General features: G+C 38.6%; 2 protein-coding genes and 2 long non-coding RNA genes across 10 annotated transcripts; 1 reads left to right on the top strand and 3 right to left on the bottom strand.

Annotated features, from left to right (window-relative positions):
• Positions 1–26,927: 26,927 nt before the first annotated feature.
• Positions 26,928–88,054, bottom strand: Slamf7 (SLAM family member 7). Of its 4 annotated transcripts, XR_010048815.1 has the most exons (9): positions 87,920–88,054; positions 78,912–79,244; positions 78,076–78,348; positions 77,763–77,879; positions 76,803–76,906; positions 75,041–75,103; positions 62,934–63,015; positions 62,473–62,591; positions 26,928–27,559 (listed from the first exon to the last, which is right to left on the bottom strand). XR_010048815.1 is itself a non-coding variant. In XM_063253528.1 (7 exons), the coding sequence occupies exons 1-7, from the start codon at positions 87,972–87,974 to the stop codon at positions 62,998–63,000; spliced, it is 963 nt and encodes a 320-aa protein (XP_063109598.1). In that variant the 5' UTR covers positions 87,975–88,054; the 3' UTR covers positions 62,888–62,997. The 4 variants fall into 4 exon arrangements, 3 of the variants coding, with proteins under 3 accessions (XP_063109598.1, XP_003466724.1, XP_063109597.1); XM_063253528.1 differs by lacking the exons at positions 26,928–27,559; positions 62,473–62,591 and having other exon boundaries at positions 62,888–63,015; XM_003466676.3 differs by lacking the exons at positions 26,928–27,559; positions 62,473–62,591; positions 62,934–63,015 and adding an exon at positions 70,778–74,272.
• A 6,631-nt stretch (positions 88,055–94,685) lies between these two features.
• Positions 94,686–106,563, bottom strand: LOC134476960 (uncharacterized). The gene is made up of 4 exons (XR_010048816.1): positions 105,926–106,563; positions 97,677–97,858; positions 96,480–96,609; positions 94,686–94,833 (listed from the first exon to the last, which is right to left on the bottom strand). It is a non-coding gene; the product is annotated as an uncharacterized LOC134476960 (long non-coding RNA).
• Positions 106,564–110,194: 3,631 nt separating this feature from the next.
• On the bottom strand, positions 110,195–115,228 carry LOC134476959 (uncharacterized). Its single transcript, XR_010048814.1, has 2 exons — positions 115,105–115,228; positions 110,195–112,058 (listed from the first exon to the last, which is right to left on the bottom strand). It is a non-coding gene; the product is annotated as an uncharacterized LOC134476959 (long non-coding RNA).
• Cd48 (CD48 molecule) lies at positions 115,143–137,052 on the top strand. 4 transcript variants are annotated; one of them, XM_013149206.3, is made up of 6 exons: positions 115,143–115,319; positions 116,175–116,299; positions 116,803–116,850; positions 129,775–130,077; positions 133,974–134,237; positions 136,465–137,052. In XM_013149206.3, exons 2-6 carry the CDS (start codon positions 116,224–116,226, stop codon positions 136,542–136,544), a joined length of 771 nt encoding a protein of 256 aa, XP_013004660.2. In that variant the 5' UTR covers positions 115,143–115,319; positions 116,175–116,223; the 3' UTR covers positions 136,545–137,052. The 4 variants fall into 4 exon arrangements, with proteins under 4 accessions (XP_013004660.2, XP_063109595.1, XP_013004661.2 ...); XM_013149207.3 differs by having other exon boundaries at positions 115,162–115,332; XM_063253525.1 differs by lacking the exon at positions 116,803–116,850.
• The last annotated feature ends 7,127 nt before the right edge of the window (positions 137,053–144,179 follow it).

The following is a 144,179-nucleotide window of genomic DNA, read 5'->3' as shown; positions in this document are numbered from 1 at the left end:
TCCAGTTCAGATAATCTATCCTTAGTTTCTTTCAAGCTGTTATGCCAGCTTTCAATAGAGGTTTTAGTTTCCTGGTAATCTCTTTGAGCCTGCTTCACGTATTCTATGTTTTCTCTATTTTCTCCATCAAACAATTCTCCCCTTTTTGTCTGTTCTTCCATTCCACCATCTGTTTTTTCTTGGGAAGTGCTTAGCATTTCTCTAACTATTCTACTTATATCTTGCTTTAGGTCATTAAAGACTTCACTTTTGAACTCATCTATGAGACTCAGGAGATATCGCTTTATGTCTATTGGTGCCATGTCTGATATTGCATGTTTTCTGTCCTCATTCTCCTTTACATTTACCTTTCCTGGATTAGTGTTCTCAGGGTTGGGGCTGAGGACCCTTTCTTGTTGTTCCCTCTTCCCATTCTTTTTGTTCCTTCCATACAAGTGTATATAGGAAGCCTAGTTTCTTTCTTTGTGGGTTACAGTTTGTTTGAATCCACCGTCTAGGTGTTCCTGCCCACTGCAGTGTATTACAGGACACAGACCTGGGCAGCCTCTGCTGGGCCACCCCTCCAGGTCAGTCAAACTACTGAAGGCTTTACTGCTAGAGTGCACCGCCAGTGCTGGGACTTGGTTTGGGCTAGCCTACTGGGTCTTAGTCAGAAGCGTCACCCAGGCCAAGTGCTCCTCACCAATCCTGCTTGAGAGGGGAATATGCAACTAAAGTCACTGCAGCGTCCTGTTCCAGCTAGTCTGCCCGGTCCCAGAATGTCCTTTGCTGGAGCCTCCTAGTCTATGGGGGGTCTCCATTCCTCTCACTCACTGCAGGTTCGTGCAGGGCTCCCCGCCAGTCCCGCTCTCAACTCTGTTCACTGATTCCCGCTCTCAGAGGTTTTGCCTCTCTGTCCCTGCTGTGCCAATTCAGACGCAGCAGCGATGGCAGGAAATTCAAATCATGTGGGTTCCAGCTTCGGTGCTGAGATTTTTATCTATTCTGGTTATAGCACCGGGATTGCATTTCCAGTTGGTTTTTCTCAGCTTAGTTCATTCCTGGTTGGCAGCATATATCTCCCCTTGCTTAGGACTCCTCACACCACACCATTTCTGGATTCTAAGCTGGCTGTCTCAGAGAACCTCCATAGCTGCTGTTATCTATCCGCCATGTTCTCCCAGAAGTCTATTCACAATGTGATATTAATAAATATGATTGTTATTTATTTCACTAGTAAGAATAGTCTCAAGTTGTTTCCATTTGCCTATGAAGGCCTCAAGATCATCCTTTTTATAGCTGAGTAACATTCCATTGTATAAAAATATCATGTCTTTTTCATTCACTCTGTGGTTGATAGGCATCTGGGTTGTTTCCAACATTTGGCTATTACAAATTGTGCTGCTATGAACATGGGTGCACATATATCACTGTGATTTGACCTTTTTAGTTATTCTGGGAAAATATCCAAGAGGGAAATAGCTGGGAACAATTCTAGTCTTCTGAGAGTTCTCCATACTGATTTCCATAGTGGTTGCACCAGTCTACACTCCTACCAACAGTGAAGAAGTGTTCCTTTTTCCCCGCAGCCTTGCCAACATTTGTTATCAGTTGTTTTCTTGATGGCAGCCATTCTTTTCTAGAGTGAAATGAAATCTCAATGCTGTTTTAATTTGCATTTCTCAAATGACCAGGGATGGTGAACATTTCTTTATGTATTTATTCACTATTTGTATATTTTCATCTGAGAACTGTGTGTTCATCTCAGGTGCTCATTTTTTGAGAGGGTCTTGGAATTTGGGGGGCTTGATGTTTTTCAGTTCTTTATATGTCTTAGATATAAGTTCTTAGTCTGAGGGTTGCTGGCTATAATTCTTTCCCATTCTGTGGGTTTTCTTTTCACTCTGTTGGTGATTTCTTTTGAAGTGCAGAAATTTTTCAATAATATGAGATCCTAGTTTTTGATTCTTTGAAGTGTTTCCAGTGCAGTTTGCGTTTTGTTCATGAATTCTCTGCCTACTCTTACGTCTCCAAGACTTCTAACTACCTTATTTTCCAGTAGATTTAGTGTTTGTGTTTTAATATTTAGATTTTTGATCAATTTAGACTTTAATTTTGTGCATGGTGATAAGCATGGATCTAGTTTCAGTCTTCAGCATGTGGAAAACCAATTTTTCCAACACCATTTATTAAAGAGGCTATCCTTCTTCCAGTGACCATGTTTAGCTCCTTTGTCAAATATCTGAACGTGACTCAGCGTCTTTGTAGTTGACCTTGCATTTTCTAATCTATTCCATTGATCCTCAGTCTATTTCTTTGCCAGTACTATGCTGATTTTATCACTGTGACTTTGTAGTATAGTTTCAAGTCAGGAATTGAGATGCCTCCTGCTTTTCCTTTGTTGCCCAGAATTGCCTCTGCAGTTTTATGTTTCTTCTATTTGCAAATGAATTTTAGGAGTGCTTTCTCTAGATCTGTGAAGTATGTTAATAGTATTTTGATGGAGATTGCATTAAATCTGTATAAGTGTTTTGAGAGCATGTCTATTTTCACCATGTTGTTCTTCCTAGCCAAGAGCAAGGAATATCCTTCTATTTTCTAATATCCTCTCCAATCTCTTGTTTTAGTGTAGCATAATTTCAGCATGTAGTAGTTTTACAATCTTAGGTTGATTCCTATGTATTTCATTTTTAGATGCCACTGTGAAGGGTAATATTTCCATAATTTCTCTCTCAGTGAGTTTTTTGTTTGTGTACAGGAATGCTATTGATTTTTGAGTGTTGACTTTGTATCCAGCTACACTGTTGAATTTATTACTTCTAATAGTCTTTTAGTGGAGTTTTTGGGGTCTTCTCTATAGAGTATCATGTCATCTGCAATTAGTGATAATTTGACTTCTTCCTTTCCTATCTTTATTCCTTTTATTTCTCTCTCTTGTCTGACTTCCCTGGTTAGTGTTTCCAGAACTATATAGAACAGGAGTAGTGATAGTGGACATCCTTGTCTTGTTACTGATTTTAAAGTGAAAGCTTTCAGTTTTTGTCCATTTAGTATAATATTGGCTGTTGGTTTGTCACAGATGGCCTTTATGAGATTGAGATAGACACCATGTATTCTGAGTTTCTGAAGGGTTTTTTATCACGAATATGTGTTGGACTTTATTGAAAGCTTTTTCTGCATCTATTGAGATGACCATGTGGTTTTTGTTTTTGGCTCTGTTGATGTGGTGTATTATGTTTATTGATTTGCATATGTTAAACCATCCCTGCATCCTGGAATAAATCCCACTTGGTCATTATGTATAAGCTTCTTGATAATTTGCTGCATTGTATTTGCCAATATTTTATTGAGAATCTTTGCATTAATGTTCATTAGTGAGATTGGCCCATAGTTCTTTTTGGTTGGGTCTTTCTCTGGTTTTGGTATCAGAGTAATGACTTAGGGGGGACTGCTTCCCTTTCAATTTCATTGAAGAGTTTCAGGAGTATTGGCATAAAATATCAAAATTTCTTGTAGAATTCAGCCATGCATCCATCAGGACCTGGGATTTTCTTTGTTGCTAAGTTTTTAATTATGTTTTCTATTTCAATAGCTGATATTGGGTCATTAAAAAGTGCTATATCTTCTTGGTTGAGCTTTGGTAGTTCATATGTTTCTAGAAATCTGTCCATTTCCTCTGTGTTTTCCACTCTATGTGAGATTTTCAAAGTAGGTATTCATGATAGTTTGAATTTCTATGGGATCTGTAGTAATTTCCCCCTTTTCACTCTCTATTGCATAAATTGGGATTTTTTTTTCTTTCTTTTTCTTTATAAGGTTAGCTCGAGGTTTGTCAATTTTATTTTCTCAAAAAACCTAGCTTTTTTATTCATTAATTCTTTTTATTGCTTTTTTAGTTTCAAATGCATTGATTTCTGTTCAAATCTTTACAATTTCCTCTCTTCTATGAGCTTTGGGTTTGACTTGCTCTTCTTTTTCTAGAAGCTTGAGATGAAGTGTTAAGTTGTTTATTTGTGCTTGTTCTGTTTTCTTGATATGACAGTTTATTGCTATATATTTTCCTCTTAAGGCTGCTTTCATTGCCTCCCACAGATTACAGTATGTTGTTTCCACATTTTCATTGAATTGTAGGTATTGCTTTATTTCTTCTTTAATTTCATGGGCAGCCCACTAGTTGTTCAAATGGTTGTTATTTAATTTCCATGTATTTATTCAGGCTTTCTAATTTTTTGCCATTAATTTCCAAATTCAGTGTACTATGGTCAGATATTACACATGGGATAATTTCAATACCTTTGCATTCACTTAAAAATGTTTTATGGGATAATATATGGTCTATTTTGGAGAATGTCCCAGGTGCAGCTGAGAAGAATGTGGTCTGGTGTGGTTGAGTGTAACACTCTGTAAACATCTACCAAGTCCAATTGCTCACAGGTATGATTCAGTTCTATTATTTGTTTGCTGACTTTTTGTCTAGTTGATCTATCTGTTTGTGACAATGGGCTGTTAAAGTCCCCATTAATAATTGTTTTCTTGTGAATTTGGTTTTTCATGTCCGTTAGTATCTCTCTTATATAGTTGGGTGCTCCTGTATTTGGTGCATATATTTGTAATTGTTAGTTACTCCTTTTGAATTTTTCCACTAACAAGTATGTAGTGACCTTCTTTATCTCTTTTAATCACTTTAGGTTTGAAGTTCATGTTGTCTGCAAATAGAATAGTTACTCCTGCTTTTTACTGGGTTCCTGTTGTATGGAATACTGTTTTCCATTCTCTGACTTCTAATCTATGAGTTTCCTTTTGGGTCAGATGTGTTTCTTGTATACAGCATGTTTTGGGATCATGTTTCTTGATCTATTCTGTCAATCTATTTCTTTTGATAGGTGAATTGAGGCCATTTACATTTATGGATATCACTGATATGTACTGGCTTGACTTTGCCACGTTATGTTCCAGTTGTTTGCTTTGTGCTTTCCCCCCTTATTTAATTGCTTGTCCTACCTGGTGTTTCTTTCTGTTGTTGTTCTGGGGACTGTGGTCATTTTTATCTCTATCTGGTACATCTTTCAATACTCTTTCTAGGGTTGGTTTGGTGGACCTGAGTTTCTTCAGTTGTGCTTTGTCATGGAAGTATGTTGTTTTTCCATTAAATTTGAATGAAAGTTTTTCTGGGTACATCAGTCTGGGTTGAAAGTTGTTTTGTTTCAGGGCTTGAAATACCTCACTCCAAGCTTGTCTTGACTTGAGGACTTGTGCTGAAAAGTCTGCTGTGATTCTAATGGGTTTTCCTTGATAGGTGAGTTGTGTCTTTGCTCTAACAGCTTTTAGTATTCTGTTTTTAGTCTGTATGTCTGAGATCTTAGTTATTATATGTCTGGGTATAGATTTGTGTTGGCTGTGATTGTTTGGCATTCTATATGTTTCACTTATCTGCATATCAGATTTTTCCCCATGTTTGGGAAATTTTCTGCTATTACTTCTGTGAATATTTTACTTATGTCATTTGCATTGACCCCTGCATCTTCACTGATGCCTGTTAATCTTATGTTGTTACTCTTGGCATCATCTTGAAGCTGCTGGATTACCATTTCACCCTACTTTGGCATTTTAAAAATGCCTATCCTTTCATGATCACTAACTGCAATCCTGCCCTCAAGGTCCAAAATCCTATCCTATGCTTCATTGAAACAGTTCTTCCAGCTTTGAATAGAATTTTTTGTTTCTTGGATGTCTCTTTGAGTTTGTTTTATGGATTCTGCGTGTTTTCTATATTGTTCATTCAAGGTTTCAATCAGTTTCCCATGCTTCTGTACTTTTTAATCTAATACTTCTTTAGCTGTGCTCAGCAACTCTTTTACTAAGGTTGTTATTTCTATCTTTACATGGGAGAGTAATTTTAATTTAATTTCCTCTGTTGCCTCATGGAGTTGCTTTTTATTTCACTCACTATCTTTTCAGAGATTTATAGTGTGTTACTTTTGAAGTCCTCTATTTCAATGTTTCCTATACTTGCTCCTGGTGGACTAGATGTTTGAGTGTGCTTTTTCATTTTGCCATTTTTCCCTTTTGAGTTAATATTTAGTCCTTCAATCCCACTAGTGTTAATTGTTGGTAGTGTGTATCTTGGGGTCCTAATGTAATGTGTCCTACTTGTCCAATTGCTGGATCCCCCAGTGAATGGGTGGTCCAGTCACCTGCCTTCCTACTGCAGGGCCCGTTGGGTGAGTCCTATATTCTTCTTGTGCTGACAAGCATAGTAGTATTGATGTAGGTCAACTGTTAGTTCCTGCTATTACTTTGTCTTCAGGTTATTCCAGGTCACGAAATCTCCCTGTCTATAGTATTTATGTTGACTGAGGCCCTGCTGTGTCCCTATTGTGTGCTGTGTGTCTCATAAGCCCTTTTGATTTTCTCCAAGTTTGGCAAGTCCTTATTGGCACACTCATCACCCTTCTTGATGTTTTCTGTGAGTAAGAAGGAGTCACCCACACTCTTGTCAGACTCACCAAGGTCTTCCATTAGTTGGAGAGAGCTTTATGCCTGGCCCTATTTATCCACCATATTCCTCTATTTTAGGGGTATACTCACCACACTGATTTGAGCCTGCTGAGATCTTCTGTTTGAGTGAGCTAGTTACTGAATTGTCCTGGCCTGTGGGTAAGACCCCTACAGGGGGAGTGGGGATGAGAGGGGAAAAGAGACACAAAGAATGGAGACAAGTCAAAAGTCCAATCAAGTCTCCTTTATTTAAGGAAAGAGTAACAAATATATAGGGTATTGGGGAAGGAGGGAGTTGGGTTCTGAGACATCAGCAGGTAACTTAGCAACAGTAGACCAAGGGTTATAGGTTAATTCAAATTTTCAAATTTCCCTGCAGGCTCATAAGGAGGGCTGATTAGCATAATCCCTTAATGGGCCAAACAGACTAGGCAAGGAGCTGCTTAACTACCAAACTTAACTCCTACAGGGGGTTAAGGTGGTGTGGCCTACAGATATAAGGTGGCAGCCAATTACAGGGCTTCTCACACTGAATCTCCCTTGAAGCTAACAAAGTTAATCCACTGTAGTTTAACGTTCTGGGAAAAAGGGTGGAAGCTGAAGATCAACAACAGTATTAAGTCCAGGAAGTAGGGAGTATCCCTGAGGGGCCAGCTGATGTCTTGTGTCCGGGTGTCCACTGGACATGGGCTAAGGTCCCAGGGAGGCATGACATTCCTCAGTGCTGGCTGGAGTCTCAGAAATCAGTGTTATATTGGAAATCCATTTTGTTGGTGCCCTGTAACTGCCCCAGAGATGGTATGGATTCTTTTGTTTTCTCCAGTAGCCCAGACACGCTATTAAAGTATAGTTTAAATATTCTTTCCTTTCAGGTTCATGAGGCTTTGCTTGTAATTTCTCAGTACCCCTTGACAACACGTCAGCCTATCCAGCGGCTGCACATAGTGGAGCCAGGTGATGAGCAGAGAGGAGGCAGCCAGTATGCCTCCCAGCCACTCCATAGAGGGGAAGCCATGCATTGCTTTTTGTATGCTTGATGGTTGCCATGGATTCAGATTACTAGGCAATGGTATGTCACATGACACTAAGTTGCTAATGTTTCAATAAAAGCTACAGTTGAGTAGTTCCTTTGTTGCCATCTCAATAGAGGGCTCCTCCTGACCTCAGCTTTCATCTCTTTTATTTATTTTTCTATCCTCTCACTGTCTTTTCCCTGGAGAATATCTACAGCTGCAGTTGGACACTACTCCACAGTTATTGTCATAGGACTTTGTGGTCCAGTATTTAGCAAAGTGCCCCCGCATCTGGCCTGGACTGCAGACATATTGTCAGCACTTTCAAATCCCAAGTGTTAATCAGGACACAGATCTTTCCCTGACTCACACTATCTTTTCTCTGTAACTGTGTCATACTTCACTGAGCTTCAGACTTTGTACCTCCTTAGATTGCATGTCTGTGAGGCAGAAATACTTACAGATGGATTATGCTGCTGAGGAGTGAATTTTAAAATATCTGTACAAGGACGCTGATTAGTTTCAGTGAATCAAATATACTGGAAAGATAACAAGACCATCCAGTGATGTTAAGTGTCTTTAGGAATACTCAGAATGGAAATTGGGCTCTGCAGGTTTCAGGCCTGCCTGGGCCATGCCCATTGTTCTTTCAATTCAGGAAACTGGGCTGACAGAGTGGGTGAGTTCCTGCACAGCATCCTGAGCCCAGGAGACTTTAAGATCATTGCCCCCAGCAGTCAATGACCTGCCCAGCTTCTAGCCAAACTAGACTGGGCTCTGAAGGTGTGGGGCCTGCCTGGGCTATACCCAGTGACCTTCTTTCAATCCAGGGAACTGGGCTACAAGAGGAGGAGGGAACTGGGCTGCCAGAGGAAGAGGAGGTGAGTTCCTGTGTACCATCCCAAGCCTCAGGAGAGTTTAAGATCATTGCTTTGAGGGTCAAGGACTTGCCCAGCTTCCAGCCACACTAGACTGGGCTCTGCAGGCTTCCAGCCTGCCTGGGACATGCCCAGTGACCTTCTTTCAATCTGGGGAACTGGGCTGCAGGAGGAGGTGAGTTCTGGCCATCCCGAGCCCCAGGAGAGCTTAAGATCATCACTCCCAGTGGTCAAGGACCCAACCAGCTTCCAGCCACACTGGGCTGGGCTCAGCAGGTCTCACAGGCTGAATGACTTTCCTTAAACCTGGGGAGATGAGGCTGGGTGAGGTAAGTTCCAGCACGTTGAGGAGAGACCAGAAAGACCTTTGGACCATCACCCACAGTGGTCAGGAGCCTGCCCAGATCCCTGGAACACCAGAGGTGGCACAGAAGGTCCTACAGGCCTGACTGGACCATGCTCAGCAACCTCCATTCAATCCCAGGAGCCAAGGACATAGGAGGCAATTTCCAACATGCCCAGGGAAAGCTTCAGGACATCATTTGAAACATGGAAATATAGGAAAACGACAAGACAAAAGACCAAAATGTAATCTCAAATCTCCAGCCCATTCCAAGAAAGCCTAGGAGACATGTACATAGAAGAAAATATAACCCATACACCTGAAATACCTGAAATAATAACAAGTGAAATAAAGATGCAACTCAGGATGCTATTAAAAAAACTCAAATTAGAAATAATCTCCAACATAAAGGAAGAAATGATAAAAGTAATGAAAGAAATACTGAATACATCTAAAGAACACAGTTAAAAAATTAGAGGAACACTGAAAAAAGATAGAATCCCTGGATGAACAATATAAGAAACAAACAGAATACATGAAGCAGATTCAAAAAGATATACAGGAAATCAAAAATTCCATTGAAATTCAGCTGGGGATTTAGCTCAGCGGCATAAGCGCCTGCCTTGCAAACAGGCAGTCGTGAGTTTGATCCCCGGTACCGATAAAAACAAAAAAGACAAAAAAAAATTCCATTGAAAGTTGGCACAACTACCTCATCAAAAGTGAAGATAGAATTTCAGACCTTGAAAACAAAATAAGTTTGACAGGGATAAATGAAAAGGAAAGGGAAAACACAAATGATATCAAGAGGCTATTTACAGAAGTAATAGCTGGAAGTTTCCCAGACATGAGAATAGAAACTGACATTAGGATTAGAGAAGCATATAGAACTCCAAACAGCCATAACCAAAATAAAACTGCACCCAGACATTTACCATACATGCACCATCCCAGAAATCCAATATAAGAACAGAATATTAAAAGCTGTTAGAGAGAAAAGAAAGATCACCTATAAAGGAAAACCTATCAGCAACACAGCAGACTTCTTAGCATGAACAATAAAGTCAACAAGAGCATGGCATAAAGTATTTCAGATCCTAAAGAAAAATGATTTCAAACCTAGACTGATGTGCCCTGAAAAACTGTCTTTCAAAATGAATGAAGATATAAGATACTTCCATGACAAAGAACAGCTGAAGAACTTCATGATCACGAAGTCAACCCTGCAAAGAATACTTAAAGACAGTTTAGATACACATAGGAAAAAAACCACTAAGCAAGGCAGACAATTAAACAGAATGGAAAGATAAAGATACAACAGCAGAAATATAACATGTCAACAATAAACCAATATATAACAGTTATAACCATTAATGTAAATGGTCTGAGCTCACCAATTAAAAGAAACAGACTGGCAGAATGGATCAAGAAACAACATCTGACCATATGCTGTCTACAAGAAATCCATCTAACCCAAAAGGAAACTCACCGACTGAAAGTCAAAGAATAGAAAACAATACTCCATGCAACAGGAACCTCAATAAAAAGCAAGGGTAGCTATTCTGTTTGAAGACAATGTGAACTTCAAACCAAGAATGATCCTAAGAGATAAAGAAGGTCACTTACATACTGGTTAGGGGAAACTTCAAGAGATAGAGATGACAATCTTAAATTTATTTTCACCAAATTCTAGAGCATCCAGTTATCAAAGCAAGTTTAATAGAAATGAAAAATCAAATAAGCAATAACACAATTATAACAGGAGACCTTAACACACCATTGACACCAAGAGACAGATCAACTAGACAGAAAATCATTAAAGAAATAAGAGAACTGAATCACACCTGCAAACAAATATACTTGATAGACATATACGGAGTGTTCCATCCAACAATGTCAGAATCTACATTTTCCTCAGCAGTACATGGGACATTCTCTAAAACAGACATATATACGAGCCCATGGAACATATTTAAACAAATGCAAAAGAGTTGAAATTATCCCATGCATGTTATCAGATCATAGCACCATGAAACTAGAAATTAATGATAAAAGAAACTACAAAAAACCCTCAGAGACATGGAAATTAAATAGCACACTTGAACAGTCAGTGAGTCACAAGGGAAATTAAAGAAGAAATTGAGGGGCTGGGGACTTAGCTCAACAGCATAAGCACCTGCCTTGCAAGTGCATGGTTGTGAGTTCGATTCCTGGTACTGATTTAAAAAAAAAAAAAGAAGAAATTAAACAACACCTACAAGCAAACAAAAATACAACTTACTGGAATCTGTGGGATGCAATGAAAGCCGTCCTCAGAGGAAAATTTATTGCACTGAGTTCCCACATCAGGAAAAGAGAATGAATACAAATAAACAACCTGATGCTACACATCAAACATCTAGAAAAAGAAGAGCAAGTCAAGCCCAAAGCTAAAAGGAAGGAGGAAATTATGAAAATCAGAGCAGAAATTAATGCAACAGACATTAAGAAAAAATCCAATGAATCAATGAATCAAAGAGTTGGTTCTTTGAAAGAATAAATAAAATTGATAAGCCCCTAGCCACCCTTATTTAAAAAAGGAAAGAAAAAGCTCAAGTTCATGCAATAAGAAAGGAAAAAGGCAAAATCACTACAGACTCTGGGGAAATACAGAAGATCATCAACACCTATTTCAAAAACCTCTACTCTCATACATTTGATAACAGAAGAAATGAACAGATTCCTAGAAATACATGAAGTACCAAAGCTGGGTCAAGAAGATGTAAAACTGCTGAACAACACAAATTCTATTAATGAAATTGAAAATGTAATTAAGTCCTTACCTACAAAGAAGAGCCCAGGCCCAGACAGATTAACTGAAGAATTCTACATGAAATACAAAGAAGACTTAATGCCAATGCTCCTCAAACTCTTCAATGAAATCAAAAGGGAAGCAATACTTCCTATGTAATTCCTGGAAGCAAATATTACTCTAGTACCAAAACCTGAGAAAGACCCAACTAAAAAAGAACTACAGGCCAATCTCCCTAATGAACACAGATGCAAAATTCCTCAATAAAATATTGGTAAACAGGATGCAGCAAATCATCAAGAAGATTACACACCATGACCAAGTGGGATTCATCCCAGGCATGCAGTAATGGTTCAACATATGTAAATCATTAAATGTAATCTACCTTATCAATAAAACCAAAAGTAAGAATCACATGATCATTTCTATAGATGCAGAAAAAGCTTTTGAAAAAGTCCAACATTCTTTCATGATAAGAACCTTACAGAAAATTGGAATATATGGTCTTTACCTCAATATGATAAAGGACATCTATGACAAACCAACAGCCAGCATCATATTAAATGGCCAAAAACTAAAGGCCTTTACCTTAAAACCAGGCACAAGACAAGGATTTCCCATATCACTGCTCCTATTCAATATAGTACTGGAAATACGAGCCAGAGCAATTAGACAAGAGAGAGAAATAAAAGAGGTAAAAATAGGAAAATAGGAAGTTAAGTTATCATTATTTGCATATGACATGATACTCTACATAGAAAACCCCCAAAACTCCATTGAAAGTCTCCTAGGTATAATAAATAAATTTAGTAATGGAGCTGGATACAAAATCACTGCTAAAATACCAAAAGCATTCCTATACACTAACAACAAAGTCACTGAAAGAGAAATAAAAGAAGCCACACCCCTCACACTAGCATCCAAAATTTGAAATACGTAGGAATTAATCTCATGAAAGAAGTAAAAGATTTATACAGGGAAAATTATAATGCCCTGAAAAAGATATCAAGTAGGATCTCAGAAAATGGAAAGACATCCCTTGTTCATAGGAAGGGATAGGAAGAATAAATATTGGAAAATGACCATAGGAATAGGAAGAATAAATATTGTGAAAATGACCATTCTCTCAAAACTGTTATACAAATTCAATGCAATCCTGATGAAAATACCATTAACATACCTTAGACATCTAGAGAAATCACTCCTAAAATTTATCTGGAACCACAGGAGAATTAGAATAGCAAAGACAATTCTAAGCAGCAAAGGCAAGGCAAGAGGCATCACAATCCCTGACTTGAAGTTATACTACAATGCAACTGTAATAAAATCAACATGGTACTGTAATAAAAATAGAGCCAAAGATCATTAGAAGATACGACCACAACTACAAACATACTCAACCTTATCTTTGATAAAGGAGCCAAACATGTTCACTGGAAGAATGACAGTCTCTTTAATAAATGGTGTTGGAAGAACTGGCTCTTCTATATGCTAAAAACTAAAACTAGACCCATGCCTATCACCATATACTAAACTAAAATCTTAATAGATCAAAGATCTTCATATTAAAACAGAAACACTAAATCTATTGGAAGACAAAGTAGGTAAAAATCTTGAAGACATAGGGGCAGGTAGAGAATTCATGAACAGGAATCAACAGATATACTTCCCAGAATCAATAACTGGGATCATATCTTATTAAAAAGTTTCTGCATGTCAAAAGAAATCTCCATCATAGTGTAAAGAAAACTCAAAAACTGGAAAAAAATCTTAGTGAACTGTCCCTCAGACAAAGGACTTCTGTCTAAATCATATAAAGAATTTTTAAAAAATCAGACACCCGAAATTCAAAGACTCAATCCAAAAATGGGCATCTGAGATGAATACACAGTTCTCAGATGAAGAAATACAAATGAAAAATAAATACATGAAAAAATGTTCAGCATCATCATTATTCATTCGAAAAATGCAAATTAAAACAACACTGAGATTCCATCTCACTCCAGAAAGAATGGCCAGGACCAAGAAAACTACCAACAACAAATGCTGGAGAGGCTGTGTGGAAAAAGGAACTCTCCTGCCTTTTTGGTGGGAATGTAGACTGGTGCAACCATTGTGGAGATCAGTTTGGAGATTTCTCAAAAAGCTAGGATTGGAAGTGCCATTTGATTCAGCCATTCTACTTCTAGGCATATTCCCTGAAGAACTGAAAGCATCATACCACAGTGATATGTGTGCACCCGTGTTTATAGCAGCACAATTTGTAATAGCCAGATTTTGGAAACAAGCTAAGTTTCCATCAACTGAGGAATGAATAAAAAAGATGTAGTATTTTTATACAATGGAGTACTACTCAGCTATAAAGAATGATCACATTGAGATAGTTATAAATAAATGGATGCAAGTTGAAACCATACTCATAAGTGAAATAAATCAAACTCACATATATAAATACCATGTAGTCTCCCTAGTGTAAGAAATGGTAAGGGTACATAAGATTGTATGGTAATCATGATTCCCCATTACATTGCTTTGAAGCCATATAATGTTTTCATTCATTAGTTGGAATGGTTTCTATCATAGCTTGTTTGATTTTATCATCTGTGATGGTATGAACAGCTATTTTGAAGAAAAAAAGACATTATAATAGCCAGTGCTGATTTAGTATCATCTTGCTTAGAAGTCTTTCTATGCTTTTGTTCTTCTGTTTCCATTGGTTCTATCATGTTGTATCTTAGTGAATTTTATTATGTGTGATACTATAAACAAATTTTTTATGGATAATGAGAAAATATAGTAGCCATTGTTCATTTTCTGTTTTTTGGTTCTGAATGCCCTGTAATAGTTTCATTTCCTTGAATGGTTTTATACTATTTTGTTATGTTTGATTCTATTGAGTATGAAGGTATGCTCAAGTATTTCAAAGAAAGGGGTAGTTACTGTTGTATCAGGTTGTCCTCTGGTGAAATACTACTATGTTGCTTAAATTGTTCTGTTTTGAAAAAAAGGAATACTCTGAATGATTTCTAGTGAATTATAGTTAAGAATTCATTACAAGAATTATAGTGAATATGTACTAATAGCAAATAGTGTTTCCTTGTGTTATTTTATTTAACTCACCAATTCTGTATATCATGCCCTGTGTAAGTCAACTGACTCATAGAAGTGAAGTAGCCTGCTCAAGATCATAGTGCTAGCACCTGGTACAGCAAGAGTTTGAACCTGGGCAATCTTCCTGGTTGCCCCAGCACTTACACTCTGTTCCCAAGTGTACTGAGCAGCCATTAATTTGGCTTAACTAAATTCTTTGGGTCTCTGTTTTCTCAACTATAAAATTAAAACAGTGATTCTTTTACTGACTTGTTCTCAGGTCTGTTGTGATTTTCTGCATAATCAAGCTGCCCTGCAGCTTCTATTGTATGTCCACAGGGCAAGGGTTTTCAGAGAGGACTCAGTCCCTAGAGGTACTTGGGACCCTAGGAGGGCCTATCACCCTGCCCTTGAAGTTGCTTTCTAGACAGTAAGTGGAGAGCATCTCTTGGGTGTCTTGTTTGGTCTCCAGGCCATTTGCCCCACTCACCATGGTAGAAGCTGGAGGGCCATGCACTTTTTACTAGGTAGAAACCCAGTACTGTAGTTCATGTTACTGTTGTAGGCCCAAGTCACTCACTGTAAATGAACCTGGAGGATGCAGAGCACTATGGAGCCACAACAACCCGAAGAACTCATCCATAACCCACATCCAGAAGCACCACCTGCAGTCTGTGCTAAGTATCCTGGGGCAGGTGGATGGGGCTCAGACTTTCTAATTACATGACTAACCTATGCTCACTGCGACAAATGTGTAGAGTTGCCTGGGAAAGTATCCTGAAAAAAATATCAAGACCCTGGATTGCCTCATTTGAAGGAAGCAGACTTTATGCAGGTAGTAGGCAGAGAATGGGATTTTAGACCTTGAGGACTGTGTTTTGCCACAACCCACTGGTGGAACTTTTAACTTCTTCACTGGCAAAACTAGAGCAGTGGCTTGCCCCCATGGTGAGCGGCTGTGGCTTGGCAAGCTGCAGCCGCCCCAGGGTGAGAACCACCAGCATCTCCTGAGATTCGCGCCATGTTGGAAATTAGAGGGCTGGAAAACCAAGCAACCAGCTCACCTCTTGGGTAGGCAGCCATGAGCCTACCGGCCCGTGGGATGAGAAACAAACACTCCCTGCATCACCAAATGGAAGCAAGAGATCTGAGCATCTCTTAGGAGGTTGACCATATGCAATGTAGCAAATAAGGGGGATTTCCTTCTATCATCTCTTTGAAGGCAAAATATTTTTATCACTGATTTGCTTTGTTCTAATTAAGGGTATTGTTCTATCCAATATTTTGTTTTTATAAGTTCTATAATGTTCTGTATTTGGTTTGATTTTGCTATACCTGATTGAAAGAACAACTATTGTGAAGATAATGAGATATACTATGGTACCTATTACTGTTATTCCTATAACGCACTGTGCAGTTCTGTACCAATTTCACCACACTGACTAAATTTGCTTTATTATGTCTTGTTCTGTCATATTTTACTACCTTCAAAATAATAAAAAAATTTTTGAAAACTGGAGCAGTGCTTTCATATGAGCATAACTGCTCTAATCAGATACAGGAGGAGCTGTATTTCTTAAAGAAATTTTCAATGCCTTGAGTACAGGAAACTGGAAAGAAAATGCGGGCAGATCACCCAGCACTAGAGAGGCTGATCTAGCCAGTAAAGATACCAGGACACACGTTTATATTCACACTTTTATTACTGATCCTGAGAGTAAAGAAAGACTAACCACAGGGTACAGGTCCTTGGGCCCCTGCCCCACACACCAGGAATGAAACAAAAAGTCATTGATGACTGTGACTGAAGCTATGAAACAGTCCAAAAGGGGAACCCTTTATGGACCTCAAGAGACTTAACGGTCCACAGCTCTGCTCTGCCAGGGCAAGGCAGGAGTCCCTGTAACTCAGTAGAACTTGGGGACCGTGAGAAACCAAGCAAGAGAACAAGAGAGAGTAAGAGCGAGGAGCAAGGAAGCCAAGGGAGGAGTTCATTTCTAGGCAGGCTCTCACAGGCCATTTGTCCTCTCTGTTCTAGGACTTTGTAATGACCTAGACTATCTGTGGTTCAAGCTTTGCATGAGACAGACATACAAGGTCTTAGGATAGAACAGTTCCCCTGTGTGTGTCGGTGGGAAAAGTACAAATGATGATTGGTGGAAGACACCAGAAGATATACCGATGGGGAGATTACAGAGAGACTTTTGGTCCTCTGAGTTTTGTGGTGGGAAATATTCTTACTAGGTAGGGACTTTGCTTTAAAGGGGTAGACAATGGAACTACTCACTAGTCAGGTGTGCGTGTTTGGGGAGAAAATGTGTCTGCCATCCATCAGGCCTGGGCCGGTTATGGCCTATTCCTTGCAACATTGGGAGTGGGATCACAGGAGTTGATATGAGTGCTCACTATGGGGAACCCAAAGCCAGTGTAAGAATTCTGGCAATGTAAGCTCAGTATGGGATGGTGTCCATTGGACTCTGGACAAGAGGCATGACTGTGTAGGCTGGTCAGGTATGGAGTCTTGCACAAAGCCCCTCGCTGTAATCTGAGGCCCCAGCCATTATAGCAATTATTGTGGCTATTTTCCAAGTCACTATAGCCTCACAACAACCCCCATCCACAGGCAGGACAAAGTACTTAATTTATAGCCTGAAGAAACTGAATCTTAGAGTGGAAAAAATGTCACCTTCAGGACAGAGCTAGGAAGTCACAGACTTGAAAAACCCCAGCTATCCTGATGCTGCACCCTGGCTCCTGTTCTCTGACTTATTGGCCTATCTCTCTATTTGGTTGCTTGAACTAGTGAGCTGTTGAAGAGAAGAGGGTCTGCAGAGTCAGAGGGGAAAAGATTGACATCCCAGAGTTTGGTCTGCAAATGTGTGGCATGACACATCAAGGAGTCATTAAAGATGGAAGTTTGGATGGCCTTTCCCCAGGGGACACTCTAAGCCTGCGTGGTCCTATTTGGCACAGTTGAGCTGCCCTGGGGCACAGTGCCTTCTCCCAGACCCTATGGAACTCTTTTGTCATCCATTGTCTGCAGACTATTGATTATTGCTGCCTTCCCCAAATGCTCCTGGCTCTGCAAATCATGGCCATGTAGACGCCTTAGAAAGATTATGGGATGTGTAGGCCTGGGGAAAGAGGAGATGGAGTGTAAGCTCAAGAGAGTGAAAGGGAGTGAGAAAAGCCTGGAAAGCACAGGACCATGTCCCCTGGGAACCCCACTCAGCATCTGAAGTTCAGGTACGCAGAGCCTTCTGCTGGGGAAAGATGTAGTCACAGTACCATTCCTTGCTTGGTTTCCTTTCTCTGTGCTGAGCAGTGGTAGAATCCAGGACTGGAGTCATATCCACTAGATTTGGGTTAGGGTTTCACCACTTAAGTAGCTGAACTGTGGGCAAGTTACCTAAAATAGTGTTGAGCTTATATCTAGATGTGCCCAAAGCTTCATGCAGTCATAGTTGGGGATTTTCAGAGGCAGCTAAGTCTAGAGTGTGTGATACTGGAATTGATTCATGGTGTAATGTTAGCTTCAAGGGCACTAGGATTAAGGGTGTGAATGCTATCTGCCATAAGAAATCTGGATAAGATACACGGGATAGAAAGAGTTGTGATCATTGCTTGCTTGTTTTTGCTGTATTCTGCCTGCAATGAACTGTTTCTTCTCTGTAATGTCGCTCTGCCAGGTACCACTCTGCCTTGGAGCCAGTAGATTACTGACTAAAACCTCTATGAACTGTAAGTCAAATAAACTTTTCCTCCTTTAACTTTGGGCGTGTGGTATTTTGTCTCAGCAATGAGAAAAGTAAGTAATACAGCTTGTGAAATGGAACCAATACAACATATCCCTCATGCCCTTCATGGTTTCTTCTGGAAATGAAATAAGATGTTGTCATATGACCTTATGAAACCAAAAGCTCTAGAAAAGATGTAGGCAGATCTTGCCTCCGTTGTTCCTTATGCAAACTCAGTCATGCAAGATTTTGGGTGGCAATGTCTTGTGCTTTCTGCCCCGTGAAGTACAGGGGAATTTCCCAGGCCTCAGTCTGCTCCCTTTTGCATGCACAGAGCAGTTGGTCTGGCCCCATGTCACACTGAGCTCAAGGACTGCTGGGAATGCACACTGAATCTTCATCCTGACATGTGTGGCACAGAGCAGAGGAGGCACCATCACCTATGGCTGGGTTCCCTGGCCTGTGATGTGCCATGGAGAGTCTGTCTTCAGTATCCCCTGGAGGTCTGGGAGCAGTATTTGGACCTTTACTTGCTGTATCAAGAACCTTGTCAGCAATAGTAGCTCCCACCTGGTTTCAGTGCCACATTTTGTAGAGGTACCTAGTTCCTCAGTATGCCAAGGGACCCTAGCATAGCCCCCACATGGCAACTCTGAAGTGGACAGAGAAAGCAGAGAGAATTCTAGTCTCACTCAGGCTTGGGGGAGGAAGGGGATAATACCTTTGAGAAGGTGAAGTGGACCAGCAGTGGATGAGTCTAGGCCCATGTGGTCACCAGTGTGAACGAAGGCCCACTAGAACTGAGGGAAGGTAGGAGGCACTGGGCTTAGTGGAGTACGTGGCTGGCCTGGGTGGGTAGGGAGATGCTGATGTTGAGGTTCTGCATCTCTGCCTGTAGGGTCAGGAAGCTTGTGGCGGACCTGGTGGGGCAGACAATCATAGGCATCCTTGGGAGTTCAGCCACTTTGTCCCTAAATGTCTTTATAAAGCAGAAGATTGAAAATGTTATGCAGAGCTCTGAAGGACTTCTCAATATTTGGCAGCCAGATCAGCAGAAAAACCAGTCCTGGTTGCTGAGATTCAGGAACCCCAGAGCAAACGACTGGGCATCCCCCACCATGATTATTCTCTTCAGATCAGCTGGCTGGCACTGGTCTCTTCAGATCTCAGATAACTCTTGATCAGTGTCACCAAGGATTTCACTCTGAATGTCTGTGGTGAGAAACAATGGAGGGTAATAAGTTCAATCTCTGCTTAGGTGGGCCAGGGCTTCTTCACAGCTTGAGCCTTCCTTTCTTCCTCAGGTGAGCAACAGTGGCCTCTCCTTTCAAGAGGCCCAGGTCATGGCAGGAAACTATTTTAGCCCGAACACCATGTCTCTCCTTTTCTCATTTCTCTTCTGAAAAAGTAGTTTCTGCTGTCTCTAGTTCTTAGTACCTATTTATGTTAGCAATAGGTATGTGCTGAGCATGTTTTATGCATCTTGTAGCATTCTAGTGACTGAAGATACAGTAAAGAAGAGGCCTGTATAGTTTATTCCCCTCAGGGAAATACAGATACAATTTTTCCAACCTGCATCCTACTAGTATTTTGACCATTTTATCTTCCAGTTAGCTCTAAATGGTTTTAGCAGTTGTACAAATACAACATTGAGCCCGCTATATTGTAAGCTTTATTGGAGCAACACATATTTTTGTTTTATTTATTTATTTTTTTAAAGCAGGATCTCACTTTGCAGTTCAGACTGGCCTTGAACTTACTGTGTACTCAGGCAGGCTTTGAACCCATGGCAGTTCTCCTGCCTCAGCCTCCTGAGTGCTGGGATTACAGGCCTGTGCCAGCATGCTCAGAAGAAAAACAGAGTCTCATCTTTCACCAGATCTCCAATACATAACATGCAACAAGTATTTTTAAAAATGTATGTCTGACAAGTATTTAAGGAGGACTTGTGCTAGCTGTTAAGGAACTTGAGAAGACATGATATTAGCTTCAGATATTCACATTCTTTTCCCTTTTAGGGAACTCAGAAGGCATTTCAGCCCATCCCTTGGTTTAGTCCTGTGCTTTTCTGCCTTGAAAATCCTTTTACTCAATTTCCCTGTCTTCACATTTCTTCTCTCTTTGTTTTAAACTCCAATTTCTAATTTGTTCTCATTGTTCATTCAACTTCCTTTCTACTCTCTTCCTTGAAGAGAGAATTTCTTCTCTTTTTGATCCTGGGAGATCTGAGAAATGAATAGGTATGCACCTGACCTTGCAGAAGGCAGAAGGAAGAATCAGTCACTCGCCCAGAAGACACAGAAATGAACTCTGCACTGGGAGCCCCGTGGGTGCAGCACCACCCACGGTGAGTGAGAGGAGAAATGATATTCATTCAGGAATAAAATCTGTTTATTTCCAAACTTGGACATTTCCAAGTCCAAAATTAAAAAGAAACTGCTAGTTCCTTTTTAAAAATGGTCTACATTTTGTTTAAGTGTGTTTTAAAATATTTGGAAGAAAAAGGAAGTGCATTTATTTAAGAAAAATTGAATGCTTTGACACATGAAATGGTTGATAAAGTTATTCCTATGTATAAACAGTATCATTATTAATGTTATTATTAGCAGTAGCAGTAGTTAGTACTTAAGTGAGTGGGCTCAAAGAGCCCAGCTTCAGTTTGTGTGTCATTTTTGTGGGGCTGCTCTTCACCACCATATTTAAATAGATCTTTTCCTTTTGCATAATCATTGTCCTATTTTAAAGTGTGAGACAGGAGGTCATTAGACTGAGATGGCTCCCTTCTATAAGGGACCATATATATAACCATATAAGGGAACTTATATGGTCTCTTCTATAAGCAAACAGAAATTCAACTCAGAGTAGCTTAACCAACCAGAAGCCACCAACTAACCTCCAGTTAGGGACCTTCCACTTTAACCAAAAAAAAAAAATTTAAACTCTGTCTTTCTTCAGAAATACCTTACAATTACTTCCCCCATGTTCCTCAAACTGCCTGTGGTTTGGTCACTGTTAATTCAAACTTTTAAAATTTTTAACTTGCCTAAATTTATCTTTTAACAGTTGCCAGCTTATTTTTTAAGCATTTATCATGATTTATAGTTGTTTGTTGTTTCATTTATTGTCTGTTTCCCCTACCAGATATTCAGCTTCATGCAAACAAGGACTTCTTTCTTTACAACCAGTAGTAAATAATTAAACTTTTATAGAATTAATGAATAAGTAACTAGACGGATAAGAGTGAGGAATATTTTTTTCTTAAGGTTTAAAGACTATCTGGAGGTTTCATAAAGATCTGGGAGCTGCACTATTATGTATTTTCTCTTTTTAACTTTAATTTGTTTTTTATTAGTATGTTTATCATATAAAGGAATCCATTCACCCTGAGGAGTTGATACACGTAGATATCATATCTTAGTCATTTTTGCTTCTTGGTGTGTTCTTTATTGGTATACAGGAATTCTAATGACTTTTGTGTGTTGATTTTGTATTCTGCTACCTTACTAAATTTGTTTATTAGTGCTAGGAGTATTTCCATGGAATTTGTCAAGGTTTCCTATGTAAAGGATCTTGTTATCAATGAATAAGGAAAGTCTGACTTTTCTCTTTCTTATTCTTCTTATTTTTTCTTTTGCCTGATTATTCTTTCTAATGTTTTTAGTTCTATATTGAATGTAAGTGGTAAGTTATCTGTCTTCTGATTATATAGAAAAATATTTTCAGTTTTTCATCATTTAGCACAATATTAGCAATGGGTTAGTCATAAATGGCTTTTATCAGCTGGAGGTAAAGTCCTTCTCAAGCCCTTAACAGTCACCAAAATTCTAATGCTTTGATTTTGGACTTCTCCAGAGTTTAGAGAAACAAATTTCTATTGCTTATAAATTACTTGTTCTATGATATTTTTGTTGTAGCAAACTGAGCAGACTAAAACATGAATCTGATGTATTCAGCATTAAACTTTGTACATAGCATAGATTTTTTCCTAAGGCTAATAAATCTATGAAAGTTATAAAATGGTTATATTACTGTAAAACCTTTTATTTTAATAGCATTCAAACTATGGTGGAAAGATGAGTGCACTTTAAAATCAGGAATATTAGTTCATCTTGGAGATTTGGAGTTTATACCATTGAAATAATTGTACTTTTATTTCTAATATGCATAAATAATCATCTACCTCATATAAAAAAGAGATAAAGTCCTTCTATACTTATTTTGTTCAGGTTTTTTGGTAGTCTTTTGATATCATTTGTGTTGTCGCTTGCTTTTCTGTTTACACCTATCAATTTTATATTATTTTTCTTTGCATCATCTTGCAACTGCTGAATTGTTATTCCCTGATTCTTTGCTATTTTTAAAAGATCTTTCCTTTCTTGTTCATTAGCTGCAATCTTGTCTTCTAGATCTGAAAGTCTATCTTCACACTCTTCAGGAGGTTTTGCCAGCATTTGATGGAATTTTTGATTTCCTGGATAGCTCCTTGAATCTGTTTCATACATTCTATTGTTTTCTTATATTGTTCATGCAAGGTTTCCATCATTTTGCAATTACTATGCCTTCTTTAGTTGTGTTCAGCATTTATTTTATTATGTTTATCAATTCTCCTTTTACTTGGGACAGTATTGCTGACAGTATTGCTTTACTTCAGTTGTTATCATTTCAAAGGTTTCAGGTGTATGGCTTGCACTTTCTTCTATGTCCATGTCTCCTAAACTTGGTGGGATGGGCTGGAGGTTTGAGATTGCATTTTGCTCTTTTGTTTTTTCATTTTCCTGTATTCCTGGTCCCTAGTGGCACTCAAAAGCTCCTCAGATGGGGGTGTATGTGCACTGGGTGGGCCTTGAGCACTCCTCACGTGGCTCAGTGAAGCTGCTTGGGTGCTTGAGGTCACTGGGCAGGGTCCTATTAGATTTTGAGTGGTGTACTAAGGCTGAATGGTATGTGGATTACCCTGTGCAGGACTTTAGCTCACGCCATGTGGCACACCAAAGCTCCCCAGCTTTTTGGGATCTCTGAGTGGGGCCATACCAGGTTGAGCAAAGACCCATGGCTGCACAGCAGGGTAGAGTTCGCTGTGTCAGGCTTCAGCTCACACATGGCAGCTCCCAGTTAACTGGAGGTTGCTGGGTGGGACCCATCCAGGGCCCCAGTGACTGCCCAAGGCACCAGACTATTTGGAGATGCTAAGAGGGGCCCTTCCAGGTTGTGAGCAAGGTTTCACGGTTGCACAGTTAGGGATAGCTGTGGCTGGCTTCACACACAGTGGCTTCCAGCTACCTGGAGGTCACTGGGCAGGGCCTTCTTCAAGTTTTTTGCTTAATCATGGATGCATGTTTGACTTTGTCAAAGACACTTTTTGTATTTATTGAGATGATCATGTGATTTTTTTCTTGTGACTATTTGATGCCTTACATTTATTGATTCATGTATGTTGAATCATTCTTGCATTCCTATAGAATTCTGGAATAAATTCTACTGGGTCATGATATATGTATGATCTTTTAAATAATGTGTTGTATTATGTTTACCAGTATCTTGGTGAAGATTTTTTGTAACTATTTTCATTAAGAATGACCCATAGCATCTGAGATGAATACACAGTTCTCAGATGAAGAAATACAAATGGAAAATAAATACATGAAAAAATGTTCAGCATCATTGGTCATTAGAGAAATGCAAATTAAAACAACACTGAGATTCCATCGCACTCCAGAAAGAATGCCTAGGATCAAGAAAACCACCAACAACAAATGCTGGAGAGGCTGTGGGGAAAACGGAACTCTCCTGCCCGGTTGGTGGGAGTGTAGTCTGGTGCAACAACTGTGGATATCAGCCTGGAGATTCCTCAAAAAGCTGGGATTGGAAGTCCCATTTGGCCCAGCTATTCCACTTGTAGGCATATTCCCTGAAGAACTGAAAACATCATACCACAGTGATATATGTGCACCCATTTTTATAACAGCATAATTTGTAATAGCCAGATCTTGGAAACAACCTAAATGTCCATCAACTGAGGAATGAATAAAAAGATGTGGTATTTTTATACAATAGAATACCACTCAGCTATAAAGAATGATCACATAGAGATATTTATAAATAAATGGATGCAACTTGAGACCATACTCATAAGTGAAATAAATCAAACTCACATACATAAATACCATATAGTCTCCCTGGTATAAGAAATGGTAAGAGTACATAAGATTGTGTGGTAATCATGATTCCCCATTATATTGCTTTGAAGCCTTATAATGTTGTCATTCATTAGTTGGAAGGGTTTTATTCTGGGTTGTTTGATTTTATTATGTGTGATGGTATGAACATTTATTTTGAAGAAAACAAGACTTTTTGATAGCCATTGCTGATTTAATATCATCTTGCCTTGAAGTTCTACCATGCTTTTGTTCTTCTGTTTCCATTGGTTCTATCATGTTATATCTTATGTGTGATGGCATAAACAAATTTTTATGAAAAATGTGATAATATAGTAGCCATTGTTCATTTTCTGTTATTTGGTTCTGAATGCCCTGTAAAACTTTCATTCTCTTAAATGGTTTGATACTATTTTGTTATGCTTGATACTGTTGTGTGTGAAGTTATGCTCAACTATTTCAAAGAAGGAGACATTGTGGTAAGTACTGTTAATATCGTGTTGTCTTGTGGTGAAGTACTGTGTTGCTTACCTGATCTGCTTTGTTATGTTCTATTTTATCTTAATCTCTTTAAAATAAAAACAATTTTTAAAAAAGTTTGGCCTGTAGTCTTATTGTTTTAAGTCTTTGCCAAATTTTGGTATTAGGGTAATGCTAGTGTCCAGAAATGAGTTTTGAAGTACTTTTTCCTTTCAATTTTAAGGAGTTTAAGGAACATATGAGTCATTCTTTCAGGCTCTATTCTTTTATTTGTTGGTAGAGTTCTTATTGCCTATATTTTGTTACCTATTATTTTTCTGTTCAGTTTTTGTATCTTCTTGGTAATTCGTATGTCTCTAGAAATTCTTCCATTATGTCTATGTTCTCTACCTTGCTGGAATATAAACTTTTGAAGTAGGTTTTAAAAAATTATTTGGAGTTTGGTGATCTCAATTGTGATTTCACCTTTTTTCCAACTGCATTGATGCAGATTTTTCTTTCCTTTTTGACTAAGTATGGCTAAGGACTTATCAATCTTGTTTATTCTTTCAAAGAACCAACTCATTGATCCACTGATGCTTTGTATTATTTTAAGTATCAATTTCATTAACTTCTCCTCTGATCTTTATAATTCCTGTTACTTTTGGATTTGGACTTCTCTTGTTTCTATAAGATCTTGAGATGCATTAGTAGGTTGTTTTTTGAGATCACTCAATTATTTTAATGTGTGCATTTACAGCTATAAAATTTTCTTAGAACTACATTCATTTTCCCCACATGTTTGGGCATGTTGTATTTCCACTATCATTTGATTCTAGGAACATTTTTCTTTCTTCTGTGATTCAGTAATGTATTGCTTAATCTCCACATGTTTGTGTAATTTTTATGGTTTCTTTTACTGTTGATTTCAAGTTTTATTCCACTATGATTGGATAGCATGCAGGGGATTATTTCAATTCTTTTGTATTTATTTAGACATACTTTATGGTCTAAAATATGGTCTATTTTGGAAAAAGTTCTGTGTGCTTCTGAGGAAAAAGTGCATATTCTGTTGTTGGATGAAACATTCTGTAGATATCTACTAAATCCATTTGTTCAATAGTGTGCTTTAACTCTACTATTTCTTTGGTAATTTCTTGTCTGATTGACCCTGTGTAATTCTGAGTGAAGTAAAGATGTCCTGTACTATGATTGCATTGGTGTTTATTTGTACTTTTGTGTCCAGTAATATTTTAAAATAAAAATTAGATTGTACCAGTATTGGGTACATAGATATTGCAACTGCTGTCTATATGTAGTGATCAACTTTGTTTCTTTTGATATGTTTTGACTTGTAGTCTGTGGCATCTGAAAATAAGACAGATACTGTTGTTTTAATTGCAAGGAATATAATCTTCTATGTTTTTATTTTTATTCTGTGAGCTTTCTTTTGGATAAAACATGCCTCCTGTTTGTAACTCACTATGTCAGTATGTGACTCTGTGTCTTTGGATTGGTTAGTTAAAATCACTAACATTCAAAGACTACTGTGATTATAATTGTTTACCGAATCCTGTCATTACATTATCTTTTCAGTGTTGATTCCTTTAATTTTTTCCCTTTTAAAAAATTCCTTTCCCAGTTAAATGTATATTTGGGGAAAGGGGTATTTTGGGGTTTGGACTCACCTATCTCTGCCTAAGTATCTTTTGAAATACTTTTGAAAGACTGGTTTAGTGATCACTTATTTCTTTAAGATATTTTTGGTCATGGAAATTGTTTAACTCTCCAAAAATGTTGAAGGTTAATTTTGCAGGACATAGAAGCCTGGGTGGATAATTGTTTTCTTTGGGGGCTGGAAAATGTGGTTCAGACTTCTCCTTCTCTTTATGGTTGTGGTGAGAAATCTTATAATTCCTTTATAAGTAACTTGCTGTTTTGATTTTTTTTCCAGAAGTCTATTTTATTTCAAAGAGAAAAAATACAAAATTTCAACAATCAATGTTTGCACATGCATGTCTGATTTATTTCACTTAAGAGTATGATCTTGGACCTTCTTTTAATCTGAGGAGCTTTGCTGCCAGAGGAGTTGGGTTCCTGCACACCATTAGAGACCTAGGGAGAGTCGATCCTAGCTCCCAGTGATCTGGGACCCGCCTGACTTGCAGCCATGATGGACTGGGCTCTGCAGGTTTCGGGTCTGCATGGGCCATACCCAGTGATCTTTTTTAAATCCTTGTAGCTAAACTGCCCAAGGAGGTTTCAGGCCTGCCTGGGCCCCACCAGTGACCTTTTTTCAATCTGGAGAACTTCATTGCCAGAGGAGGTGGGTTCCTGCACACCATCCAAGCCTTGGGAGAGTTTGATATCATTGCTCCCAGTGACCAGGGACCAGTCTGGCTTGCAGCCAAACTAGACTGGGCTCTGCCGGTTTCAGGCCTGCCTGGGCCATGCCCAGTGACCTTTCAATCTGGGGAGCTGCACTGCCAGAGGAGGTTTCAGGCCTGCCTGGGCTGCACCAAGTGACCTTCTTTCAATCCGGGGAGCTGCTGCACTTCCAGAGGAGTTCCAGGAGCCCAGGACATAGGAGACAATTTCCAACACATCCAGGGGAAGCTTTGGAAAAATATATGAAATACGGAAATATAGAAAAATGACAAAATAAAAGACCAAAATACAATCTCAAACATCCAGCCCATACCAAGAAAGTCTAGGAGCCATGTACATAGAAGAAAATATATGCTATATGCCTGAAATACCTGAAATTCTAGTAACTGAAATAATCAACCCTGGGAAGCTTTAAAAGGATTCAAACTAGAAATGATTTCCCAGATAAAAGAAAAAAATGATAAAAGTAATGACAGAGATGCTGAACACATCTAAAGAAGACACAGTTAAAAAATTAGAGGGACAAAACAAAAAGATAGACTCTCTGGGTGAACAATATAAGAAACAAATAGAATACATAAAACAGATTCAAAGAGATACATAGGAAATCAAAATATCAATTGAAAGTTGTCAAAACCACCTCAATGGAAGTGAAGATAGAATTTCAGACCTTGAAGACAAGATTGCAGCTAGTGATCAGGAAAGGAAAGATCTTCTAAAAATAACAAAGAATCAGGAAATAACAATTCAACAGCTGCGAGATGATGCAAAAAACAATATAAGATTGAGATGATAAATGAAAATAAAGGGGATAACACAAATGATATCAAGAGGCTGTTTACAGAAGTAATAGCTGAAAATTTTCCAAACATGAGAATGGAAACTGACATTAGGATTAGTGAAGCATATAGAACTCCAAACAGTCATAACCAAAATAAAACTACACCCAGAGATATAATAATCACCATCCCAGAAATCCAACATGCGAATAGAATATTAAAAGCTTTTAGAGAGAAGAGACAGATCACCTATAAAGGAAAACCTATCAGAATCACAGGAGACTTCTCAACACAAAAAAAAAAAATGAAGTCAAGAAGAGCATAGAATGAAGTATTTCAGATCCTAAAGGAAAATGATTTCCAACCTAGACTGATGTACCCTGAAAAACTATCCTTCAAAATGGATGGAGAAATAAGATATTTCCATGACAAAGAACAGCTGAAAAACTTCATGATCACCAAGCCAACCCTGCAAAGAATACTGAAAGACATTCTAGATACACATAGGAAAAATCACTAAGCAAGGCAGACAACTAAACATAAAGATGCAACAGCAGAAAGATAACATGTCAACAATAAACCAATATAAAACAGTTATAACCATTAATGTAAATGGTCTCAATTCACCAATTAAAAGAAAAGACTGGCATAATGGATTAAGAAACAACATCCAACCATATGCTGTCTACAAGAAACCCATCTAACCCGAAAGGAAACTCACAGACTGAAAGTCAAAGGATGGAAAACAATACTTCATGCAACAGGAACCAAAACAAAGTCAGGGTAGCTATTCTGTTAGCAGACAATGTGAACTTCAAACCAAGAATGACTGAAGAGATAAAGAAGGTCACTACATACTGGTTAGGGGAAAATTTCAAGAAGAAGAGATAACAATCTTAAATATTATGAACCAAATTTCAGAGCACCCAGTTACACAAAGCAAGTATTAATAGAAATGAAAAATCAAATAAGCAATAACACAATTATAACAGGAGACCTTAACACAGCATTGACTCCAAGGAACAGATCAACCAGACAGAAAATCAGCAAAGAAATAACAGAACTCAATCACACCTATGAATAAATGGACTTGATAGACATATACAGAGTGTTCCATCCTACAACATCAGAATATACATTCTTCTCAGCAGTACTTGGGACATTCTCTAAAATAGAACACATACTAGCCCAGAGAACATATTTAAATAAATGCAAAAGAGTTGAAATTATCCTATGCATGTTATCAGATCATAGTGCCATGAAACTAGAAATTAATGATAAAAAAACTGCAAAACCCCCACTAATACATGGAAATTGAATAACACACTCTTGAACACTTGGTGGGTCACAGGGGAAATTAAAGAAGAAATTAAACAATATCTACAAGCAGACAAAAATACAAATACAACTTACCGGGATCTGTGGGGTGCAATGAAAGCAGTCTTCAGAGGAAAATGAGTTCCTGAGTTCCTGAGTTCCCAAATCAGGAAAACAGAACAAATACAAATAAAGAACCTGATGGTACACGTCAAACATCTAGAAAAAGAAGAGCAAGTCAAGCCCAAAGCCAAAACAAGGGAGGAAATTATAAAAATCCAAGCAGAAATTAATGCAATAGAGACTAAGAAAATAATCCAAAGAGTCAATGAATAAAAAGAATTGCTTCTTTTAAAGAATAAATAAAATTGATAAGCCCCTAGGGAACCTAATTTACAAAAGGAAAGAAAAAGCTCAAATTCGTGCAATAAGGAATGAAAAAGGTGAAATCACTACAGACTCTGTGGAAATACAGAAGATCATCAACACCTGTTTCAAAAACCTCTATTCTCATAGCTTCGATAACAGAAGAAGAAATAGGCATATTCCTGGAAATATATGAAGTACCAAAGCTAGATCAAGAAGATGTAAAACTGCAGAATAACCCAATTTCTATTAATGAAATTGAAAAGGTAATTAAGTCCTTACCTACAAAGAAGAGCCCAGGCCCAGATGGATTCACTGCGGAATTCTAAAAGAAATACAAAGAAGACTTAATGCCAACACTTCTCAAACTCTTCAATGAAATCCAAAGGAAAGCAACTCTTTCTAAGTCATTCCTGGAAGCAAATATTACTCTAGTACCAAAACCTGAGAAAGACTCAACTGAAAAAGAGAACTACAAGCCATTTTCCCTAATGAACACAGATGCAAAAATCCTCAATGAAATATTGGTAAACAGGAAATCATCAAGAAGATTACACACCATGACCAAGTGGGATTCATCCCAGGCATGCAGGGATGGTTCAACATATGTAAATCAATAAATGTAATCCACCATATCAATGAAGCCAAAAGTAAGAATCACATAATCATTTCTATAGATGCAGAAAAAGCTTTTGATAAGGTCCAACATTCATTTATGATAAGAATCATACAGAAAATTGGAATAGATGGTCTTTACCTCAATATGATAAAAGTCATCTATGACAAACCAACAGTCAGTATAATATTAAATGGCCAAAAACTGCAGGCCTTTACCTTAAAATCAGGCATAAGACAAGGATGTCTCCTGTCATCGCTCCTATTTAAGATAGTACTAGAAATACTAGCCAGAGCAATTAGACAAGAAAGACAAATAAAAAGAGTAAAGATAGGAAAAGTAGAAGTTAAATTATAATTATTTGTGGATGACATGATACTCTACATAGAAGACCCCCTAAATGCCATTAAAATACTCCTAGATATGATAAATAAATTCAGGAATATAGCTGGATAATCAATATCAATACTCAAAAATCAATAACATTCCTATACACTAACAGCAAAATCACAGAGAGAGAAATAAGAGAAGCCACACCCTTCACACTAGCAACCAAAAATATGAAAGGAATTATTCTCATGAAAGAAGTGAAAGATCTATATAGGGAAAATTATAATACACCAAAAAAAGAAATTGAAGAAGATCTCAGAAAATAGAGAGACATCCCTTGCTCATAAATAGGAAGAATAAGTGTTGTGAAAATGATCATTCTCCCAAAACTGTTATACAGATTCAATGCAATCCCAATAAAAATACCATCAACATACATCATAGATCTAGATAAATCTGTCCTCAAATGCATCTGGAACCAAAAGAGACCTAGAATAGCAAAGACAGTTCTAAGCAGCAAAGTCAAGGCAGGAGGCATCGCAATTGTAAAATCAACATGGTACTGGAATAAAAACAGAGCCAAAGATCACTGGAATACATTAGAGGATACAACCAAAACTACAAACACACGCAACCACCTTATCTTTGATAAAGGAGCCAAACATGTTCACTGGAAGAATGACGATTTCTTTAATAAATGGTGTTGCAAAAACTAGATCTCCATATGTCGAAAACTAAAACTAGACCCATGCCTATCACCATCTACTAAGATAAAATCTTAATATATCAAATATCTGAATATTAAAACAGAAACACTAAATCTACTGGAAGACAAAGTAGGTAAAAATCTTGAAGACATAGGGGTAGGTAGAGAATTCATGAATAGGAATCAACAGGTATATTTCCCAGAATCAATAACTGGGATCATGTCTTATTAAAAAGTTTCTGCATGTCAAAAGAAATCTCCAACATAGTGTAAAGAAAATCCACAAACTGGGACTTTGGGAGAACATGGCAGACAGACAACAGCAACTACCGAAGGCTCTCTGAAAGGCTCGGCTCAGAGGCCAGGAATGATGCGGACTAAGGAGACACGAACCAGTAGAGATATGCTCTGCTGACTCAGGAACGAACTGGGCTGAGAGAAACCAACTTCGAATACAGTCCTGGCGCTAAAATAGGAACAGAAAAGACTCGGTGTAGAGGCTCGACCCCTCGCCATTGGAAACCACGATTTGGGTTTCCCGCCGCCTGGCGGCTGGCTGCCTCCACAGCGGCTCGGCAAGGAGAGACGCGCCGAGCTCTGGGAACAGGAGTCTGCGAACAGAGTCGAAAACAGGACAGACAAGGAGGTGTACACGAAAACTGACTGGTGGCGAGGTGAGTGAGAAACTGACCCCCTACCACAGTTTGACTCCAGCGGAGGTCTTTCTGGGCTCAGGCAGTCCTGTAAGAGCAGGGCGCGGTGGCAACTCCAGCCACACATTCCCCTCTTGGACGGGATTGGTGAAAAGTGCCTGGCCTGCGTGACGCTGCCGGCGGACTCCCTAGGCTGGCCTAACCCAGATCCCAGAGCCTGACGGTGGCCCAGAGGGGCGACTGACTCCCGCGTAGGCTGCCTCCTCCGCGACTCCCTGGTGCGCAGCGGTGGGCGGGAACAACTAGCCAGCACAATTTGATCAGACTGTGGCTGACAGGCAGGGAAGCCGGGCCTCTTATGTAAGCTTGCATTTTATAAGGAACAGAAAATATGGGGAAGGGAAGCAACAAAAAAGGCTCCTCGGCCCCCAATCCTGAGAAACAGGCAATAGTGGACACCGCACCAATATACATTAAGCGCCATATAGAGAGCCTCATAGACCAATTCAGGAATGAAGTTATCAATGACCTGAAGCTAGAAGTATGCAGAATAGTTAGAGAAATGCTAAGCACCACCCAGGAAAAAACAGATGGTGGAATGGAAGAACAGAAAAAGAGGGGAGAATTGCTTGATGGAGAAAACAGAGAAAGCATTGAATATGTGAAGCAGGTTCAAAGGGACTATCAAGAAATTAAGAAGTCTATCCAAGACTGGCATAACAGCTTGAAAGAAACTAAGGACAGACTATCTGAACTGGAGGGCAAGACTTGAAATATGGGAGAATGAAATGAAAAACTTCTTAAAAATAACAAAGAAACAAACAGCAATAATACAAAGACAAGAAGAAGATAAGAGGAGCCATAACTTAAGGATTAAGAACATAAAAGAAGAAGTAGGGACACAAACAAGTGAACTACAAAAGCTACTCACAGAAATAATCCAGGAGAATTTTCCTAATTTAGCAAAAGGTAAAGATACTCAGATGTATGAGGCATACAGGACCCCAGCTACCTACAACCCTAACAGAGAAACACCCAGGCATATAATAATAAAAATTCCAGAAATTCAATACAAGAACAGAATATTAAAAGCTGTAAGAGACAAGAAACAGATCACTTACAAGGGAACACCCATCAGAATTACAGCAGATTTCTCTTCACAAACCATCAAATCACGAAGAGGGTGGGGGGAAATAATTCAAGCTTTGAAAGATAATAATCTCCAGCCAAGATTGAGATATCCCGCACAACTGTCCCTGGAAATTGATGGAAAAACGAGGTGCTTCCAGGATAAAGAGGAACTGGGGGAATTTGCAACCACCAATTCAACCCTACAGAAAGTATTGCAGGATATTCTAAAAAAAGAAAAATACAAAGAACCCAGAAATAGTGGCGGGGAGGCCACAACGAATGGAGCAGAGAACAAAATGAAGAAGACAAACTGACAGCTACTGACAGAAAAAGAGCTCAACAAAAATGAGACAGAGAAGAGTGGATGATAGGAACAGCTATTTTGGAGAAAATGACATCTTAATAGGTAATGCTGATTTAGTACCATCTTGTTTTGAAGTCTCATCTAGCTTTTGTTCTTCTGTCTCCAATGGTCTAAACAGGTTGTATCTTATTGGATTTTGTTATGTACGATAGTATAAGCAAAAACCTTTTAAAGACAAGGAGATTATACAGAGACCATTGTTCATTTTCTGTTAGTCGATTCTAAATACTCTATAATGCTGTCATTCTCTTAAATGGTTTTACATTGTTTTGATATACTTAATGCTACAGTATATGAAGTTGTACTCAAGGACTTCAGGGAGGGAGTCAATATGGTAACTATTTTTGGGTCGGAAATATCTGGTGGTGAAACACTATTCTGCTTAAATGGTTATGTTTTGATCTGCGCTGTTTCGCTGTTATGCCCTCTTTTTTCTCAATCTCCACTCCATTATTTACTTTTTTATTTTTATCCGTTTAATTAAAGGGAAAAAATAGCAGGATATAATATAGTAACCCACTTTGACTTTCTATTATCTCGATTTGAAGCCCTGTATTACTCTCACCATCTTGTTTTTGACTGATGTTCCCCTATTCTGTTTTGCTGGATAGTATCAGGTTCGAAAGTTTAGGCATCAGCTGAGAAGATAATGAGATTCATTTTAACGCCCATCCTCGTTGACTTTTATCTACTTTTGAAGACCTACAATGTCTCCAGTGTTTTGGTTTTGTCAGTTTTGTTCTTTACTGTTTTGTTCAATTGTATTATAACTAATGATATAGGCAATTCTATTAGAGATAGCGGGAGGCATTATGGTAACCATTGTTGATCACCTTGTATTATGTTTTTATATTATCTATTATATCCACCCTTTTGACTTGACCGATTCTGTTCTGTTATGTCACATTTGGTTTTACTCTCTTCCAAAAAAGCAATAAGAACCGTGGGAGCAATGAAACCCAAAATGTGTAATAGTCACTGTACAAAAGAGAGGAAAAGAAAGTGCTCTAAACTATATAACTGCATGTATATTTAAGTGTATAAGATAGAAAATGATATCACAGAGTTTTATTGGATCATTGAACAGAACTGTTTGCAGTATCATTGTTGGAATGTCCACTCTACAAGCTTTAATTGTGTGACTTGAACAATTATTTCTAAGATGGCAATATGTAATTCATTAACTAGTGATTTCCTACTGCGCATTTTTTTCTTCTGTAAATCTGTATAACTTGTACCCCTTCACTGTTTTTTTTCTTTCTTTTCTTTTCTCCTTAAATAAAAATTAAAAAAAAAAAGAAAATCCACAAACTGGAAAAAAATCTTAGTGAACTGTCCCTCAGACAAAGGACTTCTGTCTAAAACATATAAAGAATTTTAAAAAATCAGACTCCCAAAATTCAAAGACCCAATCCAAAAATGGGCATCCGAGATGAATACACTATTCTTAGGTGAAGAAATACAAGTGGCAAATAAATACATGAAAAAATGTTCAGCACAATCATTATTCATTAGAGAAATGCAAATTAAAACAACACTGAGATTCCATCTCACTCCAGAAAGAATGGCCAGGACCAAGAAAACTATCAACAACAAATGCTGGAGAGGCTGTGTGGAAAAAGGAACCCTCCTGCACTGTTGGTGGGAGTGTAGACTGGTACAACAACTGTGGAGATCAGCCTGGAGATTCCTCAAAAAGCTGGGTTTGGAAGTCCCATTTAACCCAGCTATTCCACTTCTAGGCATATTCCCAGAAGAACTGAAAACATCATACCACAGTTATATATGTGCACCAATATTTATAGCAGCATAATTTATTTATAGCAGCCAGATTTTGGAAACAACCTAAGTGTCCATTAACTGAGGAATGGATAAAAGATTTGTGGTATTTTTGTACAATAGGGTACTACTCAGCTATAAAGAATGATCACATTTAGATATTTATAAATAAATGAATGCAACTTGAGACCCTACTCATAAGCAAAATAAATCACACTTACATGAATAAATACAATATAGCCTCCCTAGTGTAAGAAATGGTAAGAAGTTTATGCTAATCATGATTCTCCATTACATTGCTTTGAAGCCTTATAATGATTGCATTCATTATTTGGAATGGGTTTACCATAGTCTGTTTGATTTTATTATGTGTGATGGTATGGACAGCTATATTGAAGAAAACAAGACATTATAATAGCCAGTGCTGATTTAATATTATCCTACTCTGAAGTCCTACCATGCTTTTGTCCTTCTCTTTCCATTGGTTCTATCAAATTGTATCTTATTGGATTGTATTATGTGTGATAGTATAAACAAATTTTCTATCAAAAATGAGATAATAGAGTAGCCATTGCTCATTTTCTGTTATTTGGTTCTGAATTCCCTGTAATACTTTCATTTTCTTGAATCATTGTATACTACTTTGTTATGTTTGATACTATTGTATATGAAGTTATGCTCAACTATTTCAAAGAAAGAGACATTATGGTAGATACTGTTAATTGCAGGTTGTTTTCTGGTGAAATACTGTGTTGCTTACATTGTTCTGTTCTGATCTGCTTTGTTATGTCCTGTTTTGTCTTAATCTCTTTAAAATAAAAAAGAATATGTTCTTAGGTTGCACCCATTTATCTATGAAAGCCTCAAATTTTTCCTTCTTCGTGGCTTAGTTATAGTCCATCAAAATGTATGACATCTTTTTTATTTATTCTTCAGTTGATGGTCTGTTAGCTTGTCTTCAATGCTCTGAACACTGGTGAACATATATCACTCTGGCGTAATGTTTTTAATTCTGGGAAGATGCCCAGAAGGGAATACCTGGGTCAATTTGGCCCTCCAACCCTAGTTTTTAAGGGAATTTCCACATGAATTCCACAGTGGTCACACAAGTCTACATTCCCACCAACAATAGAGAAGGATTCCTTTTCTCCCACAGCCTCTGCAACATTCATTATTGGTGAATTTCTTGATAATAGCCATTGTTTCTAGAGTAAGGTAGAATATCAATGTTGTTTTAATTTCCATCTCTTGAATTACCATTGATGTCAAATATTTTTTTCTAAATATTTATCTTAGCTTGTGTTTCTTCATCTGAGAATTGTGTATTCATCTTGGATGCCCATTGTTGGATCAGGTCTTTAAATCTAGGAAGACTGATTTTTTAAAAATTTTTTATATGGTCTTAATATTAATCCTTTGTCTGAGGAACAGCTGGCAAACTTTTCCTCCCACATTGCAAGTTGCCTTTTTCACTCTATTGTTGGTTTCCCTTGTTGCACAAAATCTTTTTACTAACGTGAGATCCCAGTTGTTGATTCTTTGTGATAGTTCCTGTGCAGAGTTTTGTTCGTAAAGTCTTTGCCTGTACCAATGTCTTTAAAAGTTTTACCTACTCTATCTTCTAGCAGATTTAACGTTTCTTTTTAAATATTTAGATCATTCATCCATTCCAAATTTAGTTTAATACATGGTGAAAGATATGGGTCCAACTTTAATGGTGCACTGTTGGTTTTTCCGGCAACATTTATTAAAGAGACTCTGTTTCTTCCAGTGAAACTGGTTGGCGTCTTTGTTAAAGATAAGGTGGTTTGGTGTCTGAAGTTGTTTCTGCATCTTGTAATCTGTTCCATTGATCTTTGGGTGTGTTTTGTTGCCAGTAGCACACTGTTTTTATCATAGTAGCTTTATCGTATAATTTTAAGTCAGGAATTGAGATGCCCCCTGCCTTGCCTGTGTTGCCCAGGATTGCCTTTGCTATTCTAGAACCCATTTGATTCCAGATGAATTTTAGATCTGTTTTTCTCTAATTCTGTGAGATATGCTATTGAAATTTGGATTGGAATTGCATTGAATCTGTATAAAAGTTTTGGAAGTATGGTCAGTTTCACTATATTGGCTCTTCCAACCCAACAGCATGGACTATCACTCCATTTTAAATATTCTCTTTAATCGTCTTTTTCAGAGTACTGTAGTTTTCACTAGGAAGGTCGTCCACATCCTTTGTTAGCCTGACTTCTAGGTATTTCATTTTTTGTGATGCTATTGTGGAAGGTGTTGTTTCCCTGATTTCTCTCTCAGTGAGTTTGTGATTTGTGTACAGGAAGGCTATTGAATTTTGAGTGTCAACTTTGTATCCAGCTATGTTACTGAATTTGCTTATTAAATCTAGTAGTCTTTTGGTGGAGTTTTTGGGGTCTTGTATGTAGAGTATCAGGTCATGTTCAGATAATGATGGATTAATTTCTTACTTCCCTATCTTTATTCTTTTTATTTCTTCCTTTTGTCTAATTGTTCTAGCTAAAGTTTCCAGGTCCATGTTGAATAATAATGAAGACAGGGAACATCATAGTCTTATTTTTTATTTTAGTTTTCAGTTTTTGTCCATTTAGTATGATGTTCGATGTTGGTTTGTTATAAATGGCCTTTATCAGGTTGAGTAAAGATCATTTATTGCAATTTTCTGTAGGTTTTTTATTGCAAATAGGTGCTGGACTTTGTCAAAAACTTTTTCTGCACTTATTGAGATGATCACATGATTTTTATCTTTGGCTCTGTTAATATCGTGTCTTATATTTATTGATTTGTGTATGTTGAATCCTACTTTATCATAGTGTATAATCATGATGATTTGCTGCATTGTGTTTGTTAGTACCTTATTGAGAATTTTTGCATCTATATTCATAATGGAAATTGGCCTGTAGTTCTCTTCCTTATTTGCATCCTTCTCTGGTTTTATTATCAGGGTAATGCTTGCTGTCAGAAATGAATTTGTATTTTTTCACATTCAACTTTGTTAAAGAGTTTGAGAAGTAGTGTTATTATGTCTTCCCTAAATTTCTTGCAGAATTCAGCCATGAATCCATCAGGGCCTGAGCTTTTCTTTGTTGATAGGTTTTTAATTACATCTCAAGTTACATCTATTGATACTGGGTTATTTAGGATTTTTATACCTTCTTGATTTAGCTTTGGTAATTCACATGTATCTAGGAATCTGCCCATTTCCTCTGTATTTTCCATCTTATTAGAATGCAAGTTTTCAAAGTAGATATAGATGATCTTCTGAATTTCTGCAGGGTCTGTTGTAGTTTCACCCTTTCATTCCAAATTGCATGGATTTGAATCTTTCTTTCTTTCTTTCTTTCTAAAGGATGGCTAAAGGTTTTGCCAATTTTATTTAATCTTTCAAGGAACAAACTCTTCTATTCATTGATTCTTTGTATTTTTTTTTTAGTCTCCAAAATGTTAATTTCTTCTCTGATCATTATAATTTCCTCCCTAATATGAGCTTTTAGCCTAACTTGCTCTTATTTTTCTAGAAACCTGAGGTTCACCACTAAGTTGTTTATATTCACTTGCTCTGTTTTCCTGGTATGGGTATTTACTGCTATAAATTTTCCTCTTAAGAATGTTGTCATTGTGTCCCACAAGTTCCATTACATTGTACTGTCCTTACCATTCAACTGTAAAAATGGTATAATTTCTTCTTAAATTTCATCTGTGACCCATTGCTTGTTATTTAATTTCCATGTGTTTATGAAGTTCTTGTGGTTTCTTTTGCCATGGACTTTCAATTTCATTGCATTGTGGTCTGATAGTATTCATAGGATAATTTGAATTCCTTTGCATTTACTTAAGCGTGTTCAATGGGTTGGTATATGGTCTATTTTGGACAACCTTCTGTATGAAGCTGGAAAGAATGTGTTTTCTGATGTTGTAGGGTGGAACACTCTATAAACATCTTCTAAGTCCATTTTTTCAACTGTTTGGTTCATTATTAATTTTTATCCAGTTAATCTGCCTTTTTGTGACAGTGAGGTAGTAAGATCTCTCAATGCAATTGTATTAGGATTTATTTGATTTTTCATGTCCATTAGTATTTGTTTTATATAGTTGAATGAACTGGTGTTTGTTGCATATATATTTATGATTGCTATCTCTTCCTCTTGGGTTATTCCCTTTAGGAGGATGTAGTGACCTTCTTTATCTCTCTTAATCAGTCTTGGTTTAAAATTCACTTTGTCTACAAATAGAATAGCTACTCCTACTTTTTCAGGGTTCCTGTCACAAGGTGTATTGTTTTACCTCCTTTGATTTTCAGTCTATGAATATCTTTTTGAACGAAAATTATTTCTTGTAAGCAGCATATTGTTAAGTCTTGCTTCTTGATTCATTTTGCCAGTCTGTGTCTTTTGATTGGTGAATTGAGACCATTAACATTGATGGTTATAACTAATATGTATTGGCTTATCCTTATCATGTTATTTTCCTGCTTTTGGTATCCCCTCTTTCCCCCCCCCTCTAATTATTTACTTTGTCTGATAGATTATTTCTGTTGGGGTTCATGGAGATGTAGTTCTTCTTATCTCCTTTTAGAATGTCCTTTAGAATATTTTGAAATGCTGATTTGATAGTTATAAATTTCTTTAATTTTATTATCATGAAAGTATCTTATTTCTCCATAGTTTTGAAAGATAGTTTTGTGGGATATGTCAATCTGGGTTGAAAGTTTTCTTTTAGAACTTGAAATATTTCACTCTAAGCTGCTCTGGACTTGACAGTTTGTGCTGAAAAGTCAGCTATGATTCTGATTGGCTTTGCTTTATAGGTGATTTGTGTCTTTCCTCCCAAAACTTTGAAGATTCTATTCTTATATTTAATTTCTGGAATCTTAACTATGATATGCCTATCTGTAGAATTCTGTTTTTCTCTAATAGTTTTTAGTACATTCTCTATTTGTTGAATTTCTAGAATTTTGATTGTGATGCGCCATGGAGAGTTTCTCTTTTATATGATATATTGTGAATGTCAACTCAGGAAGTTAATTGTTTTAAGTGGACTGGCTTCTTACCACAGAGTGCAAGATCACTGTGCCCTTCCTAGTCTGAGACTGATGCTGCTTAGATTCTCAGAGGACCTGTGACTAACATGCCTTCTCTCTGCATCTATCTCCTATGGCCATCTCCCAACAAGTCACTGTGGTAAGGTGATCCTGGAAATCCAAAATGTAGCTCTTATTTGTCTTCTGGCTCAGAGTATCTCAGTGTTAATTAATTCATTCCTCAAATGATCTCAAGTTAATCAGTCTCAAATATAGCAGATACTGCAGTATGTTTTCTCCAACTCTAGCCTTGCAATCCATAGGAGTCAGTTTCAGGGTCAAATTCCACATTGTATTTATTTGTAGTCTTTGGTAACTGTGGGCTTTTCATGGGGCTAGCACTCCTGACCAGGTCCATTGTTTCTCCCTATAGCTGCCAACTCTCTAAGATTTCCAGGTATCTATGGAGACAGATCTCCTCCCTGGGAGTTGGAGTTAGCATTGTAGGATGCTTCATTCTTTTCTGTGTGTTTTCAATTTCTCTAGTTTCTCCCTGGTTTCTAGTTTTGTTGTCAGAAACTCCTTGTTCTTGGAACTTTCTTCCTTTTCTCTTCACTAAGTTGTTATTTTCCTGACATTTTTGTTTCAGGTCTTGGAGACACTGCTATGTGATACCAGATTTAACTCTGCCATCTTATAAGCTCGTTTAAGGCAGTTATGGCAAATGTTTTAAAGACTGAGTGCCAAACTGCAATCCAAAACCCACTTACTTATTGCAAAGTGCCATCACTGCAATTTAACCTGAATACTGAGGCTGTAGTTCAGAAAAAAAATGTCTCATATATTAACACATTTTATCTTAAAAGAAAAACACAATAGAGTAAATATGGCTGAATAGAAAAGGATTCATGTTCAGAGCTACTCAGAGATATTCAATTAAAAACACAGAGCGCCAACTGGAATCTTTAGGAACAAGATTAAAGATTACAAGGACCAACAGTAAATAGGAAAGCATGACCCCTCCCATGACCTGTGGCTAGAGGAACACAGGGGATTTAAACAGCCTGGTGCTGTGGGACTGAGCAGCCTTGGGCTGCCCCCACAGCAGTGGCAGGAGCAGCACCCCACTCCCAACTTGGCCAGCAATAAGAGGTTACAGACTACAGAAAAGGTGGGAATCTGTGGTGATGGAAGCGCTGGTGAAAGCAAAGAATGGAACAGCTCATCTCCCCTCTCACACTTCTACCAGTAGTTTGAGGGACTCAGGCAGCTCTATGCTGTGCATAACAACTAGTGGAGGTTAGAACTCTCCCTCCCAGGAGAGGAGTAAGAGGGACTGAACAGCCTTGGACAGCACCTACAGGAGCAGAGGGGTCAGCCCACATGAGCATCCCACCTCACCGCACCCTGCAACATGTGACCTGACAGAGTGGAGTCTTTACACAGAGTGGAAGAGGAACACAGAACACTGTGCAAGGACCGGGAGGGGCCAACTATACACAGGACTGGGAGCAGCCCTTTGTCTCTGTCTGATGGTGGCATAGCAATTAGGAGAGAGAAATAGGGTATGGAGTGGGCAGGCTGCTGAGGGACATACAAAAAGTATTGGCTGAAGAGTCTTGCGCCAAGCTCCCACATCAGGACAAGATCAGTTCTACATCCGCACAAACTCTACTGCAAGCTTTGCAGGGTTACTTGATCATGTTATTTCTAATTGTACTACTTTAGCTAGGATGTCATATCTGTTGTAATCAGTTGTTCAGATTGTATAACAGTACTGGAAAGATCAGGGGTAGTAACCATCACCACAGTCCAGTACCAAAGGACTCAGAACTGAGTCAAAAAGATATCAACATCTCACCTTTACTAAGTTGAAATGGTAGGATCTTGACACAGACACAAAAATCAAGAATCTCCTGCAAAAGGAAGACATGACTGAAAAATATACATTTCTCAGGGAGGCTCTGATACTAGTTATAGCTATCTACTATATATCTATTGTAAGAATCAACACATAAAAAAATAAAAATTTTAAAAATAAAAAATAACAAAACCCAAAGGTAAAATGTAATCCCAGACCTTTAGCCCACCCAGAAAAAGCCCAGGAGACAATGAAATAGAAGAAAATGGAAGATATACACCTGAGATTTCTAAAATAATAGCAACTGAAGTAAAGAAAATGCATGTGGCTTTAATGGAAATAAGATCATAAATAATTGCTCATGTAAAAAAGAGCCCACAATCATTTGCTCAGCAAATCTAGAGGAGAGAGAGAGGGGAGTGGAGAGGAGGGGAGAGAAAGAGAGAAAGAGAGAGAGAGAGGGAGAGAGAGAGAGAAAGAGAGAGAGAGAGAGAGAGAGAGAGAAGAAGAAATACAGGAAAACATGAATACCTAACATAGGAAAGAAATGGAGTGCATGAAACACATTCAAAGGGATATCCAGGATGAAAAATTCCATTGAAAGTTTACAAAACCACACAAATAAAAGTGGCGATATACTATCTGACTTTGAAGACAGGTACATGGCTAGTGATCAAAGAGGAAAGATTTCTTAAAAATAACAAGAGACAAGAAAAATTTCAACAGCTACAAAATGATACAAAGAAGAATAACATGAGTTGATTGGTGTCCATGAAAAAGTAGGAGTTAGCACAAATGACATAATAAACTCTTTGCAGTAATTATAGCAGAAAACTTTCCAAGCATGGGAAAAGAATCTGACATAAAATAAATGAGAAATATAGAACTTCAATAAGCCATGTCCAAAAATAAAAATTTACACCAAGGCACGTAATACCAAAGATACAAGAAATTCAGCACAAAAACAAAATGTTAAAAGCTGTTAGAGAAGAAACATATCACCTATAAGTGAAGGCCCATTGAAGCCACAGGAGACTTCTCAACACAAAACCCTCAAGTCAAGAAGAGCTTAGAGTGAAGTATTTCATGTTTTAAAAGAAAACAACTTCCAACTCAGGTTGATGTGCCTGAAAAACTCTTTCAAATTTAATGAAGAAAAAAGAAACTTCCACGATAAAGAACAACTGAAGAAATTCATGACCACCAAAGTAACTACAAAGCCTACCAAAAGATATTCTAGAAAGAAAAAAATGACCACAATTCTAGGAATATCAATACATAGAAACCTTCAGAGAAGACAAGTAATTAAACATAAGGGAAAGGCAAGGAACCTAAAGCAGGAAAATAATATGGCATGGATAAGCCAATACATATCAGTTATAACCATCAATGTAAATGGTCTCTACTCACCAATCAAATGAAACACTGATAGAATGGATCAAGAAACAAGATTGGACAATATGCTGTATATGAGAAACACATTTACTCAAAAAGAAACTCATAGACAGAAAGTCAAAGAATGGAAAATAGTATTTCCTGTGACAGGAACTCAGAAAAAAGCAGGGGTAGATATTCTATTTGTGGACAATGTGAAGTTCAAAACAAGAATGACCAAAAGAGCTAAAGAAGGTCACTACATACTTGTTAGGACAAAACTTCAAGAAGAAGAGATAACAGTCATGAATATGTGTGCAGCAAATGCAGGAGCACCCAACTATATAAAACAAATAATGGACATTTAAAATCAAACAAGCACTAACACAATTATAATGGGTGAACCATAATACCTCATTGTCACAAAAAGTTTAACTAGACAAAAAAAATCAGCAAGGAATTATCAGAACTGAATCAAACCTGTGAAAAAATGGACTTGGTAGATATTCACACAGTGTTCCACCCTTAAATTACACATTCTTAGCTGTACACGGGATGTTCTCTAAAATAGACCACATACTGATCCTTAGAACATGTTTAAGTAAATGCAAAAGAACTGCAATTATCTCATATCTCACCATGGTGCAATGGTGCAATGAAATTGGAAATTAATGGTAAAAAAAAACCCAAACCACATATACACATGGAAATTAAATTACACACTCTTGAACAACCAATGGGTCACAGATTAAATTAAAGAAGAAATTAAACAATATCTACAATTAAATGAAAATATCAATACAATGCCTCTAAACTTATGGGACCCACCAGAGGAGAAAAGCTCAAATCCTTCCAATTACCCAGAAAAAGCCAGAAATGTGTGTGTACACTGACATTGTTTTCAGCATGAGGTATGCATTGTATGTACCTGAATGACTCCAGTCTGATGGCCTAGAGGTTGCCTGATGTCCTTGTGGTGTGGCAGAAGAAGCAAGGACAGGGAGAAAGAGGAGAAATGGCTGCTAAATGACGCTTATGAGTAAAGCAGTTGTCATGCTATGGAAGAGTGAGTCGATAGCTCAAGCAATGCAAACATAATTATTGAATATGCATGGTAGAGCATCCTTGTAATCCTATTGTTTGAGGCGGCTTAGACAGGAGGAAACTGAGTTTGAGTTCTGCCTGAGCGGAGTGATTTCAAGGGCAGCCTGGACTACATAGCGGGACCCTATATAAACAAGCACACAGAAAAGAATTATTCGAAAAGCACCCCTACCATTTTCTTAGTTGAAGAGTAAATGTATTTCCGTGATTTGGCTTCTGTACACTTCACACAGTTCACCCATTTAATCCCTGCAGTCACTGCCCAGCCTTTGCGCTGTCATGTGGTTCTCTCTCACCCTGAGGGCTCTTTGGCCTTTCTCCATCTGGCTTCCACTTGTCCCATCCAGCTTTTTGTGTGTGTGAGTGGGCTTCCTTTTTCCCTGTGTTACAATTCTTTCTCCAAACTCATTGTGTGTAGTTGCTCTGATCCACTTGATTTTCATCAGGTGGGAGCTCTTTGAGACTAGGACTTATGCATTATTTACCTAAACTTGCTGGCCACACGCAGTAGATAATCCCTAAGTGTTTCTTAAGAGAGTGTACACAAGACAAAAGAATCAGTGAATAAATTAAAATCTTTGGGAAAGAATTAATTTACCCATTTTTATTTGTCTGTCCTACAGTTCTGGGTTTGGTTAGTAGGTGTTTATACCTCTACTTTGTTTATTTTATTTATTTTATTTTAAATTTCAAAGTAATAATCAAGTTCCATAATGCATGCAAATTAAGATGTATTTAATTCCTTTCCCTTCTTTTAGGTCTTACATGTCTCTTATGGCAATTACATTTTGCCTTCTAAACTGTTCTTTTCCTCATATTTGTTTAGGCTTCTGTCCAGATTATGCTAAGTCAATAGTTTTCCCTCAGCAGACTGTAAAAGAAGCTGATACCATTTGATATAATGGGAATATAGTACATTTTCCCCAGTGCTCATAAAACTTATTGTGCAGATATTTTCATAATGTTTTATGTTTTTTCAAAAAAACCCAAGCAAAACACTTCAAACCTACTAATAAAACAGCTAATTTGTGTATGGTCTGTCTGCTGGAACCTAAAGGGGGCAGTAGTTAGTAAACACAGGGTTACGTTTGTGATGGTGCATGGTAACCTTGCTTTCATTTTGTATCTCTGAGATGAGGGAGTTCTACTAAGTCATCCTTATCGAGTTTCTTCTGGCTGTGAGATTCTTTGTGTAAATTTGAAATAGAAGCTTGATGTTGATTTAGGTTTTGGGGACACAACAGAGTGGAACAAGCAATAATCCTCCATTCATATGAGCTTACATTCCAGGGGGGCCTTTACACGTTAGGGCTCCTGTGGCTGCCATGATCATGGGATGGGTATAAGGAATGGAAGTGAGGCAGAAATTAGACTGGGTTTGATCTTTAGGTATTAAGATGTGTTTTTGGACTAGACAAAGGAGAAAACAGGATATGACTCACGGCGTCAAGGAAATTGAGAGGAAAATAGACTCTCCAATAAGTCAGAAAATCAGAGGGGTTGTACTTGTGTACCTGATCAACCAGTAGGAGGCAGAGTGGTACTCACAAGATCTTGTGCTTGTAACATAACCAGAACCAAAATGCCTGTTTAACTTCTCCAAGCAGGACCTCCTGGTGTGCTCCCCAAGTGAACAGCTCTTAAGAATGAAAGAGGAAGCCACACATGCATGGCAAGGAGGAAGCCCTAGAGTGGACAAGCAAGTAAGGCTGGAAGAGCTTGGTGCCTCAGAGCTAACCAGCCTTCTTTAAACAATGAAAGAGGTGAGGATTCCTTACCTTACTTGGCCTGTGAGCATTTGACAAGTACTGATTATTGCATGCCTGGACACCCTAATTATTTATATGTAAATAGCTATGCTCAAGTCTTCAACCACTCTTTCTACTTAAAAGTCTGGAAGATGAATTCTGAGTGGATTCTGTATAAATAGGTAGTAGCCTCTGTGTTACTAAATAACTTTTGGTGAATTATTATTCTGTAAATACTTAAACATGTGTGTGTATGGTTGCCTTTAAAATTTAATCTCACTGAAACCTCATGGAATTAAAAATATCTTCCACATTTTGTAGAAGAGGAAACTGTTTCAGAGAAGATGAGCAGGGCTAAAGGGGATGTGGCTTAGTGGTATAATACTTGCCTAGCATGTGTGTAGCCCAGATTCAATCCCCAGCCACACCAAAAAAGGAAACGGGGGAGGGAGGTCATTGTGAGGCAAGAGGAGAGAGAGAGGAAAGGAGAGAGAGAGACAGAGAGACATAGAGAGAGACAGAGAGACAGAGACACGCACAGAGGGGGACAGAAGAGAGACAGAGAGAGAGAGAGAGAGAGAGAGAAGAGAGAGAGAGAGAGAGAGAGAGAGAGAGAGAACCTAAGCACCTTGCAAATACACATAGTATCAAGAGACATATTATACTCAGATTTGCTTTTCTTTTTTTTCTCCTCTCTCTTGCTCCAGCTTTCAAGGTAGCTAAACTACTGCAGAACAATCATTAACCACTGTTGGAAGTACGGATTTCCCTCCTTCTCTTTCTTATTTTTAATTAAAAATAATTTTATTTTCTCTCTCTGATGCTCTAAACCAACTTACTCTTGGTCTTTTATTCCACATCATTTGAGTGGAGGTGGTATGGAACAGCAAAAGGAACAACTTTGGGTGGCCTTACCACTGGAGAGACAAAGTCCACACCACTGTCACATGTTAACTTCCTGTTTCCCCTGGGCCATTTGCCTTATGTCTACTTATCTTTTAAGTTTAGACCTCACCTGTTAATCTCTATTTTGCTCCTGGTCTCTGTTTCATTTTTTCCTGATCCTAGCTTTTTGTTTTTTTCCAAGACCACCTGAACCCTAGGGTTGATTCTTCTGGAAGTTGCCCATTGAAACTGTGTAGCATTATGCAGACTCCACCTTGACAAAGGGGTAATAAATCATGGTTCCTGAGATGGTGATCTGTTCACTCCACTGGGTGAGGAAGGCCAAAGTAGCTGGTAAAACACTAGCTTTGGGTATACTTTAGATATACTTTCCTATTTCCAGGAAAGATTAGCATTTGATTCAGGAGACTGATTAAATGAGACTATCCACACTGATGAGAGTGGGCAGCATACAATCTGTTGAATGTCCAAATAAAACAAGAAGTCAGAAAAGAGAAAGTTTTGTCTCCATTGAGAAATCTACAGACTGAATTGTACCTCCCTCTATCTTTTTTCTCCAGTTCGCAGACAGCAGATTATGAAACTTCTCACCCCACAGAACTACACAGGCAAATTCTTACAATAAATCTATTCTTATACCTCTTTCTTCATATATCCCTTTGATTCTATTTTTCTGGTAAATCCTAATACAGATTTTGTTACAAAAAAAGTACTATAAGAACACAATTTTAAGGATGAGTTTTCTGAATGTTTCTAAGGCTTCTGGATTTGTTCAACAATTAGAATAGATTTTGAGATATTTTTATTTTAAGGAGATTTTAAGGAGAATAAAACAAAACAGAACAAAGCAGATGGGAAAAAAACAATGCAAGTAACACATAATTTCAATACAAGACAACAGGAAATCAACAATAGCTACCATAATGTCTCTTGTTTTCTTTGAAATAGTTGTCCATACTTTCACATACAATGAATTCAGACAAGACAAACTAGGATAAAACTGATTTAAAAGAAAAGAATGAAGGAATTACAGGTTTTCAAAACTAGACAGTAAGAAAATCAACAATGGCTATCATAATGCCTCTTGTTCTCGTCAAAATAGCTGTCCATATCTTACACATATTGAAATTAAATAATACAAAACAGACTAAAACCAATCAAAACAAAGAATTAAAGCATTACTGGAATTCACCACAAGATGGTAGGAAATCAGTAATAGCTACCATGTCTCATTTTCTTCAAAATAGCTATTCATATCATCATACATAGAAAAATCAATTCTTATAAACTCTTTAGAGAAGTTCTAGGCATGTATAAGCCTATACATGTACATCTATCCTTTATGTATTAGATAGAAAATAAAAACAAAACAAATAAAAATAAAAACCCTAACCCTAACTTACAAGAAAAACAAAAAACAAGAGACAAGAAAATAATAATAGCAAATAGCCCAAAACAATAATATAGGTTTTCAAGACAAGGTGGCAAGAATATAACTAAGCTTGTTATTTTACATTGTTATCTTCAAAAGAGTTGCTCAGATTACCAGACATAAACATGCAAAATTGACCTAATCCTATGAATGTTAACTATTTTATTCTAAGAACTAATAGAATTAGTAAGACAATCATCTTAGCTATCTTAAGTGTGTATATACAAATTTATGTCATTTTTCTTTTCCTTTCCTTCTTTTCTCCTTTTCCCTGAGTTATTTTTTTCTCTTTGAGCAGTTTCTTACCCTTTCAAAAAATTTATTCAAGATTTTGTATCTTACTTATTCTTTCAGTTTCTTATAGCAGGGAAACAATATGGTATTTACACATGTGAGTTTGATTTATTTCAATTATGAGTATGGCGTCCAGCTGCATCCATTTACCAATATAGTACTCTATTGTATAAAAATACTACATCTTTTTAATCCTTTCCTCAGTTTATAGGCATTTAGGTTGTTTCCAAGATCTGGCTATTAAAAATTGTGCTGCTATAAACATGGGTGCACATATATCACAGTGGTATGATGTTTTCAGTTCTTCTGGGAATACGCCCAAAAGTGGGATAGCTGGGTCAAATGGGATCTCCAATTCCAGGTTTTGAGGAACATCTAGACTGATTTCCACAGTGATTGAACCAGTCTACACTCTCATCAACAGTTGGAATAGTTCCTTTTTCACCACAATCTCTCCAAAATTTGTTAGTGGTGGTTTTTTTGATCCTGGCCATTGTTTCTGAAGTGAGATGGAATCTTAATGTAGTTTTAATTTGCATTTCTCTAATGACCAATGATGCTGAATGTTTTTTCATGCACTTATTTGCCATTTTTATTTCTTCAACTGAGAAGTGTGTATTCACCTCAGATGCTCATTTTTGGACTGGGTCTTTGAATTTCGTGGGCCTGATTTTTTAAAATTCTTTATATGTTCTAGATAGAATTACTTTGTCTAAAGGACAGTTGACTAAAATTTTTTCCCAATTCATGGGTTTTCTTGTCACTCTGTTGGAGATTTTTTTGATGTGCAAAAACTTTTTAAAAAGATGAGATTTCAGTTGTTGATTCTGGGAAGTATTTCCCATGCAGTTTGATTTTTTGCTCATGAATTCGCTGTCTACTCCTGTATTTTCAAGATTTCTACCTATTTTGTCTTCCAACAGATTTATTGTTTCTGTTTCAATGTTTAGATCTTTAATCCATTTTGACTTTAATTTAGTGAATGGTGACAGGCATGGATCTAGTTTTAGTTCTCAGCCTGTGGAAACCCAGCACCACTTACAAAAGAGGCTATCCTTTTTCCAGTGTACATGTTTGGCCTCTTTGTTGATGGTAAGGTGGCTGAGTGTGTTTATAGTTGGTTGGGGTCTTCTAATCTATTCCACTCACCTTGAGGTCTGTTTTTATGCCAGTGCCATGCTAATTATATCACTGTAGCTTTATAGTTAACTTCAAGTGAGGGATTGTGATGCCTCCTCCCTTGCCTTTGTTGCTCAGAATTGCTTTTGCTCTTCTAGGTCTCTTCTGGTTCCAGATGAAATTTATGAATGATTTCTGTAGATATGTGAGGTATGCAAATGGTATTTTGATTGGAATTTCACAAAATCTGTGTAACAAGTTTGAGATAATGGCCATTTTCACAATGTTTATTCTTCGTATCTATGAACAAGTAATGAACTAAGATTCTCCTCAGTTTCTTTTTTTACAGTATTCTAATTTTCACTGAATAGACCTTTTACTTTCCTTGTTAGATTCGTTCCTAAGTATTTCATTTTTCGGATGCTATTGTGAAGAGAGTGGCTTCTCTTATTTCTCTCTCAGTGAGTTTCTTGTTTGTGTATAGGGATGGTATTGATTTTCAAGTGTTGACTTTGTATCCAGCTACATTATTGAATTTGGTTTTCACATCTAAAAGTCTTTCAATGGAGTTTTGGGGGTCTTCTATGTAGTGTATCATGTCGTCTGCAAATAATGCTACTTTAAATTCTTCTCTTCCAATACTTATTCCTTTTATTTATCTCTTTCTTGTCTAATTGCTCTAGCTAATATTCCCAGCACTATATTGAATTGGATTGGTGATAATGGGCATCCTTGTCTTGTTCCTGATTTTAGAGTAAAAGCTTTCAGTTTTTGATCATTTAATATGATGCTGGCTGGTAGTTTGTCATAAATGGCTTTTATCATACTGAGGTAAAGGCTATTTATTCCAATTTTATGTAGGGTTCTTATCATGAATGAGTGTTGGACCTTATCAAAAGCCTTTTCTGCATCTAGTGAAATAACCATGTGATTGTTATCTTTGACTCTATTGACATTGTGTATTACATTTATTGATGTGCATATGTTGAACCATCCCTGCATTCCTGGGATGAATCCCATTTGGTTGTGGTATATAATCTTCTTGATGATTTGCTGCATTCTGTTTGCCAGTATTTTATTGAGGATTTTTGCATCAATATTCAATAGGGAGATTCACCTGTAGCTCTTTTTTTTTTGGTTGGGTCTTTATTTGGTTTTTTGTATTAGAGTAATACTTGCTTTACAGGAATGGTTTAGGGAGAATTGCTTCTCTCTCAATTTCATTGAAGAGTTTGAGGAGTATTTGCATTAACTCTTTCTCGAATTTCTTGTAGAATTGAACAATGAGTATATCAGGACCTGGGCATTTCTTTGTTGGTAAGTTTTAATTTCAATTTCATTAATTAAAATTGGGTTATTCAACAATTTTACATCTTTTTGATCCAACTTTGGTAATTCATGTTTCTAGGAATCTGCCCATTTCTTCTGTGTTATTAAATCTTTGAGATTAAAGATTTTCAAAGTAGTTATTGATGGTCTTCTGGATGTTCACAGGGTCTGTAGTGTTTCACCCTTTCATTTCTTAGTGCATGAATTTGAGTTTTTGTTTCCTTTTTAAAAATATGGTTGGTGAGGTGCTGATCAGTTTTATTTATTCTTTGAAAGAACCAACTCTTTGATTCATTAATTCTTTGTACTGCTTTCTTAGTCTCTATTGCTTTAATTTGTGCTCTGATCTTTATAATTTCCTCTCTTCTTATGGTTTTGGGATTGACTTGCTGTTTTTTTTTTTCTAGATGTTTGAGGTGCAGCATCAGGTTGTTTATTTGTGTTTGTTCTGTTTTCCTGATGTGGGAGTTCACCACAATATATTTGCCTCTGAGGACTGCTTTGATTGCATCCCACAGATTCCAGTAGGTTGCATTTGTGTTTTCATTTGCTTGTAGATATTGTTTAGTTTCTTTTTTAATTTCCTCTGTGACTCATTGATTGTTCAGGAGTGTATTATTTAATTTCCAGGTGTTTACGGAGTTTTTGTAGTTTCTTTTGTCCTTAATTTTTAGTTTCATTACACTATGATCAGATAATATTCATAGGATACTTTTGATTTTTTTGCATTTATGTATGTATATTCTATGGGCTAGCACATAGCCTATTCTAGAGAATTTCCATGTGCAGTTGAGAAGAATGTATATTCTAATGTTGTGTGGAATACTATGTACAGATCTACTATGTCCATTTGTTCACAAGTTTGATTCAGTTCTGTTATTTCTTTGCTGATTTTCAGTCTAGTTGATCGGTCTTTCTTTGTTAGTGGGGTGTTAAAGTCTCCCATTATAATTGTGTTGTTCCTTTATTTGGTTTTTCATTTCTGTTAATATTTGTTTTACATACCTGGGTGCTCCCATGTTTGGTGCATATATATTTAAGATTGTTGCCTCTTCCTTTTGAAGTTTTTCCCTAACCAGTAGGTAGTGAATTTATTTATCTCTTCTGATTATTCTTGATTTGAAGTTCACATTGTCTGCAAACAGAATAGCTACCTCTGCTTTTTTTTTTTTTTTTTTTTTTGGTGGGGTGTTCTTGTTGCATGAAGTATTCTTTTTTGTCTTTTGACTTTGACTTTTTTTGTTTTGCATTAGATGGGCTTCTTGCATACAGTATATGGTTCAGTGCTGTTTCTTGATCCATTCTGCTAGTCTGTTTCTTTCCATCGGTAAATTGAAGTCATTTACATTAAAGGTTATAACATAAATTTTGGCCTTTTTTGTCATGCTATCTTTCTGCTGTTGGTTATTTTACCTTTCTCCTCTGTTTAATTATTTGCCTTATTACTTTTTTTCTATTGAAGTTCTTGAAGTCATAGTTATTTTTTATGTGTATCTTTCAATATTCTTTACAGGGTTGATTTGATGGTCATGAAATTTTTCAGCTTTTCTTTATTATGTAAGTATCTTGTTTCTCCATCAATTTTGAAGGACAGTTTTTCAGGGTACATCAATCTGGGTTGGAAGTCATTTGAAATACTTTAGGATTTGAAATACTTCACTCCATGCTGTTCTTTACTTCATTGTTTGTGTTGAGAATTCTGCTGGATTCTGATGGGCTTTCCTATATAGGTGATCTGTCGCTTCTCTTTAAGAGCTTTTAATATTCTGTTCTTATGTAGAATTTCTGGAATATTTATTATTTCATATCTGGTTGCAGATTTAATTTGGTGATGGCTACTTGGAGTTCTATATGCATCACTTATCTGTGTCAGTTTCCATTCTCATATTTGGGAGCTTTTTGGCTCTTAATTTTCTAAATAATCTTTCGATACTACTTGTGTCATCACCTTCTTTTTCATTCACACCTATCAGTTTTATGTTGTTTTTCTGTGTATCACCTTGCAGCTGTTGAATTGTTATTTCCTGATTCCTTATTTTTAAAAAATCTTTCTTTTCCTGTTCACTAGCTACAATCTTGTCTTTAAGGTCTGAAAGTCTATTTTCACTTTTATTGAGGAAGTTTTGCAAACTTTTGATGGAATTTTTGATTTCCTGGATATTTCTTAGAATCTGTTTCATGATTTCTGATTCTTTCTTATATTGTTCAAAATCTATCTTTTGTCATTGCTTCTCAATTTTTTAAACTATGTCTTCTTTAGATGTGTTCAGCATTTTTCCATTATGTTTATCATTTCTTGTTTTACCTAGGAGATTATTTCTGATCTGAATTCCTTTATAGCTTTCATGTAGTTGTTTCTTTACGTCAGTTGCTATCATTTCAGAAGTTTCAGGCATATGACTCACATTATCTTCTATGTCTCTGTCTATGCCTCCTGGGCTTGTTTGGAATGAGCTGGAGGTTTGAGATTGTATTTTGCTCTTGCATTGTGTCATTTTCCTGTATTCCCCTGGTGAAGCTGAATGCAAGGTCTCAGTTGCTATCTGGGTTGAAGATATCTGTCAGTACTACAGGGAGTTTCCGCAGGGGAGTGGAGGTCATTAATCAGGCCTTATCAGGTCCCTAGTGGCACTTGAAGGCTCCTCAAATGTGAGGAATACATTAGGAAGGCTTAAGCACACCCCTACAAGGTACTCTGAAGCTTCTTGGCTGCTTGAGGTTGCTGGGTGGGACTTTACCAGGTTCTGAGTGGCATACCAAGGCTGAACAGCTATATGAAGTACACTATGCAGGCCTTCACCTCATGCCATGTGGTGCACCATAACTCTGCTGCTGCTTGGGGTCACTGGGCAGGGCCCTATCAGGCTCCAAGTGAAGAGTTGGGGTTGCACAGCTGGGTGAGGTTCAGCAGGCCTTCAACTTGTACCACTGAGCAAAGTTAGTTCCCCTGCCACTTGGTGTCACTGGGTAGGGCCCAACCAGGCCCTGAGGGACCTACCTAAAGGTCCTAGGTTAATTGAGCATGCTGGACAGGGTCTTACCAGGTTCTGAGTGAGGTGCTGAGGTTGCCCAGCTAGATGGGGTTCGCTGTGCAGCCCTTCATTTGCACCCCTGGATTTGGAGCTGTTAATGGCTCTCTAGGGGTAAGATGAACACAGAGTCCCTAGATTGAACTATTTGTATATCTGTAGTGGATACTAATAATCACCAACAAATATGAGACAAGTAACATGTTTTCAAACATTTGTGGAGAATTTAGTATTATAGTTACATTTGTTGGCTATCCCTAATATCAATAGGTAAGTAATATGGTAGAAGCAAACGATGAAATTAGGGATTCAAATTCAAAACTCAATACTGCATAAATGACCAAAAAGTTTCAGTATACCATGAAGGAGAGGTTTATTTCTTATGGCTATGGAAATAAAGTTATTGAAATTCAGACACAGAATCATCCCAAACTTACGTTTACTATTATGTAACGTGAGAGCACTGATTGAGGAAAAATGGATCTTGTGAGCAGTGATGGAAATGTGCGGGAAGATCCTAATGAAACTGTGGATGTTAAGCCCCTAAATTCTAATGAGTCTTTTTTTTTAAGGTAAGGGGACTCCTCCCTCCCAGTGAAGGCAAGTTTGGTATTGCTAACCAAATATAAGTGGCTTCTAAACCTCAGCAAACATGACTCCTCTACCTGTGTGGTAGCATCCTTCTCTCCACAATCCAATAGGCTTCTCCATATATAATGGTCTCAGGTTTACCTCTTCTCACTGAGGAGATTAACACTGCACTGTTCAAGGAAACAGAAATATTTCACCTGAGGTTGCTTTCATGCAACATAATGCTAATTCTCTTCATAATTCCCACTTCTTGCTTGTAGATTAATAGCTGGTCTCAAGTCCCAGTAGATCTTAAAGATGAAGCACAAAGTGGACCCCATAAGGAGGTGCACTGTACTTCCAAAAGAACTGCTTGAATTTTTTCTTTGATACTAAAGAAATCCAGGATATGTGTGGGAATAGATACCAAAGGTGTGGGATAACAGGAACAAACAGAAACTATGATCAGGCCCAATTTAACAATAAGTTGAAATTAAGCTGAGATTCTGCATTTAAAGTTGAGACTTAGTTCAAAAGGCTTCTAAGAGTTTGATTTGTTCAATGAAATATAAATTGGATAATCACTCACCACATGTGATATAGCTTTTCCTGGGATTATCACCAACTGCCAGGTGGTCACCAATTATATTTCACTGCTTTTCTTGTGGAAGGAGAAGCATTGTGTTCTTATGGCATAAACACTTAATCTAGGGAGTTGGTGCATATACAAAACACATCTCATTTTTTTGTCTCGTTCCCTTCCCAATTCCTCTCTTCCTCCATTCCTCGGTTCTCTTTCCCTTTTGCAAAAGATCTGTTTCCCTACTTCCTATTATCTATTTTTAGTTTGCTATTTACTTATATTTTGGATTTCTCATGTAAGAGAAACTGTGTAATAGTTAAGCTTTTGTGTCTGACTTATTTTGCTTAACTTTATGGCATCCAGCTGCATTTGTTTTTTCTGCAAATCACCAAAGGTACAATCTTTGGACCTATAGAATGTCTTACCCACCATCATAGTATTTCACACCGTATTTCTACCGATAAATGAACTCAATTTACAGTACAAGAGCGTGGCATTGAGATAATGCTCATGGAATTCACTTCTCTCACCATATTTCTCCCCACCTGGAAGCAAGTGAATTGACAGAACAGTAGAATGGCCCTTTGAGGACTCTACCTGTATAGCATTCCGGTACTGTCTTAGTCTATTCCTGCTGCTGTAATGAAATACTTGAGACTAAGTAATTTATGAGCAAGAGAAATTTACTGCTCATAGTCTTAGAAGCTGAGGATTCAAAGGTCACAGTGTCAGAAAAATTGGTGTATGATGAAGACTTTCTGTTACATAGATGGCACGTTGCTGTATTTGCATATGGTGAAAAGGGTGGAATAGAACCCTCAGCCTCTTTCATGGGAATGTGAATCCCATTCATGAAGGCAGACCCTTCATGACCTAATCATCTCCCAAAGGCCCTGCCTCCTGATACCATCACCCTGGAGGCTAGGATTTCATTGCAGAAATTTGATGTGCACAAAGATGCAGACTGTAGGAAGTACATTGAAAGGCTAGGGTAGGGTTCTCTATAAGTTGTATGTACTCTGAATCAGTGGGAAAAGATTTTTTTCCATAGTCTAGACTTATGGGTCCTGGAATTAAGATAGAACTGAGAATAGAACCACTTACTACTCATTACCAACCAGGAAAAATAAACCTTATTATTGAACCCTTGTGATTTACTAACAGGAAGTCTTTGCTGTAGTTTGGATAAGGCCTGTCCTCCAAAAGTTCATGTGCTGATAGTTTGTTTCCAAATATAATATTGAGAGGAGGTAGAACTCTGAAGAGGTGGGGGCCTAAGTAGGGAGTAAATTAGGTCATTGGATGTGCCCTCCTCCAGAACAAATTAATGTTGGTCTTGTAGGGGTAGCTTGGGTCTCCCTGAACTGAATTGGTTTCTATGAAAGCAAGTTGTTAGGAAACCAGTTTAGCTTTTTCAGGTTTCTCTTGTTTCTTATTTGGCCAAATGATTGCTCTTGTGCACATGTGTGTTTCCATTGTGTAAAGCTACCCATTATGAGGTCCTCTCCAGAGGCTAAAGCCAGTCCCATGTTCTTGACCTTCCATAACTGTGAGTGAAGTAACTTTTAGAATAAAGTAACAAGTTTCACATGTTTTGTTATAGCAACACAAACAGACCAAGACACTCAAGTCTAGAAAGAGAAATGCTTTCCTAAGAAACAAAAAGTCTGTTGACCTGGAATTTAAGTCTGTTGCTGAGCACTTTGAACTTCAAACGTCTCTGAATCAAAAAGCAAAGAAGGAATGTTTTTGATTGGCGTGGTTGATACCGTCTACCAAGAAGGAAATTAAGCTATTAATCCACAATAGAAATAAAGAAAAGTTTGTGTATAATGAAAGAGATCCCTTAGCATGTCTTGTGATTAATGTCAGTTGAAAACTACTACTCAATCCAGGCATGATTATTAATAGTCCAAATTCTTTAGAAATGGATGTTAGGATGTGAGAAAGGACACAGGCAAGCAGACCTGCCCAGGAACCACTGTGCCCATCCTTGAATGAGCAAAAAGTCCGACCCCAGACCCACAGCACCTCTCCCCCATGTGGCCAATATCGGCCCACACTAGACCCATAGTGTCTCTCATCTAGCACAAACAAGCAGTCTTGCTGTGGACAGTGCCTTCTCCCTGACGCAGGGACAGGGCCATCCACCAATTTCAAGTTGGTGATACATTTTACCTCCTCATTTCATGGGGCAGCAGAGAAAAGGACTAAGTAAATGATCTGATCCTGGACAAGGACAATAGAAGACAAAGCAACAAAACAGCTGATATTAAGTCCAAAAGTCCACTTGAATCCTTGGTGTGTAGCCTACACCCCGCAGGGACTGGAGGGCTGATTGAGATTCCCTTTAGCAATGGGAAATACCTTAGACTGGACAACAACCACAGTGTGGGTTGAGTGGACAGAGGGGCCTCTAATACAGCGAGGACTTTTCAAAAACTCAAAGGTTTTAATGTTAAGCAGATAAAATCATGACTGGCTGCATCCCCAAACAGTGGATCTTGGGTAAAAAACACTCATTCAAAAACACAGGGAATTTTTCTTTGAGTTTATCATCTTTTATTTTTACATGTTTTTATTAAATTATGGTGCTACCTTGGTTTATGAACTTAATTTTTCCATGATTCTGGTCATATAACTCATCACAATTTGGATGTAACCTGAATCGTGGAACAAATTCTGTGCCAAGAATCATGGAAAGAATCAAATTTGTGAACCAAGATACCACTGTATTTTTATCTTTCTCTCATCAGTTTGTTTTGAGGGTTTGGGTCATTTGGTTTTTTCCCTCTCTTTATCTTCTTTTCTCCTTTCAATTTTTTCCCCCTTGCTTTTTATCTTTCTTATATTTCCTGTATTATATTGTTTAGATTTTTTCCTTTTTCCTTGTTTCTTCTTTCCTGCAAATGTTCTCTCATATTACTAATTTCCTTTTACTCTTCCTATTTCATTTTTCTCTTATTTTTCATATCCCATTGATTAATTTCTCAAATTTTGTTTTGTTTAATTCTCTGGTTCCCCACCAACTCTACATTTAATAGAACAACTACTCAGCTTTATGAATCTCTAAATAGTAAGTTAACTTTATGATATTGCTGTTGAATATTATTCTATTGTTAGTAGCGTTAAGGTTGTTCTATTTAGTAGGTCATTTGCTTTGTTTTCTAATTATAAATCTCTTTATTATGGCTAAGGGTATATCATATTGTCAGTATTCAGTTTGTATTTAATACTGATGCTGATTTTATTACAATGGCTAAGGTAATATAACTGCTATTAATTGATTTTCATGGGATGCTAATATTGAGATTTTCTTGGGGTCATTAACAATCCAAACAGTCATTCCTGGAGAACTGACTACTGAGAAAATAGGCTACAACTTCCTATCCCAGGTAAACTGAAATAACTGGATCTTGGGGCAGGGATAATGGCCACACTTTAACTATATAAAGAGGATACAAAGCTTTCAACTACAATCAGGTCTTAACACACAAACACACACACACACACACACACACACACACACACACACACACAAAACAATTAAAACATAGGAAGACAAGCCAACAGAATGACTTCAGAAACTCAACTCCCCCAAAGATCATCCATGGGCATTGAAAAGAAGGAAACCTATGGCCACACACCTGAATTATTTGAAATTATATCAGGGGAGATAGTAAGATAGATCAAGAAGGCATTTGGAGAACAATATATAAGTTATAAGATATTGGGCCAAATAAAATGATCAGTGAATCTAGAGAAGATGCTGGTAAAAAGCTAGCAGGACAAAACATCATGCAAAAGATGAATCAATGACCAGCATAAAATGAATTAAGAGTTCGTAAAAGGCTCCAAATAGAAATTAAGAAGACTAAAAACTTTATCAAAAATCTGGGGAGCAGAGGTTACCAGTAGTGAGAACAGAGTATCAGAACTATAAGGCAGGTCCATTGTTGGTTAATGAAAGATACCTTAAAGACTGAAGAGCATTAAAAACAGATCCAACAACTCTTACATAATGCAAAAACTAATCTAAGTTTAATTGGAATTAGTGAAAAAATCAGAAGGCAGCACAACTGACATAAAAATCCTGTTTACTGAAATAATAGCAGAAACATTTCCAAATGAGGGAAAAGAATTTAACATACAGATAAATGAAGCCTATAAAACCCCAATAGCCATCATCAGAAAAGAACCTCTCCATAACAGCTTGTGGTCAAACGAAGTTCAGCACAAGAACAGAATCTTTAGAAAGTGGTTAGAATGGTTAGTTAATGAATGACTGGCAAAGCATTTCAGGTACTAAAGATACATTTCAAGTCCTAAAAACAAACAATTTCTAACACAAAGTGATAAATCCTGCTAAACTATCTTACAGAATTGGTGGAGAAATCAGGCATTTTCATGGTAAATAGCCCCTAAAATATTAATGACAACTGAACCAGCACTCCAAAAATTCTGAAAATATTCTAGAAAGACAATGAAGATAAGAATGACAAAAAGTTTGTACAAAGAATATAGCAGGTGGTGAACAGCTAGGTAGAAAGGAAAGGTAAGTAATCAGCAACAGGAAAATAAGGCAATAGCAGGAATAAATCAATACCTACCAGTAACAGTTCTCAATGTAAATGGTCTCGATTTTCCAATCAAAAGACTTAGCACAGGGAAGAGAAATTATGCCTTTTCATGAAGCGGGCACCACCATGCTTTAGTTAACAGCCTCAGTCAGAGGAGAAACCATGCTTTTTCATGAGCCAGCTGGTACACAAGCTGAAAACCCAGAACATTTTTCCCTCACCTCCCTGCTGATTTGCAGGACTCAGGATGAGAAAATAGCGACGGAGGGGAAGAGAATAGCTTGATGCTTGTACTGTTTGATTGACTCTGCAGGCCTGGGGATAGTGGACTGGGCATCTACTTGCAGGATATCAATGTGCATTGTGTCAGCTGTAGACGATTACTTCCTGCCTTGTTTTTGAAATCCAATGTTTTGTTCCATTTCACTGATTTGTTTTATCCCTGTGTCTGGTAACCTGAGCAACTATTTTGAAGATAACAATGTGCAGTATTGTTTGCACTGTTTTGTTTTGTTCCAATTTATTGTTTTGTTTTATTCAACATTATGTTTTGACTGGTTTTATTCTGTTTTGTTTTGTTTGGTTTGATTTTGCTGTCTGACGGAATGGACAACTATCATGAAGATAGCAAGATATGTTATGGTAGCTATTGCTGATTTTCTATTATCCTGTTTTGAAGTCCTATACCACTTTCACTGCTTTGGTTTGATTGGCTTTATTCTGTTTTGTTTTATTCTCTTTAAAATAAAATAAACAACAAAAAACTTAGCAGACTGGAAGGATGGATCAAGAAACAAAATCCAATGATATGTTGTATACAACAAACACATTTAAACCAAAAATAAATTCACAAGCTAAAAATGAAAAGATTGGAAGCAATATATGTTGCAAAAGGAACCCAAGAAAAAGCAAATGTAGCTATCTTATATTCAGACAAAGTGTACTTCAAGCCAAAACTTGTTGAAAGAGTCAAAGGAAGTCACTACATAATGGTCAAAGAAACAATCCAACAGGAAGAGATGAAAATTAACATGTATGCACCACACAATGATACACCTGATTTCATAAAACAAGTATTATTAAACATAAAAAAGCATAGACACACAAACACAATTTTAGTGGGGGATCTCAATATCTCACTATCACATTAGATCAACTAGACAAAAAAATCAGTAAAGATATATCAAAGTTGAATAAAACTTTTGAACAAATAGATATGTAATAGTATTCCACCCAAAGCCAAAATACACATCTCAGAAGCATAAAAAACTTAATCCAAAATACACCACACAATACCCTATAGAGCAAGCTTAAATAAATGTAAAAGAATTGAAACTATACCATGTGTAGTTACTAGATTGTAGTGCAATGGAGCTGGAAATCAGTGACAAAAGACAGTAGAAATTATGCAAATGCATGGAAAGTAAACAATGCACTCTTTAATGAACAATGAGTAATAAAAAATCAAGGAAGAAATAAGACAGTTTATAGAGCTAAATGATAAGGCTGGTACAGCTTACTAGAAGTTACGGGGCAATATGACAGCAGTACTAAGAGAGAAGTTTATAGCCTATATCACAAAAACAGAGTAAGCCTAAATAAATAACCTAATGATGTGCCTCAAGGTCCTAGAAAAACAAGAAAAATCCAAGCCTAAAGCTAACACAAGGAAAAAATTTATGAAGATCAGAGCAGAGATAAAGCAGACCAAAAAACTTGCTGAAAAAAATCCAAGAGTTGGTCCTTCAAAAGAATAAACAAAATGGACAAGTCACTAGCCAACCTAACCCATAAAAGTAGAGAAAAACTTAAATTAGTTCAAATAGAAGTGAAAAATATGAACTCACAATGGACACTGCCAAAATAAAAAGCATTATTAAGAAATCAAATAATAACCCAAACGCTGGTGAGCCTTTGGGGAAAAAAATCCTTCTACCATGGTTACGGGTGGTAAACCAGTGCAATCACTATGTAAATCAGTACGGAAATGCCTCAAAAAACTGAAACTAGAAATTCCATCTGATCCATCTATTCCCCTTCTACTTATCTTTCCAAAAGAGTTAGAGGTATCATATTACACTGATGCATGCCTACCCATGTGCAGAGAAGCACAATTCATGGTAGCTAAATTACCAGAGTATAGCTCAGTGGTGTTGTGCCTGCCCAGCAAGCCTGAGGTCCCGAGTTCATTTCCGGTTCAAATAGTAGTAGTAGTAGTAGTAGTAGCTAACTCTTAGAAGTATCCTTCACGTCTATGAACAGACAAATGAACAAAGAAAATCTTGAGTCATTTGTAGGAAAATGGTTACACCTTGAGATCATAATGCTAAGTGAAATATATCAGACACACAAGCTTAAATATCACATGGTTTCTTTTATATTGGTAATTCAAATTGCAGTTATTATATTTATAATCAAATTATAAATAAAGAGAAAAATAAATAAAAAACAAATAAAATAAATAAAATAAAGTAAAAAATAGGAAGTGGGGAGATAGATCTCTCATGGGAATGGAGTCAAAAAATGGAGGGAGAAGGGAGGGAGACTAGGGAAAGGGGATGAAAAAAGGAATTAAAATGTGTTAATGTACTTACACCAACTCCTCACAAGGAATACAAACATTCTGCACAGCAAATGTGTAATCATATAAAAATGTTCTTAGAAAAATGATGCAAACTGTGGGAAAAAAGAGAGAATGAAGTTTAGGCCAATTTACCAGAAAAATAACCACAACCAACTATGATGTTTGGTAAAGGTAAAGGAAATAAAGAATGGGTAGTAGAAGAAAATAGCTGTGAGTTCCAGTTATGACCACATGACGAGCTGTCACGAGTATTTTTTCCTTGTTTTGGTAATACTTTTGTGCCTATGTACAGGTTGAGAATCTCTAATCTGAAAATTCAAATTGAGAAATGCTCCAGCATCTGAAGCTTTTTGAGTGCCACAACACTAAAAAGTTTTTGGATTTTGGACTTTTAGATTAGGGGTGCTAGTCTAATAAAGTCTATGCAAATATTCCAAAATTCAAAAAATCAAAAATCTGAAACACTATTTTTTCCTTGGATACTGCGTTTCGAACTTCAGACCTTGTGCTTGCCAGGCAGACACTTGTGCTGTGAGGTAATATCCCTGGCCCTTAAAATCTGAAACACTACTGATCCTGAGTATTTCAGATAAGACTCAGCCTGTCTGCATATGCTGAGAAAACATCTTTTGTTTTTCTCTTCCCTTATCCTCTTATCATGTAAATAAGATATATTTACTTTATGTTTACATTTAAGTATAAATTTTATATCACTATTTAGATCACAGAATGTCAAGAGAAGAATAAACATCAATCAAGGACTTTATCTCCTCTTCTAGGGAAGAAATTAGGTTTTCAGTTGTTTGCAAGACTCTTGTGTCACATAAGGATGAACAATTATCTTACTGTCTTTAGGTGAAGATTATGTATAAATTGAGGAAATAAATGTGGTACTAAATCAACAAGAAATAGATTTGTGAAGGTGAATTTTATGTGTGAACTTAAAGGATGCCAAGCTATAGGATGCCAGGTAAAAGGAAAAACATTATTTTGCAGATCTGTCTCAGAGAGATTTTCCAGAAGACAGTAACGTATACAGGTTGAGAGAGAAGGTTGTTTTTATCAATAAGGGTGGGTCCAAACTGTCAAGAACTAAAGATAGATAAATTTGGTCTCTCTTTTTAAGCTGGATCACCCATCTTTTTTCCACCCTCTGGTGGAACATCAGTTTTACTGGCTCTCAGGTTTTCTTTTTGAGTTGAACTGGAAAGTATAATATCTGTTCCCCAATTCTTAGGTCTTTGGATGGGGACTGAATAATACCATGGATTTCCTGGTTCTCCAGCTTGCAGATGGAAGGTTGTGAGACTTACTGGTCTTGTCTGAGTCACATATTTTCTTGGGAGAACCTTGAAAAATATAATTTTAAGCATGTCTTTCTCTTCTTACCTGTTATCTTTTAGTGTCTGTCAAATACAATATCTCCTACTTAACTGTGAGCTCTTAGAAGTATGAAGAGCATATGGTGGATCCACAATAAATGTTACTTTAAAAGAAAAAAATGACTTTTGTAGTAAATAAACATGTCTAAAGAGTCAGCATCCCAAAGCCCTATAGGAGTCACTAATCTCTAAGAATGCCTGCTTTCTACTGACTCGCCTCCCTATTTGTTCCCAATTTAATCAATTTTACCTGAGTTAATAATCTTATTGGCTAAACATAGCGAGTTCCCAGTTTTTCCTAGTTTAGACCTGCCTCACCTCATGATTTTACGCTGTAAAAATCCCAAGAAAATACACAATCTTTGGCAACCCAGTTGGGACCCCTTCTGTCTCTCTCAAACAGAAGCTTTCTTTCTCTCAATAAATATTTCTGCTTTTAACATCAAAAAAATATGGCTAACATTTACTTTAAAATAGGTTTAAACTTAATTAACTAATATTTCTTGTGGAAGCAATATAGATGAGCCCCAAATGTCCGTAACAACAAAAAAGTCCTGAAACACAAGACAAAAGACTCTTTTGGCCTCAGTAACCCTACCTGTAAAATACAATATTTGTTATGAGGATTAAATAAGCTTGCATAGGTATACATGTATATAAAGTGTTTAGAATAATGCATGGCATATATTAACACTCTATTAGATTGTATAGATTATCACTTTACGGTTTATCAACCATCTTGCTGGCCATCTTGACAGATTGCAATAGTTGCTAGGGTTATAGCCAAATAAAACTCAATGTATCTTTAAAATTTTCCTGCGAATACATGAACTGAGGAAGTTTGTAGTGGTTCTGTTTCCTGGAGATTAAATGAAAAGGGGGGATTGTGATGTATTCTGGGCTACACTATGGTTTGCTTTCACCACCAGGTTTAGCCTTGCCTCCTTATATGTATCACTATCTTGGTCTGTGTGATAAATATTGTTAATGAATGATGTTATTGTCTTCCTCTTCTTTTTTGTTAATTGCTAGAATTTTAGACTGAACACAGGTTTCTCACAGGGCCACCATAGAAAACATAGGGCCTTCACATGTCCCTAGTTCCTTCTTTAATTTGAGTCAGGGTTATAGTACATTGGAAAGGTGTTCTGGCTGGGCTCCAATTTATGATCCTCCTGCTTCAGAGAGCAGAGTGCTAGGATTACAGTTACATGCCAATATACTTCATTGTTATTTCCTTCTAGAGATGATCTTTGATTGCGTCTTGCCAGTGCGCATGGGCACTAGTTGTCTTAGACATCATTAATCCCGTTTCCAAGTTTGGGATTTTCTTTGCTACATAGGTTCCTTAAAATTAATGAGGGCTGGTGTACGTTTGGTGTGCTCTTTCTCTTAGGGTAAATCTTTTGCCATCTAAGTCTAAGGAACAAATAAATTTTGTAATCTTGGTGACCCTGGGCTTCAAATTTTGTCCCTCTTGTCCTAGGGACTATCAAGAGCTAAGGTCTGTTGTTTGGTTTCCTTTTTCAGATCAGTTAATATCCCAAGGAGAATACTAGATATAGATATCTTCACATCCCTTAGATATCTCTAAAACCATCCTTCTCTTTTCATTTCCATCCTACCATCTTTGTCCAATGTACAATTACCTCTTATGGACTACCGTGATAGCTTTCTAAGAGGTTTGCTTGCATTCAACCCCGACCTGCCACAATCTGTTCTCATGCTGAAACAGAATTTGAGAAGCTCACTCTGGTCCAGACACTGATATTTGTTCTTCTGGGCCCTCTCACTGCCAGCCTGTTTTACAGGTTCTGTTCTCTAACTAAAGAGAATATTCACTTTCGTTATTTCTTTCTAGCTGGTCCTACTCATCTTTAGATTTCACCTCTACCTTTCTCACTTTGGAAAATCCTCGACCATACCCCAAACCTGTGAAAACTCCTCCATTGTAAGGTATCATAATATCATCTTTCTTACAAAGCAATCATTCCTGCTGCAATGTTATTTGAACAATAATGTGAACTTGCTCATTAAAATGTAACCTGCCTGAGGGCAGATACCTACCTCTATTTCAGGTCTCACTGTTAAATTCCCCAAGTTAGGATAGTGCCTGGCAGTTAGTGTTGTTCTGTAAGTAATGTTAAACAAGTTCATGCATGTATGATTGCTTAAATGAGCAAAGAAGCACTTCCTAAAATGATACCATCTTATACCTTTCTGTACATTAGGGTTTTTCACGCTTATAAAGCTGTTGCTCACCCTTTAAAACCACACTGCCAAGGGACATATATGAGTGGGCTTGGTGGTTTCCTTTGCCTGCAACTTGAGCTTTTCTGCACCCAGCATTAGGAAAGGTTTTACTGAATTTCCAGATTACAGATCTATTCATCTCCCTGAGACCATTTAAACTTCCTGAAAAAGAGGAAAGAGGAGGACTCTGCATTCTAAAGCCCAGTAGTCCACCTTCTCCAATCTCCACCACCTGCATACACTATCATCTTTTCCCCTGATCACAGTGTGAGGGGCTTCCTCCCTTCTTCCTCCGTCTTAGTCAGAGGGGTGCTTTCTACCCTCCTCCACACACTCTCAACCTCAGGGTTTCAGACTTTCCCCTCAACCCCTTTTAATGAGTAGTACCTCGTTTTTTGTTTTATTGTTTGCTCACTGAACATCTGCTTTCAACTTCTTTCAATTTATATTCTTTCTATTAAATAGCTTTTAGAAAACCAACACAAATAGAAGAAAAAACTAAGCCACCTGAGCTGTCACACTCTCTAAAGAACTGTTAATAGTTTGAGATATTTTCTTCCAAACTCCTCCCTGCATGTGCTTTTTATATGTTTTAGTCAGATAGCACATTTAATTTCACACTGTATTTCCTTGTGGTGTCATGACATTTTTTTGCCTTATAATTTGTAACTCTTAATGTCTCTGTTCACTTGATATGGTCTAATTCTTCAGTGAGTTTACCCATGGCCTAGCTCATTGGTAGTTTCCAAAATTTTGCTATTAAAAATAGTAATACAAGGACTATTTTTGTATGTGAATTTCGTAACATATGACAGGAGACATTATTCAGTAGGAGCTGGTACCATCATGGGAGGGTCCTCAACTCACTCCTACCATGGAGCAGATTCAAGAACATTTCTCACAGAAAAAGGAATTTCAAGACCCCTCAGTGAGAGGCATAGACAGACTTTTAGGCAGAGTTGAAGAAGTACACAGTAAGAGAGAAAATAGAATATGGGTACCCAAGAGAGAGCTGTCTGGGGTTGGGGTCATGTGTATGGTCTTGGTGGTAGCTTTTGGCATGAGTGATCTAAGATGCTTTGCCTTAAAACATTCTTTGACTGTTCTGAATTTGTTTCTTCATCTTAAGCTTGGGTTACTCCATTTAATCATCTGGGTTAATTATGAACTTGAGTGCTTTTAACGGCTTTGAGTGTGATGGGCCTGGAAGGAAAAAAAAAGCAAAACAAAACTAAAAGGGTGAAAGAAAATAGATGTGGATAACCTTAGGTAACTTTCATTATGTTTTATAATTTCCTTTCTACCTATTTAATTTATGCTATTTTGCCTCCCTACAATGGGATTTTATAGAAGAGGAGACAGATAAGGCTCACTTCCCTCACAATACCATTTTGAACAAACATAATTCTCAGCCTCTTTCATGTCCAGTAAGCCATTGTTGTGAAGTTCCTTCAGTGTCTAAGTGAGGCAAATTCCTATTTTGCCCCCTCCTCCTGCTCCTCTCTGTTATAAACAAGACACCTCTCTTTCAAGGACTGTTACTCCATTTTAATGCTCCTATTTCTTTTCCTAGGCTGGCTTTTAGGAAGCCTTAACCATGTTTTTATACACTGTTCCCTTCCACAAACCAGTTGCCTTCTACATGCCAAGCACTTGCACTTGTTTCCTATATACCCCACGTTGCAGCACCTTCGGGGTTTATACATTAGAAAACAGAGACTCATGGAACTCAAGTCCTCCATCAGACTCACTGGGTTACTCAGGGAGTTTGAACAGGCCTATTTTCAAAGCTATGTCCTTTCCCCCATTCTACATTGAGGAGAAAATCACCTTTCCTTTTAATGTTTAAAGCCTGACTTCTCCTTCTCTGGAAAGGTAGATGCAACATAGAGAGGACACTCCCTTTGTCCTAACCTTATTATCAGACTTCAGTCTGAGGCTTTAGGCAGGTTTCTTCATTTTCCTTGATCTCTATTCTACTCAGTGCCAGAATAAGCTTGCCTCCCAGGTATCACATAAAGAGCTATGGAAGATAGTCATGCGCCCATGTCTGTAATCCTCCCAGCACTCTCTGAGGCTGAGGCTGGAGGGATTCAAGTTCAAGCCTAGATTGAGCAATTTAGTGACACAGTGAAACCCTGTCTCAAAATAAAAAATAAAAAGCCTTGGGATATAGCTTAGTGTGAAGTCTCTGGGTTCCCTCCTTAGTTGTAACACACACACACACACACACACACACACACACACACACACACACACAAGCTATGGAACACAACACATGAAAGAAAACAACTGGCCCTTAGCAAGTGACTTTGGGCTATGGTGCTGGGGAGAGGAATAAGCTAGAGGTAGCAAAGTTGTCTTAAGAAATGTGTCTGTTGTTGGAGGTTTCAAGAAGATTAAGAAAAAAACTGGTGGGATCTGACAAGTGCTCTATCACTGAGATACAGTCAATGTATAAATAATCCCAAAATTCACATAAATAAAAAAGACCCTAAATAGCCAAAGCAGTCCTAAGCAACACGATTAAAGATGGAACCATCACAATACCCCCCTTTAAAATTATACTTCAAAACTATAGTAACAAAACAATATGATATTCCATAAAAACAGACATGTGCCCAGCACTTGGGAGGTTGAGGCAGAAGTTCAAGACCAACATGGATTTAATGGTGAGCTCAAAATCAGCCTGAACTGCATAGTGAGACCTTGTCTCAAAAACAAACAAAAAAGATATGTAGATCAATGGAATGGAATAGAAGACACAGAAACAAGCAAACAAACAAAACAAGAGATGTAGTTCAATGGAATGGAATAGAGAATAGAAACAAACCCATGAAACTACAACTACCTGATTCTCGACCAGGAAGCCAAACATATACCAAAAAAGACAGCCTTGTCAGCAAATAGTGGTGGGAAAACTGACCATTCACTTGTAGAAGACAGACTATATCTCTATCACTTACCCTTTACTAAAATCAGTTAAAAATGGATCAAAGATCTGGGTATAAAATCTGAAACAGTGAAACTGCTGATAGAAAACAGAGGTGAAATAGTTGAAGGCACAGGCACAGCCAAACACTTCCCAAATAAAACCACAATAGCATAAGTTAAAGTGAATGGACATAAACACAATTCAAAGAAAACTGAAAATATAATCATAAAATAATGTTTAAAGAAACCCAAGTAATAACCCAAAGATAACCTGGAGACAAGAAGTAAGTAGACAATTTCAAAAGGGGTTAGGTTCAGTTTAAATAAATAATCTAATGGTGTACCTCAAATGTCTAGAAATGAAAAAATCAAATTCAAAACTCATACAAGAAGGAAATCATAAAGAGCAGAATAGAAATTAATAAAGTTGAGACTGAAAGTTTCTTGCCCTAGTATAAGTTACTGTATACGTATGGTGGTGGTCTAATGTGGTCGAAGGCCAAAGTGGGAATACTTACCACTTCTTGCTTCTTCTTCAGCCCTAATAACAACTCCCTTTCCTGTTTGCATGCACAGAGAATTCCAGTTGGTTCCTCACAGGTCATCAATACCTGCCCCATGTGCCACTTCATTCAGAGGTCATATAACCTTCTGCCTCTCTATATCTGGTCAAAGGAGACAGCCCAACCACTATGGGTTGTGTGCTCCTTTCCACATCCTCAATGCAATAAACTATTCATTTTGTACTTTTGCTTATCTATTGTGGCATAATACTCTAACAGAGATTTAAAAATGCAAAGAATTAACCAAATAGCTGGTTCTTCAAGAGAATAAACAAAATATACAAACCCTTAGCCAAAGTCACCAAAAGAAGGAAAGAAAAGAAAAATACTAAATCAAATAAAAACAAAAAAGGGCCAAATCACATTGAACCCTGCAGAAATCCAGAAGATTATTAGTAACTACTTTGAACACGTGTTCTGCAATAAATTAGAGAGAATCTAGAAGAAATGGATAGATTTCTAGATACATGATCAAAACAGAACAACAATTAAAAACAAAAAATGTATAAAAACCTTGAACAAGCCAATAACAGGCAGTGAAATTGAATAGTAATTTAAAAGCCTATCAATTAAGAAACGCCAAGGATCTGATTGATTATCACTGAATTTTAAAAAGACCTCGTGGAAGATCTAATGCCAATACTCCTCAAACTCTTCAATGAAATTGAAAGAGGAATACTACCAAAGTCATTCCTTGTTCCCAAAACCAGAAAAGGACTCAATTAAAAAAAGAAAGCTACAAGTCAATCTCTTTAATGAACATAGATTCAAAAATGTTCAACAAGATATAGTCAGATAGAATGCAACAGACCATTAAAAAGATCAGGTATCATGACCAAGTAAGCTTCATTCCAAGGATACAACATACACAAACCAATAAATATAATATATCACATGAACAGAAACAAGGACAAAAAGAATGACATGATGTCTTAGTTACTTTTTAATCATCACTGAGACAAAATACCTGATGCCCAAAGTTGGGAAAGGAAAGGTTTATTTCTTATAGTTTTTGGAGGTTTCAGTCCATACTCAGTTGGCTCCAAGGCATGGGGCATGCCGGGGCTGCAGTTCATGGTGGCTGCAAACAGCAAGGCAGAAACTGGCAAGAAAGCAAAACACAACTTCTTCCTGCCATTACATAGTATGCTGGCTCTACCCCTAGGTGGGTGTAACACTGACACCATCAATCCAAGCTCTAGACAATGAACCAATCACAATGCATAATGCAAATGCATGACACCTGGGGGCCACGACATAAACCATGACATTCCACCCTTGGCCCCCAGGACTCATGTACATCTTTTATACAAAAGACATTTAGTCCATCGCCAAGAGTTGCCAAAGTCCTAACAGTTTCAGCATGCTGAAAAGTCCAACTCCCATGTCTCCTCCAAGATCTATGGCAAAGTCTTAACTGTAGCACCCCGTAAAAATGAAACAAGATTAAAAATTTCTGAAATGCAAAGACACAAGATAAAAATTACCATTCCAAAAGTTACAAAGAGGGTAATATAAAGCATTGAAAACAAAGCAAGTCCAACATCCAGCAGGGCAAACATTAAGTCCTAGAGTTTCATGCTCAGTATTTGAAGGAATCTGGTTGTAAGCTCCAAAAGACTTGAGTGATTCCACTGCCACAGCACTTCCAGGGATTTCAGTTCCTGCAGCTTTTCTCTTAAACCTCTTTGCTCACTTTTTGCAGCTTTCCTTGGATAATCCATGTTCCTGGCTTTTCCAAACTTCTGGGGTTTCCACTGCACCTCTGGCTTCACCCTTAAATCTTTACAAATTGCCCTCTCAGGGGCACACTGCTTGGTCTCCCACACCCTTTGCAATTGAGGTGGAAGCCATCTTACCCTCAGAATTTGTGCATTTTCCTTGCACTTAAAATCAGCACCATGTGGATGCCACCAAGGTTTGCTGCCAGCTGGAGTAGTAGCCAGGCCTTTTTTTCTCTTGGTTGTTGGGGTCCAGTGCTTGGATTGCTGAGCTCTGTTTACCTGATTGTGAGGAAAAGCTTTTCTATGTTATCATCTGGAACCTCATGTGGCCTCCATTGCTATTCTGGAGCATGGTGCTTTCTCCTCTGAGCAAATTCTTCCACTTTTGCAGTTTTTAGGCTACAAAGGGTGGAGACCCATTGCTTCCTTGGATGCCCCTAGGCCATCTTTCATATCTCTCTGTTTCTCCTCAGCAATCAAAGTCTCAACTTGTCTTTGTAATCCACAGCTTTCCTAGAGTTTTCCTTCTGGCCAAACCCACAGCGTTGCAAATTATCCTGCTGGGCTCTTTGCTCTTGATTTGCAACATAAAGCTGGCTAAAAGCCCACAACAATAACTGTGCCACAGCCTCAACATTTGACTGCCTTGAAATTTTGCCAGATTATCAGTCCATTGCCTATTTAGTCTCAGTCTCAGGCAAAGTCTCTGGGCATGAGCAAAGGATAAACTTTCTGCAGAGCCATAACACACATTGTGGGGAGTCCAGCAACGAATTTAGTCCTTCTTCCCAGCAGAAACCTCCCAAGCGTGGTCTTTACCATCAGGCTTTCTATCAGCCTTCTGGTCTCCTGAGTGCTGACCAGAATCTTCTCTACAGAAGAGCCTAAACTGCTCCAGATCTATGCATCCAGGCAACATGTATGAACCTTTCCAAACTCTGCCCACAAGCCATTTCCAAAGCCTCTTGAAAAACATGATCAGATATAGTCACAGCAAATGACCCCACTCCTGGTACCAAATTCTGTCTTAGTTACTTTTTACTTGTCACTGAGAAAAAATACCTGATGCCCAAAGTTGGGGAAAAAAGGTTTATTTCTTATAGTTTTTGGAGGTTTCAGTTCATACTCAGTTGGCTCCAAGGCATGGTGACATGCCAGGGCTGCATTTCATGGTGGCTGCAAACAGCAAGGCAGAAACTGGCAAGAAAGCAAAACACACCTTCTTCCTGTCATTATATTGTATGCTGGCTCCACCCCTATGTGGGTGTAACACTGAAACCATCAATCCAAGCTCTAGACAATGAACCAATCACAAATACATAATGCAAACGCATGACACCTGGGGGCCACTGACATAAACCATGACACATGATTATCTGAACAGATACAGAAAAGGCCTTGGACATGATCCAGTATCCATTCATGTTAAAATCCCTGAAGAAAATAGGTACAGAAGACTTTATCTCAATCTGACAAAAGCCAATCTGGCAAATATATTGTCAACATTACACTAAATGTAAAAATGGTCATGCTACCAAAGCTGGTGTATAGATTTAATGCAGTCCTGAGCCAGAGTCTGGGAAAGCAGCATATGCTTTTTGATAAGGGAAGTGATGAAGTAGAAGTTAGAGGCTTTCAGAGTGGGTGCATTTGGTGCTGAGGATCATGCTGGTGTAGCCACCACCAGGATTTGGGCTGGAGATTGGAGTGCTTGTCGCAGTCTCAAAAGCCTCTAGTAGAGGATTTTAGCTATGCTTTTACTCAGAAGATGTGAACATAGTGGCTAGGCCCAAGAACTAAAGCAAAAAAAAAAGTTGTGGGAGGGCCCTAGCAGATAGCATAAAAATCCAATATAGATTGCAAACAGCATCAACTTAAAGATCTCTTTGGCTGAGTTGATTAAAAAGTTTGAGCGAACAACTGTGAAATTGAGACATATATATTAAAATTTATATTAATTATGTAAATACATGTGCTTATTAATATATATTAGACAGATTTGGGGGCAGGAGGGTCCACAATGTCCCTGTGCCTCATGGAGAAAGAACCACAGGGTACCAGTAGCTACTTCGTCCAAGAGGCTGGAAGCCACATAACAAGGGACATGAGGAAACAGCACCAGTCCAAGACCAAGAGCCTGGAAGCTCCCTGGAAATTTGCCGATGTGAGTTTGCATAGAAAGGCTAATGAAGCTGGAGTCTGATGTCCCCAGGTGATCGCAGCAACAAAATAATAGGCCCTCGAACAGAACAGGGTTGCACAATGTAATCCAGGTTGACCTTGAACTCAAGACTATCCTGCAACAGTCCTGCTGCAATTACAATGTTGTACCACACCACACCCAGCAGTCAGTTTGTCTTGAAGTTTCTGATCAAGGAATTCTTTTGTGTGCCTCTGAGACTTGAAAGAACACTCTGGAGTTTAGATGATATTCTCATAGCCAAAGACCTTCAGTGTGTCTGGCATCCTGTCTGGTGAGTGGAGATTTTCCACCTGTACGTGGAGGCATGGAAGCAATGTTAGAAGGAAGCAAGGCTCTGCATCTTCCTGGATCTCAGATTTTCTTATATCTGAGATTACCCAAGCAGAATCTCCACTTGGCTTGCTCTTAATCGTTTCCAGTTTAGAGAGCGAAGATTTTTTAAAAGGTTTAACCCATCTTAATCTTGTTTATTTATTAATGTACTAGATATTCTTTGTAATAAAGCAACTGTATTAGAAGCAACTGTTTCCACCACTAGAAAACTGCTTTTAAGAACCCTATCTTTTCTCTTCTGTTTTGAAGAGGAAGGGAAAGGAGACAGAAAGGTACTATTGCTTCTACCAATGAAAATCTAAGAATAAGCCTTAAATCTTAGTACATTAATAGTTTGAGTACAAGGAATGTGAAAATCACTTAACATAGTGAGAACAAGGAACAGAAGTGGAAATATCCTTTTCTCTTATTCTAGCTCCAGAAGCAAGGTGGTTTCTTGCTCCCAGATATCTTTTTTCCTGCCAGGTACAGCCTAAGCCATGTCTCTTTTTCTTCACCCAAGAGTTGTTCAGAACCCCTCTCTGCTATTTTTATCTAGAACATTTCACTTATTCTACTATTCCTACAATTTGCTTCTATTACCTATATTCATATATAAAAAAAATGGAATCCCTTATAATAGCTGAGAATATGAAATTTTTGAAGCCCAAGAAATTTTATCCTAAATATCAAGCAGTAAAAAGGATGGCACAATTAAGATGAAACTCAGCTCTAAAATCTCTTACCTTTTTTGGTATTTGCACAGTGGAATAAACAGTATTTTCTGGGTCTTCCTCTGGATTATTTTTCTATTGAAAAATAAACAATAGGTAAGATAGATAACCATACTGCTAAGTTTTTGTTAGTTCATCAAACAGAATGGTTTGTACTGTCATTGTTTGATTGTCCAGGTTTTATGCTTTGATTTTGTGACTTGAGCAGCTACTTCTAAGATAACAATATAGAGTTTATCAACTAGTGATTTCTTACTGTTTTTTTGAAATTTATATTATTTCTACTCTTTTTTCTGTTTTGCTTTTTTTCTCTAAATAAAAGAAGTAAAGTAAACAATAAACAAAAGAAATCATCACCTATACCCTAAGTCACACAGACAAGAACTGAGAGACATCCAGAAATCACGGAGGGAAAAACAAAGGGGGAAGAAGATGGAGAGAAGGAAAAGAAGATTATGAAACAAAGATGGTAGTCAGAACTACTATTCTAATAATTATTAATAGATTGTTTTAGGAAGTCATGGAATTATTGTTATTCATTTATCATTTATTTCTATGTTTATTGCATTATTTTTACTGTTACATTTAAATGAATTTTAAAAAATATAAGATGTAAATCTCATGAGCTATAAGCCTCCCAAGGGAATAAAGGATAGTCATGAGGTTCTTGAAAAAAACCAATAAGGGTGCCTGATGTTCACAGACAAACGAGACAACAAGGTGATAACAAAATCTCCTTCCCCAGGAAAAAAGTCCTGGGTTGGTAAAGTCTACTCTTGAACATCTAAAGTGGATTTGCAGCCTCTCTGGGGTATGTCCTGAACAGGGAAACCAAAAGGATGATGATAACTGAAAAAGTTTGATTTAAGCCAGTGGAGTGGAGCACAAAGCAGTCCTCCTAAGAGGAAGGAAGGAGCTCTCAGAATATTAATAACTTCAAAGAGGAAAGGTAGTGTCTCCTCTTTTAAATAGGTCTGCATGGGTAAATGTAGATAGAGAAGATGCTCCTGATCAAGAGACACCAAAAGCTAAAGCCAAATTGGGGTTTTGAAGGTCTAATTTAATTTCTGCATTAAGTGGGTCACTTCAGAAAAGGGCTCCCCCTCATCTAAAAGAGCTTCCTACTTTGGGCTATAATGACTAGTCCTGGGGCACTTTTTGAAGTTGTCCACTTGCTCCATGTCTCCTGGTTGTCATTTTGTTATTTGGGTTTCTTTAAACATTATTTTATGACTTTCTTTTCAGTTTGAATTATACTGTGCCCATTCACTTCAGTGCAGTAAAGTGGGAACTTAGGAAGGTAAGTCCTTTCTAAATTGAGTGTAGATCTAAAGTGATAAAGGCTTCTGGCCCTTCCCTTCATGGTTCTGAGTCACCTAAAGAAAGAGGAGTCTAGAGCAACGAGTCTTTTGACACCATTACTCAAACACTGTGTCAAAGTCACAGTTCTCAACCCACCTCTATGCAAAAGGAATTGGTCATTTTGAGTGGTAACTGTGAACTGCAGAAGGGAAAGGGTGAGTCATGCAGTGTTCACAGCATAAGTGTTACTAACTGGCTCAGAACCAGGTGCTTGAGAGGCTGTCAACTTCTGCACAGAGGTGAATCCGTAAAGACTTGGGGGGAGACATAGGTACACTGAGTTTTCAGGGCTCTGTAGTCTAACCTCTCTGTCGATTTCCATGTTACCCAAACCATAGGAAAATCTCAAAGTAAAACAAAGAGAGCCTTAGAAAGATGAATCAGGTCCTAAGAAACATGGAGCAGGACTTACATGGATTGAGGGGATTGTGTCATAATCCACGTTCTCTGCAGAATAGGGATAGAAGTTAGGAATTTTCTGCTGGATGTCCACGCTGCTCTTGATTTCAACAGGTTCTGAAATCAAGTAAAGGGAAAATGAAAGCCTGCCAATCTCACCACTCACCACCCTTACCGTCATCTCATCACCATCATCTCACATGGATGGCCCACTGAGGGTCACAGCCACTCCAGGTATCCTGCAACTGAAGGATTTGCTGGGGCAGGGAACTTCCAGTTTTAAATCTGGACAAAATCCTAGGTAAATAAGGATGAAATAGGCCCCTTCATTCATGATCTTGGAACCCAGGTGACCAGAATGGGAAACAGAGAAGGTGATAAATGCTTTCATAGTGTTTTCAGTGTTCAAGTCTCTCCCTCACATCCCAGATGGACAATATCAGGTAGGGGCTGAGAAAATATATCAGCAAGGCTGTGTGGAGGTAAGAGAACAGCTTTTCCAAGAAGAATGTGTTTATGCTGAAGTAAGGAGTGGTGAATGGTCTCAAGAGATGACTCAGTGGAGAAAACTGGGACTAGTTTGGGGACTCTTGATGTGGATGTGGATAAGAAGGGCTGATTGAAGGGTGTTCTGGGGAAGTACCAAAGTTGGAGGGCATCATCTTTCAGATCAGAGGGACAGAGCCAGCTATATGAAGCATGTGTCAGCAGAGGGGCCACACCAACAACTCCCTCTGGGAGAAAGAGATAAGTGGATGCTGGAGAGAGATTTTGGTTTCAGAAGAAAAGGCAAGGACTCCAAGTCTATTTCTACTCCAGAACCATGGAGTATAGGCTACCTGTGTGCTTCTTGGGGAGGATTATGACCTGTGTTTTCAGTACCAAGGCTTACATAAGGCTCATCACATGCTTGTGGAATAAATGAGGGGGAAAATGCACAAGTGATAGTGACAACAACAAAAAAAAATCACACCTTTTCTTCTCTTCATTAGGCTAGTGAGAACTGCCACGGACACCAGGAAGCATATTGGGATGAGCACCAACAGTAGATATAAAAGTTTCAAGGGGAAACCTGAGTCATCAACAGCACCTTTAAAGAAAGAATGGACGTAAGTGTGAGGAAAGGAGAAAAGTTGGTTAGGAAAGGTAACCCAAGTTTTGGAGCACCTGCCACTTTCCTCCCAGCATGGTGACTTCCCAGACTGCAGAGCCTATTCCCTGGGAGTTAGCAGCTGAAGATGTTATCATTACTTGAACTAGAGCTCCTGGAAAGAGGGGACAGTCACCTTCACAGAACTTCCGGGCAAGGATGGGGCTTGAGGAATTGCTGCTGATAGGGTTCCTGGCCATACAGATGAAGGTCATGTCGTTTTCCCCTGGAGTCCAGGAAATGGGGAGGATGGAGCCATCATGAGACTCATTGGCTGCCTGATCCAGGGCCTTCCAGCTGTAGATCACATCCTCTCCTCCCTCTTCCACGAAACATGTCAGGTTGGTTGTACAGGTGCCATTTTTATTGCTGTATAGACCCATGGTGACTTTGGGCTTTGACAGGTGTTCTGTGAAAAGGAAGTACAGCCAGGAGTGGAAAATATGCTTATAGCTCTTTGAATTATTCTAGGAAAACCTGGACCTAAATTTTCTTGAGAAGAATAAAAAGGAAGAAGTAATTCAGAGCAGAGTTTTCATTCTTATCCAAGTGTCTAAGTGCCCACATAACAATATAGTAATAATATTGATGATGGTAACAATGATCAGATCTGTAGGAGAAAGGATTGTGATTGATGCTTATGCCACATGAGCTTCCTAAGGCAGTAATCATTGCCCTACCATGACACATAAGGAAACTAAGTCTCAAAGGAATTAAGTAACCTGGCTACTTAAGGCCTGCACTAGGAAGTACAGAAGCCAGAATTTGACTTAGGTTTGTGTGACTGCCACTTTCCATGTTGCCCATTTACTTTACTGTATAGTCTATTATAGAATCTGAGTAGGCAGGGACCTCAGGGGTCAGCGATATCTACTTCATTCATGCAAGAGTCCTCTATCCCACATTGCTGTCAAGTGTTTATCCAGCAGATTCTGCTCACATGGAAGAATCATGAGAATTGAATCTGCTCACCATAGACATGAAGCCTGTACTTCCAGGTGAGGGGACTCTCAGAGTCTGAGCTGTGTATCACCACAGAGTAGATGCCTGAGTCAGTCTTCTTCAGTTCACTGAATGTCAGAGAGAAGCCTCCATCTTGGAGAAACACCCTGTGCCTGTTACGTTTCTGTGCTACTATGCTAGTGGCCGGTTGGTCTCCTACGGCTGGCTCTACAGTGACGAAATTGGTTTCATTGAAGGTCCAGGCAATACTGTCAACTTGCTGTACTGTGAAATTCAGAGAGAAGGTCACAGATCCACCAACGGCCCCAACCAGCTCCTTGAAGGCTTCAGAGGCTGCAGCCACTGCAAACACAAAAAAGTATATTAGCCTGAGTCTCTGCCTTTGCCACCAATTACTCATCGCTTCCTTTAGGTCTTGAAAAGACCCTGAGAAACTCTCATGATCCAGTGTGAGAAATCTTTGGAAAGCCCTTCTGAACCTCACTCATATGAGAACACTGAGACCAGAATCCTCTTGCCTGTAAGGAGTGACTACAAATGATCCCAATTCCCAGAGACTTCTAGCTGAAAAGAATACATTCTAAGGTAGTTCAGAAAGCCTGCTCCATCCTAGACAGGATCCTATAAGAGGACAAGAGAGAATGTGACTGTCTCATTCTCCCTTAGGGCTATCAGATTGCTCAAGAGAGAGCTGAAACTGACAACTGATGAAGACAGACTGCTTGCTATGGGGACAGAATTTTGCAGGAATGGATTAGGACAGTAAAGTGAGTAATATCGTAGGAATTTTAGAATGATTTATCTTTCTATTTTATGATAAACTGGAGTGGATTCAAAGTTATCCTCAAAACAGCTTCTTACTCACTTGCAGTCTAATCTGCCCTAATGGGAAGAAAAGGTCAAGTGACAGGGATCCCTGCACTGTGTCCAAGCTAACTCATGATACTCATCACAGACTTTCAGGAACTGTAATAGGATTTTACTTCCATGAAAAGTTTTTTTTTGGGGTGGGGGGCTCTTTTTGAGACAGTATCTCACTATGCAGTTCAGGCTTGCCTTGAGCCCACTTTCTAGCCCAGGCTGGTCTTGAACTCACCATGATCCTCCTGCCTCAGCCCCCTGAGTGCTGGGATTACAGGCATGTGACTCTACTCCCTGCTTGGTCTATCATAATCTTGGCTCACCTTAGAAAGTATGACTTAGAAAGTATGACTCTTAAGCATTCATCAATGTTTATGTGGCTCCAAGTGAAAAAGAGTTAAAAATGACTGTTGAACAAACTTCCAGAAGTGGCCAGCTGATAGGGATTTAGCTCAGCGGCACAAGTGCTGGCCTGGCCAGTGTGAGGTCATGAGTTCAATCCTCAGTACAAAAAAAGTGGTTGAGCATTCTAGAGAAGCAAGTGTTATGGTTTAGATGTAAAATGTCCACCAAAGTCCCATGTACAGAAGTAGGGCCTCATTGGAAAGGGTAGGTTGTTGTGGAGCATAACTTGAAAGAGTGCATTTTAATCCCCAGGTCCTCCCTTCTCTCTCTCTGCTTCCTGGCTGCCATGGTGTGAGCAGCTTTTTTCCATTAGGCTCTTTCACCTCGCAGTTTCTGCCCTGGGCTGGCCTCCTATGGACTGAACCCATTGAAAGTTTAAGTGAAACAAACCTTTTCTCCTCTAATTTTTGAATGTCAGGTATTTTTTCCCAAGCATAATATAGTAGTTATGAGGAATGAGTCATCTTCTACACAATAGGTAGCAAACTCTGGGGATAGCATAGTTCAGTGATAGCTTTTATATTGGGGCCAACAATCTTCTTAGATTTACTATGACCTCATTCAACCCTTAAAATGATCCTTGGGGGAATAATTTTTTATATTCCCATCTTACAGAATAGGAACCTAAGATACAATGGGTGTCAGTGACAAACTAGTCTGTAACTGGAAAAAACTTACAAAGGTACCTTTAGAGTTCAGACTTTAATGTACATTTTATGTAGATGAGAGAACTAAAGCACAGAAATAGAGCTCATTTAAGTCTCATGGAAATGACTAATAAAATTAAACTCTTAGATTAAATGGACAAATCCCAAAGTTGTTTTTCCTCCTGCTTCTTAACATAATGCATAAGTTGAATTATTTTGCGGGGAGCAGGTAGTACTGAGAATTGAAACCAGAATTTCACCCGGAGCTACATCCCCAATTCTTTCTTATTTTTATTAATCTATTCATTTCCAGCTAGTCCATACTTGTGAACAATTGAGCTGTGGACTTTTCAGATAGGAAAGAATCTGGAATTACTAACACATGTAGATGCATACATATTGTAGATGTAGCTCTCATGTCTGCCAAACGGTGTCACAGCTGTGTGGCTGTGTGCTTGTTGTGCTTAAAAATAAAAGTAGTTTATTGACAGTATTTTATGTGTTTTTAAATGCTTTATACTGTATATTGTGTCAAGGATGTGTAAGACTCACTGTGTCAGACTACAGATAAATCCAACTTAAGAATGTGGTCCTGGAAAAGAACTTATTTGTAAGTTGGGGACTGACTATACAGGAAAAATCTTCCATTAGAAAGTAAGAGACACTGCTAAGAGAATTTAGATGGACCTGCTAACAAAGATTAGATCAGCCCTTAACAAATAAAAGTAAGAAAAATAGGAAAGGATTCCAATTTGAGCATCCAGAGAGGGTACACTCTCATAAAAGATGCTCAGACTGGCTGTTTTTGTCTTTTGTGACAGGGTCCACTTCCATGCCACAGTGGAAGAACTCACTCTTCCCCCACATGGGGACCTTGAGCAGAAGAACCTTGCTGCTCACTCTAAAGTACCCCAAGTTTGCTGGCTCAGCCTTGAGCTTTGCCAGGAAGAATAACAAATATGTGTTTGTCAGTTTTGCCAACTTCAAAACACAAACCATAGTTTGACATTCCTTGTAGAAATCTGGAGCAAGGAAGAAATTGTTGTGGAGGAAGGCTGGAAAAGTTAAGGTTAACCTTAATAAGGTTTCCAACAAACCCTGATCAGAAAGAGTTAAATGTCTGCTAGACAGAACAGTTCAGAGAAGCGGAGAGAACTGAAAAGCAACTCAGTGGGCTTCAAAGCAAGAGCTCCAACTCACTCCTCTCCTCTTCCAGTTATATACAAAAAAGACAAATGTATATTCATACCTAGATGCACACTTGTATATGCAATGCATTATTCTCTCAATGTACTGATATACTAACATGTACATCTAATCCTTTTTTGCTCACTTGGCCTTGAATGTGAGGTTCGGCTATAATTCTCACAGATGTCACCCTGACAGTACAAAGAGTCCAAAGAAAATTTCTTCAAGAATGTACACATAGGCAATGGAAAGAGACAGTGACTGAATCAGGGGTCTCAGAGCCTAAAATAGCCGATCAAGAGATAACAACTGTCAAGGGGAGAGTCCCTTTCTTGCCACATAATGAAAGAGACTAAGAACAAAGATTCTTGAGTACCAGCTCTGGGCTCCCCTCCTTACTCCAACAAGGTAGCTATCTATCTCCTTGTTTCTCTCCTCTTTCTAATAAAGTGATTTTCCCTTCTAAACTTATAACTCTAATTGTTTCTATTTATATAAAGTTTACTAACTCTAGATGAAAGCTACCCTTATGCAATGTGATGGAATTTTCCAGAAAAGTTCTATGGGTGGTAGAAATGAGAATTTATAATTTATGTGCAAAATGCCTTCAAATAAATAGACAGAATTTTTAAGCATATGAATGTAGTCTAAGCTGGATATATTAAATTTAGCATGGTTATACTCATTTTATTTTTATTTTAAAAGAAATGAAAATGAGAACTATTGTGGTTCTTATGCACTGTTTTCAGAGCCTAGCTGGGCTGTGAGCTTAACCAAGCATCTGGATTCTATTCCTTTCCCAACTTCCTTTTGTATCATAATATTTTCTAGTACTCCAGTACCAATGGAACTCATGACTATCAGATATACAAATTGCTTCCTTTGTCCAATTAAAACTCAAATATCTTGGCAAAAGTTTCCAAATAATAATACTTGTGAGTTATTAAAGGTATTCTCTGTGCTAAAGATTTACTGTAAATATATACCTAAAGCTTTTCCACAAATTAGGTATTTTGAACTTTTTATACAAGGTTCAGCAACCTATAGTCAATCTATCTTGCTATTTTGCCTTTGTAAATAAAGTCTTATTAGAATATAGACATGCTTCTTCATTTACGTAGTGCATGGCAGCCTTTGCACCAGATAGAGTAAACTGAGTGATTGCAGCAGATAATATTTCCTCCAAAGCCTAAACTATCTACTATTTGAATATTTTAGAACCGCTAGACTATGCTTGTAGCTTAGTGGTAGAGCCCTTGCCTGGCGTGCACAAGGTCCTGGGCTTGATCTCCAGCACTGTAAAGTGTTTTTTTTTTTTAAGGGGAAGGTTTACTAATTCTTAAGTTCATAAAAAAAAAATATTAAGAACAAACAATAACCAAGAAATTTATCCAAGAGCACATAGATAATAGGTTATGATTTGAGGGTTTCACCACATGTCACTCTAGTTCTGGGATCTAGACCCTTTCCTTTGATTCAATTTGAGGGTGCTTTTAAACTGCCTTCTCTGTAACTACCTCAAGGCATGTCAAAATAGTCCCTGTAAATGTTTCAGACAAAATCAAATTCATTTTGAATGTTTAATCAGTTAACCCATTCATTTCTTTCACATCAACAACAGAGATGGAAAGGATGAGTATTTTGAAGTCAAGTAAATCTTTAAGTACTCATATGAGTGCAATTCCTGGATTTAGGCAACATTTAAGTAATTGTATTTTCACATTAGATTTTAGACAAGAGCATTAATTTTTTCTAAGGGTGGTGCCCCCCCTGACATGACACCTTTCAGCAGACTGACCTGTTAAAGTTTCCACCACGTCTAAGTCACCACAGTGAGGATAGACTTCCTATCATATACACCTTTGGCAGGCAAACCCACATCCCAACTGTCATGGGAATATAGGTGACAAAAGTAAAAAAAAAAAAAAATGTAGCTTCTGCATGTATGCTTTTAAACCACAAACAATTACTCTTTGCTTTTTTCACAGTCAGGGGTTATTTTCTTGGGGCAAATACCATAAGTTGTGAATTGTGTGGTAGTACAAGGAAATGCCCCAAGTTCATTATTCCCTGTTAGAATAAAATTGGAAGATTACACAGTGCCAGATGAAGCATATTGTTCTATCTGAAGTGTATCTTGAAAGTGCAAAGAGGAATAATGAAAAAAAGGCAGCTCTCTGTCACTTTCTAAATGTGAATCAGAGAACAAGTGCCAGGTTTTATGAATCCTAACTAGTTTTGTTTCCTCTTCCCAGATAAGTAGGAAAATAATTTCATAAACAAGCTTTTAAACTGTCCAAGGCTGAAATGAAGTGCCCTTTCTGTACTGGCTTTTCCATCTGTATGGGTGATTCTATAGCATTTTATCATATCTAGCCAGGTCACCTTTGTCTTCTTCTTTCCTGGATAAGAACGTACTTAGTTCCATGCTTATCATAGGCTAATTTTGAAGCAAAAATCATAGCTGGGGAAAAAGGCACTCATGACCCTTGAGTTCATGAAATTGGGAGACAGTCATTAAGTAACTAGAAGTATTATAAAAGGGGAAATAATAGGTTTTTTAGGGATGCAGAAGGGGAGGGGCTAACACATCTGTGGGACCAGAAGATGATAGAGAATGAGTAATTACAAACACCAACCTTAAGCCACAGATGGTCTGGGCCCCATGAAGAAATGGCCATTCTTCTACCTAAGTCAGAGCAGTGAACAGTGTAATTTGCCTTTTCTGCTTTCATTTCACCGCATTCTCAAGGGATCCAGGAGGAAGACTTCTGGGGAGGAGAGTTTGAGCTCGCCTCCTTCCCACCAACCCAGCTTCCACGTAACTCTCCAAGCACTTTCTGCTCTATGTCAGAGGGTCAGGAAAGCACAAGCATGTTGTGGCTCTCTCCTCTTGGAAACCAAGAACTAGAATGTCTCAGGACTGAGAAGAAATTTGGAACTGCTCAATCCAAGTCCATTCACAGGTGATAAGGCTGGCGATCAGAGAGGGTTAAGGTGACATGCCCCAAGTCAGTGAACCATGGCTCATAAGGCAAGCTTTCCTGAAATGTTCCCCAGCTACCCTGGGAGTCTGAGTGATTCCATGTGTTTCTGGGAAGCTTAGAAGAGGCCTGAGGGAGGCAAAGTAGAACAAAGGATGATGGGCAGAGGTTACAGAATTTCCCCACCATCATAGAGGCATCAGTTCTCTGTGTAGTCATTTATGTATTTGTAATGTATTTTTAAAAGAAGTCTGGAGTCTACTGCTCTTTAGCTAACTTCTCCTTTACTAATTTCCTCTGGACAGAACATTGCAAATCAAGCCATGTGGGATGTACACAGAATGGGAACTTTGCAGATCTCCCAATTCACCACACCCTTCTTCATTTGGTCCTACTCTTTCCTGCCCTGTTGACCTTTGAGCTCCTCACCATGCTGCTCACACTTATCTCCCACCACCTCATCCTTATTTTTTCTGGTTCTCTGCCATATCCCTATATTCCTTTTTCTGATTTTTCTTCTGTTGTCCCTTCAGAGTGACTGTATCATTAATCACCACAAAATATGCCAGGAACAGCCTATTGTGCCTATAATTTAGATGAGACATCTGAGGCTGTGAAAGTTGCTTCTGGGCCCTGCTGACCTCGGGTAAAGTGACGCCCTGTTGGTGTCACTTTAATCAGTACTACCTGTTTTCCTTGGTCCTTCCGCTGCCTAACTTGGGCTTGTGCTCTTGGAGAAGGAGGAAATCTCAGTTGGCCCTCTCTGGGGAAGAATCAGCTCAAATAAAAATTTACTGAGTACTTCCCTGCTGTCAAGTACAGGATTAATTTGGCGTGATGAGGACACTAGCTCTGGAAACTCAATCTCCATTATATTTTTTATTTATTTATTTTTTGATAGAGGAAATAAAAACCCAGGGTCCTTGCAGTCAGATACATCTCATTCTAACCCCTTTTTATTTTTGAGACAGGGTTTCATTAAGTCACTAAGTTGACCAGGCTGGAGGCCAGCTTGTTATCCTCCTGCCTCAGCCTCCCAAAGTGCTGGGACTGCTATGCCTCTTAATGTCTTACCCATGAAACCTGATCTCTCTGAGCTTAACTTTCTTAATCTGCGAAATAGAGGTAATAATACTTGTCTTAGAGACTTAGCATGAAAAGCACCTTGGATGGAGTAGGAGCATAAATGATGATTTGCATTTATATCTCGTTTTAAAACATCACAATAATTATGCAAGTTAGATTCCCTTCCCTGTTCCACACTTGAGAAGAGCATGGCTCAGGGATGCGTTAACTTTCACACAAGAACACAGCTACTAAGTCAAACCTAGGCTATCCTTGGTCAAGGTCAGCTCTCCTTGTACTTCCCTGCTTGGTGTAGGCTCTAGGACAGTGATGGCAAACATCATCATGATGAGTTTCCAAAGTGCAACCCCAAACTCACTTATTTATCCCACAGCGTCAACACTGCAATTAATCTTGAATACTAAGGCTTTAGTTTAGAAAGAAAAAACTCATATATTAACATATTTTTTCTTAAAAACAAATAACATGTGTGCCATAGGTCTGCCACCACTGCTCCAGGACAATCTCTGACTCCTTTCAGGGATGGGGTTCTGCATGACTGCTGACAGCCTCCTCAAGCAGGGCAGAAGAGACCCCTATGGCAGAATTTGACCTTTGTACCTTCTTGCACAAAGTTCAGATTTCACGTGGACACCTGGGATGTCCTCCCCCATCTCACCTTCTTTGAGTTCCATTTCTGGTCATAGTTTCAGTTCTAAGACTTATAAAACAAGTTTATTTTAGGAGCACCTGCTTAAGACCAGGTGCTGCTCCTTGTTCTCTTTCTCCCCTCCTCCTTACCTCCTTGCCCTCTCTTCTCCTTTCTTCTTCCTCCTCTCTTCCTTCTTAATTTTGAGACAGGGTCTTGTTAAATTGCTAAACTGCTCACTTTAGGCTCAAACCTGTGACCCTCCTGCTTCAGCCTTCCTGAATGCTAGAATTACAAACATACACCTCCAAGCCTGGCAGATCCAGGGGCTTCTAAACAACAGAAAATTTCTAATGAATTCAGGGAGCAGTGAGTCTGCAGATGCAGATAGCTCAGTGAGGCCAAGTGATGAGAGGAAACCATAGAGAGTTCTGAGTGCCTGGATGGTTTTGGCAAGTCACTTTAGGCAGATGAGGGGTGCACATAATGAACAGTTGTGCTGAGCCCCTAAGTCTGATGACAGGAGAGACATTTCTCACTTCTAGGGCTCCTTGTCTTTTCTGACAGCACTGAGTATAGAAAAATCTTCAAATACTATCATATCAATGACAGGTGCACAAAATTCTTCACCCTGTGTGATTAAATATACCATGCCCACAGGAAGAATTCATGCCCTAAGTAAAGACTGATTAGATTTGCTTATATTGACAGAGAAAATTCAAAAGATTCCTTATATCAAAAGAATTGTTATCCATATTCAGCAATACATGGAATTCATTTAAATATAATATATTCATAAATAAATAAATGCACACCTATATAATTTTGTTGTAAAGTTACCCTCAAAAGGTAGGAGGCTGGAAGATAAAGACTAAGCTCTTTAGTCAGGGAAGTTCTGACTTTCCTTAAATAATTTATGGCAGAACATAAGCCTTCTTACACCAGCACCTCTTCCCTCAGCCCTTCCCTCCTGGAGCCATCAGAAGGGCAGATGGTCCCCAGAGCTTTTCTCCCCCAATCTCTCTAGTCTCTTCTTGCCCAAAGACCAGAAGTTTTTTTATTTTTTATTTTTTAATTTGTTTTTAAGGAAGCAATGCTAGATGAGGAGCAGAGCCTTCTGAGTTGAACCAGAGGTCCAGGTGGACCCAGGGATCCAGAGCTACATCTCAGGATCAGAAAACTAGTCAAGACAATGGGAAAGGGTCTGACTGGACTCACCTGTCAGTTGGCAGAGGAGAGAGATTAGAATAAGTCGTACTGGGGGAGCAGCCATACTGTTCTCTGGGTGTCAGCCACTAAAATGAAACCACTTTTCTCACATTGCTTCCTCACCGTGGGGTTTAAGTAAACAGAATCATGCAGCTGACACGTGAGATGAAAAGATTAAGCGTCATGCTTATTCCACTAATGAAGAAACAAATGAAAACCAAAAGTGGAATTTATTTTCTGATTCACACAAATACATAGATTTGGGCTAAGAACTCCTCATGATCATATGGTTTGGTTTTTCTATTACACAACATGATTTTCCAGAGACACAGAAAGAGAGAAAATAGAAAATGAAATGGAAGGACAAAAGGAGTTGCATTGGAGGGAATATTTATTGAAATTTTCTAAGCCAGGAGCTGTGCCTGAATTCATTAACTCATTCTGTATAACAATGCTTTGAGTGAAATACTAGTGTAAACCCTATTTTAGAGGTGAGAAATTAAAGGTTTAAAGTATATTACAAAATAAAATTTCTTTTAACTAAGATAAACCATTGAGAATAAAAATTAAATCACAGAGTGGGAGATGATAATCACAACTCATATATCTTATGAAGTTCTTCAATCTATAATATATAAAGAAGTCTTACCAAAAGAAAAAAACTTTAAGTAGATAACTCAGTGGGTAGGAGACTCAAATATTTCATAACAAAGTGTATCCAAATGGCTGATAAGAAAATACTAAGAAAATAATGCAAATATAACTATTTAAAAAGTCAACAAAATCACAAAATAGAATTCTAAAAAAATTCTAATAATAGTTATTTCTAAAGGAAGAAAAGAAAAATGATGAAAACAAAAAGAGAACAAGCAAACAAAATATAGTAAAATGGTCACCTTAAATCCAACCACATAAATAACTATACTAAGTATAAGTTGACTAAACACTACAATTCAAAGGCAAAGATTGTTAAAATGGATAAAAAGAAAAACTGAGATTGAATGATCTTATTAACAAGAGATGCATTTTAAAAATATAGATGGGCTGAGAGTAAATGGGTGGATAAATTTATACCATTCAGCCACTAGATAGAAGCATGGAGTTATTACCCAAATATCGGAGAAAGTTAACTTTACGGTAGACAGAGAAATTTCATGACAAAGCAATTAATTTGTTAGAAATAAGAGTTATGAATATGTGTATACTACATGATATGAGAAATTGAATTTTTATGTCTGATTTCAGTACAGAGCTCCTAAAACTCTAGTAAGTTTCCTGAGTAATAACAGCTCTTTTGTTTTGATGAAATGACTCTTGATGAGTTGCTGGATAGTTTCAGGATGGGAACCTGTTGTCAGAAAACTCAGTCCATGATTGGAAACTTGTGTAGCTCATGATTGGAAACTTGAACTGTCCAGCCTCATCTCCTACCCTGTAAAAAGGGAGAAAGGCTGGAGGTTGAAGTAATTATTAATCATGCTTACATTATGAAGTCTTCATAAAAATTTCTAAAATATGAAGTCAGAGAGTGCTGTAGTAGAGAAGGGGTTCCATTTCAACCTCACGGGGACAGATGCTCTGGTGCACAAGACCCTTCTGGACCTTGTCCTATGTGCCACTTCATTTGGTATTCATCTGAATCCTTTGTAATACCCTTTACAATAACCTGGTAAATGTGATTCCCTGAGTTTTGTGGCACTCCCAAGATTTCAGGAAACAACAAGAATGCATATATAGTTTTTTACCTTAGCTAATAGGTTGACACTTGTTTACTAACTTTTGGCACTAGAAATTAAAACCCAAGGGTACTCTACCACTGAGCTACACAAGCTACAACCCCAGCTGTGGGTTTCCAGGCTAAAGGATCAGCCATAGGGACTGTGACCTTGTTGACCTTTCTCAGGGAAGGAGGTAGCGGTGGAAGGCTGCTTGCTCCCTTGTGTTCAGGAATGCTGTCTCTTACAATACTCCCGGGGCAGGATATCAGTCCAGAAAATTACAAACCTGGGTGTAAAGCTGTTCTGTTCCTTGCTAATCACATACATGTTCTTGAACCCTGAAATGCATGTTGATACATTGCTTTGGTTTACTAATAAAATTGGGAATTTCTAGACTATCAGCTCTCTTGCCCTCTTGAGATGGGATCCCCCTGGTCCTTTTGCCTAGAAATTTGTTTCTTTCTCTTTTATTTCTGATCAGACTCCTTAGGACAGTTTTCAGGCTGGCTTCTACCTCCAGTAATTTTTTTTTGTCTTTTTCTTTTTTATCGGTACCAGGGTTCGAACTCACTACTGCCTGCTTGCAAGGCAGGCACTTATGCCACTGAGCTAAATCCCTAGCCCCTACCCCCAGTACTTTTTATTTTGAGACAATGTCTTGCTACATTGTCCAGGAGGGAATTAGACTTGTTATCCTCTTGCCTTAGGCTTCCTCAGTGCTGGGATTACAAGTGTGTACCTCTGTGCTTGACTACATATTTACTAATCTTAACAGTTTAATTAATGGTGTTTTTTTAATCAACATTACACAGCATTTTATTCGAGCCAGGACAGGAGCCTAAATATTTTAAGCTCAAATTCAGTGATATTTACATTATGACATATTGTCCTTTTTTTTTAGCCATACTAGTATGTTATACTACTATAAATTAGTATAAACTAGTATAAATTTATACTAGCCATACTACTATAAATGTTAGAAATAAAATACTGTGGTTTTTATTCCTGTATTTTTTTCTTTCTTTTTTTTTTTTTTTTGCAAACAGAATCAGAATGGAGTAATTCTGTAGACACTGACCTCGAGATGCTTTTGGAGCAGACATTTTAACCTCTCTCCCACTTTTATCCCTCATGTCATAACCTTCCTTGTTCCTATAAATGATCAGACTAAGGTTTTTGGAAAGATGTTGAAAGAAGCAATCATGAAATGGGGAGGGTCTTGATAGTGTAGGATGAGATCAGTGAAAAATTCTGAGATTCCCGCATTAAAGAATATACAGAGTGAAACTAAAAATGGGAGCCAATGCAGAAATAAAAGTAACTTATCTATGTAAAATAAGAATGTATTAGCAGATTTGTAATGTATTAGCTTATCATCCCTGAAAGGCTCCAATGGGAACTGACATTCCCAGCCCCCAGCCTGCTTGCCAGCAGAAACACTACTGTCTGCAGAGAATTCAAGTCAGCACCACAGGAGGCTGCCTTTGGCAAGCACAGGGTATTATGGAGGAGATAAGATGAAGAGGAAGAATTTTGCAGGTTCTCGGACATCTGGGGACATCTGGAGACACAGAGAACTTACACCTGACACTTCAAGGACTCTGCCCACTGAAATACATGACTGCCAGAGAATTCTTGACTACAGATGTTTATTGGGATCTTCCCACCTAAAGTCTCCTGCCTTCTGTCTATCCCTATAACTCTCTGTTCAGGGGCCAGATGGTCTTACCACACTCTGCCTGCCTGCACCCAGCCACAATACGTTTTATACCATGTTGCCTTTACTCAAGACTGATGGCCTCTACTGTTCTCCTCCTCATCCCTACATTACACACATTATAATTCATTCTTTCTTAAGAAAGTTTGGCCTATGGAATTCCACTTTTCTTAGTTGTTACCTTCCTAAGGATTCACACTGTCTTTTGATTGCTGGGACAAATTCTCTCCTATCCACAGATATTGATATGCACCTAGTCTTAATCTTTCCTTAATATTTTCTTTATCTCAAGTTCCATGTCCTTCAACCTTTTGCTTTGGCATACTCAGATTTTTTTTTTACAGTTCTGACAGCCTCTTTCTTGAATTAACATCTTGAATATCCAACTACTTCCATTTAGATGTTTAACAATTATTTAAAACTTCACATATACAAAGTTAAATTCTTGATTCCCTGCCCTCTTCCTCCTGTTCAACTGTCTTCTTCATGCCAATACATTTTTCAAGTGAGAAAATAGTAATAAACATTGATTCCATTCTTACAGAAATCCCTTTGCCATCCTCCTAGTGGCTGGAAAGTTTTTATTTGTAATCCCATGGAAATGTTATTGGAATCCTGACACGTTAACTCAGGTCTACCAGCTCCAGTGCAACCCATGGTGAGAGTAAAGACACTAAGACATATTTACAGTTATGGGCAGCCAAGGGGTCCTTAGTCCTGTTCAGATGAGAGTTCAGAGAACCAAGGTCTTCTCCCAGGGCCTCACCTAGAATTTATTAATTCATGAAGAAAGAAATGACTTGGGGATAAGTGATGGTGAGAATAGTAAAAATTATATGAGTAATGCGAACCAAGCTAGCTAGGAGGCTAGAAAGTGCCTCTACAATATGCAGAGAGAAGGATATACAGAAAGACCAAGCTGTACAACACAATTGAGCTACCATTTAACATTTAGGGAGCTGTTGCTTCAATTCTGATATGCAAGTCTTTTCTGCCTTGGGAAGACATAACCTCTTATCTTGAGGCTCAAACAGTTGACAGTTCTGGAGCTGTTGGCTCTGCCATCCCTCTGAGTTCAACCTTTTAGAGGGAGGCACTAAAAGGGAGGAAGCAGAGCTGTCACTTAGCATCAAAGATAACACGTCAGTACCTCAGCCAGCCCTATTTACATTGTTTACAGCCAATTGAAGGGAAAAAGAAATAACTTTACCAGCTTTGTACATATTAGTACCTGGAGATGAGGCCAGGCTTAGCTAAAGCAGAGATAATTGTTCTGTGTTCAAGGAGAGCCATCCAAATAGTCTTCTATATACCATTCTTACCCTAGGCAGTCTCATCTTGCCCTGTGAGCCCACAGCATCACTAGCCCTGGGACTTTCAGCTGTAACCAGAAGAAAGCAGTGAATTCTTTCATTCCAATCAGGCTCAAAGGGAAGTGCAAGGATGGCTGTGAATGTCTTATAAATTCAATTTATAATTTGTGGTCCCCTACAAAAGGGGATGTAGGACTCTGGTTTTCTTGTCTCTCTTTTCTTCTGACTCATGATGTGAGTATTTTGCTCCACCACATGCTCCCTGCCGTTGTCATCTGGTGTCCTCACCAAAAGCCCAAAGCCAGGAGTCATCCAATATTAGACTAGAAGAGTGATAACAGACTTGTCAGAGGTTCCAGTGATAACAAACAGCTATGTGGCACACATGCCATTGGTTTGCCACCACTCTAGGCCAGAGCCTCAAGAACTATTTAATTTTTTTGTCTTTATAAATTAATGGTTTCGAGCAGGGTATGGTGGTGATGACTGTAATTCCAGTACTCAGGAGGCTGAGGCAAGAGATCATTGCAAATTTGAAACCAGCCTGGGCTACAAAGTGAGCCCAAGGCCAGCCTGTACTGCATAATAAGACCCTGTCTCGAAAAGACAATTAATCAATTAATTGTTTCAAGTATTTTTTTACAGTATCATAGAGCTAAATTATACACTCTGCCTTAGAAAAATGCCTAAAACTTCTCATCACTTTCACCACTTTTAACACTGCTACCTGTCACCTGTACTACCCAAACAGCAACCTAACTAAACTCCTTGTTTCTATCTTGGCCCCCTGCAATCTATTCTTCATAGGCTGCTAAAGTGGTACCCGCCCCCCATATCCACATGGCTGTCTCTTCTTTAAGAACTACTCAGTGTCACCTATCAGATAGGGCCTGCGTGGCCTCTGCGAAGCAAAGCTTCTGAACTGTCACTCTTTATTCCCTTCCCCTGCATTATCCTTTTCCCATGGAGTCTACCACACTGAAACCTAAGAAGGGTCAAAGGTGAGAATTTGTCTTCTTTGTTCATTACCTTATCTTCAGGATAGAACAGCATTTTTTACACCTGTGGAATGAATGAATGAACAAATGTATGAGGGTCCTGAGTGGTAATAAAAACTGAGTGATTATAAACAATATCCAGCATTCCTTTCTTTATAATTAGAGAAGAAAATCTGGAGCATCAAAGGATGGGGTTTCTCAGGGTCTTGGGACTCTTTCCTCTGTTAAATTGGTACAGTAAAGAGTAAAATGTGTAGAAAAATTCAGAAACCTAGGGGATGGGACAAAATTTACAAAGAATAGAATGCCTGGGTATTTCTAGAGGGGAATTTGAATTTTTATAGAAGTGAGAAACTGTTGTTGCATATTTTAAACTGTAGTAGTAAAACAGAAAAGCCCCTTTTATTCTATTTTTATTTTTCCAATCTGCCCCATATAACATGTTCTCCTCACATGTTCATGGATACCAGCAATTCCCTTCCTGGTTCTTGATTCCCGCCCACATCTTGGGCACTGTGTTTCCGTTTCCAGTCCCACCTACTTGTTTCCCAAAGCCACAGCACCTGCCCTGCCCTATCAAAACTCTACACATTCGGATTCTGTACTTCCCTCCTGTAAAAAAGCCTGTAAAATTTCCAGCCCACCAGAGGGCAGGGCCTGGCTTTTTTTTTGTTGTTGTTGTTGTTGGGAGCGAGCCCTTCCAGTACCACCAGTGTAACATTAAGCTGTTGACTGTTTCCAAATCCTGGGTGCCCTTTTAGTGTTTCTGCTTGCTGTGGCAATAGTATTGCTGCAACCAATTTAAGCTTTAAAAATAGCGTATCAATAAACATCTGTTTTTCAATGCACATGCAGAGTATTATCTTGGTCTATTTTGTGCTGTTTTCACAGAATACCTAGGACATAGTAATTTGTTAAGAGCAGAAGTTTATTTCTCATGGTTCTAAAGGCCGGAAAGCCCAAAATGGAGAGGTCTACATCTGGAGAGAAACTTCTTGCTACATCATATCATTCGCTTTGGGAAGGGCTCACCTTTCAGCACTATTGCTCTGAGGACTCCGTTTGGAATGCATGAACTTGGGGGTCACACTGAAGCCAAAGCAAGCAAACAGCATCATATCAGAAATACAGCAGTCACCTCCTGGATGTCATTTTGCATTCAATTATCCTTTAAAATCTTCTTTTACAAAAAAAGTAAACATGCCATTAGAAGAGGAAATAAAGAGTGCTACATTTCAAGCTAAAACAGGAGCATTTAGATATCTTACTAATATATTTTAATCACTAGTCAAAATTCTAAATGTTACACAAGTAAATATTAATAACAAAAATACAGAAAGCACTCTTACTTCTATAAAAAAACTAAGATTTCATAATAAAATAGAGAATAACAATAGTACACTCTGTACATGATCTTTAGAATGACCAAAATGTAGCTCATAGTACAAATCATAGACAAGACTTAAAAAAAAGAAACTGATAATAACACAAAACTTTCTTAATAAATTAAGAGAAATAGTGTAAATAAAACAAATTAGTATGTATACACTAAAATACTTTTTAAACAACAGAATAGATAATCTAGGAAATTATATAAACTTCTCCCTAATTCCTACTTTGGTTTTCTATTTCACAAGCTTAAATATCACATAGTTTCTCTTATAGGAGCAACTCAAAGTTTATGTATATGTAAATAAGTAACCAAAATTTTGAATTTCTTGAATAAATATCCCTCTGACTCACTCTGAAATGTTTGTATTAGTGTTAAAGATTCCTTGGAATGCACATAACCTTTAATAATTTAATACTGGGGACTTCACGGAAACCAGCTATAGACCCAACGAGAGTGTCATTTCCTCAGTAAAACCCATGTGCACTAGCCCTGAAGCTGGAAGCACCTCTGTTTTTCTCTATGTGCCTTGCTTCCTCTCCCTTCCCCGCAGAGGTCTGGCCTGTGCGAATCACCAGGCACCACATAGCTATGAGTCTACATTGGGGTTTCCCGAAACTGCCCCCATTTCTTCAAGTCACTTCTGAGCGAGCCAAAGTGAGAGAATCATTACAGAACTCATACCTCTTTCTCTTTGTTGCCTTCAATTTCCATGCCTCCCTCTATCTCTCTGTCCTCCACCGCCTCCTAGTCCATCAGTTACTCTGGGCGAAAGGAGTTCTGGGAAAGAGTTACCTCTTTCTATATCCACAACAGTGTCCACAGCTTATGATAAGAACCCCAAAATCTGCCTCAGAGTCTGTAGGGGAGGCCCCTAGACTGCACCTTCCCCGCTCTTCATTTGGCATTAATGCACCTCATGTCACCCACTGTAAGGTGGGCTGAAAATAGAACTGAAAGATATATGACTGACCTTCTAAACTGTACAGTTTAGAGGAAGACACACATATAAAGCAGAAATGACACTGTAGTAGGGAAGGACCCTGATGTGTAAGGTCCAGGCAGATTTCAGAGCACAGATGAGTTCTAAGGTTGGCATCTGCCACTGTGTATGACTCAGAGTTCCTTCATGGGATTAAATGGCTTGCTTACTTCATGGGTTGTTGCAGGAGCTAAACTGTAGAGTGGAAATGGAAACACTTTGTAATACTGAAAACCAGTGCTGTCCGAATGACAAAGCACTCCAAGCAGCAATACAAGAGACGGTCCTGTTATGATTGTCCTGTGTGGGGATCTTAGAAGCTTCACTGAATCTGGGAGTTTATTCACCATGTCAGAATTGGTCCTAGCTCAGTGTTGCAGCTTCTGAAATGTATCAGTAGGATAAAGGATACGAGACCAGAGGAGACAGCACCAGCAGGACCTCCACTCACCCAACACAGACTAAAAGACTGAGAAGTAGTCTCTTCAGGCAGAGTGGACTTTAGCATCTCTCCCTGCTGATGTTACACTCCAGTATCTCAGAACAGTGCTCTTCACTGGGTCTAATTTCCATTTCTCCTCCTGTAATACATGGCCATTTCATACTTGGTTGTAGAAGAAAACAATTATGTCTTCTCTGAAATCTTTCAATCAGCTCCATTAAGATGGGGCAAAATGAAGGAATGACGAAGGAATGGAGTGGAAAGGGAGGAACGACAGCCCATATTCCTCCTTACCTCATGTACCGCCCCCTTTTTATCCCTCCTCTCAGCTCTACTCTCTGACTGATTCCTGCCCCCTCGCTCGCTCACTCTGGCTATGTAGCACAGAAGTAAGTAAGTACTCAGCTGCTTCAGCCTCGATGACTATACTTGAGGGCTGGTTTTGTTCCTTATACTTGTTAGGCCTTCGGTAATGTATTAAGCATTTTTTCATCCTTATGACAAGACACCTAAGCAAAGCAACTTAAAGAAGGAAATACTGTTTGGCGTGATGGCTCATGCCTGTAATCCCATCACGTGGGAGGCAGAAACAGGAAGATCACTGCGAGTTTGAGGCCAGATTTGGCTACAAAGTGAGTTCAAAACCTGCACAGTGAAACTCTGTCTCAAAAAAAAAAAAAAAAAAAGGAGAAGAAGAAGGAAGAGGAGGTAAAGGAGGAGGAGGAAATAGCTTATTTTGGCCCATAGTTTCAGAGGTTTCAGTCCATGGGTAGCTGGATTCATTGCTTTTAGGATCATCTTGGTGGTACGGCGTGGTGAACAAAAGTTGTTCACCTCGTGGCTGCCCAGAGTCTGTGTGGAGGGCTTCCTTTTTCTTCCACTTTTGTTGCATTCGGGCACCCAGTCTGTTAGACGGTGTCACCCAAATACAGGGTTGATCTCCCCCTCCCATCAGGTTGCTGTCACATACCAATCACCTCTGAAAACACCTTCACATGACATTTGGGAGTGTGCTTTACTGATCTCCCAGGTGCCTGTCAAGCCAATAGAGTTAGCAATCAAGAGTAACCATCATAAGCAAGTTGACTTTAAGGCTATGTACCTCAGTTTCCTCATCTGGGAAAGAGGTGTAATAGCAGTTCCTGGACATTAAGATTTCAGGTAATAAATGAAGTGATCCATGTAAAACATAACAAAAGGGACTACCTCCTAGTAAGGTTCCAGTCATATTAACTATTATTTTAATTAATTCATTTAAAACAGCTTCACACAACTTCCAAAAGGCCAGAGCCAATGCCAGTCTTCAGTAAACACAGTGGTGAACAGTGTGTCCAGATCATAACTCTCTTGCCCTCTCTTATTAGTATTGATGTCCCAGCTTCCTCCCACTGCAAAAAGAAAAAAAAAAAAGTCATTCTGGCTCCTTCAAGCAGACCACAAAACTCCATTACTTATCTCAGATATTCTGATTCTTTGCTGCCCTCTGCTGACATAGACGTCCCTGTGCCTTGAGCCCGGTGAGGGTGAGCATGAGTTAGGAAGGTTACAGGGGAACTGGCAGAGTGTGGGGTGACAGACACACAGATAATCTTCTACAAACAGTCTTATTTTCATGATATTCAAGGGTTGATACCAATTATAAACCTTTACATTATATTCCTAAAATGTAAGCAATTTTTCAGGTAGAGAGACAGAGAGAGAGATTAGTAGAATCTTAATATTTTGCTAGCTGTTTAGCAGTTGTGCAAATTAGTTTAAACAGATTTGCAAAGCCATTTGGAAGCTATTTTGTGGAAATTAAGAATGATTTTGATATAAACACAGGATTATGATGTTAAAGTCAGGCTATGTTGACATGTTAAGTCAAAAATGATATCAAATTGATACTAAAAATGGAAGAATGTTGGAGAGCTTACCACTACATGTCCCTGACAAGTTGTGACCAGCCTTGAGCTCATGTCAACTGGTAGGTGACAGCAACCTGATTGGAGGGGGAGATCATGGCTCAACTAGACAAATAAACACAGAACTACACATAGTGGAAACTCACTAAATGAACGTGCAGGTGTTGGAGTTAGTGAGTGTGCAGAAAAATCCAGTCTTACAAGAGTAATAAATCTTATGCACAGCATCCCCTCTGTGTGAACAGTTTTACATGAGCTCCTCCAGGGATGGGGAACCTATAACCTCTTGGACATAGCTGGCAGAACTGACTCTTCTGAAGGGCTTGCCTTCTAATCTTCCCCTCCTTTGAGCATGCACGTTCCTCTGATGCATCTAACTACCAGATCCCCTCTTTCTGTTTCTCCTATTCATGTTACATCTGCTCTGCAACCCACCTTTCTCATCCCCAAATCTGCCAATGAGGATGGAAGGTAGAGTAGGTTTCATGGCTCTAACGCAGTCATTGTGATCCGTGAATATACTTGATGTATTGTGCACCTCTTAGAGGTAGGACAGCTAACCTTGAACAGTGTTTGTTAACAGACATGATAATGTCTATGAGGTAGAACATTGTGTTTAGAAAGTCAAACCAAGAGTTGAAAATAGTACAAACTACTCCCAGAACTAAGGCACACGGTGTTGAGAAATTAACAGAAAAGGGAGATGACATGCTTCATGGGACACACAAAGAATTTACCTCCTGAAAGTATAACGGTATAGTCAAAATTAAAAGCAGTCCTACTGAAATAACAGGAGCGGTGGAGGATGACCAAGAGAATAGTGTAATGACTGTGGATGCAACTGACTCTTATGGTACACTGCCACTAGCACAGAAAACCTGAAAGCCGCAGCTTAGCCCCTGTGTCAGGAATCTCCACTCCTGATGATTGAGTGCTACTGTGATTCTGCAAGATTGCAAAGGGAAGACATTGATGGTATCAACTTCAGAAAAAAATCTTAGCAGGCTAGCCATCTGCTAGGTTGAGGGATAGTCCCCCAAGACTCCCCAACTTCTGACACTAATCTACAAGTGAAGGGATTTCCCAAAAACACAATTAATTCAGTAATTATCTAGAAGGATTCACAGAATTTACAGAAAGCTGATGTGGTTGTGGTTAGGGTTAATTAGAGAGAAAGGATCCCGAATGAAATCAAGAGAAGAGACAGCTAGGGTAGAGTTAAGATGGGTTCTCTGTCTGTGGAGTCATGGACCGTGTTAACTGCCCCTGGTAATGGCGTGATTATAAACATGGGGTACTGTCAACCAGGAAGCTCATCAAAGCTTTAGTGTCCAGAGTCAGTTTGGGTTCCATCTCATGAGTAGAGTTAACAGCCCATTATAACTGCTATGTTTTCAGGCCTTCAAAACGCTGAGTGGATACTGTGTGAAACAAAGCCTGCACCCTGAGTGGTAGGGTTGTGTGATGGTTACAAGTCTCCCTGGCCAACAAAAACACACCTATCAGATGGAACACTCCAAAGAATTACTGTTGATTCCTCAGAATCCAGGGGCAAAGGACATACCCATCTTGGAATGAGGTTAAATTGTTTACACAAGCTTTTTTAAAAGTCAGTACAATGTTTTCCCCAAAAGTGAAGCAAACTGAAGCAAAAGAGAGAAAAAGAGGGTCTCAGTCTGGTTAGTTTTGCAAACAAAATACAGGAAATTGAGTGACTTACGTATAATAGAAATTCATCTCTTACAGTCTGGCTGCAGGGATGGACAAGACCAAGGTGCTGGCAGATTCAGTGTCTGATGAAGCCCACTTCCTGAAAATGGATGGTGCCATCTCACTGTGTCCTCGCATAGTGAAAGGAGTGAGGATGGCTCAGGCCTCTTTCATAAGGACACTAGTCCTATTCATGAAGGTTTCACCCTCATGACTTAATCAACTTGAACTGGCCCCACTTCGTTTATGCCATCATTTTGCAGGTTCTGATTTCCCCAGAGATTAGGAGGAGACACAAATATTCAGACCAGAACATGGGAATCAGATTTCATTTCAGTTGTAGGAGTCCATGAATATATGAAATAGATGAAATCCTGGACAAGTGTTGGTGACTTGGAAAGGAGTCTTGTTTATTAGAGACCAAACTGTAAATTTACACAGTGAGGGAAGCGTCCAGACTCACTGTCCTATGAGGAGCAATATGTCCAAAACTTAGATGCTGGTGATCCCCATAATCAGAAGGCCAGACAGGGGAGTACCACCAGTGAAGGCCTAGAAGTTTTATTCTGTACTTCAAAACAAAATGATAAAGCAATTGATAATGTCCATAGGAGTGTATTATAACCTAATAATTCTATAACCACACCAATTTATTTTACACAAGGAAATAAATAACACACACACACACACACACACATATATATATGTATTATATATATATATATATTATATATATATATATATATATATAAAGTCATGTTGTCTTTGTAAAATAGTAGTTGTTAGGGCAATAACTAGACTGATATAACTATTGTATATTTTTTTCTGTACTACATATCAGAAAAACTTCTTCGTGAAAAACAAATTAAATATTAGATGAAGTAACAGAGAAAGAGCAAACCATTCAGGGGCTGGGTGTGAAAAGAGAAGGAGACATAGACGTAGTTAGGGGAAGTATCAGTAACAAGTGAGAACAGGAAATAGAATCCAAGAGGTACACAGGAAATGGAAAATGGAAACGTCATGAAATAGAAAGCAAGAGAACAAAAAGCTCTGTGGAAGGCATGGTTAATGGATCAAAAGCTGAGCAAGCCTGAGAGTTTGAGAGTTAAAATGGTGGTTGGATTTGGCACCAAACCATGGATTTGGTGGCTTAGAAAAGGCAGAAGATTGTTTATGCTGTGAGGGAAGTGAGGGTACTGAAATAGTGACTGTAGACACTTTTGTCAAAGACCCTTACTTGTAAGGGAAAGAAAGAGGAAGTAACTTGTCCACAAATGGCCCAAAGAGATCCTTCTTACAAGAGCATGCAGCTCTCTGCTTGTCCAGGAAGGATCTCAACATCTCACTGCAGAAAAACATGTCAGGATGCATCAGAGATAGAGGCACAGATAGATTTCTTAGGCACTACCAAAGGAATACACTCAGAGAGCAATCAGGAAGGTGCTGGAGGGGTGAGGCACACCATGGTCTGGGGTGGATCTTGGAATATCCTCAAGATATTTTGAGTTATTTATCATTTACCTACTCTCCCTTTCAGGTTTCCCATTAGTGAGCCAAAGAAAAATGGTTTTGTCAACTAGGTTACATGTATAAGCCGTTTATACATATTTGAAGCTTAGAAAGCTGTGCCCAATTAATAATATGGCTCCTTTGAGAACAGAAGTCTTTGGAATGTATGTATCTATTGCATCAGCAGAAAAACACAGGTCAAATTTATGGTTTCCTAGTATTTTTAAGACTTAACAATTTAGGAGCGAAGAGTACAGAGGAAAAGACAAGTAAATGACAGTAGGTCACCTCAGGGTACTCTGATTATATCTTCTTTTTTGCTGGTTTTTGATACCAAGGATTGAGCTCATGACCTTGTGCTTGCCCAAGCAGGCTCTTGTGCTGCTGAGTGAAATCCCTGGCCCCTATTTTGAAACTGGAAGTTGTTTTAAATAGTAGAGCTTCCTCAAATTATATTTCCTCAAAGCTACCATTTTCTCCTCTCCTTTCTACCCTACTCCAGACTCATAAAGGTTCTTGTTTTCATTTAAAAATGGGAATGAGCTGAGGATCTTTATGGCTTCCACCACAAACAGATACCACTCTTTTTTTCTTAAATGAGCAGAGGCTAAGTTAAATTGGCCTGCATGGATTTGCTTTCCACAGGGCAGGCAGATAACTGATTTTTATAACAGAAAGTCTCAGGGTGACAAGATCACAAGTGAGAACAGATGAGACACAATGGGCTTGGCGGGTGTATGCAAAGGTTTGCCGTCATCTGGGAAGATGGCGCAGGAAGCCGATCAGGACCAAATGAAAGAATTACAGTATCCCTGGAGAAGACACAGCTGAGGCTTGCTGTCTCACACCTAGACTGGTGACATTCCATAGAGGCGCTTCAGGTTCTCTCTCCTCCTTCTGCCTACACATTTCCTACTTAATCTTCCACAGTGTAGTTTTAGCTGCCAGTGGACAACTGGATTTCAAAGTTGAAATTGAAGGCTTCCCACAACCTACTAAGCAGCCAGCATGTTATAACAATATTTGGGTTTTGCATACCAACCTCAGTCCTTACTTGTTTTACAAACATGAATACACTGAGCCTTGGTGTTTCATCTGTGAAACTAAGACAATCAAGCCTACTTCTTACAGTCTGCATGAGGAATAAATAAGCTAATGTATGTCAAACCCCTTGTTCAAAGTTTGGTTGGAGTGCTTGTTTAACAGTAGCTCTTTTTCTCCAGCTTAACTAAATTCTGCAATTTTTCCTGAGTTCTCCTTATCCTTTTTGGAGTAACTACCAATATTCTTCTACAATTTGATTGTTCAGCATTCAGAACAGATTTTCCCTTAGCAAATGTTACAAATAGTGTTATACTATCTCCATCTGACTTCCTGTTATCAGACGTGCTAAGCAGAGCACGTATATACTTGGTACCAATGTGTTATCCTGTTTCTAATTCAGCAACATGCAATGGGCTGGAACTTGGGGACAAATTAATTCTAAATGATTTTCAGCTTCAACGAGTTTGAGGGAATGTATTCAAAGAATACTTTCATGGAACCAGTTACAAGATAGTCGCAATCTAACATCCATGCTTGGGAAAAGATTCTATTACATCTGGCCACATCCACAGGCTGATTATTCTCCAAAGGCAGCTTGGACTTTTGCTATGTTCCAGGTATTTTAATCAGGCAAAATAAGGTATAAAACATATATTTGTTCTTCTAGTTACAATAAAAAATTATTATAATAAATGTAAGTTGAATAAATAATCATATGTATATTTAAACATACAAGTGGTGATTAGATTGCCAGAACAGATGACAGGACTTGTTCAATCAGAACAGGAAAACTAGAGAACGAGCCAAGAAGAGAAAGAATTCCAAACCTCCCGGGGGGCTGAGTATCTTCTAAGCAAACACACTAAGGTCTAAACAACTCTGTGGCCACGTGGAAAAAAAAGACTCCTGGGGTACTTGCCTCAGTTTGGGTCAATTGTATCTTGACTGCAAAAGCACCCCCACAAACTGACAAAGCTCCGTCCAAGTCTAGGGATGTGGACCAATCCACTCTCAGTAAGCTACTTGTGCCCCAGGGGGAAGGGTTGCTACGATCTCCTTCCAGCGCACTGTATCATTTCAGGGAATTCACATCGCTATAAGGACGTGATGGATGCAAGTGTCCCAATCCAGTTCAACCCAATACACACTTGGTTCCGCTTTCCTTCTTAGCTCTCTTTCCTAGTTTTCTATGTGTTACCATTTTGGCAGGCACCCAATTGCACTGGCTCTACTGTGTTTTCTGAAAGGTCACCTCAGCCTCCTTCTTCCTTGAGCCAAGATAATGTTAGGTGTGACCTACTCACACTGGCACCCATTCTTCAAACTGGCATTCATTCTCTCATCTACTAATGTTTGACCACTGCTTCTGTCTCTTTAAGAAATGGCCCCACCAACAATTCTCCTTTTTTCTTTACTTTCTGCTCCATCCTCTCTGTCGAATGTTCTCTGGCCAATGCATTGGCTGAGCAACTCCACCTTAGAAATTCGCAGATCACTCCTGTGATCTGTGATAAAGCTGCTGCATCTTTCACCATTCCCATGGCTTCCTTGCCCTTACCTTAATCACCAGTGCTTTTGAACATATCCAGCTTTACTAAATATGCTTAGCAATAGCATTTTAAGCAACACACAAAGGTATTGTCAATAACAATATATAATGACCATAGAGTGCTCCTTCCATGAACTACCAAAAACCCAGTGATGTCTTTATCTGGTGCTCTGAACAGTGAATGGTAAGGTGGGGGTCCTCAACTGAGAGCAATTTCCTCCCCTCTCCCAGGGGACATTTGACAATATCTGGAGAGATTTTGTTAAAACTGCAACCAGAAATATGCCACTGGTACTTGATAGGTGGAGACTAACAGTCTCCAATGCACAGGACAGCAACTCATAACCAAGAATTAGCAATTATCCAGCTTGAAATGTCAGTTGTACTCAGTTTGAGAAACCCTAGAGTAAGGGTTGATATTTCCACTTGTTTATTGTATTTCACAAGCCAAATTGAATTTTGATGAACCAAAAAGCTGCAGAATTCTCACTCTTCAAAATCTAAAAAGAGAACCACGGCCCAAGTGCTGCTACCTCAATATTGTTACTAGAATTTAGGAGGGCACATTTGTGCTTAAGGGTGAAAAGAACATTTCGATAAAATTAAAGGGGCTAAGAGATGGAGGGAGAGAGGGAAGGGGGAGAGGGAGTAGAGGAGAAGGGAACTAAAAATCTTAACAATAAATGATGAAAACGAAAACTCCGCAGCAAGGTTCAACAGTAGATTCGAGCAGATGGAAAAAAAAATTAAAAGTTGAAGCCAGGCCAAATGAGTTTTTCTGTTTGTTTTGTTTGAGACAGGGTCTCACGATGCAGTTGACGCTGGCCTTGAACTCACTTTGCAGCCTAGGCTGGTCTTAAACTTGCAAGGACCTGCTTCAGCCTCTGGAGTGCTGGGATGACAGGCATGTGCTACCACGCCTAATGCCAATTGAGATCATAGTCTGAGAAGCAGGAAGAAAGACATGAAGAAAAATGAATAGAATTTAAGAGATCTCACTCTGGGAGACTGAGGCAGAAGGATCACAAGTTTGAGTCCTGCCTGGGCAACTTGGTGACTTAGAATTTATCTTAAAATAAATAAATGAATAGATAAATAAATCAATAAATATAAAAAAGACCAAGGATAACCCTGGGTTCAATTTAAAAAATAAAGAATTCCCCTAGCAGTAAGACATTTCTTTACAATGGCTAATAGTTGTTAACATCAAGGAATTCCTCCTTTCAAGAACCAAGAACGTAGAAAGGAAAGTTTTTCTTTTCCATTCATTTTTCAGATGCTCTGTGAGTGTCTGTATTAGTCACTTTTCTATTTCTGAGCCAAAATACTTGACATCTACAACTTAAAGGACAAAAGGTTTATTTTGAGTTATGGTTTCAGAAGTTTGAGTACATAGTCGGCTGGCCACACAGCAGAAACAGCATGGCAGAAAGGCCTGGGAGAGGAAAGCTTCTCACTTCATGGAAGCCACGAAACAGAGGAGAGGGAAAGAGCCAGAGAGCAAGGGGTCAATCCCAAAGGTCCCCGTGACACCCAGGCAGACCCAGAGGTGACCATTCTTAATCACCCAGGCATCTCTCAATCCAGTTGACAATGAAAATGAACCATCACTTTCCCCTTTCCCCCACAACATAAATAAAGTTTTCTCACAGATTTCAGAGAAAGTCAATTTAAAGAAACAATAAAATTTTAAACAACTCAGTTATAAAAGTATCAACCATCAAAATTGTACGTACCTCATGTAACATCTCTAACACCTTCAACCTCCAGTGCCTGGTCAGACTGTTTGGCATCTACATTTGTTTTAACAGGGTCATTTCACCTTTCTTGCCCCACCCCATTCTTTGATGGGGGGATATCTTTTCTCATTTCTTTCCAGGAAGTATTTTGGGCTTGGTTTCTAGCTTTGTGTTAAGGGGTTTATTAGGTAAGCTGTGGTCTTTTTCTCTAGTCTGTCTTGGTTTTCACTTTGGGCACCCCACAGTGGTATCCCCCCATAAGCACTTGATGGCTTTGACGAGCCCAGTTCAGAGTTGCTCTTTCTTCTTCTTCAAACTGTTCACCATACTTTTTAAACATTTGACTTTTGTTCTACTTCATTTCTTATTTTTTGAACCAATGCAAATTAATGTTTCTTGCATAATTTATTCAAAATGGATGATTTATTAACACCAAGGAAACTTGGTTCCTTTTCAATACGTACTAACAGATGAGAATAGGAATACAGGCTTCTTGTAAAAACTCAAATAAGAGCTGGGTATTGTGATGCACATCTGTAACGCCAGCACTCAGGGGGCTGAAACAGGAGGACCCCACAAGTTTGAGGCTACCCTGGCATACACAGTGAGTCTGAACTACATCATGAGATTCTGTCTCAAACAATACAAAACAAAACAGTAAAAATAAAATTTAAAAGCTTTACTCAAGCTTGTGCAGTGTTGCATGCCTGTAATCCTAGTTACTTAGGAGCCTGAAGCAAGGGGATCATAAAGTTTGATGCCTGTCTGGACAGTTTAGCAACTTGGCAAAACTTTGTCTCAAAACTGAAAATTATCACTTCCAGGAAAATGACAGAGCAGTGAGCAGCAGAGAAAGAACCTCTCCAAGTTTTAGTGTCTAAACCCTGGAATACAGTAACAAGAGAAAGAGGAGGAGAAGAGAAGTGGGTCCCATTGACACAGGAAGGCTCTGAACTGAGACTTGAAGCCTATAAAGAGAGATAATTCAGGAATTCAGCAAAAATAAAAACACCAGGGGTGGTGGACTTGCCAGACAGAGAGAAGCGGCAAAGAAGGGATGCGACCCTTACCCGTGTGCACTGACAGAAGTCCTGCCGGGAAGAAGCAACAAAGAAGGAATGTGCCCCCACTCCAGTGTGCTGGCCGAGGTCCTGCCAGCCCCCACGGAGAATCAGCAAGGAAGCAATGCAGCTCCCATCCACTGTGCACTGGCAGAGGCCGTACCAGCTGGGGAAGCAGCAAGGAAGCCGAGCAGCCTTCCTGTAGGGTAGAAGAGGCCCTGTCCGCTGGCAGAAACAGCAAAGAAGCCACCACTACCTCCCACCCCCACACACACTGTAAGCAACTGGACATGACACAGCTGACATGATAATAACTGAAGTACTGACATTTATGTTGTTTGATTGACTTTGCAAGCCTGGGACCAGTGATCTGGGTAAATGTTTAGAGGATGACAATATGTAACATAGTAATGATTGTGGATTTTCTACTCTCTCTATTATTGTTTTGTTTTGTTTCATTTTACTGTTGTGTTTTACTCCCTTTAAAATTAAAAAAAACAGAAAAATAAAAAAAAAAAGAGCTGGTGGTATAAATTAGGAGTGGAATACTCCTGGGTTTGATCTGCACACAATAGAATTAAATTAAATTAAATTAAATTAAATTTTAAAGGGCTTCATTCAAATTCTTCAGCACCTATTTCCTAATTTCATAAAAATTCTTTCATATCTATTTATGTGCATATTAAATAAAACTTTCCCCACATGCACACTTTTAGCAAAAATAGGAGTCCATCACATATATTTATCTACAATTTTTCCTCAGCCATCTATTTTAGATGTTCTTTTAAAAGAGTCAAAAGTTCTTTTAAGATTTAAAAAGAACCTAAAATATATCAAAATCAATAATCTGTTTTGTCTCAGTCTGTAACACAGCTCCATATTTCTCCACAGTAGTTCACATAGTAATTTATTCAGCCAAATTTCTATTGATTGGTATATGTCAGTTATTTCCAACTGCTTTCATTATAAGTCATGTTGCATTGACGGTTACATGTACAGTGTTACATTTGTACAAGAATATTCTGATTGTACAAGTCATCCTTGTAATTGTACAAGTAGGTGATAATTAACTGCGATGTCAACTTAAATAAGAAACACCTAGCGGATTGGTTTAATACAGTTCTGGTTGTGTGGATGATTGACTTACAAAAGACAGAAGACCCACCCTGGGTGTGAGTGGCACCAACCAACAAGTCTGTAGCATGGATGGAATATAAAGGGGAAGAAGAAGGAAGTCTTGCCTCGTTTCTTGGGAGGGGCTCTAGCCTTCACCATCGTGTGAGAACATGCATCGCCAGGCTTTCAGCACATACTCTCCACTTCCTAATGTGGACTCACACAAGACTCTGCAGTGAGCTCCAGATTTTGACTTTTTATTGCCTCCTTCAACTCCCCAATCTACAGATGGCCCTTTCTTCCACCCTTGACTCTGCAGGCAGCCATTGTAGGCCCACCTTGTAATGATCTTTCTCTTTCTCTATCTATAGCGAGAGATAAATCATATGTATCTGTTCTTCTAGCAACCCTGATACACAATATGCAGATTTTTATAAATAAAACACAGTGTCAAATATATCATACAGTTACAAATTTTTAGGAGGAACGCTACATTTCCCTCCAAGATGACTGCATCGATTTATACTGCCATTAATAGTGTATGTGGTTGGTTCTTACCTTTTGGTCATCATTGAGATCTATCAGCTAAATTATTTTTTCCAATTTGATGGACAATATAATCATTTTGTTTAATTTGCATTTCTGATTTCTACTTTGAGTGAACATTTTTTTCATACATTTCCTAGGTATTTTGTTATTCTTGCCCTATACATTAACTGTATATGTTGCAATGAACAGATTTTCATGGCCTTTTCCTATGCCCTTTTTGCAACATTTGATATTGTTAACATTTCCATTCTTCAAGTTCTCTTATTTCCTCTTGACTTCCTTCAGAATATTCTAGTTTTCTTCCTACTTTTCAAGGAAATCTCTGTCAGTTTCACTTGCACATGATTCTTCCTTTGCTCTTGCTTAAAAGTTGTTATTACCAGGGGATTTCCCTCTGAATCTCATTTTGCTTCATGTGGTTTTTCTAAATGAAACCTTTCTGGAACACGTACATGACACTGATAGAAAAGAAGGGCCAAACATTCCCCAAAAGCTGTGTTTTATTTTATTTTATTCTCCATGGTTGTTCCAAATACGTTTCATCTGGCTACAATCATGTCACACGCTAAGAACTTGCTAAGAAACATTTGCTTTGGTTGCAGTAAGCTTTGGTCGCAAGTCCATCTCAGATGACTCTGCCCTGTATTCTCTCTGAATGACTCAGTCACCCTACAGCCATCTTCAGTGAGGTCCTCCAGGGGCATTTTCTATTCATGACAAACAGGAAGTCTGAAACTATGCATATGTGAGCTATGCTTTTTTCTCTCACATAGGACAAAGCAACTTCCCCCATCCCCTTTGTGGGTTGGTGCACGTATTTTGCCTCTTCTGCTGCAGCATAAGTCCTAATAAAGCCTCTGAAAAGTGCCATATTTTTGCCTAGTCATTATTTCTATCTCCATATGATCAGGTTAAGCTAGTAATACTAAGGGTTGGTAGCATCAAGATTGATAATGCAGGAAGTGGTTAGCAGCTAGGACTGGTGACATGAAAGGTGGCTAGCATCCAACGATGGACAGCAATGGGTAGTTGTTGGGAGCTGTCATTTCTGGTCACCAGGAAGAGTCCCTAAGCACAGCTGGTGGTTGCTGCTGTTAGCTGCAAGTATAGTGGTGAAGGATTACTAACACTTTTTTTTAAGGTTTTTTTTTATTTAAGAGGAAAAAGAGAAAAACACAAAACAAAACAAAGCGGTGTAAGGGTACACATAATACAGAACTACAAAAAAAAAAAAAAAACATAACAGTAAGAAATCACCTGTTAGTAGATTACATATTATCATCTTGAAAATAGTTGCTCAAATCACAGTATCAAAGAATACAAGGTGGACATTCAAACAGGGAGACTGCAAACAGCTGTGTTCAATGATCCAAAAACATTGATATAGTCAGCTATTTAACACCCCTAAACACACTTGCTGTTATATCCGTTAGAGCTCTTTTTCTTTTTTTTTTTTTCTTTTTTTTTCCCTCTCTTTTTTACAACAAAATTTACACATTTTGGATTTTATTACTCCTTAGTGCTTATTACTTTTTTGGGGGGGGGGGGAGAGAATACAGTCAAATATGGCAAAACAAAGCTGTCAGTCAAAACCAAGGATAGACATAGCACATGGTGTAGAACAGAGTACAAGGTTATCAACAATGGTTATCAACGTTGTCTCGTTTCCTTAAAAAGAATTGTCTATCTCATTAGATATTATAAAGTTGGACAAAACAGTAGAGAACAAGACCAATAAAACTTAGGCATTGTAAACATTACAGGACTTCCAAAGAAGACAATAGTCAAACCAGAATGGGTATCTTAGTGAATCTTATTGCCTTCAAAGTAGTTGCCTATGTCTTCAAACTTGATACTATCATATAGAATGGAACAGAGTCTAATCAGTCAAAACAAGATCGTGGGAGTATTACAGGACTTCAAAACAAGTTAATAGGAAATCAAAAAGAGTTACTATTTATATATCCTAATTTTTTAAATTTTTTCTTTAATTAAGACAAACATAAGAAATGACTAAATAATTTTTTTAAAAGAATAAGGGGGAGATTGAGATAAAACAGGACATAACACTTAAGAGCTGATAGCACCCAACATTATGAGCTCAGAGCTGTTAATCATAAAGAGCTACACATTGCCTATTTGTGACATATGCCCAAATTCATCCTCAACCAGTTGGTATCAGTGTGCCTTCAACCATAATTTGTACACTAGTTATTCATATATCTGGTGCATAATTCCGATGTTTCTCTTGAACTGCAGACATGTACATCTACATGTATTAATTGTGACACACAAAATGGAATTTATCCTCTCTCATGTCTTAATATGTTCTCTTTTCAACTGATGTGATCACCCAATCCAGGAAGCTGCCTCTTTTTCCTGGTCATTCTACCCTTATATACCACCAGGTATCAAGTTTTGCCCCTTCCTGACATATATCACTCCTGCCTCCGTGAAGTCTTTCATGGCTTAGCTGGTTTTCTTCCAGTAGATTTATATCACTTTGCTTCTATTCTCTTCCTACTCTTCATCAGTGTATTATTTCTAATTTCTGAGTTAAAATATATCATTTATCTACTCATACCCCTCAGTTATCTCCCTTACAAGCCTTCAGGATCAAGTCTAGGCTGTTATTCATGTACAGTGACACCTTAGCAATCTGAACCTGGTTTTCTTTTCTTTTAAAAATTTTTTTATTATTTTGAATAATAGTGAAATACAACAGAACAAGACAGAACAAAGCCAACTGAAACAGTGCAGTGAAATTGGTACATAACATCACAGCAGGTTACCCAGATAACAGTAATAGGTATTGTAGTATATCTCATTATCTTCACAATAGTTGTTCTTTCAATCAGATATAGCAGAATCAAATGAAATACAGAACATTATAGAACTTATCAAAACAATATTAAATAGAACAATGCAAATATTCAGAACAAAGCAAAACAGTGATAAACAGTATTTGCCTTCAAAGAGATGGTAAAAGGAAATTTCCCCTATTTGCTATATTGTATGTGGTCAGTCTCACAAGAGATGCTCAGATTTCTGGCTCCCATTTGCTAGTGGGGGGTGGGATGTTGGATTCTCAGCCTGCGCACCGGTAGGCTCACAGCTGCTTACCAGGGAGGCGAGCAGGTTGCTTGGTTTCCCAGTGCCTTAAGTGCCAACATGGTGTGGATCTCAGGAGATACTGGATGGTTCTCTCCCTGGGGTGGCTGCAGCTTGCCAGAGCCACGGCTGCTTACCAGGGAGGCAAGCTGATTGCTTTGTTTCCCAGCATCCTAAGTTTCTTTCTTTCTTTCTTTCTTTCTTTCTTTCTTTCTTTCTTTCTTTCTTTCTTTCTTTTTCTTTCTTTCTTTCCTTCTTTCCTTCCTTCCTTCATTTTGTAGGAAAAAAACTTCCTAACAAAATAATAGGAAAATAACAATAGTTAATACATTACATATTGTATCTTTAAAGTAGTTGTTCAGGCTACAAGATATGGGGATAAAAATTTCCCCAATCTATATTAGCACAAACTTTCCTTTTTAATGAACTTAGAGACACTAGTAGTATAAATAAGTTGTATTTTTTGCTTTTTTTCTACTGTCCTTTCCCCTTTGACCCACCCCAGTTCCCTTTTCCATTTGAAGAGTTCCTTCTCATTTCACAATATCCACTGTACATTTTAGACCTTATTTACTGTTTCAACTATTCTCACCAGGAAAACAATACAATGTTTACATGTATGAGACTGATTTATTTCACTTATGAGTATGGTCTCAAGTAGCAACCATTTATCTATTAAAGGCTCAAGTTTATTCTTCTTTATGGGCAAGTAGCGCTCCATAATATAAAAATACTACATCCTTTCATTCCTGTGTTGATGGGCATTTGGGTTGTTTCCAAGATTTAGTTACTATAGATTGTGCTGCTATAAACATGGGTGTACATATAACACCATGGTATGTTTTTAATTCTTCTGGGAAGATACCCAGAAGAATATCTGGATGGAATGGGACCTCTAGTTTTCTGAGGAATCTCCAAATGGATTTCCACAGTGGTTGCACCAGTCTGCACTCCCACCAACAGTGGAGAAGTGTTCCTTCTTCCCCAAAGCCCTTCCAGCATTTGTCATTGGATGATTTTTTGATGACAGCCATTCTTTTTAGGGTGGGATGGAATCTCAGTGTTTGAACCTGGTTTTTTATATGGCACTTATTTCAGTCACACTAAAATATCCTCATTTTTTGGAACTAGAGAAGTTCTTTTACTTCTCGGATTTTATACACATTCATCCTATATTATGTATTTCCTTTTTTTTCAAGGGGCCACACCTATTTGCTTATCTCCCAGCAGCCTGCTGTGATCAGTTTGTAGTAGATGTCCTTTCCGTGTGAACCAAGATCCTCATTTCTCTGTTGCAACTAACTTCTCTGTTTCCTCCATGAGTTGCATGACAGCAGGATTGTGGGTTTCATTTCTGCATCTTCAGATGCAGCTTAAGAAATCTTCAACAGGTTGACAGGAAGGGAGGCAGGAAGGACAGAGAAGAGGAAAAGAGTGCCTCACTCCTGTCTCCTCTACAATGGTTTTCATTAGGATCAGAATTGCTAAAAACCATATAGTAACTAAACACTATTGACACAGTTTTGCTAGTTTAGATGCAGTTTTGAAATGCTTTCTTTTGTTTTCTGAGACACCAATTTCTCTTAGATTTCTTTCTATTCACCTGACCCATTTCATTTTCCTCTTCAGGATTCATTTGTTCTGGTCTCCTTTAAAATGTCAGGCTACCTTCAGAACACTGTCCAGGGTCCCCTTGTTTAGTCTCTGTGGAAGAGGCCACCAAGTGAAGCCCACTTGGGAACCTGAAGCATTATACTACCCTCTACTGGAGCTAATAGGAATCTGGATGACAACAATAGTGCACCTAGTTTTAGCAAAGACTTCCACAAAACACCAAGAAGCATCCCTTTGGAAGCCTTCAGACAGAAATCTGAGTTCTTTAACCTGCTTCTCTCTGCCCTCTATGAGAATCTTTTAGAGAAGAGTGCTCACACTGCAACCAAAAATGCACTTATTTATCACAAGGAGCCAACACTGCAATTAAACCTGAATACTGAGGTCTTCATTTAAAAAAATCAACTTACATATTGACATTTTTGTCTTAAAAGAAAAACAAACATGTGTGCCATAGGTTCACTACCACTGCTCTAGACTCTGGAGCCCAGAATGAGCATCCTATTTAGGAGACACTGTATTCTTTTCTTTGCTCCCATTGTTTTGAGCAAAATTTATTGGAATGATTTGGCCTTCTGCAACTGTTCTTCATTTAGCAATCTGTGAGATTCGTAGGTTACTTAACTTACCAATTACCTCTGTCTTCTCCTGTGCTTGGCTCAATACCAAACTCCTCCTTGAACATTTTTATGCTATCCAGGGCTCCATCTTCTCCACATCTCTAATTTCAGGTTGGTTTGAGTCTATCCTATTGTTTCCTGTGTGTTCACCATTTCTGGAGGCACACTACAAACTCTTTGATGTCTGGGACCTTGGCAGCCCTAGAGGCTGTGCACACAGTAGTTAGGCATGCCAGCTTTAGTATCAGACAGATGTGGGTTTGAATTTTGATTCTGACTCTAATTACACTTGACTTCTCTGAACCTCTGTTTTGCTCTAAAATGGAAATAGTGTTTATACATGTGTTCATGGGATGCTGGAAGTTAAATGAGATAATATAGATTTTTTAAAATCCAGGCAAATATCTGATTAGAGAAAAGCTCTGTGATTGTAATCACCTTGCTTAAGTCAGGAAGACAGTAGAGTGCCCACCAGGTCAGTACTTGGAGGAGACTAGATTTTAATTCATGTAATACTCGTTGATTTGTACATCTCCACTTCTGAGGTCTCTATAACTCTGCCTCCAGGGACTTTCACTACCAGGATTTTACCAGCTGATTTACTCACTGCAAGGGTGAGGGAACATCCTGATCCTTTACCTGCTGCTTCATCCAGACTTGTCTTGCATCTGTTCAGATGTCTAAAAGCCTCAGAAAGGGTGCTCAGTTTACCAGTGCCACTGCTGCTCTCAGGAAGCATCCTTGCATTAAGTTTACAGTCCATTCGTTTAACCACAGCACATGGACATCAACTCACCTCACCTATGCAGACCTGTCAGAACTACAAGGGGAGGCATGGGTGAGTGTGCAGGATTCCTGGAGACACAGGGTGGAAAACTGGCCTGAACAAGGCCTCCTTCTAGCCTCTCTCCCCTTTGCAATGAGGTTTGATTCACTGAGGTGACTTCTAAACTGCTTCTAGATGACTGCAGATCTTTCAGCCCCACTTACCTTCTGCTCTTGAAAACTCAATACTGCTCCCCCCCCCCACTCTTCCTGAGAAGACTGTGGAGATGGGCGGGGAAATAGTTTCTCAGAGGCTGTGGGCTTCACTTCCTTCCTTTACCTTGTCCTTCTCGCTTGACCCAACCTCGTCCTCGGTTCCTTTTCACAGTTTGCCTTCAACTCTTTTCTCGGTATCTCCTCTGCAACCGTGCTCCTTTGCTTCTGCTTCTGCGCCCCAACCCCCTAGTCCCAAGATTTGCTGGCACCCACACTACGGGAAGAACCGCAGACAGGACTGCCAAGCAGAAGTGTGTCCTTGCGCACGCACGTCTGGCGGTGAGTTTTAATGGTACGTCTCCTGCTTACCTCACAGGGCTGCAGGGTGCCTGGAAGTGTGGGGTGTCTCACTTAATGTCAGGTACTGAGTTGATCCAGTTTCCCTCTGTTGATCCTTCAGGAAAAGTGATTGTTTTCATCACAGATTGAAAATAGAAGTCAATTTACTGGTCACCTCCATTTTGAGAATCAGAAATGTTCCCCAGTTTTGAAATGGCTACAGATATGTTGTATTATGGATTGTTCTTTGGTCCCCCAAAATGTTCTTGTCGGAAAATAATGTGTAGATTGCATGAATTGGAATGAAGAATGGGCCCATAATTTCTATGGCCACAAGGGTATATGGAATCCATTCAAGGGTAGGGAATAAATGGTGAATTTATTATAAAAGAAGAGGAAGTGGAGGTGGGAGGTGTGGCCTTAAGGCTGTATGAATCTGATTTCCCAGATTTTCTGGTCTGAATGAGATCTACCCATGCCTGGACAGGCATCAGCTTCAAGCCTCTGAATTAATCAAAGTGATTCTTACCTGGGAAGCAAAGTGATATTTTCTTTACCTGGAAATATCTGATCATCAACCTCTGTGACTAACGTAGGTCTATGATCCTATGAGAATCCAGTGGAAGTTGTAGATCTTCTCCTTATATTTACCAAAAAAAAAAAAAAAAAAAAAAAAAACACAACCCCAAAATTGTTCTGTTACCATGGTGCTCTCAGACAAAAAACTGTAAGACTTCCTGTTTCTGGACTCTTCCCCCGCCCCTCCACAAGGGTGCTAGATGTAAAGCAAAGTTCATTAGGTATTTTCCTCTAACCTTACTCATGAGTTCCCCTTTTGTCTTTGGGACCTTCTAGCTGGTTTTTCGCCTGTCTCTAGCGTCCCTCGGAAGCTCTGGGAAGTAGTATGTGCTCCAGAAGATGGGAATGGTGTTCAGCTGTGGAACTGCTGCTGCTGCCTCTCCTAGTGGCTGGCATTTCAGGTACTTTCCACCCATTGTCCGTGTGTGACGGGACACAGAAGGCATGGTCAGACGGAAAAGGGGACCTGGGAAAAGGGGACCTGGGTCTGCTCTCCTGTTCTGGTAGTGGGGCTGATAAAGCTAGGGAGTCTTCCTTAGACTGGAGAATCCGGATGTAACAGGATCTGGGGAGATGGGGAAGTAGCTGGTGACATGGGCAATAAAATAATCTCTACGTTTTTAATATTAGCTGGGGAGAAAAGGATAGTGCTGGTATTTACTTTTATTGGGTGCTGTTTTTAGTTTTCAGGGCAGTACTTCATGATTGTCCAGTACATGCTGGGTAGAAGTGTGTGGTCAAAGAAATTGGGTGCTGGGAACCTTAGCTTTCTTGTCGCTACAGGAAGTTTTTGTTTTGTGACTGCTGGTTTGTGACACTGTAATAAGTATTTTTGCATCTGAAATATAAGGAATGTCTACACTGGTAGTTGCCACATTTTATGCTCAGATATGTGTTCCCGTAGGTGTGCTGGACACCTCTTCATGTGCAAGGAGTCCCATCCTGAGTCAAGGTAAAAGATACAGTCATTACCCCAGAAATAGGTAAAAATTGTAGGAAAGAAAACTTGGAAAGCATTGCCTATCTTGGGTCTCTGAATCATGTCTTCAGTATCAAAGAAATCCAGAAATGTCTCATTGCTAAACATTGAGATCCATTTGTGTGCCACAAGCCTCTTCTGGTTCCCCGCATGTGCTGAGATACAGAGCCACTCTTTTTCCCTGTTACAGATGCCTAATATTCTTTATTCATCCAGTAATTATGCATCTTTCCAAGCCAGATGAAAATTGTCACAGTTTTTAAATTTTTGCCTTCCTTGCTATCCCCCTAAATAAATTATTGGTTTACCTTCATTTAAAGGGTTTCAATGCTCAACATGGTGAAGTTTCACAGCATCATTTATGATGATATGTGACTTTAGTAATCTTTGGAGGAAACCTGATTAAATACTCATACAAAGCTTCTGAGGATGGTAGTTGTTTAGAGATTGTCTGGTTCCGTGTTGGTCTACCACATTGTTCTCAGGGCCCTTTGTAAATATATGGGCTTTGTGGGGGCTGACTTCACTCACCGGAAGTTGGTGTGGCCTTTGGGAGTGAGTGTTGATGTAAAGTATTAATCCAACTGCTAGAAAATTACAGCTACCAGGAGACTAGACTATTTCAAGACTTTTTCTAGATATGTCAAAAATATCTTGATAATTCGCCATTCTCTGATTTTTCCTTTTGGGGGCTTTCATTCTGGTCATTTATTTGCCTTTGGTTGAAACAGGCGGATGATACCTAATCACAGAAGAATCTAGACACCTTGGCCTTTATCAAGGTTCCCCAGGCTTCTAGTCTCAGTCTGACTTTGTCCTATTAATCTCCTTCTGCTTAACCCTAAATTTACTGTTTGCCTTGAAAGAAGCATCTTCCATCTTACCCCCAGGCTGTGCATGTCCTTCTGCAATCGCACATGTCTCAACCTGTGTTGCTCTTCATGCCCGTTCCCTTCATGGCTCCTTGCACCCCATCCACTCTGGCCTTCTTGTCACTGTTTGAATACAGCAGACACAGCCCATCCAGGGCCTTTCTTCCAGCTCTTCAGTCACTAACTTCAGATATCTGCTTGGCTTTTTCTCTCTTCCTTCACATCTTTGCTCAGATAGGTCCTCCTCATCACCTTGTAAATGATGCCGACTCCTCCAACCTCTTCCTCTTACTCTATTCTAGGCCTTTTCTTCGTCATAGGAAGTATCGATTCCTAATGAAAAGGCAGTAGTGTCCTTTGAAACCATAGCACTAGTTTTGTTTAGGTTACCATCTCTTTTTATAATTTAGAGGAATAGCATAAAAACCATTAACTATATATCTGGTATTATGTTGTACATTTCATTAAAATTTGATGAGAAATTTTGAGGTGATGATTTTATCTGCATTTTTCAGATAAGAACATTATCTTTCAGAGAGACTAGGAAATATAACTAAGAGTACTCAAGCCTGCTTCCAGACAGTGTCAATAAATTTATGGTTTCCTGAGACTAAGCCCAAGTGTCTTGATAAAGACCAATGTGTGCAAACCCCTTGTGTACAAATGATGCCAAAGGTGGTTACCTGATCCTCGACCTATTACTTTGCTCCTATTAAGTATATTCTGGCTAAATTTAATTTTGTTGTTTGCCTTGAAAGAAGTATCATTTCTCTCAGCTCTAGGTCTGTGAACGTGTCTTTTTTTTTTTTTCTACCTGGAACTCTCTTTACCCTATGCACTTTATGCCTTCCCTTTTGGCTTCGTTTTGCATGTGTCTTTCTTCTGGAAGCCCAAATGTTGTAGTTCAGGTCTCAGATGTTCTCCAAAAAGTCTCTTGTGTTTGGGAGGCATTTGCATCCTGAAGGAGCTATGCTCACCAGTCAGTTTGGGTTTATGCACATGACTTCCTTTCTGCTAAGCTGAGTGTGATGTTAAAAGGTGAAACTCAAGCCTCTGAGGGTGTGACCTGGGAAAGTATATTTTTGTTCTCACTCTTCCCTTCCCACTCTACTTTCTGGCTGCCTTGGGTTGCACAGCTTTTTCTCTGCCATGCTTCTCTGTCTTCTTGCCATCTTGTTTCTGCCTTGGATCCAGCCAACAATGGACTGAAACTATGAACCAAGACACGTTTTTCTTCCTTTAACTTGCAGGTATCAGGCATTTTGTTCCAGTGACTGGAACATGGCTAATACACTGAGGCTCCCAACTATGGCTTGCATATTTTTTGACTCAGTTTCTTTGAGCTCTGTGAGTACAGGAACCATGTTCAGCTTTATGCTGCTGAAGTTAGCCAGTGCCTGCAACACAGCATGTGCTCAATAAATAGCTGATAGATAAATGAATGAGTCAATTCAAACAATTTCCTTTTGAACTATACATTCATGTCTTCCTGGGGATACAAGTCTTTTTCTCCTCCATGGTGAGCCAGGCTTTTGTGGAAGAATTTAAGAAGTTTGCTCAGATTTCCTCTGTCCATGCTCCTCAGACTTGATTTTCTCAGCTCTGATTTCAAGGCCATGATTCAGGGTGTCCACCACTTATAGGTATTTTCTGCTTCCCGCAGTATTTTTCAGATGAGAACATCATCTTTCAGAGAGACTAGGAAACTCAACTAAGAGTACTCGAGCCTGCTTCCAGACAGTGTCAATAAAAGACAGAGCATTATACTGGGCATCAGAAGAACTATGTTCTACCCGGGTTCCACAGTGTGAGATGTTTTTATAAACTGCAAAACCTTTGAGAGTCTCAGCTTTCTTGAACCTATTTTGGAATAATCATTTCTTCAAAAGGTTTTTATCAGGACAAAATGAAATAAAGAATGTGAAATTGCAAGCGGGACACACACACAAAATCTGGTACAGATAAAAGCATACAGTGAGCATAAACACTGAGCCCACCCTATCAGCATTCCAGGCGAGGGGACAAAACCCCCTCAGCTGATGGAGGAGTGTCAAAAATTGGCAGACCTTGGTTTTGACTGACAGCTTTGTTTTGCCATATTTGACTTGATTCTCTTCCAAAAAAAGGAGTAATAAAACCCAAAATGTGTAAATTTTGTTGTAAAAAATAGAGGGGAAAAAGTGCTTTAAAGGATACAATTGCAAGTGTGTTTAGGGGTGTTAAATAGCTGACCATATTAATGTTTTTGGTTGGATCATTGAACACAACTGTTTGCAGTCTCTCTGTTTGAATGTTCACTTTGTATGCTTTGATACTGTGACTTGAGCAACTATCTCTAAGATGATAATGTGTAATCTATTAACTGGTGATTTCTTACTTTTTTTTTTTTGTAGTTCTGTATTACTTGTACCCTTACACCGCTTTGTTTTGTTTTTTCTCTTTTTCCTTTTAAATAAATTTTTTTTAAAAAATTGGCAGACTTTAAAACTCTTTTATAAACTTTTCTCTCCCCCAACCTCCTGTTCTTCTACTGTTTCCTGCCTCAAGACACAGCATCTCCATTTGTGTAATTGCTCAAGATTCCAGGAGTTTTTAATTATTTGTCTCTCACATCCAAAGAATAAATGTATTAATTCCATATTTGAAAGTACCTCTGCACTCTGTCCGGTTCCATCCATCCCACTGCTATGTATCCTAGTCCAAGCTAAAATTTTCTGTTATCACCCATCCTAATCACTCTTCTTCTCCACTCTTTTGCACAATGCCATTAGTAGTATAATTCCTCAAACAATTGCTTGCCTATTGTATTCTTGGTTTAAAACTTCTCAATAGCTGCTATGGTGAATGAGGGAGCAGGAATTCTGAGCATGAATCTCCCGTATCATCATATAGGCATCTCCAACCCTCACCTACTCTATGATCTTTAAGTGACTCTTGCTTTTATTGTCTATGAAAGTTTGATACTATATTTTTCCTTCACCCTCTGGCTGTATCATTCATTATTTCCAGGCCTCATCTTTCCTGGTTTAATCCTACTTATATTAATTCCTACTCACATTTCTATGCAGGACATTCTTGAAGTCAAAACTCAAGTGTTACATTCTCATTTACACGCCTTGATTAACATTCCACATTTTCCTTATCTTTACAATCATCAGCAGTAGTGGAATCCTCTCCTGTCTCTCTTCTCTGGAGTGAAGAAAGCTCCTTCAAAGGAAGGAGAATCTCCATGTGCTGTGTGCACACAGCCTTGCACACAGCAAGTGCTCACTATAAAGGTATTAGAGAAGTGAATGAGTAAGTCGATGTGTATGTGTAACGGAGAGATGATGGATAGATGGAAGGAAGAAGAGTGGGCGGGAATAAATTAGGTGACTTTTTTCCAGCTAAGTTGGAGCCTCAGAATAGCTTTACTAGCCCCAACAAACTCTTTCTCCTATTTTCCACAGTGGCAACATCAAATCTTTTCTTTATCTTCAAGGAAACCTCCCCTCAATCCTCTATGACCTAGCAGTGTACTTGCCTCGTTGTTTAAGAAGGAAGTGGGAACTAGAGATAATTCAGCAGAAATCCCTTCAACTTCCGGTTCAGCATTTCCAATTAGAAACATCTGTATCCCCATTTACCTTCCTCTCTTTTCCCTCAGAATGTGAGTTGTACCCTCTCCCAGCTAAGGTCTGTGCCTTCATCTTTGTGCTGAGCCCCAAGCCCAGGGCCACCAGTTACCACCCTTGTCTCCATGTCCTTCCTCCCCCAGTGGCTTTGTTCTCTCTCTTTACTTTTCATGTCCCTACACTTTTCAAACAGGGTCTTGCTATGTTGTGTAGGGTGCCCTTGGGCTGGCTATGTAATCCAGAGAGGTCTCCATCTCATGATCTCCTTGCCTCAGCCTCCCAAGTGCTGGAATTACGGACAGGAACCACCACACCCAGGTCCTTCCATGCCCTTTACGTAATGCCCTATCATCTTCTTTCCCACTCATACTAAAATATCTTGAAAGAATAGTTTTTTCTGTTGTCTCTCTTTCATTATCTTCAGATTTCATTGCAATACCATCTATCTTTATTGCTTATCTCAAGAAATAGCACCCTGTGTATCACCAAAGGTGCAAATCTAGTCTTTATATCTATTTTAAATTACTTTTTTGGTGGTGGTGGTCATACAGCAATTGAACCCAGAGTCTTTACACTAAGTTATATCTTCAGCCTCTATTTTTAATTTAATTTATTTTATTTTGAACTATCTCACTACATTAAATTGCCCAGGCCAGCCTTGAAGTTGTAGTATTCCTGTCTCAGCCTCATGACTGGCTGTGATTACAGGTATATGTTTTTGCACCCAGCTCAAATTACTTCTTAAAAGGTTTTTAAAATTTTGTTAAATATTTAGTCTCTTCAAAGAGCTCTATGCTCTTTGAACTCTAAATCTGCATCTTTAAGATTCACCCCATTTTCTTCCTTAAGAGTTTTGCTAGAAACACACAACTTGATTCTAAAGTCCTGAGGTTCCTCTTTGGTGCTCTTTCTCTTTCTGGGGTTATCTCTTTGGTATGAGATTATGGTTTCTTCTGGCATAAATGTTGTGTTTCCTTTTATAATCCTTGAAATACAAGTGGGCACAGGCAGGGTCTACTTCTGTTTCTATTCTAAGATCCAGATAAACACTGTTATTTTATCTTAAGCATTCAGACACATCATCAACTGCTTAATTCTGTTAGAACTAACTCAAAACAGTAGTTTTCTTTAAGGTTGCTTCTTCTACCTACTACAAGATAAAATCATTAGTAAAGCAATGCAAGATTTCATCAATAGTTAACCACTTCCTTATTTTTCAGTAAGAACAGTCAATTATTGAGTCAGTCATTTTTAGAATTCTACACCCAAGTGACTAAAGAGGGAAGGCATACACAACATCCTGCAGTGCTGACATCTGAGCACTTGTACAATTTTGAAACGGTTCTTCTGACATTTATCACCTACCTCTGTTATCAAATTGAGCAGTTCTGTCTCTTGAGGATATGTCTGAGACTTTTTGGAACTATGACCAATACTTTCTGGCTAGTAGTTCTTAATCAGGGAGGGGTGGGGGGATTTTATACCTCAGGGGACATTTAGTAGCAGATGGAGATATTTTTGGTTGCCACAATTGGAGAAGTGCTACTGGTATTTGCTATTTGAGCAGAGGCCAGGGATGTTGGTAAAGTATTTGGCCCCAAATCTTAATGATGCCAAGACTGAAAAACATTCATGTAAGCTACTTTATTTTTCTTCAGTACTGGATATTAAACCCAGGGCCTTTACACTAAGCTACATCTCCAGGTTTTGTTTTGTTTTGTTTATATTTTGAGACAGTGCTAGGATAATAGGCATGTGCCACTTTGAATTCACATGCAAAGAAGAATGAGAGTCACTTTGAAATATAAATCTAGGGATTTTTAAATTCTGGAGAGAATGCCCTCCTAGGCTATCTGCTCCAAGAACTCAGACACTATAACTGCTTTGCTGACATCAGAACCTAGCAAGGTGCTAGGCCTGTCATGCTTGTACAGTATTTGCAGTTAGACTGAATTGATTCTACAGAGGGATTAAAAAGAGACTGGACCAATCAGAAGCCCTGCAGAAATGAATGCCTAGCTACATATGGATAGGTACTAGGCCAAGGTAGTTAGATGCTCAGTAAACATTTGTTGAATGAGTAGGTGGTTGAAAGCATCAATGAATCCTGAAATTACTGCATGAACTTCAAATCTCTGGGGACACACAGTTTTATCTCTTAGTGTCCGAAGAGGATGCTTTCAGAAATGAAAGATATGTTGAATGTGAACAGCTCAGTATATATAATGTTCAATAATACGATTAAGTTTTTGTGTGACAGTGTTTGACACCAGCATGACACATTTCTGTCCTTCTTCCACTGTTAGTGTTTTTTGCCTATATCATCTATTCTTTAGCTTTCTCCCTCCACAAAAAAGAACCAACACAACTGCCTTCATCTTACATCTTGTAGCTATTACTTCTTTCTCCTGTGTTAACCAAATGAGGCCTTTGGAAGCTGAGTCTTAAAAAAGAAGGAGGAGGAAAGGAGAAGGAAGAGAAGGAGCAGAAGGAGAAGGAGAAGAAAGAGAAGGAGGAGAAGATGAAACTGAAGTTCGAGGCATATCCATAAAAAATTAGCAGAACTATAAACACGAATAGGAAGTTAGGTATGGTTATACTCCACAACTCAGGAAGTCTGAGGTAGGAGTATTAAAAATTTGAACCTTGCTTGGGTAACTTAGCAATTTAATGAGATGTCTCAAAATAAAAACATTTCAATTCATATATTGTCCTTGTGAAGATGCCCTGCTAATCTGCTCATGAAGAATTTTGTATTTTTTAACAATCAAAAGATGACCTAAGAGCTCTAAGATCTAAAAGAATCTAAAAGGAAAAACTTAAAAACCTTTGGAGTTAGGCAAAGGATAGAGGCAGATACCTATGTACAAAACATTGTTCACCAAAATTGTGGCAGAAAAGTTTCAAAATCTAAGGAATGAGATGGATATCCAGCAAAGGAGACGTTTACAATTCCAAGTAGACAACCAGGAAGGAAACTCCGCACAACACATCATAATCAAAATTCCAGAAACTCAGAACTAAGAATACTAAAAATTGCTAGAAAACAACTGCCAAATTTCCTATGAAATCAGTCTCATCAGCATAACAACCAGATTTCTCAATACAAAATTTAAATATCATGAAAGCTTTAAAATTTCCTAGATGTTTCTCTTCAGAGATGCCAGGTGGGTGGCTTTCAGATTGTCCCACCTCATTGCTCTCTGAGAGTTTTCCTTCGGTGAACTGGATCTGTGGTGGTTACATCATTTTCTTCCTTCCTTCGTCTTTCTTTCTTTATTTCTGTCTTTCTTTCTTTCTTTCTTTCTTTCTTTCTTTCTTTCTTTCTTTCTTTCTTTCTTTCTCTCTCTCTCTCTTTCTTTCTTTTCTCTTAGTTTAATTCCTGGGTTGATGCTTGTAAATTGCCCATTGTGAGTTGCTTTTTTGCTAGTATTTAGAACCCTTAGGCAAAGACTAGTTGTATCTTTCAGGTGTAGCTGAGTTTTGGGTTTTCAGCCTGTTACAAAATCAACCTCTTCATTGTGTTGGAGATGAGAAGTTGCTGTCTTCTTGACCCAACCTCTGGTCTCTGGCACTGGCCCACATTCATCTCTGCAACCCATAAATCTTTCTCCAAAACAGACCATATTTTATGCCATAAAGCATGTTTCAATAAATACAAAAGAGTTGAAATAAACTCTTGCAGCCTATCAGATCATAATGAAATTAAACTAGAAATCAACAGCAAAATAAAAACTACACAAACAAATTGATATTGGATAACATTCTTGGGCAATCCATGGGCCAGAAGAAATCAAGAAGTTTAAAAATTCCTAGAATTAAGCTGAGCATGGTCACACATGTCTATAATTACAGCATTCAAGAGGCTAAGGAGAAGGATTGCTGTGAGTTTGAGCAATCACTATGGATCACCCCTAGCCTGACTTACATAGTGGGACTCTATCTCAAAAAAAGATCCTAAAATCAAATGATAACGGCAGTACAATATATCAGAAACTGTGGAACACAATAAAAGTAGTTCTCAGAGAGAAGTTTATAGTGTGGACTGTTGGTTTATCACAGATGGTTTTTGTAAGATTGTGATAAAGACCTTCTATTCCAATTTTCTATAGGATTTTTATCATGAATGGGTGTTGGACTTTGTCAAATACTTTCTCTGCATCTATTGAGATGATTGTATGTTTTTGTTCTTGTCTCTGTTAATGTGGTGTATTACATTTATTGATTTGTGGATGTTGAACCATCTCTGCATCCTTGGGATGAATCTTGCTTGGTCATGGTATATAAACTTCTTGATGATTTGATGCATTCTGTTTTGTAATACCTTACTGAGGATTTTTTTTTAAAAATCTGTGCTCATTAGAGAGATTGGCTTGTAGATCTCTTTTTGGTTGGATCTTTCTCTGCTTTTGGTGTCAGGGTAATGCTTGCTTCCAGGAATTAATCTGGGAGTATTACATCCTTTATATTTCACTATAGTCTGAGGAGTAGTGACCTTAGATCTTCTCTAAATTTCTTACAGAACTCAGTAGTGAGTCTGCCAAGATGTGGCCTTTTCTTTGTTGGTAGGTTTTTAATTATATATTCAATTTGTTCAACTGATAATTTATGTAGAATTTTGTATCTTCCTGATTCAGCTTTGTTAATTCATATGTATCCAGGAATCTGTCCATTTCTTCTGTGTTTTTTTAAATCTTATTTGAATACTGATTCTCAACATAAATACTAATGATCCTCTGGATTTCTGAAGGATTCATTGTGATTTCACCTTTTCATTCCTAATTGCATGGATTTGAGTCTTCCCTTTTTTGATACAATTGGCTAAGGGTTTGTCAACTTTGTTTAATATTTCAAAGAATGAACTCTTCAATACAGATTCATTGTATTGTTTTCTTAGTTTCAGTTGCAATAATTTTTGCTATAATCTTTCTAACTTCCTCCCTCATATGAGCTCTGCATTTGATTTGCTCTTTTTGTAAAAGCTTGAGGTTCAACATTAGGTTATTAATTTAACCCATCCCTAACCTTCTCCAACTTTTCTGGCATGGGAATTTACTGCTATAGAAATATATAACAGCTTTCATTGTATCTTATGTGATTTGGTATGTTATATTGGTATTATCATTTAATTGTAGAAACTGATTTCTTCTTTAATTTAATCCATAACCCATTGGTTATTTAATTTATGAAGTCTTAGTGCTTTCTTTCGCCATTCACTTCCAATTTTCATTGCACTGTGGTCTAGTAATCTGCAGGGAATAATTTCAAATCAGCAATCTCAGCACCCCAGAGGCAGAGGCAGGAGGATCACTGTGACTTTGAGGCCACCTGAGGCTACAAAGTGAGTTCAAGGCCAGCCTGAACTGCTTTGGGAACCCTGTTTTGAAAAGACAAAAGAAAAAACTTTTAATTGAGAATCAAAGAAAAAAAGTAAAAACCAAAATCCACTTTAGAGCATGTCTCTGCTGTCATTGGTTGACAGGAGTAGACGGAGCTCAGTCCATCTTGATTCATCCCAGCAAACCAGCAGTAGAATTATAGCAGTGTAGGTAATCCCAGCAAAACTGGGCCTCTAGTTTCATTGAAGTTCAGGCTGCTTCTGGTTTCTGGTTGGGAGATGAGGATCCTAGTTTTTCAGCCCACAATACTCTGAGTGACTCCTACTAGCTTGAATTCAACTCCTCTGCCAGCTTTGACTCAGTTCCCTAACCTTCTCCAACTTTAAGTTGGTTGAGCCTCATCCTGACCCTTGGAGCTGCTATCTGGAATCAACCCACAGCTGTGCAGAGCTCTGACTTCTGTTGACCCCTTTCAAACATTGTTGCCAGCCAATTACCCTCACCTAGTGGGCACTTGAACCTGAATAACCCATCAACCACTAGAGTCTGCAGTGTCCACTGCTCCATTCCACAGGTGGATTTCTTCATAGAGGCCTCTGGGTCACCAGTAGTCACCATGCCTTTGCAGGTTTGAGCCCCACCCCACCATGCCATGAGCCAGAGATCAGGGAGAAAGCCCTGCTTGCCACCTCCTTCCTTTGAGTTGTGGTCTCTCTCTTTGCTCTTTCCATGGCTCCATTTCTCACTTTAGATCATTGCAGTTTCCCAGGAATCCACTTCCCTCCTCCTTCTCTTCCTTACACTGCAATATTCCAGCATCTGAATTCCAAATATCAGATAAGCTGTTTCTTTGCTGTTCACCATTCCACCATCCTTGCAGAAGTCTCTTGAGGCCATACTGTTAGGTGAAATAAGCCAGACATAAAAGTTTAAATATTGCCTGGTTTCTCTTACATAAGAAACCTAAAAAATATGTAAATAAAAAAGTAAAATACAGATAGTAAGAAGCCATCTCTGGTCGCAGGTAAGGAAAGGGATCAAGGAGAATAGGGAAAGGGGAGGATGGGAGGAGTGATAAAGAGATCAACTGTGATTAAAATATGATATATTCATGTACCAGTCCTCTACAACAAGTATAATTATTATTTATCACAAACATACAATGGTATAATACAAAAAGTTCTTTATATATAGCTCAGTGCAAAGGGCCTGGGCTCAATCTCCAGAAATACAAAAAAAGAAAAGAAACAAAATTTAATTCAATTAGAATGAAACAAGAAATCTCAATAAAACACGAATTTTTTGAAGAAGACAAATATTATATCAAGCATGAAAGCCATAACAATAGCATGACTGCTTAAATTAATTAAACATTTTCATACTTCTACAGTACTCTTGCCACTGAATAGCTCTGGGTCCTGTTTACTTCAATCTTTTTTTCTTCCTATCCCAGAACTGTTGCCATATGCCTGCGGTCTCAGCAGCAACACCCTTGATGTCACTTTTCAGCCAAATGACGGGCGGTACACACCCAGGAAAGCCTCAACCCACTTAGGCTAAACATTTCCTGCTTCTAGTTTCCCTTGGCCATATATCAAAATACCCACAAGTGTGACATAGCCAACCCAAGTAGAGATGTGGGGAAGGGGATGTTGGATTGGAAAGAGGCAGTGGTCTAACTATGTGTGTTTAAAAATATATCAGCACACAAATGCACTGTTGGGCCACCTGTAGAAATGTGCAAAGGGCCCCAGAGCTTCAGTTCCATCACTTCTGTAGTCATTGCCTCTGATCCAAATTTTGTCACCAACTAGTTCCACTTTCTTACCTTCCAACAATTTATAAATAAATTGTGAATACGCACAATATGTGAGTCATTTTTACAGGGAAAAGATGGCAAAGTAAAGCATTATCAAAAAAGCAAGTATGTCTTCACTCATTTTCTATAATTCATTCCCCCACCCCACCCCGCCCCACCCCGTGCCTCTTTACATACACTGCCTTGTCTCATTCCACACCATCCACTCTGACCTCATCTCCTCATCTCCTCTGCCACAGGGCCTGTCTTCCAGGTTTTCCTTCTACCTGGGCCACTACTACCCTAAATGTCTGCTTGACTTTTTCTGTCCTCCAAGTCTTTGCTCAGATGTGATCTACTAAGCACCTCATAAATAACACTTCCCTCCCAACCTCTTCTAGCACTCATGAGTCCTCTTTCTGTAGTCTACACTTTCTCTTTATTTTAGCAATTACTGTTGTTTAAGATGCTATATAATGTATTTAGTTGTTGTACTCTAATGTTAGTTCAAGTATCTTTGCTCTTTAATCTATTGACATATCTCAGCTGGCCCCAAATAGTACCTGTCACATGGTTCTCAATAAATATCAGATTTAGACTGGGGATATAGCTCAGCAGCCCAAGTACCTGCCTGGCAAGCACAAGGTCCTTAATTCAATTCCCAGAATTAGGAATAAACTAGATTTAAACATCCTTTGACTCACATTAGTGGTCATATCCCCCAAAGAGATTTTTCTAGTATTTCTTCCATCTCGCACCCCCTACATCCTGGAGAGCTTCTTGTGCTTATCTTTACTATAATAGCCAAGATTTCATAATCAGATTATTTGTTTTTGGACCTGTCCCATATTAGTGCATTAAATCTTTTAACATAAACTGATTGTCCTAGTTGTTATGCCTCTAGGGATTTACACAGTGCTTATTGAACTAAATTGAACAGATGGTAACACGAACCCAGAAAGGAGACGTGATTTATCACCAATTCATATGCAAATCTCTTGGTAAGAAGGTAGGCAAGAGAGCCAAGGCTAACTCAGGGTCCTTCTCCTTTACTGTCTGAGGGTAGAACTAGACAATTATAAGCAATATCCCCTGGCTTGCACGACTGCTTCTCAAGCTCCAACTGTCACTGAATTCCTGATCTGAGGACAAGATCCCGTGGTGAAAACCCTATTCGTTTGCTCCTGGTAGAAATCCTTTCCTTTTCCCTACATCCCGGACCATTGGGTGGCACTGCTCCCCAGAAAGAGTCTCACTCTCATTTTCTTTGACAGATTCTCCAGAGAAGATCACTTGTATCTCTGGCAGCAACGTGACCCTGAAAACCTCCAAGAAGATGCTTGATAACTACATCCATGGCACATGGTTTTACACTACCAACCAGAAGATTGTGGAGTGGGACTCAAACAAGCCTAATTACTTCAACACTAAATTTAAACAGAGGGTCGAACTCGATCCTCAAAGTGCTGCATTGCACATCTATAATGTCGAGAAATCGGACAGCAGTACTTATCTCTTGAGAGTATCCAACGAGAGTGGATCTGAATATGATATCTCCATAATCTTGGAGGTGTTTGGTGAGTTAAGGAAAGCAAATGGCAGGACCCCACTCCAGGGCTCTGGGTAGTCACTTCCTGGGACTCCTGGGGACCGTTTCTGGAAGGAGAAGCAGAAAGTCTCAGAGCAGCCTTAGTCACTTTACCTGAAGCCTGTTCTCCTGAAGAGTGTACCTGGGTCTTTAGACACCCCAAAACTGTTTCATTTCTCTTTCCTTCCTTCTGTCTTATAACGAACTCTCTCTCTCTCTTTCTCTCTCTCTCTCTCTCTCTCTCTCTCTCTATATATATATATATATATATATATATATATATATATAAATTCTGAGTTGATATTAATTATGTTTCTGCTCTTGGGCTTCAAACTTATGAGAAAAAGCATAAAAAATTAAGTACAAGGCAGAAGATATTATGGAAAGTGTTTTTAACCTATCAGGATGATAGCTCCAGCCTAACCAGTGCATAAGAAATACGGTCTGAGGCATTCTGTTTGGAGTCAGACAGACCTGGGTTCAAAACTCTGGTTACGCAAAATAAGCCAGGTACACTTATCATATGTTCTTATTCATTTTTGGAAATTAAAAATGTCAATATCATAGTAGAGAGGACAGTGGCTAACTTCTAGAAAAAGAAGTTAACCAAGAGAGACAGAGGAAAGATTGGATAATAAATACCAAAACACAGTTACATAGGAAGAATTAATTTAGTATTCTATAGTATAATAGGATAATGATAATCTACAGCAATCTACCTCCCCCTACTTCTCTTCTCTCTCCCTTTCATTCTTGTAGTGGTGGGTATTGAACCCAAAGAAAACCACTCACTGAGCTACACCCCTGGCCCTTTTTGACCTAGAACTTCCCATACTCCTGCCTCAGCCTCCCAAGTAGCTGATATTATAGGCATGTGCCACTATGCCTAGCTTATTTATTAGGTATTTCACAGTAACTAGAAAAGTTCAAAGTTCCCAACATAGAAGTGACAAATGCACCAGGTATGCTGGTCCAGACCTGAAATTCCAGTACTCTGGGAGACTGAGGTAGGAGGATCCCAACTTCAACCTCAACCTTGGGGCTCAGTGAGACTCTGTTTAATGATTTAAAAAGAGTTGAAGATGTAGGAATGTTGGGAATGTGCAAAGGTCCTTGGGTTCAATTTCCACTACTGTAAATTTAACAAGTAAATAAATGTTTGAGGAGATAAATGCTAATAATCATGATTTAATCTTTCTAAATTGCATAAACATATCAAATTCTCATGCTATACCCCATAAATATGTAAAAGTTATTATCTATTAAAACTTAAAGCCAAAACCAACCAAAAAAAAACACTTCTGATCAGTCACCAACTTGCTTTGTGATCTTTCAGAAATATCTTAATTATCTCTAAGTCTATTTTAGTACGTCTCTTTTGAAAACAAGTATCAGAAACCAATTTACTGAATCTTTACTCAAAAAGAAGTTATTTTAAGAAACCATGAGCAACTCAAGCAGGGCAGAAGAATCAAGAAAGAATAAATAGGAAAAATATTGAGAACCAGGGTCAGCTCAGAGTCCTCAGGTTCAGGGATTGTGGAAAACGACTATGGATTCCTGTCATTAATATGACTTATCTCTCAAAGTTAGATAATTTTCCTTTGAGTTCAAATTCACAGAGAAATGTGATGAGAGAGAAATCAGCTTAAACTGGGTTCAAGTTTGTGTATCTGGTCTAAACCAATTGCGGCCAAAAGGATCAAATAATAATGTGGAAATGAGGCTCCTGGCAAGACTTTGGTGGGGTTGGGGTGGGCAGTGGTTGTGGAAGAGGGACCAGGCTGATGGCTTTTCACTTCAAAACCTTTGGTTCCTCAACATATTATGAATATAATTATACCCGCCTTTCAAGGTGTTATGAGGATCAAAGTGGATATTCAAAGTGGAGAGAACACTTTAAAAATGCTAATGCAGTGTAGATAAAGTGCTGAAAATATTCAGGTCCTACCAGCTAGGTCCTACCTGGTATAAGATGCCAGAGTCTCCTTCTCACTCACTGCCTTCATATGATACGGGCTGGGAATACAGGGCATCCCGAGGACAGGAAGGTTTCTTGCCATGGTGTTCTCTCCAAGACCAAAAATAGATAAAGCAATCAAACACAAATGGTCCCTATCTGTATCCCATTTACCAACATCTATCATTTCTGGGGTGTAACTGCTTCCACCACAGCTGATTCCAGGTCACTAAAGCTTTTCACAATCAGCTTACAAAGTTTCTGAATATCTACAAGTCCATGAGCTGGCTCAGTTCCAGCACACCCTGCCTGAGGGTAAGACTCCCCTCACTGTGTGATTAGCAGGAGGATCGTGTTTCAGTTCAGTCCAGACATTTGCGATTGTTCAAATGGGGTCTCTTGGAGCCAAACCCCCTAACTGGTTCAATAAATACCATCCACGAACCTGTGTTGTGATGGGGGGAAGTGTAAAAGGAGCATGAGATATGAGGATAGAACACAGGAGATGGCAGAGACAGGAATAGTACACAGATTGTTCACTTCAAAGATGTCAAGGCCCACACCTGGAAGGAACCTCATTTATTAGGAAAGGTGAGGTAGGAGGATTGAAAATTCAAGGCCAGCCTAGGTATCTTAGTTTAACTCTGTCTCAAAATAAAAAATTTAAATCCTGAGGATGTAAGTAAGTGGTAGAACACACCACTAAGTTTGCAAGGTTCAATCTCTAGTATCAAAATAAAACAAACTGACAGACAAACAGTATGCAGAAGTCCAGCAGTCCAAGATGGCTTCACGAAGCAGTGAAACTTGAGTTCAGGAGGCCCTACTGAAAGAGCTTCCATAGTCTCCCAACTTATACAACCCAAAAATGAGCTCTGACCTGGTCAGTTCTCTAGCATGTGTTAATCCTATGAGATCTGAGCTACACTGATTCTGCAAGTATTTTATCACTGACTAAAATGAAAAGATCCCAGAGGATTTTAGGTAAACCAGACCTTCAGAAGGACCTGACTCTGGGATTTCCTCTCCTCACATCTGGCAGCAGGACAGCAGTAGCAATGTTAGCATAACTTTGATCACAGTATGCCATATTTACACTCTACCAAAAGCATTTCTCCAAGGACAATGTCATTTTCTCTTACTAACATACCATGAGGGCATTTTGAAGATAAGTTTAGGAAAGTTAACTGCGGCACTTAATCCCACTCCATTAGAGCCCAGGCTAGTCGCACTCCAAAGCTAGCGTTTTGTCCTTCCTGCCTCATAGCTTTTTTTATCCATCTACCTATTCATATATCCGTTAGCTAATTGTAGGGTATCTGCTGTGTGGCAGAAACTGCACTAGACATTGAGATACCAGGATTAACAATTACCACTGACATGTGTTGGGGTTACAAGAGGTGCTTTCTGTTACTCTACCAGAGTCTAGGAGGATGGTATTTCCCTAGGGTGGTTGTTTGCCAGGTGCAGGCTGGTACTTCTTACCTTGGGGCTTCCACTAAGTCTGAACCTTAGGATTCTTGAGGGGGCAGACTGGCCACAGGTGTCACCTATGGATCATTCTCATACAAAAGGTGTCTCAGATAGTTGAGATACCAAGTGTGACCCTTAGCCAGCAGTATGCTGTGCTTTCTGGTTCATACATGATCATCACTGTATTTTGTTCTTGGTTTCAAATATATAATGGGCCCTGGCTCCCCCTTGTGGATACACCGTAGCATCACCTCCAAGGAAGAGTTCTTGACCTGGGAAGCCTCCCAAAGTCAAAGCTGCTCACTGGCTCCCTCTGTGGGAGCCCCTTCTCCACGACATTGCCTCCCATGGCTCTCGAGGACCCTTCCCTGGTTCTCTTTGTGCATTGTTAGCTAAATGCTTCTTAAATCATCAGTCCATGCCTCATTTTATAACACCCTTCTCCTTTTCAGATCCTGTACCCAACTTTGTGATAAAAACTGAGACCAAAGAAGTGAGTGGCGTCTGTTACATGAATCTATCCTGTGAAATACCAGACCAGTCTGTTGACTACATTTGGCATACAGACTCAGGTCCATCGCCAAAGGAACTCCACAGAAGTGTGCTCCAAGTCACGATTCCGCCCCAAAACAAGTCCAACTCTTACACCTGTCAAATCAGCAATCCTGTCAGCAGCCAGAATGACACAGTCTACTTCCTTCCACCCTGTAATCTGGGTAAGAAACAACCCCCAGAGGGCTGAAGTGAGCATGGCCTCTGGTTTTCATTTGATTGAAGAAAACTGTGGGACGCTACTCAGTCATCTGGTACAGAATGTCATGGACAATACCAAATAATTCTGTGTACTTAGGAGACTTGAGTTCTATGACTGGCTTTGCCATGTCTCAACTGGCTCACCTCATTCTTGTGGAGGTCAGTGACCTCATCAGCAAAAGGGGTTTAGCACAGAAACTCTGATGCTCCCACTCCTCCCTGGCTCTCACAAATGTCCTGCTCTAGAGTCTGAGTCCCAGGGAAAGCCAGGACACAGAGCACATGGAGAGCAGTCCAGGAACTATTGAGCAGACACCTGGAGGGGTTTCTGCTGGGCAGCCTGAAGCAGCAAGGAAAAAGGGAAGAAGCAGGTGAGCCGCGACAGGCCAGTGAACAGGGGTGATGGCCTCATCCTCAGGTGGAGACGGCTAGGTTTGCAGTCTGTGATGAAGGTAGAAAGCAAACTCTGGGTTTCATGTTTCTGATTACACTATGTCTCCTGGGAGGATCCACTTGCCAGATCATCACACCTGGCGCTAGCTCAGCCACACAGGTGCTATAGCAGGCCAGCTCAGGTCATGGGCTTTAGAAGCACTCACACCTGGGGTCAATCTGCGTATTGTCACTCATACGCTAACCAAGTTACCCAGCTTCTCTAACCTATGTTAGGTAAAAAACAACAGCTCTTATATCATGGTTTATACAGAACAAGTAACACAGTACGTGGTGCCTGACACTGTGCCTGATAAGTCCTCAATGAAAGGTGACTAAATCAGGCTCAGTATCTTCAACTTTGGAGACATTTGGACTTGGCAGGACCCCTTATAAATTTGTGTCACAGCCTCTGCACGTCAGGTCCTGTACCCTTCCCACCACTGGATTGATACCCCTGAGTCCTGACCTACACATTCTTTCACAATCGCCCATAGCCACGGTTTTGAAGTTTACTCTGGTCTATGTGTCCTGTCCAGCCACAGGGGTCCAGGTTCTGGGTCTTCTGGATCCAGTCTTCCCTATGCTGACTGACATCTTTTTTTTTTCTTTCCTCTTATTTTTTTTTCTTCTGTGGTACTGATTAAAGCCAGGCCTTTACACTCAGCTATATCCTCAGTCCTTTTCAAAATGTTTTCTTTTGAGATAAGTTTTCTCTAAGCTGCTAAACTGCTCAGGCTCAAACTTGGAGTCTCCCACCTCAGCCTCCCGGAAAACTCCCAAAGTTCCGGTGTTACAGGCTTGTGCCACCACTCCAGACTCATCTGGGCTCATTTCTTTATCCGTTTCCACTGGATCTGTTTCCTATGGATCCTGAGGTCCAGGATCCATAGGCTCTTCTTTCTTTTTTCCAGTTGTTAGGTTTACATCAGATGACTCCAAAGGCCTCAAGGGCTCATGGATGCACCTTCTGGAAGGTGACGTGAATCATGGTGCCATGTGGCTGACTTACGGTTAGAAGGTGGAGCATGTCCTCAGTGACCTGCCTTTTCTGATCAGGCTGACTTGTTGATTTGGAGGGCTAATTCTGGCACTGCCATCATATTTATACCACATTCTGAGACCCAGATAAAAGAGGAGGAACAAGCCTGTCCCTTATAAAATAGCAGTGACTGCTCATCTGCAGAGAGGACACCCATGTGGGCGAAGGAGTAACTTAATCCTGTCTCTTTTAGCCACCAGAATTATCCTAGCAGACACCTCCCATCTCCTTTTCTGTTATATCACTCTTCCCCTTTTATGCTTTTTGCCTTTTTATTTCTTCCCTTCTTTTCCTCCTTTTTTTCCTTTCCCATCTCTCTTCTTCTTTTCTGTTTACCTCACAGTGGTACGGGTGGTTAGTGATGGAGAAACAAGGAGGGGCCGTCAGCTGTGCATGGCCCCAAACAGCCATCTGTCTACACCTGACACTGGGCCCCCTTCACTGCTGCCCTGTGTATGGGACTCACTGTTTTCAGGCCTGTAGATATGTCAAGGTAACTTTCAAGCACAAAACTCAGATAAGCCACTGATTTTTAAGGGATTTCTGCACTCTCTATATCTGGAAAATTGAACCCTTGCAGAAAAGAAAAAACTGGGACTATATTTAGAAAAGAAATTCTTTTCCTTGTTTTATAAGCTCCTAAGCAATGTCGAGGACTCCTGCCCCCTTCTCAGTATATGAATCAAGACACATAAGTGGGTTCTCTTGTCTTTCAGACCGATCCTCTGGAGTGACTCATATTGTAAACTTGTTAGTGCTCTTGATACCCACTATTCCTGTCCTCCTACTCACCTGAAACGACTCTTCTAACTCAAGAATGAAGCTTCCAAGACAGACAGTCTTACCTTCATCAGCACTCATGGCCTCAGCCAGGCCGGAAGCTCCAGCACGTAAGGTGAGACAAAGCGTGTTATGGAAGCACTTATGAATCTTTTCATTTAACTTTTGAAAAACAGTGGTTAACGATTCATTTTATAACCCTGAGCCATGTAATCTTACTGATAACTTGACTGCATTAAGAGACTCTTGGCAAGATGACTGGATTGTGGGACCTTATACTCTTCAGTGGACCAAGCCATGATAATCACAGCAGAATGTACTCTTAGGAAGCGGGGCCTCACTGGAGGTGGGCCACTAGGGGCACACCTGCTGCTCTTCACCTGCGCTCTGATTCCTGGCCATCATGAAGTGACAGGATTTTACTCCACTGTTTTCTTTGTCATGAAACTTCTGCCTTGGACCCAGCTGATCATGGATGAAACTTAAGAAAGTATGGTCCTGAATAAACTTCTCCTCTTACTGTGTGTATCAGGTATTTTGTTACAATGACAGGAAAATTGATCAATATAATCCCATGGTTGTTTGTCAGCACACACTTAAAGATATACATGCACACCTTCCACCAAAAAAAATGTGACCACGTTGTGCTAATACAGTCTCTTTTTAAATATTTTTTATCTTAAAGAAAAAAATCAAGAAGGAAATAAACAATTAAAAAACCACAATAAAAGCAAAATTAAGACAACAACAACAAAAAAAAAACCAATGGCAATATGGGATTTCAAAACAAGATGATAGGAATTTAACAATGGTTGTTATATTACATATTGTTATCCTCAAAGCAATTCCTCAGGCTACTCGATACAGGCATGCAAGATTGATCAAACAATAAAATTTCTCTTTGAGCAGTTTTTTTTCCCTTTTACTATATCTATTGTAACTCTTGGATCTTATTTATTCTTTCAGTTTTTTACACTAGTGAGACAATATAGCGTTTACACTTGCAAGTCTGATTTATTTCACTTATGAACATGATCTCTAGTTGCATCCATTTACCTATAAAATCCTCACATTTATTGTTCTTTTTGGCTGAGTTGTATTCCATTATATAAAAATACCATATCTTTTTTTATCCATTCCTCAGTTGATGGCAATTTGAGATGTTTCCAAGATTTAGCTACAACAAATTGTGCTGCTATAAACACGGGTGCACATATATCACTGTGGTATGATGTTCACAATTCTTCTGGGCAAATAAGGGAAATAGCTGGGTCAAATAGAACCTCTAATCCTAGTTTTTTAAGGGATCTCTATACTGATTTCCACAGAGGATGTACCAGTCTGCACTCCTACTAACAATGTTGAAGGGTTCTTTCCCCCCACAGCCCTACCAGCATTTATTATTGGTTAATTTCTTGATGTTACCCATTCTTTCTGGAGTGAGACGGTATCTCCATGTAGTTTTAATTTGCATTTCTCAAATGACCAATGATGTTGAACATTTTTTCATATATTTATTTGCTATTTGTATTTCTTCATCTGAGAATTGTGTATTCATCTCAGATGCCCATTTTTTGATTAAGTCTTTAAATTTAAGGGGCTTGATTTTTTTTTTAGTTCCATATATATTCTAGATAAAAGTCCTTTGTCTCAATAACAGTTAGCAAAAATCTTTTCCCAATCTGTGGATTTTCTTTTCACTCTGTTAGTGATTTCTTTCTATGTACATAACCTTTTTAATAAGACAAGGTCCCAGTTGTTGATTTTTTGAAATACTTCCCATGCAGTTTGGTTTTTGTTCATGAACTCTCAGCCTACCAATATGTCCTTGAGATTTCTACCTACTTTGTCTTCCAGTAGATTTAGTGTTTCTGTCTTAATATTTAGATCTTTGATCCATTTTGAATTTAGTTTTGTGCATGATGATAGTTATGGGTCTAGTTTAAATCTTTGGCATGTAGAAACCAGTTTTTACAACACCCTTTATTAAAGAAGCTGTCTTTCGTCCAGTGAACATGCTTGGCCCTTTTGTCAAAGATAAGGTGACTGAACGTGTTTGTAGTTATGTCTGTATTTTCTGTTCTGTTTCATTTATCCTCAGGTCTGGTTTTTTCATTTGATTTGTTTTGTTTTGTTTGTTTTTTATTTTGAGGTTTTTTGGGGGGGCCAGTACCATGCTAATTTTATTATGGCAACTGCTAATTTTATTATGGCTTTTATTGGATTGAGATAAAGACCATTTATTACAATTTTCTGTAGTTTTTTTTACATAAGTGGATGTTGGACTTCTTCAAAAGCTTTTCCTCTACCTATTGAGATAATCATGTTATTTTTGTGTTCAGCTCTGTTGATATGGTCTATTACATTTATTAATTTGCATATATTGAACCATTCCTGCATTCCAAGGATGAACTGTACTTGGTTGTGTTGTATAATTTCTTGATGATTTGCTTCATTCTATTTGCTAGTATTTTATGGAGGATTTTTGCATCTAAACGCATTAGAGAGATTAGCCTGTGATTTTCTTTTGGTATCAGGGTAATATTTGCCTCCCAAAATGAATTAGGAAAAATTGCTTCCCTTTCAATTTCATTAAAGAGTTTGAGAAGCACTGATAATAAATCATCTCTAAATTTCTTGTAGAATTCATCTGTGAATCTATCAGGACCTGGGGGTTTTTATTGTTGGTGTTGTTGTTAGTGTTTATTAGTAAGTGTTTAGTTACAGTTTCAATTTCATTGACTAATATTGGGTTATTCATAAGCTTTATATCTTCTTGATCTAGCTTTGGTAATTCATATATTTCTAGGAATCGGTCCATTTCTTCTGTGTTTTTGATTCTATGCAAGTAAAGGCTTTCAAAGTAAGCACTGATTATCAGTATTTCCAGAGGATCTCTGGTGATTTTATCTTTTTTATTCCTTGTTGAGTAAATTTGAGGGTTTTTTTCCTTTGCTTGATAAAATTGGCTAGGGATTTATCAATTTTATTTATCCTTTTAAAAATCAGCTTTTGATTCATTCATTCTTTGTATTGTTTTCTTAGTTTGAATTGCATTAATTTTTGCTCTCTTCTTTATCATTTCCTTTCTTTGGGCTTTCGGTTTGACTTGTTCATGTTTTTTCTAGAAGTTTGAGATGCAGCATTAAGTTATTTATTTATCCTCATTATGTTTTGCTAATATGAGAGTTCACCCTATAAATTTTCCTCTGAGCACTGCTTTCATTGTATCACACAGGTTCTCATAAGTTGTATTTGCATTTTTGTATGATTATATTTGTTTAATTTCCTCAGTGACCCCCTGGTTATTTAGTAGGGTGCTATTTAATTTTCATATGTTTATGGAACTTTTGCAGTTTCTTTTGTCATTAATTTTCAGTTTCAGTGCACTGTGGCCAGATAATATTCATGGGATAATTTCAATTCCTTTGCATTTACTTAAGCATATTCATTGGGTTAGTATATGATCTTTTTTAAGAGAATATCCATGTTAAGCTGAGAAGTATGTGTATTCTGATGTCATTGGGTGGGACACTCTGTAAACACCTACTACATTTGTTCACAAGCCTGAGTCAGTTCTGTTATTTGTTTGCATATTTTTTGTAGTTGATCTTGTCTCTTTGCAACAATGGGGTACTAAGGTCTCCCATCATAATTGTATTATTGATTATTTGACCTTTCATGTCTATTAATTTTTGTTTTATATAGTTGTTTGCTCCCATATTAGATGTATATATATTTATGATTATTATCCCTTTCTCTTGAAGTTTTCTCCTAACAAGTATGTAGTGGGCATTATCTCTTTTGATCACTCTTGGTTTGAAGTTCACATTGTCTGCAAACAATAGCTACCCCTGCTTTTTTCTGGGTTCCTGTTGCAAGGAGTATTGTTTTCTAACCTTTGACTTTCAGTCTATGAATTTCCTTTTGAGTTAAATGTGTTTCTTGTATACAGCATATTGTTACATTTTGCTTCTTAATCCACTCTTCTGGTCTGTTTCTTTTGGTTGACGAAATGAGGCCATTTACATCAATGGTTATAAATAATATATATTGTCTTATCTTTGTCATATTATCTTTCTTCTCTTGGTTCCCTGCTTTTCCTCTGTGTTTAATTGTTTGTCCTACTTATTGATTTCTTTCTGTTGTTGTTCTTGGAAGTGTGGTCATTTTTATTGCTTTCTATGTCTTTCAGTACTCTTTGTAGGGTTGTTTGGCAGTTCATGAAGTTCTTCAGTTGTTCTTTACCATGACAGCATCTTATTTTTCCATTGATTTTGAAGGATAGTTTTGCAGGCACATTAATCTGGATCGGAAGTTGTTCTCTTTCATTACTTGAAATAACTCCTTGCTCTTCTTGATTTGATCGTTTGTTAAAGAGTCTGCCATGATTCTGATAGGCTTTCCTTTACAGGTGATCTGTTTCTTTTCTCTAGTAGCTTTTAATATTTTGTTCTTATGCTGAATTTCTGGGATCTTGATTACTATATGTTGAAGTATAGATTAATTTTTGTTAAGGCTAATTGGAATTCTATATGCCTCACTTATCTGTATGTCTGGTTCTTTCCCCATGTTGGGAAATTTTCTGCTATTTCTTCTGCAAATAATCTTTTCAGGTTGTCTCCTTCTTTTTCATTGACCACTTATCAATCTTATATTGTTTCTTCTTGCATCATCTTGCAGATATTGAATTGTTATTTCTTCATTCCTTGTTACGTTTAAGAGAGCTTTCCTTTCATTATCACCAGCCACAATCTTGTCTTCAATGTCTAAGAGCCTGTTTTCAATTTCATTTATGCAGTTTTGCCAGATTTCAATGGAATTTTTGATTTACTGAATATTTCCTTGAATCTGCTTCATGTTTTCTAATTGTTTCCTGAATTGTTCACTCAAGGTTTCCATCATTTTTCTATGTTCCTCTATTTTTTTTGTCTATGTCTTCTTTGGATATACTCACTAATTCTTTCATTATGTTTATCATTTCTGTTTTTACATAAGAGATTATTTCTGATCTGGTTTCCTTTATAGCTTCCTAGAGTTGTTTCTTTATTCTGTTGCTATCATTCAGAAGTTTCAGGTGTGTAATTTCTAATTTAATTCATATCTGTGTGTCCTGTACTAGATCTGGATGGACTGGAAATTTGAGATTGCATTTTGTTCTTTTGTTTTAGCATTTTCCTATGTTCCTTCAATTCAGTGGATGCCAAGTCCTAGTTGTTTGCTACACTGGCAGCCTGCCCTCAGCAACAGGCCTCACTGGGGGTTGCCAATGGCTGTAGGTCTCTGGGTGTGGGCTGTCAGTTCCTGCACACTTCAGTGATGATTTCTGGGTGTGGAAGAGTCAGTGGGTCTCACCAGAAGTTCCCAGTCCCCACAGGTCTCAGATATGGTTCTTGGGTTTGGGTGGGTCACTGAGTGTCTTAGTTATTTTTTACTCATTGCTGAGACATAATACCTGATACCCAAAGTTGGGAAAGGAAAGGTTTATTTTTTTATAGTTTTTTGGAGGTTTTAGTCTATATTTAGTTGGCTCCAAGGCAGGGTGGCATGGTGGGGACTCAGTTTATGGCAGCTGCAGACAGCAAAAAGGAAACAGGCGAGAGAGAGAGAGAGACACATCTTTTTTCTACCATTACAATGTATGCTGGCTCCACCCCTATGTGGGTGTAGCACTGACACTATCAATCCAAGCTCTAGACAATGAACCAATCACAAATGCATAATGCAAACTCATGAGGCCTGGGGGCCACTGATATAAACCATGACATTCCACCCTTGGCCCCCAGGACTCATGTACATCTTTTATATAAAAGACATTTAGTCCATCTCCAAGAGATGCCAAAGTCTTAACAGTTTTAACATTGCTGAAAAGTCTAAATCTCAAGTCTCTCTTAAGATCTATGGCAAACTCTTAACTGTAATCCCCTGTACAAATGAAACAAGGTTAAACATTTTTGAAATCCAAAGACACAAGACAAACATTACCATTCCAAAAGTTACAAACAGGAGAATATAAAGCATTGGAAACAAAGCAAGTCCAACATCTAGCAGGGCAAACATTAAGTCCTAGAGTTTTATGCTCAGTATTTGAAGCAATCTGATTGTAAGCTCTAAAGGCTTGGGTGATTTCAGCTCTATGGCACTTTTAGGGATTTTAGCTTTAGCAGCTTTTTTCTTAAACCCTCTCTGCTTGCTTTTTTGGATGATCTACATTTTTGGCTTTTTTAAACTTTTGGGGTCTCCACTGGACTTTTGGCTTTACCCTTATGCCTTTATACATTGCCCTCTCAGGGGCACACTGTGTGGCCTCCCAGGCCCTTTGTAATCGAGGTGGAAGCCATCTTACCCTCATAATTTGTGCATTTTTTTCTACCTAAAATCAACGCCATGTGGATGCTACCAAGGTTTGCTGCCAGCTGGAGCAGTAGCCAGGCTTTTTTTTTTCTCTTGGCTATAGGGGTCAATTGCCTAGATCTCTGGGCTCTGTGAACCTGATTGTGAAGAAAAGCTTTTCTGTGTTGCCACCATTATGGAACCTTATGTGGCCTCTGTTGCCATTCTGGAGCATGGTGCTCTGTAGCTTTCCCCTCTGAGCAAATTTTTTCACTTTTGCAGTTTTGAAGCTGCAAAGGGTGGAAACCTGCTGCTTTTTGGAATGCCCTACAGCCATCTTTTTTATCTTTTTTTTCAGCAATAAAAGTGTCAACTCTATCTTTACAATCCACAGCTTTACTGTAGTTTTCCTTTTGGCCAAACTCACAACATTGTAAATTATCCTGCTCTTGATTTGTAACATAAAGCTGACTAAAAGCCCCCAACAATAGCCATGTCAAAGCCTCAACATTTGACTGCCTTGAGATTTTCTTTACCAGATTAATCAGTCCATTGCCCTGAATTTCACGCTCAGGAAAAGTCTCAGGGCATGAGCAAAATGCAGACAAACTTTCTGCCAAGCCATAACACACATCATGGGGAGTCCAACAACCAATGTAGCCCCCCCCCCTGCTTTTTTCAGCAGAAACCTCCCAAGCCTGGTCTTTACCACCAGGCTTTTTATCAGCCATTTGGTCTCCTGAGCCCTGACTAGCATCTCCTATACAGAACAGCCTAAGCTGCTCCAACTCTCTGCGTCCAGGCAACAGGTTTGAACCTTTTAAAACTCTGCCCACAAATCATTTTTAAAGCCTCTCGAAAAACATGGTCAGGTATAATCACAGTAAACGACCCCATTCCTGGTACCAAATTTTGTCTTAGTTATTTTTTACTTGTCGCTGAGACAAAATACGGATGCCCAAAATTGGGGGGAAAAAAAGATTTATTTTTTGTAGTTTTTGGAGGTTTTAATCTATATTTAGTTGGCTTCAAGGCAGGGTGGCATGGTGGGACCTCAGCTTATGGTGGCTGCAAACAGCAAGGAAAAAACCAGCAAGAAAAAGAAACACACCTTTTTTCTGCCATTACAGTGTATGTTGGCTCCACCCCTATGTGGGTGTAGCACTGACACCATCAATCCAAGTGCTAAACAATAAACCAATCACAAATGCATAATGCAAACACATGAGCCCTGGGGGCCACCGACATAAACCATGACACTGTGCCTAGACTTCCAGTCCCTGCGGGCCTCACTGGGGGTTTCTGGATGACTGTAGGT

This window comes from Cavia porcellus, unplaced genomic scaffold (assembly GCF_034190915.1).
Source record: "Cavia porcellus strain 051 isolate PalLab524CR breed Dunkin Hartley unplaced genomic scaffold, mCavPor4.1 scaffold_7, whole genome shotgun sequence".
NCBI classification, from domain to species: Eukaryota; Metazoa; Chordata; class Mammalia; order Rodentia; family Caviidae; genus Cavia; species Cavia porcellus.
The sequence above is the reverse complement of the archived record's forward strand: the minus strand, read 5'-3'. Positions and strand labels throughout refer to the sequence as shown.

What these genes read in the sequence shown, in the direction of transcription:
- Cd48 (XM_013149206.3), top strand. Translation starts at nt 116,224, where the DNA reads ATGTGCTCCAGAAGATGGGAATGGTGTTCAGCTGTGGAACTGCTGCTG. An exon ending in GAGTCCCATCCTGAGTCAAG is followed by an intron (nt 116,851 to 129,774) that starts GTAAAAGATACA and finishes TTTCTTTGACAG; the next exon opens with ATTCTCCAGAGAAGATCACT. An exon ending in CATAATCTTGGAGGTGTTTG is followed by an intron (nt 130,078 to 133,973) that starts GTGAGTTAAGGA and finishes TCTCCTTTTCAG; the next exon opens with ATCCTGTACCCAACTTTGTG.
- Slamf7 (XM_003466676.3), bottom strand. Translation starts at nt 87,974, where the DNA reads ATGGCTGCTCCCCCAGTACGACTTATTCTAATCTCTCTCCTCTGCCAA. An exon ending in TGCCCGGAAGTTCTGTGAAG is followed by an intron (nt 77,880 to 78,075) that starts GTGACTGTCCCC and finishes CTTTCTTTAAAG; the next exon opens with GTGCTGTTGATGACTCAGGT. An exon ending in ACACAATCCCCTCAATCCAT is followed by an intron (nt 75,104 to 76,802) that starts GTAAGTCCTGCT and finishes ATTTTTCAATAG; the next exon opens with AAAAATAATCCAGAGGAAGA.